The 131142-nt window shown below is 41.6% G+C and overlaps 1 protein-coding gene across 1 annotated transcript; it reads left to right on the forward strand.

Moving 5' to 3' along the window:
- The first annotated feature begins 33024 nt into the window (after positions 1–33024).
- Positions 33025–121648, forward strand: Fam13a (family with sequence similarity 13 member A). The gene is made up of 18 exons (XM_057770136.1): positions 33025–33253; positions 49258–49299; positions 63178–63219; positions 66597–66773; positions 73342–73528; positions 84793–84869; positions 85843–85885; positions 92178–92325; positions 100573–100777; positions 101278–101416; positions 102034–102115; positions 102878–103098; positions 103811–103894; positions 110287–110382; positions 112166–112249; positions 115758–115954; positions 116764–116865; positions 119479–121648. Exons 1-18 carry the CDS (start codon positions 33225–33227, stop codon positions 119603–119605), a joined length of 2082 nt encoding a protein of 693 aa, XP_057626119.1. The 5' UTR covers positions 33025–33224; the 3' UTR covers positions 119606–121648.
- Positions 121649–131142: the final 9494 nt, after the last annotated feature.

Genomic DNA, 131142 nt, shown 5'->3' on the forward strand with positions numbered 1-131142 from the left:
CTAAGGCAGGACCACCATTAGCAGAATTGTGTCAGAATACCAGGGTAGGTGTGGCCTACATACAGTCTGAAAGTTCCTTTAGGAGATGTCAGTACCTCTTGTTGTCTGTGCCTTTTAACCATACCATAATTTTGTATGTATTTTAATTATGAGCCTAACTTGATATTTTTTATTTTTTTTAATTTATAACTATTTGTATTTTGTCTTTTTAAAGACTTTATCCTTTTTTTAAGACATTAACTTTATTTTATATATATATATATATATTTTTTAAGCCTACGTACATTTATCCAACAGTGTCTGAATTTGTTTTTTTGTGAATCTGTAATTTTTTTTATTATTTAAGAGCATTTTTTAAAATGTTAAGCAGTTTTTAAAAACTTAAGTTGTACCATGTATAGGTAATATGGTACCATCTGTGTTTTGTCCAGTCTAAACCTTAACTGTGCTGTTATTATGGTAATTACAGTAGTTTTTGTCTGAGACCAGCACAGTTTAGCATGGCTGAGCTGAGCCGCTCCTGTCTCAGAGCCATTTGGTGCCCCTGAGCCACACACAGTTTTAGGCACACAGCAGTCCACATTGCCATCAAGCAAGCCGTAGCATTTTATTTTAAATGCTCCATTTAAAAGCTCTGTCTCCTGCAGGAGTCAGACAGAGATCACAATGGCGGCACAGCCCAGAAAGTCGGCATTTTAAAACAGCCAGTTTTTTTCTGTTGTTGAGTCAGGAAATTTTCTTTGTAGCAAGCCACCCACAAACAGCAAAAAGCTGTGTTAAACTCTCTCTCTCTCTCTTTTTTTTTAAAGCCCTTTTAGGTTTTTAAGTGGATTTAGTCCATCATGTTGGAGCGCCACTCTGTTGTGAGGAACTGCAGGCCGCGTTCCTGCCACCCGGCTACTGGCCGCCAGCTAGTTTATGCCCCAAAATAATTACACAGAAACTGTATTCTTTTAAACACTGCCTGGCCCATTAGTTTTAGCCTCTTATTGACTAGTTCTTACATATTGATCTAACCCATTTTTAATATTTTGTATAGCACCACGAGCTGACTTACCAGGAAAGATCTTAACCTGTGGCTGTCTGAAGTGGGAGAATCATGGTGACTGCCTGACTCAGCTTCTTTCTCCCAACATTCTGTTCTGTCTACTCCGCCAATCTAAGGGTTGGCCTATCAAATGGGCCAAGGCAGTTTCTTTATTAATTAACCAATAAAAGCAACAGATTAAAAAAAAATCACTCCCACATCAAGGAGTCAGTTATTGGCATAAGAATCCGAATGATCAGAGGAGCTATGGAGAAGCCACCAGTCACCTCCTACCTCTTCTGTTCCTTTCTCCAAAAGGTCTGAAACCCTCTTGTAGTCCTGTCTTACTACTTCTTGTCCCCTATCTCTTCACAGTCCTCCAAACCTCTATGGTCAGTTTGGGTCAGCTAGTGGCTAGCTCTACTTTCTGACTCAAAGCATGATTTATTTCCAGAATGAAATCAAAATGTCACACAAATCAGTATTGCTCTGTTAGTGTGAAGACTTGGGTTTGGATCCCCCTCACTCTTATACAAAGCTGGGCACAGCAGTGTGTTCCTATAACCATAGTATGAGAGGTAGAGAAACAGGCAGATTCTTGCGTTCAATAGAACACCAGCTTAGCCAAATTGTAAGCCCAGGCCAAGGAGACATCTTGTCTCAAAACACAAGGTTGTTTGTTCCTGAATATTGGGAGCCAGGTTTACTCTTTGGTTTTCACATACATGCACAAATGTGTGCATATACCTGCACTCACAGAAAAAAAATATTTTTGTGATAATTTATAGTACTTCCGAATGAAGAAAAGTCCATGCAAGTATTAGCCTTCCTAGAAATTAAAAATGTTCAAACACTAAACTGATAGATAGCATGGATTTAAGGAGTGTGGTGGTTTGAAAGAAAATGACCCCCGTAGGGCACTATTAGGAGGTGTAGCTTTGTTGGAGGTGTGGCCTTGATGGAAAAAATGTGCCATTGTAGAGGTAGACTTTGAGGTCTCATATAATCTCAAGCCATGTCCAGTGTCTCAGTACACTTCCTGTTACCTGTGAGTTAAGATGTAACGCCCTTTCCAGGACCATGTCTGCCTATACACCACTGTGTTGATCATGATGATACCTTTGTAGGCAAGAATTTCTATCCGACCAGCCAACTCCCAAATAACCACACAGAGACTTATTATTAATTATAAATGTTTGTTCAATGGCTTAGGCTTGTTGCTAACTAGCACTTACAATTTATATTAATCACTATTTCTCATCTACAATCTACCATGAGGTGGTACTTTTTTTCCCAACATGGCATGTTCATCTCCTGCTTTCTCTACATCTGGCCAGGGATTCTGCCCTCCACCTTCCCACCATTCTCTCAGTCTGGCTCTCCTGCCTAACCTCTTTCTGCCTTGCTATTGGTCAGTTGGCTCTTTATTAATCCAATGAGAACAAAACATCTTCACAGTGTACAAAAGCATTATTCCACAGCACCATCCCAATTAAATATTTTTCCTTTGTAAGAGTTGCTATGGTCATGATGTCTTTTCATAGCAATAGAAACCTTAACTAAGACAAAGAACTTCTGCCTTAGGTCACATTAAAGCTAAAATTTGAGCTAAATCTTGAAAGATGATGACAATTTAAATAGAAAGGAAAAGACCAGAATACTTTAAATAGGTCTAATTATGGAGGACAATGAAGTGGAATAGAGGATCAGATAAAGATGAAAGAAAGAAAGAAAGAAAGAAAGAAAGAAAGAAAGAAAGAAAGAAAGAAGGGAGGGAGGGAGGGAGGGAGGGAGGGAGGGAGGGAGGGAGGGAGGGAGGGAGGGAAGGAAGGAAGGAAGGAAGGAAGGAAGGAAGGAAGGAAGGAAGGAAGGAAGGAAGGAAGGAAGGAAGGAAAAGGAGGGGGAGAAAGAGGGGTTGTGTCACTAAGGACCTTGACTTCTGCATTTAGTCTTCCACTTACTAACCTGATACTCTTGACAGTCACTCTCTGGTTCCAGGAATTGCTTTACAGCAGATGCTACCACAGTGGACAATGCTCATCAGGCCCCTGTGTTTAAGAATCTGGCTTGCAATGGCAAAAGCAATGAAAAAACTCAGGAGAAAATAGTCCCTCAGAAAGAGGAGATTTCCACTTTCCGAGTATGAAGAAAATACAGCCGGTAAATAAAAGATTGACTCAATGATTATTTTAGTGTGAGGGGAGCTTTCGTCTAGCCAGGAGGCCTAGGCTGAAACATGAGAAGGGAAATGAACCTGTAAGGATCAAGGGACCAGACTGTACGAGAGTGATATACCAAGTAAAGAAAAGATAGGCTTGAGAAGCTAGTCTTCTACCCACAGGTAGCAGGACACAGCAAAGTGTGAGCGGGATGGGGCTGTGAGAGGTGCTATGGAAAACTGATGTGTTGAGGTACATAGTCTTCCATCAGTGTGAAGATTATAGTGGAGGAGACAGAGGTCGGAGGCAATCACAATGTTTCTTCTGATAAATACTGATCTTTGCTGAGATCTAATTATATGCCATTTGAAAAGCATAAACCTAATACTTGAGGAGGCAGAAGACAGGTGGGTGAAGAAATACTCAACGATTGTTATTCAAGATGTATTTGCTAGGCACCTATCAATCATATACCAGGCACTGTGCACTAGGCTGTTGGTACCTATCACATACCAGGCACTGTGAACTAGGCTGCTGGTACCTATCAATACCAGGCACTGTGCACTAGGCTGCTGGTACCTATCATATACCAGACACTGTGCACTAGGCTGCTAGTACCTATCACATACCAGGCACTGTGAACTAGGCTGCTGGTACCTATCATATACCAGGCACTGTGCACTAGGCTGCTGGTACCTATCAATCATATACCAGGCACTGTGAACTAGGCTGCTGGTACCTGTCACATACCAGGCACTGTAAACTAGGCTGCTGGTAAAAACCATGTGATGGTGCTCACTACTAATTCCAGCATTTAGGAAGCAAAGGCAAGCAGATCTCAGTGAGTTCAAGGCCAGCCAGTTAGACAGAGCAAATATAAGTCAGCTGGATCTACACAGTGACAAAATGTCTCAAAAATGAAATAAAGCAAAGATTCATGTACTCCTCAAGAGAAACTTAAAGTACAACTCACAGTTGTATAATAGTGAGGCAGAGGAGGGCACATACCATGCAGAAGGACAAGACTAGAGGACACTTATTGTTTGCTTTTCTTTTAGATTATTTTACTTTATGTGTGGAATTTGCCTGTAGGGCCTGTGGAGACAAGGTCATCAGATCCCTTGGACCTGGAGTCAGGATGGTTGTGAACCACAATGTAGGTGCTGGGAACTGAACCCTGGTCCTCTACAAAAGCAATAAGAGTTCTTATCATCTTAGCCATATCTCCAGCTCCCAGAAAAGACTTTTAACTAAAGCTAGCAAGATAAACAGTTTATTGACTAGATAAGTAGATACTAAATGTGTCCCTGGAGATGATATGTAAGGTCATGCAGTGCACAGGGACAACTTCGAAAGGATTCCTGCTATCTGGAGTTCAAATGTGTAGAGTTCGGCAACTTTCAATCTTTGTACAATAAACCTGAGAGAAATCAACTATCAGTGAGAAAATTTTACATATTTTAGTTGAATCCTAACACTAGGGAATTAAAGGTAGGTGGGTCTCTGTAAGCTCTGAGACAGGTTAGTCTGCATAGAGTTCCAGACAAGCCAGGGATAGTTATATAATGAGACCTTGCCTCACTAAAAAAAAAACAAAACAAAAAATGAAGGCTGAAGAGTTGACTCAGAGATGAAGAATGCTTACTCCTTTTTCAGAGGACCCAAGTCTGCTTCCCAGCACCCAAAGAACATTTCACAATTACCTGTGACTGTAGTTGCAGCATATCCAATGCCCTCCTTTGGCCTCTGTTAATCCCTATACGCATATGGTGCCCGTGCACACACTCAGGCACACACACACATACACATTAAATAAATAAATCTGAAAGCAATGTTTAGTGATGTATTCATTTCATTCAGGGAAAGAATTAGCTGCCCTCTCTAGAACATCGCCTCAAAGGACAGAACGATTCCTAAAATACTGCTAAAGACTCTTTGTTCCACAAAAGACCATGAATAGCCAACACATTTCTAAGAACTACGATCATAACTGGATATAAAGTATTACTTTACCTCAACTTATACTGCAGGGCTGTAGTGATAATGCCAGCATGGTACTGAAATAAAACCAGATAGTTAGGCCAGTGGAATAGGTTACACCCACAAACGAACTGTCAAAGGTATGACCACCTGATTGTTGACACAGGTGACAACAGCATGCAATAGAATAAAGATAGCTGACATAACAAAAGAGGTTAACAAACCTGCCTATCTACTGCAGAGAAATTAAATTAATTTGAAATCATTTGCACAAAAATACATTAACAGGAATAAGAGGACTTAATATAAAACCAGAAACTATTAAAGGAAAATGTGTAGTACATTTTCAAGACATTGAAAATATTTCAATTGAGATAGGCAAGAACTTTCTGAACAGACCCCCAATAGCATAAACACTGGCACTAAGTATCCACAAGGGAGACTCCATGAAATTTAAGTCTTTACACAGCAATAGAGACGATCAACAGAGCAAATGACACACACAGTGGCAGAAAATGTTTACGTTCAATACTTCAGACGGGGGACTTGTGCCCAGAATTTACAAAGAACTGTGGAAATTAAATACAGAGGAACTAGAACTGCCAATCTACAACAGGATGGATGAATTGGACGGGCGTTTTAGAAAAGAAGAACACAAAGAGGCAGCATCTATTTTGAAAAGTGTTTGACAACCTTAGTCATGAGAAAAATGCAAATTAAAACTACTTTGAGATACCACTAGCCCCAGTCAGCTGACTGTCATCATGAAAGCTGACGGGAGGGCCTAGAGAATTGGCTCTGGAAGGAAGAAGACTGGCTGCTCTTCCAGAGGACCCAAGTTTGGGTCCTAACACTACACAGTGGCCTACAACTGTCTGCAGTTCCAGTTCCAGTGGACGCCTTCGTCTTTACTCTGCAAGCACCAACCATGCACATGTCGAGGAATACACATGCAGACAAACACCTACACATATAAAATACAACTTAAAAATTATAAACAAAACTCTGAGTATTTAAAAAAAGAAATTTGATAACAAATCTTAGAGAGGACATGGGAAAAGAGAATCCTTATTCACTGTTCATAGGGATGCAAATTAATACGGCTATTCTTAAAAATGAGTTTGGAAGTTCCTCAAAAAATTAAAATTGAGCTACCCGATGACCTCACTATTCCACTTATGATTGTATATACAGATAACTTCATATCCTGCCAGGGAGATATTTGCACCTGCAATTCATTGCTGCTCTATTTATGATAGCAAGGAAACAGAAACAATCTAAACGGCCATTAACAGATGAATGGATAATGAAAATGCAGTGTGTATATACATACATGTAAATACATGTGTGTGTGTGTATATATATATATATATATATATGAATACTAGTCAACCGTAAAAATTGAAATTTGCAGGAAACGGCCAGACTTAGAAAGTCTACTATTAAGTAAGAAAGATATATAATATTCAGAAAGAAAAAAGCCCACATTCTCCCTTGTCTATGGATCCTAGCCTATAATATATACATTTATATTTGTAAACAGGTGTAAGTGTAGGTATAGTATAACATCTGCAAAAGGAGCCAAGAAATGAGAATATTTGGCAATGAGAAAGAGCAGAATGTATATAAAGTAGACAAGTCATGAAAGGGTTGAAAGCAAATTGACCTTCTAGCTTCAATTCTCTCAAAGGCTTTTGTTTGTTTTTGCTCTTTGTGGATTGGTGCATAAAATGTAATATATAATGAAAGTGTAAAACCTTAAGCAACACTTCATTGCTTTACAATGGCCATTTTAACTGTACAAATATTTCACTGAGATATAGAGAGTTTCGGGCTTGGTTAGGCTACCTTAATCTTGTGTGATTTTACTTGTAGGGTTATTACAATAAAGTGACTTTTTATTTTAAAATGGCCAGGTAGTAAAGATACATTAACATAAGAAATTGTTTTGTGATAGGGATGTAACTAAAATTCACGGGAGAATGAGTAGCATAGTTTTATTTTTAATTTTTATTTATTTTATGTGTGTGGGTGTTTTTGCCTGCCTGTATGTCTGTGTACCACACATATGTCTGTTGCCAGCAGAGGCCAGAAAGGGCTGTTGGATCTCCTGAGACTGGAGATGGTAAAACTCAGGTCCTCTGGAAGGGCAGCGATGTGCTTCCCCGCTGCCCCAGAACAGCCCAGTTCTAAGCCATGCTGATTTAAAGGATAGCACAGCCAGATCCCTCCTCATTGCACCACGCCTGAGCGCACCTCTTTCAGGAGCACTGACGGACAAGAGGAGGGTTTTGGACAGTTGCCATTTCTAAAGCAAAACAGGTTCATCCCCGTCCTTGCTAAGCAAGGCATTCTTACTCTTTTTAAAGGCACGGCATAGGAGTGGGGGCATTAGGGAGGCTATTACCACAGAAACTAGACTGAAGGTGTTAACTGCTGTGTTAAGAAAAAGAGCATTTCAGAATTTAACAAGAGACACTCGCTGGAGGATGGCTGAGATGCTGCCTGTAGTGTCTTTGTGGTAGCATTGGTGAGTGTGTCCCTACATGGAGAGTAACAGAGTCCAGGAGCAGAGAGGAAGGGCAGGTGATCTTGAAAGGTGACTCCTGAGGGAGAGGGAAAAGGGCTCTTTGTCTTCTCACCCTGGAGGGCTTCCAGCATGGAACTTCTCGGTCTATAATCAAAGTTACTGAGGCGATCAGTATTCCAGAGGGACTCAGAAACAGGAAGAGAAGCTGTGGGGCAGTGGGAGCTCTCCTCTCTCTCTCTCTCTCTCTCTCTCTCTCTCTCTCTCTCTCTCTCTCTCTCTCTCTCACACACACACACACACACACACACACATACACACACACTCCTTAGACTCCAGGATTAAAATGAGCTGTGTATCTTAGGAAAGAGTTCTTAGTTTCAGGAGACAACTGGGTTTTCCTTTCAAAGTCAGACGTCTGAACATATTGAACAATTAAAAAAAGTTTTGTTCTTGGCTCTTACATAAAGATATTACACTGTACAGAGCAAATTATTTTTTAAAAAAAATCTTTGGTAACACAGTCAATAACAGGCCTGAAACACCCTCACATGTTTCAGATATGTGAAAATGTATGTACCGTATCTTGTTTTGTTTTGTTATTTTCTTAAAACCCTTTCATTGTACTATTGCCCCAGTGTTTTGTGGGATGAATACTCTCCAGTTTGTCTCCTTGCTTCCTTTGTGCCGTATTCCTTCCCTTCTCTCCCCCCCCTTCCCCCCCACGCATTTCAGCGCTCTCCAAGCCTCCTTCCTCAACCACTTGCTGGCTCTCAAGCACAATGCCCCTCCCGTGATGAATTCTGGGTCACAGAATACTTTCAGATCAGTGTCTTGGATCTCAGCTCAGCTACAGATCTTAGAGCTGGGGCCACCTCCGCCTTAGCTACATATCCACCATGCCCAGGATTCTCCCATCTGTCAGCCCCCACAACGTTCATTTCACCTGCCCCCAAAGCCCGCTTGTGTCTCCTTTGATGTGTCTCCAACATCCTTTCCCATTTCCTCCTCATGACCTTAGGCCTCCATCAGCTTGCAGCTAGCTAGTTACTGTATTTCGCCCTTTCCATTGTCCTGCTCCGCTCCCTTCCTCCACAGAAACTTTCCATGCGTCTGTCTTTTGCTCCTGAGTCTATACGTGGTGTCTTCCAGGTTCCTGTGTGAATCTTTTCAGAACACCGTCATCACTCTGACTTTATCAGTGACTCTGTCTAGCGAATGAATGTTCCCAATCCCTCAGAGAGTGAACCCTTCTCTGCCCCTTAGCCCTGCAATCCTTCCATAACCAGGGAATTCCAGAATGCACTTCCCACTCCTACCTCTGCAGACCCTGAAGCTAAGCAGCTCACTCCTCATTAGATCTATGTCTATTGCCTACACGAGCCCTCTTCTCCTCTGCCCGTCTTTCCAGGCCTCTTTCCCTTAACACACTTCGCTGCTGTGACCGATTACCCAAGATAACCAACTGTAAAGGAAGGAAGGTTCATTTCAAAGGCTTCCTCCCCTGCTTTCAAGGCCTTGTTTTGAGCCTTTGTTTGCACAGCACAGTAGGAAATGTACAGGCATTACAGGAAACCATGAAGCACAGAGCAAGAGTACTAGTCCCTCCTTCCATGGGACACACTGCCACCCAGCTCTTTCTCCTGCCACCCCTACTCAGAGTTCTCCCACCTCGGATGCCCTACAGACATAACCAATCCTGAATGACACATCGGCGCTGGGTAGCATTTGTCCCTGCTCTTCCTCCATACTATAGATGCAGCATACCCCAGGCTTCCCGGGACTGTGTTTGTTGCAGTCACCCTCCCCCAAGATCCAACCATCTATCAGATTTTACCTTGATATTCTCTCTAAACACTGCAATAATGTCTCTGAGCTGTCCTGTTTTGTCTGCTCTGAGCTCTGAGTTTTTGCCAGATAGCTCAGTCAAAACTAAAGAACTTCTGGTGTGAAAAGAGACACTGGGTGAGAAAGCCATGATTCAGAGGTCATTGTGTTGACATATGTTTATGAAGTTAGGCAACTTATCCAAGATGACCTGTTTAGCTGACAGGCCTGGATTGAGTATAGGTCTTCCGATTACTTCACAATTATTTCTTGCCAATCTTCTACCTCCTGGTACTTTATCCTTTTGTGTGTTTATCTGTGAGTCACTGAAGCACTCCTGTGAGTTGCCTCAGCTCCATGGCAGGAGCCATTGGCATGTTCACTATTGCTGCCAGCTTAGTCATGAGTGCTGTGGTAATGTTACACAAGTCCCATTTGGCTTTGCACTCTCCTGCCAGAGAAAATCACTGCTGCCTTCATTCCTCTATCTCATTGGCTTCTCAGAGACTGGACTCTGGCTCTAAAATGTGAGAAGCATTGGTGATTGTTTGCAACTTACAGTCCTTGGGAAGTCCTGACCCGGAGCAATCCTGTTCTGGGCACCTGGTGATACCCGGAAGTGACAGTGGTTATGGTTGCGCCTTTCACTGCCCAATTAATCCTGGACCATCATAATGCATTCATACCAGTAATCTGCTCTTTATTTACCTAGGTGAATAAAAAATATACAACTACCCACACTAGCAGAAAGTTTTCCCCCATGACATTTGCCAAAGAATACCAGCGCTTTATCAGTGAAACCCGTAAGAATCTAACTTATGACAAGATTAATGATGAATTAGTATTCAACATTAACTCTACTCATTTCCCTTCAAATGATCTAATCTAGCAGTTCCTGCTATTAAATATGGTATTCTTTATTTCTGAAGTCCAGCAAGGAAAAAAGTAGTCATAACTATTATGTGTTTGTACTTCAGGAAGGCCATTCCAATTGCTTCCTAAATATGCATTTGTTCCCTGTAAAGTCGACCTCCCTCCTTGATTATCTAGAGCCAAGTTTTAAGATTTTGGGCTGGGTTCCCTCTAGGACTTGCCCTACCTACCTCTACCCAGAGTACTCTGCATCATCTATACTACCCCACTCCTTACCCAGACTTCTAACAACCTCTTTAAGGGTCTAGCCTGTTGAGTGTTCCTGATCTCTTCATCCATGTCATTTTGATAATATATCAGATTTAGCCTGGGCCTCACAACCCAATCACAAGCCTACTGCGGATTTGTCTACCTTCTTTCCAGAGGGGTTCTCAGTTTGGGTCAGTATTTCCCCTAACAATACCACATCACTCTCTCATGTCACATCTAACCTAGATTAACCCTAGTACAAAGAAAAATCCTAAATCTCCTCAAAGTATTCAAGGGGTTTAAAAAAGACACAATTAACTCAGTGAGATCAAGGAGAGTCTTAGGAAAAATAATGCCTTAGTGAGGCCTGAGAAACACAAACATGAGGCTGATGAAAATGACATAGACAACCCAGGCCTTGAAAATGGAATTCAATAAAGAGATAGAAAGATTGAAGAGGGCTCGGGCTGAAATGAAGACGTAATTGAAAGACCCAGTTGCCCATCTAGAAAATCCAAAGAAAGCCTTGGAAGTGTAATGAGTCAAGCAGAGGACAAAGTATCAGATCTGGAAGATGAAAATAAAGCATCTAAACCAAATGAGCAAGGAACAAAAAATGAAAGAAAAAGCAACACACACACACAGGGAATCAACACAGGGAATGTGAGACACTGTGAAAAGACCAAATCTCAAATTATAGGCAAAGATGAGTACGGTGGTTTGAATATGAATGCCTCTCCAGGTTAATATATTTGAACACCTAGTCATCAGGGAATGGCACTACTTGAGAAGAATTAGGAGGTGTGAACTTTTTAGAGTAGGTCTGGCATTCTTAGAGGAAGTGTGGCACTGGGAGTGGACTTTGAGGTTTCAAAAGCCCAAGTCAAGCCCAGTGCCTCTCTCTTCTTGCTATCCATAAATCTAGATGTAGAACTCTCAGCTGCTTCTCCAACATGGTGTCTGCCTGTATACCTTCCATGATGATAATGAACTAAACCTCTGAAACAGTAAACAAGCCCCCAATTAAATGCTTTCTTTCATAATAGTTGTTGTAATAAAGATTTCTCTTTGCAACAACAGAACACTAATTAAAACAATGAGGGAGAAGAATCCTAAGCCAATGGTGTAGATCAGATTTTCAACATAATCATAGAAGAAAACTTCCCTTCACTAAAGAAAAAGCACTGTAGATGGAAGTTTCTGTCCCTTCTGGTCCCACAGCTGTTCAGTCCCCAAAAAACACATAGAGGTTTATATTAATTATAAACTGTTTGGCCTATTAACTCAGGATTATTAATAACTAGCTCTTATACCTTAAAATAACCCTTAATTCTTGTCTATGTTTAGCCACATGGCTTGACAACTTTTCTCAGTGAGGCATTCTCATCTTCCTCTGCATCTAGGTGACAACTGCAACTTGGCCTTTACTCTTCCTAGAATTCTCTTAGTGCAATCACCCGATCACCCCACCTATACTTCCAGCCTGTCTGGAACTTTTTGTTTGTTTGTTTGTTTGTTTTTCGAGACAGGGTTTCTCTGTGGCTTTGGAGCCTGTCCTGGAACTAGCTCTGTAGACCAGGCTGGTCTCGAACTCACAGAGATCCGCCTGCCTCTGCCTCCCGAGTGCTGGGATTAAAGGCGTGCACTGGCTGGAACTTTTATTAAACCAAAATGAGTCACAAATCTTTACAGAATACAAGAGCATTCTTCCACAGCATTTCCACTTTTGTTCTTTTCAAAACAAGAACTCTGAATCTGAACTTCTTTGTTTAGCTTTTTTCTGACCATTATTCATAACAACTTGTAACCAACCTTCTAAACAAAGACAAACATCCATAATCCATTTTTGGGAATGTGGATATAGTTTTATAGGCTACTTCCTGCTGATTAGGGGCACTGATAATCTTTGAAAGACTCTGACAAAGTTTGGTATTGTGGTCAAATCCTGACTGGAGTATTCTGTCAGGCTGGATTACCTCAAGCAGTCACCTCGAAGCTACTCTGGATGTAGAACTCAAGAGGAAACTGCAGCAAAGCACACACATATAAATACAAGAAGCATACAAAACACCAAACAGAAAAGACCAGAAAAAATGACCATGATCTATAATACTTAAAACACTAAATACACATAACAAATAAAATGTGTTGGAAGCTTTAAGAGAGAGAAAAAATACACAAGTCACATATAAAAGAAAACCCATCACAATAACAGTTTATTTCTCAATTAAATATTGAAAGCAAGAAGAGCCAGAAAAAAATGCATTCTAACTTTTAAGAAACTATGATAGCCAACCTAATTGATATATTCAGGAAAATTATTTGCTGTGATTCAAAGGGATTCCACTATATAAATAGCCTAAAAAATCAAATAAACAAAACTGAAGAAAAATATAAGAAACATTATGTTGGACTAAAGAAAGGAATGAATATAACAGAGAAAATATGGAGAGAAATATTAAGTCATAATTACTAAAACACAAAATACCATTGAGAACACAAACAAAAATAACAAAAATTAAAAACATAAACACCACAACTAACACACTCATATTTCAATAACAACTTTAAATATCAATAATCTTGGTTCCCCAATCAACAGACACAGACTGACTGCATGGATCAAAAAGCAAAACCCATGTCTCCTGCCTACAAGAAACACACCAACCAATCGGAAGAGGTGAGTGATCTGCCTGCTAAATGCCCTGCTCCCTAGATTCATTTCCCAAAGACCCATTCCACTGCCAACCTTACCACCTGCCTGATAGTCCTGTTCCTGTCCCCAACTCTGGATGACTTCTGTTGCTCAGTTGCATGCCACACCAATCAAAAGAACAAAATTCCCCCTGAAGAACTTTGGTGCACTAAAGCTCAAGATAGTCACTTGAAGAACCAGCCCCCAATTTGGACAGAGACTTCCTACTGGATCAGAGGTCACATTGGCCACCAGAAATCCAGGCAACTAAGACCAAAAGATCAAACAGAAAACAGAAACCAAAGAACAAGATACCCATCCAATAAAGACAAATTCGAAAATCAGCATCTAGACCTATAACCACCCCAAACCTTGATGCCTGAAGGTCAGTGTAATAATAAAATTAACAACAGCCAGGACAACATGGCACCATAGGACCCCAGCAATCCTGAATATTCCAATGCAGCTGAAGCACAAAAAAAAATGACCTTTAAAACAACTTTATAAAGATATTAGAGGTCCTTAAAGATGAATGGAAGAAAAATACCTTAAGGAAATCAAGAAATAGACAAATAAAATATTGGCAGAAATCAATAAATCCCTTAAAGAATGTCAAGAAATCCAAGAAAAAATAAATAGGTAAAAGAAACTGTTCAAGACCAGAAAATCAAAATAGAAGCAACAAAGAAAACACAATCTGAGGGAATTCTAGAAATGAAAAAAACTGGACAAGTGAATAGGAACTACAGATGCAAGCATCACCAACAGAATAAGAGAGATGAAAGAGAGAATCTCAAGCATTGAAGGTACAATAGAAGAAATAAATACATAGGTTAAAAAACTGTCAAATCTAAAAATTTCCTAGAACAAAACATCCAGGAAATCCAGGACACTATGAAAAGAGCAAACCTAAGAAGTGTAGGACTAGAAGAAGAGAAAATTCCCAGCTCAAAAACCAAAAAAAAAAAAAAAAAAAAAAAAAAAAAAAAATTTCCTAGCCCCCTCCCCCAAAAAAACATGCCTATAAAAGTACAAGAACCTTATAGAACACCAAATAGATTGGATCAGTAAAGAGAGTCCACAAATCACATTACAACCAAAACGCTAAATATACAGAACAACACAGGAATATTAAAAACTGCAAGGGAAAAAGGCCAAGTAACACATAAAAGCAAGGCTATTAGAATTATACCCAACTTTTCAGCAGAGACTGTAAAAGCCAGAAGGGCTTGGACAGATATCTTACAGACTTTAAGAGACCTTGGATGCCAGCCGAAACTACTATATAAAGCAAATTTTTCAATCACCATGGATGGAAAAAACAAGATATTTCATGACAAAGTCAAATTTAAAAATTTTCTATCCACATATCTAGCCCTACAAAAGGTACTAGAAGGAAAACTTCAACCCAAGGAAGTTAACCACACCCCTGAAAACACAGGAAATAATCTCACACCAGCAGCAAAACCCAAAGAAGAGAAACACACACACACACATATACATTACCACCACCAACAATATCAATAAAACAAACTAAATTAGCAATCTTTGGTCATTACAATCTCTCAACATCAATGGACTCAATTTCCCCAATAAAAGACATAAACTAACAAATGGATGCAAAAACGGAATCCACCCTTTTGCTGCATACAAGAAACACACCTCAACCAAAGATAGACATTTCCTCAGAGTAAGGGGTCAGGGAAAGATTTTCCAAACAAATGTACCTAAGAAGCAAGCTGATGTCACTATTCTAATATCTAACCAAAGGCTTCCAACCCAAATTAATCAAAAGAGATGGAGAAGGACATTTTATACTCAGCAAAGCAAAAATCCACCAAGATGCCATTTCAGTTCTTAACATCTAGGGCCCAAATGTAAGGACACCCACATTTGTTTAAAACAATTATTAACCTTAAATCACAAATTAAACCTCACACATTAATGATGAGAGGCTTCATTAACCCACTACCACCCAAACAGAAACTAAATAGAGAAATAGTGGAGCTAACAGACATTCTGAATCAAATTGACCTAACAGATACGTACAGAATAGTTCAACTAAACACAGAATATAATCATGTTATTGTTGGAGGAGGGAGCTGCTTCAGTCCTGGCCACCCAGCTAGCTTAGACCTGAAATAATCAAACAGAAACTGTATTAATTAGATCACTGCTTGGCCCATTCACTTTAGCTTCTTATTGGTTAACTCTTATATTAATTCATTTCTATTAATCTGTGTATTGCCATGTGGCAGTGGCTTACTGGCAAAGTTCTGACATCTGTCTCTGACAAGGCTACACGGCTTCTCTGTGATTCCACCCTTCTTTCTCCCAGCATACAGCCTAGCTTTCTCTGCCTAGTTCTGTTCTTCCCTACCACAGGCTCAAAGGAGTTCTTTATTCATTAACCAATAAAAGCAACACATAGACTGAAGGACTGCCCACACCATTTCCCCTTTTCTGTTTAAACAAAAAGGAAGGCTTTAACTTTTACATAGTAAAATTACATAAAACAAAACAAGTATCAAGCAAGAATTACAGTTACAATTAACCTATACTTCTTAATTATGCATTACATTTTTAAATGAACAACACAATTACAATACTTTAATTAAGAGCAGAAATATACATATAACAAGAATGACCTTAAATTTGTATCAATAAACCAAGATCCACACCAATGCAAAGTATCCATCTCAATAGCAGGCTGTGGTCCACAGAACCGGAGGGGCTAAGTAACAAGGAGTGTTTCAGGAGGAAATGCAAGGATCTTCCTGAACCGGGGAAATAAAATAGATTTCGCTAGTGGACTGAGGGTGAGTCGGGTAGGAATAGGAAATATCAAATGGGGAGCCAGAGAAAACACTGGGAGAAATGACTGGAATTGGGGGGAATTTTGAAGGCAAGAAGGAAACCTAGTGTAATGGAAACTACACAGAATCTACAAGGGTAGCCCTAGCAGTGCCTCCTAGCAATGGGGGACAGGGAGTCTCAACTGGCCAAGTTCCGTAACCAGGCAAAAGCCTCAAGTGGAGGGATAGGGCTACTAATCCAGCCACAAAACCTTCAACCTACGGTTTGTCCTGCCTGAAGAGCATTCTGAGACTGGAGCCTAGCAGAATACTTACCAAAAAAAGACGAGAGAGACTTTATCCAGCAACTGATGGGAGCAAATGCAGAGACTCAATGAGTCCTGCTGAGGAGGGGGAGGAAATCAGAGGGATCAGAGGGGTCAGGGACACCCTAAGAACATAGTCACAGAATCAATTGACCAGGACGCATGGGGGCTCGCAGAGATCAGAGAGCCTGTAGGGGTCTAACCTAGGTCTCCTGCATTTATATTATAGCTGAGTAGCTTGGTATTCTTGTGGGATTCCTAATAGTGAGAGCTGGGGCAGTCTCTGACTCTTTTGCCTACTTGTGAGACCTTTTCTCCTCCTGCTAGGTTGCCTCATTCAGCCTTGATGAGATAATATGTGCCCAGTATTATCATAGCATGTTATGTCGTGTCTGGCTGATATCCCTGGGAAGCCTGTTCTTTTCTGAGGTAAGAAGGAGAGGGTGGATCTTGGGGAGAGGGGAGATCACGGGAGAGACTTGGGGGAGGAGGTGAATAGGAAACTGGAGTTGGGCTGTAATATGTGAGAGAAGACTAAAAATTAAAAAATAAAGATATAAAATAATAATAATAATGAATAAATCAAAGTGGTACAGGTGTGTTGTTGGGGTAGGGTATATGGAAATCTGAGGAAGGGAAATGGAATAGATGTCATAATATGTTATTGTGAAAATGTATTAAATTCTCAGAAAATAAAAAGCATAATTAAGAAAAGAAACACATCCTTGTTTTAAGGGTAGGCAATGCCTTGGAGTAAAATGATAGACAAAAACACTCCAATCCAATGCAACCAGGAAGCAAGCAGACATCACTATTTTTATATCTAACAAAATAGACTTTAGACTAAAACAAACAAGGACACAAATTAGCAGAGTCATAAATGAATTGGGAAATATTATAAGAGATACTGAAGATAGTAACACTATTTTAAGGGAATATTTTAAAAACCTGTACTCCATAAAGCTAGATAATCTAAAAGAAATGGATGATTTTTCTAGATTCAGCCAAACATCTAAAATTAAACCAATATGTCAACAATCTAAACATACCCATAAGAAAACTATAGGCCTCAATTCTCCAATCAAAAGACACAGACTGTCTGCCTAAATAGATAAAGAAACAAAACCCTCAAAAAATTAGGCCAATATCCCTAATGAACATAAACTCAAAAATACTCAATAAAATACATGCAAAGAAAAACAAACAAACAAACAAACAAAGAATACAACATAACCAAGTTGGCTTGCATTTATTCCTGAAATGCAAGATGTTCTCAACCTACTCAGGTCAATAAATGTAATAAACCACATCAATAGACTTAAGGACAAAAATCACACGATTATATCAATACGTGATGGAAAAGTCTGTCACAAAATACAACATGCCTTCCAAGACAAATGTCTTAGAGAATAAAAGGCTAAATGGAACTTGTCACAACTTAATAAGACCTATATATGAGAAAACCATAACCAACATCATTCTAAATATATAAAAGCTTAAAGCAATAACATGAAAGTCAAAAACAAGAGAGGGATGTCCACTCTTTCCAGTCATTTTTCAACACTGTGCAAAGTACTAGCTAGAGCAATAAGACAAGAGGCAGTTAGCAAATGGATACAAACTGAGGGGAAGGGGAATCAGACTATTCCTATCTTCCAATGATATGACACAGTAGATTAGTGATCCAAAAAAAGAACAAAACGAACGGTGTTAAAAAAATTATGATTCCAAATCTTAAAATATATTATAGAACCATAGTAATAAAAACAATGTATGACTGCACAAAACAGATATGTAGAGCAATTAAACAAAAATTGAAGACAAAAATGTGCGTACACATAACTTCAATCATTTAATTTTTGACAGAGATACCAAAAAATAAACACTAGAAAAAAGAAAAGTCTTAAACAAATGGTAAAACTGGATGCCTATATGCATAAGAATGAACTAATACCTGTATCTATTATACCTTGTAGACAAAACTAACTCCAAATTTATAAAGGACATAAATCTGAAATTGCTAAAAACATAACACTCTCCACCTTTCACGTTGAACAATATGGAATTATCAACTATGACAATTTATATTTTACTAAATAACAGTAGTTTTGTTTGATGGTCAGTTGGTATATTTGATGACATGATCGAAAATGCAAATAATTTTGTTCTGTTTTTTATATTGATATTTACTGTATTAGAACTTAAAATCGAATTATTTTAAATATATGTTGGCACTATTTTTAAAAGAAAGTAACTACTTTAAAGAAAAGTTTTGTAAACTGCTTTCCAAAAGGAAGCAAGCACATCTTATATTTGTGCAGAACTCTTTAGTAAGTAATTGGACAGAAGCCATTAAACCCGATGTAGCATCCCTCACCTTGTAACCTTTGGAAAGTCCCACTGCACATTCCTAGGCAAGTCAGAGTGAACTGAGCAGGTAGCATCCTAGCCCAACTGTGACAAACAGCTTTTACCCTGCGGGCTTCCTGAGCACTCAGACCAGAGTTTATGAACAAACAACTGTTCACTAGCATAGTGGGGAAAAACAAAACTTGCAGAAGACCAAAAATCTCAGACATGCATCATGAGATATGTTACAATGTAGTACAAATGGCATGGTCTCATCTTTTCTGAAATGGATGCAAAATTACCTAAATTGACCAATCACCATAACCACTTCCAAGTACGTAGTTCAGTGGTGTTAAATATGTTCACACTACCCCATCTTTTGTAATTACACCTGACTTTGTTTTTAAGCTAACAGACATAGAGTCTAAATACTGGTGGGGATGCCTTCAACCCTCATCATCTTGTCTGTTTTTAAGTGTTTCTTCAACGAACATATACTGTAAACTGTATAAGATGAAAGGAAAAATTTTATTTTACACTGAGTAAAGCAACTGTTCCAAGGAGGAAACGAAGCAATCATGCTAATGATCAGATGGACAGCTTCTGACGAATTCCATTTGGGTTTCAACTATGACTTAATCAAGCCTTAATGAGGTTTACCGCCTGAGTGGGGAACCTGCATGCGCCCCGTGAGAGGAGTTCAGAATGCTGAATTTTATTGTTGATGTTACATGAGCAATGTGGGTTGGGGAGTTGTGCCAAACAGAAGAGATGCCTGAGCAAAACATGGTGAATGGCCAGGGCGCAACGGGCATCCTGCTGAGATGATACAGAATTTGGATTCTGTTGAGAGGTAGTGAAGGAAATCAGAGCCTTTTGGTTAGTGTTAACTTTAAGGTCAATTCTCTACAGTCTGGACGTAGGGTGACATAGACCGAATATCATTAAAGTAAATTTGGAAAATAAATGCTTGGATGCAAGGGTTAAGCAATAAGAAGGTAAATGGGAAGAAATAGGAAGGAGAAATTGAGAAGAAGAGAATGGATGCTCCACAGCAGAGGTCAAAAGAATGCGGTCTCATTCAAGCTTTCCTCCAGAGGAGGCATTCGTTCATTCAGACCCAATTTGACCTCATTCCATACTGTGTGTCTGTTTTAGAGTAAAGAGCTTTGAAGTCTAAGAGTCTAGGAAGAACTGAGGTGTGTTCACTGGATTAATTATGCCTTTAAGTTATCTTCCTGAACTGGACATTTGGAGAGTTAATTTCCAATGTAGTTTCTTATGTTTAAGGCATAAAACCTGATGTCATAATATATAATAAAATACCTACGGCATTCTCTTTATTTTAATAATGAATTAATATTAATGCCTAGATGAATAGCCAATAGTTTCTTTAGCTCTGTTTATTTATAAGACCCGTTTCTTTTCTAATCATCTGAATTTTTTCTGCTTTAAATATTTACTCAGTAAAATCAATAAAAAGGAATTGTTTCCTTGTGAATTATAAATGCTCTGTGCATAAATAGCACTGGAGGGACACACACACAACCATTTAATACAGGGTGCCTGCTTTTCTGATGTCTCAAAGGGGATGCTCAAAAAAACCTGATCATTGAAGATGAACTAGAAATTTGACACTTTAGAGACTGATGCTGATTCCTTCCAAGTGAAGTGTCCTTAGTAACACAAACAACTGTTATGTCCCTTTAAAATACATTTTTGCTGTTTCATTTCTTGGCCTGTTTCTGAACAAAACACCGTGCTTTGTGTTAAAATAAATCATTTATTAAATAGGCAGCACTTTGGTCTTGAGTTGTCCACTTGTGCTCAGCATCTCAAGACTCGGAAACATACACAATATATCTATCTCTGTGGGCACAGAGCCAACCCTCCAGTTTCCATACTGCACTTAGCAGTACAGAAGCCATGCCCAGGCTTCTTCCCTTGGCGGAAATATCATTTAACAGGGTGAAAGGTCCCAGGGAACCTGAAGCAGCGATCTCAGGTGTAGCAGCAGCTGCCCTGCAGGCCATCCCTTCCTCTGTGAGGACAGAATCGCCATCATCTGCACTCGAGGGAGATGTGGAGAACCATGCCCAAGGAGTGCCGTTCCAAGGAAGAACATGCTTGCAGCACTTACTTTTTGGCAAACGCTCACTGACTGGGTTCTGTCTGGCGAAACTGTGGATTCTTCCCAGAAAGCTGGGGAACAATTATGTAAGTTGTCTCAAGGAATTTATTTTTAAACACTCTTAATGCATCCCTTGTGGTTTTTTGTTTGTTTGCTTGCTTTTCCAGGATTTAAGTACCTTCATTTTCTGCTTAAAATATATAAATACAAGGCAGGAGGGGCTATGGCAAAGTAGAGGAATGTCGTGCTGACATAAAAACTTGAAATTCGTATGCAAAATTCAAGAAGTCATTGTTTTTTACTGCTGAGTAGTACTCTAATATGTATATATTCCATACTTTCTTCATCCATTCTTCCATTGAAGGACATCTAGGTTGTTTCCAGGTTCTGGCAATTACAAACAATGCTGCTATGAACATAGTTGAGCATATACTTTTGTTGTATGTTTGGGCATCTCTTGGGTATATTCCCAATAGTGGTATTGCTGGGTCAAGAGGTAGGTTGAACCCGATACTATCCTGAGTGAGGTAAGCCAGACCCAAAAAGAGGAACATGGGATGTACTCACTCATATTTGGTTTCTAGCCATAAATAAAGGACTTTGAGACTATAAATCGTGACTCTAGAGAAGCTAAATAAGAAGGTGAACCCAAAGAAAAACATATAAGCATCCCCCTGAATATTAACCTTCATCAGGCGATGAAAGAAGACAGAGACAGAGACCAACATTGGAGCACTGGACTGAAGTCTCACGATCCAAAGGAGGAGCAGAAGGAGAGTGAGCACGAGCAAGGAACTCAGGACTGCGAGGGGTGCACCCACACACTGAGGCAATGGGGAGGTTCTATCGGGAACTCAACAAGGCCAGCTGGCCGGGGACTGAAAAAGCATGGGACAAAACCGGTCTCGCTGAACATAATGGACAATGAGGACTACTGAGAACTGAAGAACAATGGCAATGGGTTCTTGATCCTATTGCATGTAATGGCTTTGTGGGAGCCCAGGTAGTTTGGATGCTCACCTTAATAGACCTGGATGGAGGTGGGTGGTCCTTGGACCTCCCACAGGGCAGAGAAACCTGCTTGCTCTTTGGGCTGAGGAGGAAGGAAGACTTGATTGGGGGAGGGGGAGGGATTGGGAGGTGGTGGCGGGGAAGAGGCAGAAATCTTTAATAATTAAATTAATTAATTAATAAAAAAATCAACAAGAAAAAAAAAAAAAAAAAAAAAAAAAAAAAAAAAAACTTGAAATTCCAGTCAGAGTCAAGGCCAGCTTTAAACGGCCCACTGATGTTTGAAGGATATACTATAAAATGTCTTCTGAAGGCCTAAATGTGTTGAGTCTCATGCATTGGCTTCAGAAATCTAGGTAAATGGTTTTCAAAAGATCGCTGTACACAGTAGCTCTCAGGGATGTTACCACATGTTGGTAATGGAGTCTGGAGAAAGGGTTCTCTCCACCTCTGGTGCAGAGAGCAGTTTGGTTTGGCAAGCAGAGTCTGCAGCTCACAGTTGGGCAGGGTAATGGCGTATAGAGAATATTAGGCATGGGACAAAGGCAGACCACTGGGTCTCCAGAGCTGGCCTCTGCAGCAGCTTCCTCCTCCTGTGCCCTGGGTGCCCAGGTCTCTAGAGCTGGCCTCTGAAGTAGCTTTCTCCTTCTGTTCTTATTAGTCCTTTGGGACTTTATAATCTAAATAAATAAACCCTTTCATCCACTTTAAAGCCCAGCAGTCCTCTTTGGATGTATTTTAGTATTTTAAGAAATACACTAGTTTGTTTACATAAAATAAGTCACAGGCCACCTGCCACTTCTACAGAGTAATTTTTAAAGGGGGAATAACATTTTTTAATGAAAATAAACACAACTGGGGATGTAGAGATTGGCATCAGTTAGGAATTTTCCAGATAATCCAAGTTTTATTCCTAACACCCATATTAAGAAGCTCACAACGGTCTATAGCTCTAGCTTCATTAGAATCTGACCTTGTCTCCCAAGGGCACCTGTACTTAAATGCACCTACCCACACTTGAGCACTTATTTGTACACACAAATGTGCGCGTGCGCACACACACACACACACACAAAGCATAGTGTTAACTCATAGAAGCAGAAGAGGTCATTTGTGGTCCTGTGGATGGATGTATTTATATTGGGTCAGTCATTACAAGACTACATGATTTTATTTGATATATTATCTATATAGTCATCTAAATATAAATTTCAGATGATAAGTTTGGATCTATTGTTTCCTATTATTTGATAATGTGTATGTCGATAGCTGGATGAGTGGATGGATAGGTATGTGTAGGTAAGTTTAGTAGTTTACTGTTTTGAAAGGCTCCATAATGGTGGAAAGCTGTAAAAGTTTACATTCAAATACTGGGTTCACGACAGTCACTTGCTAGCTGAGTGCTAACATGAATCCTTCATTTCTACAGTTACTGCAATGGGCACAGCATAAGTTCTCAGTCCATTCTAGTTACCTTCCTAATACCACCATTTCCTCTTTCCTTCCATCTTTTATTGACATTTTGTTAATAATGGTGATGATGGTGATGATTCTGCCCTGTGATCAGTTCCCAAACCAACTAATGTCCCAATACAAACTGTTAAAGAACTAGAACCATGAAGGCCTTGTGCAGCAAAACTACAGTTTCGAAATTATCCAGATTATAAGTACCTTAAAAATCTCAGCTTTGGCCTATGTTTTAATCTCATGTCAAATTTGTTCATTTATAAACTCTATGTCAGTATCTTGTAGAGGGCTTTGCTTTATAATGCAGTGTTCAAAGACTAATCTTAACATGTATATGAGGGACAACTCACCCTGAAAGAAAAAAAAAACCTTCTTTACCAAATTTCTAATAAAATAACTTATTTTACTATATCACTACATCGTAAAAAAAAATCATATCGGTCTGATTTTGAAATGACATTTGAAAACAAACTAATGTAGCCAAGAAATGTTCCTGGCTCCATGGTTGTTTTTAATTGATGTTGAAATTAAAGCAATGTAGCCACATCGTTGCTGGAACAATTGTTGATCTTGATAGCACAAGGGCAAACACAGATATTACCAAATACTTGGAATCTGCTGAAAATCCTGGGGAAAAAAAGGAAAGGAAATTTACCAGCCATGCAAAGTGTGGAGAAGCAAGCAGACAGTTTAGAGGAAGCTTGGTGGTGAGGGTGCCTGAGAGGATCCAAAGGTTTCACACAGCATCTTCCTATTCATCTCTGCCCCTGAGCTACAACATGGAGCGCAGTTACTTTATTTCTTTTCGATTACTAATTGTCCTGAGATTTTTTATTTTTTAGCTTATGTTAGGTGATTGTCACAAAGAAAATGCTAAAATGCAGATATAAACCCTGCCTGATAATTTAAATCTAACCAAAGGAGTTATGCTTTAGACTATCCTGAAGACTTGATTACCCACCATCCACTCAGCACATACTGAGTAAATGCTCCAGAAAAGATAGAGTTGTCATTCCCTCCAAAAGGAAGATGGTATATATAGTCAAATGTTTATTTAAAAAAAAAAACACAACACTGGGAAAAGTGCAAATATCATTGCAACAGTTAAATGAGTTTGCAGGCTCAAGACATTTCTTCCAACTATGTGTGAAGTATGAGTAGAAATTTTCTCAGAATGAAACTGAAGGGTGATCTGAAACGAGAAAGGGGAGTGGAAGGGTGGTCCCAGCAAAAGGCACATCACGAACAAGTGTTTAGGTAGAAAACTTCAGAGCAAATTTGAGAAGAGTGAGCCAGGGTTTCTCCGAGGAGGAGGTATAGAAAGCTGAGCGGAAAGAAAACTGGTCAGCTGAGAGTTCTACATGCCATATTAAAAGCATCGGGCTCTGAGTAAGAGGTTGCTGCGAGCTGTTTTCAGCAGTAGAACGAACAAGTCAGTTGTTTCGTCTGATGGGGAATGGAGGCACTGGAGACCCAGTGAACAGAGGGGTAGGAAGATGGCTATATTGGGACCAGTGACACAGGCAGACTACTCAAGCAGAGCTCTCAGTGGCTTTGTTTACATGGAGGAGTTAAGATGAGTGTGGCTTTAACACGGCTCTGAGAATAATAACATTGATAAAAACGAGCAAAAGGAGGAGGAACTGGAGATCTGACAACAGGAGATCTTGGATGTTTTGACTGGGGTGTTAATAAAGTTAGTGTGACCTTATCCTCTGACCCACAGCAGCTGTGTGTTTGACATGTGTGAGTCCACTGCTTCCTCAAGCAACCTCCCAGCTTCAAGACAACTCTCCAGAGCTTATAGAACCTACAGGGACAGCAATGTGGCCCGAATTCAGTCTCTAGGGGCGGAATTCCAAAGCCCAGTTTGTTGAGCATACTGAACAGTCTTGGGTTTAGAGGCAAAGGTTAGAGAGGGAGAGAGAAATGAAATGAGTGGACAGTGACTCCCATGGGATTTTGAGAAATCCCAGGAAGGACTCTCCAGAAGCACAAGGACTTTCAGAAAACTAGAAGAGCGTGTATCCATGGCAAGATGGGACCCAAGATGCAGTGCCAGAGGCTTGGGGGCATAGGAGGTTGCTTTCAAGCTAAGGGACCCTTGTTTATTCTAATTGGAAATGACAGAGTGTAGTAGATGCCAGGCTTCTTCCCGGAGAAAGTGCTAAGACCAAAGACCCAATACGCAGATGAAAGAGATGCCTCTCCTACCTGTCCCCATTGCCATTCTCTTGTTGCTTAAGTTGTCTCTGCTCTTTTACCATTGCTTCCAGGGAAACTATGATGAGTGTCCTTTCCTGGGGCAAGCTATGCTGAGACAGGAGCAGAGTAAGGGAAGCCAAGCACAAAGGCGCTTGCTTGTTCCTGCTCATGATCTTGAGTTTCTCAATTAGGCAGAGGTTAGAGTGTGACAAAGCATGAAGACTGTGTCCCTGGAGAAGAGCCACAGCACAGCATGCATCTCTAGTAGTCTGCGGGTTTCCTTTGCATTATTTAGCAGTCTGGCAGAAGTCTGCTCACAAGATGGACTTGTAAGGGTCAAAGGGTGGAAGAGTCTAGTGAACTCACTTTAAAAACCAGGATGTATGTTTAGAAGCTGCATTGCCCTCTACAGACACTCCGGAACAGTGGAAGCTGGTCAGAGAGCTAGGTGAAAAGGCAGAGGAAATGAGGCAGAGTGGCACACATAGAGGGGCCTTGAGGAGGAGATGCAGCCTTTGAGAATTTAGAAGGGACAGCAGACTAAATGCTGCCCCTGCCACCACCCTGTGGAGCCCTGTGCAGAGGGAGTTAGATTTTAGAAATACAAACAAAGAAAGTAGTTAAGCAATATTTGGTAGAAAAGGAAAGAAAGGCTATGGATAAGCACTGATCATCACAAGCAATGCCTTCAAAATAATCCAAAAAAGAAGCAATCATACATAAATAGTAAAACTTGGAAAGGCATATAATCACTACATGCAGATGTGAGTACGTTTTAAGAAAATAGCTACTAACCACTAAGTGATACCAGTGCTGGACAAATGGTGTGAGGAAGACAGCTCACCAGGAAATATGCATGAAAGCAGACACTGGAGAACATTGCAGTTCTACAGGGCGTGTTTTGAAGTTATTGAATGTAAATTGAAGTTCAATTTTAAGAATTGTCTAATGCTGGATTCTTTATTATCGACCTTTATGTTTGAGTTTTTAAAAATGATGAAGTGTGTGTGTGTGTGTGTGTGTGTGTGTGTGTGTGTGTGTGTGTGTATAAACACGTGCATGTGGAGAGCAAGTGACAGTGATCAGGAGTTGTTTCCATCCATGGGGTCTAGAGGTCAATCTTAGATCATAAGTCTTGTGCCCTGGTGGGGACTGGGCTCCCGATGAGCAGAAAGCAATTCATATGGTTTACCACCTTGGCTGGTGACCTCATTCTCATGGAAAAAAACTATGTGATTTGGTCACCATCCTGCTAATGATATCATAAGGAGGGCAAATGCCAGGTGACTTCATTGCCAACTTGGTTAATGTGACCATATGACATAACCCATAACATTTTCTGATCCTACTGAGCCCTCTGGAGCTCACTCACTCCTTTTTCATTAGACTAGGGACATAACATTAGACATCCAAGGTGATTTATTGTATGGTTTAGTGTTCTGTTTTGTTTTAATTTTTTGTTTGTTTGGTTTGGTTTGGGTTTTGCTTTTTGTTTGCTTGCTTTATTTTTTTTTATTTTGATTTTTTGAGACAGGGTTTATCTGTGTAGTCCTGGCTGTCCTGGAAGGTGCTTTATAAACCAAGTTGGCCTCAGACTCAGAAATCTGCCTACCTCTGCCTCCCAAGAGCAGGGATTAAAAGCATGTGCTGTCACCACCTGGCTTGTTTTTGCTTTAGCACATTGTTTTACATGATATATTTGCTGGTTTCTGGAGGAGCTCTAACAGTTTTCCCAAGCCCATGCCTCCAACATTGGCCTCCTCCAAAGGGGGCTATCACCGAAACTCATGCTGTGCAAGCCTGAATACTGCGAACACAGAGATCCCGACAGAGACACGGAGGATAAACGGCCAGGTGCTAGACAAGCAGCTGTCCCTGGGCAGTTGCTGTAGCTGAGAAGGGATCAGCCTGCTTGGGCAAGAGAATGGAGACTTGGGCTCTACTGGTTCTTAATGCCTGCTCGCTCTGCCTGGAATCTCCAGGTCCATTTTCCTCTGAGATAGACTATTCTCACTCCCGGCCCCCCAGGGCTGTTTGCTTTAAATTTATCTGCTTTTATTTTGGTACCATGGCACCGTGGTACCCTTACCTTTGTTTTTGCCTTTCAGTTACAGTAGCAGAGAGAGGTTAAGGGGGAAAAAAAAAGAAGAGCTTAATGTCATCACCTTCTGAGTCTTGTCAGTTCCTGTTTCCAAAGAGTGATGCAGCAGACATGACTCATGTGGACACTCTATGCAGGCTGATAAGGAGCACAGATACGTCTGGCCCAGCCCATTGTTCTGAGACTCAACAGCAAGTTTCCTATCCTATGGAAGCCCCTAAGTTTAGTTCTACAAGGGCAGAAAATTCCTTTTACCTGTATGGCATATTGGCACACTGTTCTGGGCTGATTAAGCTCTGGAGAAGGGATTTGGCCCTTCTAATTTCATAGTCAAGCCTGTTTGTCTCAATATCCTCCAAACCCCTGGCCTGGGTCAGGCTGTCCCCCTGACTCTGTGACAAGGAAAAGGAGAACAACAAAAGAGCACAAGAGCATTGTGTCCTTGAGGACAGCTCAGGAGTAACTGTGTCCAGCACAAGTTACTGTTATTTGCGCCATGACATAGACATGCCTCTAGGAGAAACAGTTAATGAGACGCTCCTCCGTGGAGACGTGGAGACGACAGAGAACATTTCTCTGCCTGGAAGTGTTCAACCAGCAACTCCATGATTATAGCTTTGACAGGACTTTCCCAGCTGATTTCCAGAGCAGGTTGTAGATACAGGTTTGAGGATATTTGCCGCACATCTGCTGCTCTCTTTATCCACTGCTTACATGCATTCAAAACCAAACGCACAGCTAGAGTAGGTCATTCTCTGCGCTGTAAAACTGCAACATAAGAAAAGCTTAGTCCCCTTAGCTCTTGAGAATTAAGGGAGTTGGGAGTGCCTTTTACTGGGTCCCACCAGAAACACTTATTAGATTTCAAGGTGGGACTAGAAGGAGAGAAAACGACTTTTCTAGCCGTGGGCTGTACAGTAGTCTATCCTAGTTAAAATGGGGCAAATGGATGCCTTCTACAATACAGTGCTATAGTTATAAGATAAATATGTGAGGATTTTTGTCTCTACATGTGGGACTTCTTTTCTGCCTTTTGTTACTTGCAGAGGGTATTCCTTCATGTCAAGATTATTTTGATAATGTACCACAACTCTTGCTAAAATATAAATATTTTCTATATGCGCAGGTAATCCTAATTCACTATATGCCTTAGAGTTTCTATTGCTGATGAAAAGGCAAGTTGGGGAACAAAGGGATTTTTGGTTTACCGTTCCATATTTTTCCCCTCATTGTGGGAAGTCAGGACAAGAACTCAAACAGGGCAGGAACCTGGAGTCGGGAGCTGATGCGGAAGCCATGGAGGAGTGTTGCTGATTGGCTTGCTCATCATGACTTGCTTGGCCTATTTTCTTATAGAACCCAGGACCACCAGCCCACGAATATCTCCACCCACAATGGGATGGGCCCTCTCCCGTCCAACTAGTATTTAAGAAAATGCCTTACAACTAAATCTTATGGAGGCATCTTCTCCACTGAGGAATAACCTCAGCTTGTGTCAAGTTGATATAAACTAGCCATCCCATTTCATTATCCTAGGTAATATATAGCTTGAATTTAACTTTCATTAAGGAGATTTTGCACAACACTATCTTCCAAGCCGAGCAACTGCCATCTTTGTGAGTTCAGTCGTGCCTTCTTGCAAAATTCCAAAGCATTGGAACTTGCTGATTATAAGTACTCCCTCAAGTAGGACAGGACCCTCACCTGAGTACCCAACCACTCCTCCCAGCTAGCATGCAATTGTGCCTTCATTGCTCATGCCTTTGCGGACTGGGGAGGAATCAGACTATTTCGGCTAACAAGGCTAAGGGAAAGAAGCTCTGTCTGCGCAGCTGTTGGAGAGCCACCTCAGGACTGGGTAAAGACCGCAGTGTGGCTGCTCTTGGGATGTCACTGTGAGTAACTCCATACATATTCCCTGTAAGTAAACCTTACACATTCACTGGTCCCCCAGGATAAGCCTTGGTAAAAACCAGAACTTTGGTTTGTCATTGGAGCCCTTTAAGGAGAAGATAGACACTGCCTATTCCCCCCCTCCAAATTCTCACAGAGGGTAAATGTATTTGTTGGTATTACTATGACTCATGGTATTTTTTTCAAGTAAGATACTAGAATTTAAAAATAAAAAATATTCTTTGTGTCTAAAGATTAAAATGGCTAGATGTTTTTTAATCAAAATGGAAAAATTCTAGAAAGTTTATGTAAGTAATGAGGGTCTGAACAAGTTATTGAGAGTGTGTAAAGTTGAGACAGACAGGGTACTGATTTAACATATGTCTAATCATGGTTTATTTAAACATGCCTGATTTCCACTTGTGCTCTATCTAAACATTGCACAATACTGTCAAAGAGCAGACTGGTGTAATTAAGCTCAATGTTCAATACCCATTTTTGCAGTCCAAAATTACTATTTTCCCCTTCGCTCTCCAAGGTCAGCTTAGCCCCAGTGGACTGTGGGGCATCTCTCCAAAGACTGAAGCAAGTCACCTTTTCTCTTGTTCAGGGAGGCCATGGAGACACCACTGAATGCACTCCTACAGTGTCCAGTTGACAAAGAGGAGGGTGAGCACAGAGAAAATATTCCCTGCACGCCCGCCAGTGAGACAGCAGTCAGGGGAGGCCCTTGACTTAGGACCCCTACATGGGCTCACTGGCAAAAGGATGATGAGAAGAGCCAGCAGTTCCTCCCAAGCACAAGTCACCCACGAGGACCACATATTCAACTGGCCTTGATGTCAAAAAGAAAAGGATTCATTTGGGCCACCAACCTGATCTTCAACACCAAGCAGGATAATACAACCTGGATTAAAGTGAGAGGTATGTTTCTTTAAGAGTCCATGGGACTTCAGTCCTCAGAAATTATACTTAGCCATATGAAATATTATTTGGACAACTATTTCTCACCAACGACTCTCTTCTTGATAAAGTAAGAAAAGATCACCTAGATATATAGGACACAAACTTGGCCTTACAGTGCCTACCTGACACGGAGAAAATGGGGCTATTTTCTTAAGTGCCAAGACCAAATATGAAAATAACATTCTTACCGGCCATAAAACACTCTCTTTCTAGAAGAATACTTCTTACAACTGTGATGTGACCTTCTCCACTCTAACCACCCAAGTTCCATGATTGAAAGAGGCATGGTAACTTGGATGAAAATAGCTCCCCATGGGCTCATCTGTTAAATGCTTGATGCCCAGTTGATGGGCCTGTTTGGGAAGGATTGTGAGGTGTGGCCTTGTTGGAAAGGGTGTGTTTCTGGGAGTGGTTTTCAATGTTTAAAAAGCCTACACTAGTACTAGTCTCTCTCTCTCTCTCCCTCCCTCTCTCTCTCTCTCTCCCTCCCTCCCTCCCTCCCTATCTCTCTTTCCCTTCCCTGTAACTCACAAATAAGATGTAAGCTCTCAGCTATGGTTCCATGCCTGCTGTTATGCTCCACACCATAAAGGTCATAGACTAATTTTCTGTTAACTGTAAGCAAGTCCCCAATAAAATGCTCTTTTTTATAAGTTGCTCTGGTCACTGTGTCTCTTCACAGCAACAGAAAAATAACTAAGACATCAAGACAGTTCAAAAACTTGATGGTATTGACAGTGAAGTTGGTTCTGGGCATAGAACTGATCCTTTAAAAGCATATATATATATATGGAGAATAAAGTTACAATTTCAGTTTTGTGAGTATTCTGTAAAAAATAATTGGAAACAGTTATGGGAGTGCCTCTAAGCTGGCACACTTTTCAGAGGTCATTAACTGAGTCTCTGTTGCTTCTGTTACTAAAAGCAATGTTGTAATGTTACAATTCTTTAAACTTCCATAATAAAAAATAAATTACACATAGTGTGTTTATGGTATTTTCTTACCTCGTATGAAACCTATTGTCTTAGGGTTTCTTTCTCTGTGAGGAGACATCATGGCCATGGAAACTCTATAAAGGGCTAGCTTATAGTTTTAGTTACTGGTTTAGTCCATGATCATCATAGCAGGAAGCATGACAGGACATAGGCATACATGGTACTGGAGAAGTAGTTGAGAGTTCTGTACCACAGGAAGTGAACTGATTCTATATCACATGACGTGAACTGTGTCCCACACGGGGCATAGCCTGAGTGTAGGTGACTACAAAGCCTGCCCCCACAATGACACACTTCCTCCAACAAGGCCATAGCTACTCTAACAAGGTCACACCTCCTAGTAATGTCACACCCTAAAGACCAAGCATTTAAACACATTAGTCTATGGGGGCCATTCCTATTCAAACCACCACACCTACCTATGAATTGCAATTATTTTCCTAGAAATAACATCCTAGTGCTCCTGAAGAAATAAGAGGAGCTGCAGAGATGGCTCAGCAGTTAACAGCACTTGCTGTTATCAGGGGGGACCCAGATTTGGCTCCCAGCACTCACATGGCTACTCACAGGCATCTGTAACTCCAGTTTCAGGGGATCTTGTGCCCCACTCTGGCCTCCTCAGACGACAGGCACACACGAGGTGCACATGTGTATTTTCAGGCAAACATACAGACATGTAAAATACAAATTTTGAAAAATTATAAAAAAGTAATAATTAACAAACATTTACAAGACCTTATGGAAAAAGTGGTTTTAACTTAGCTGTAAAAATAAAAGAATAATACAGCAAGAAGCAAGTCTTTCCACAGTACAATTTTTTGGATAGGAAATCATTTTCAAATAGCTCCTTTCAGTTCACTTGAGTGAAATGTACAAACAACAAACTGAAGGGCCATGCAAGTACACATTTCCATCTCTTGAGAACCTGAGCCCAGTTAGGGCACTGTGTCCTCCTCCCCTTAAGTGATGTCACCAGGGACTGCTCAGAGTGTAAACAAGTACCTGGGGAAGAAAATGTGGGTAGGGCAAGGGTCCAGGTAAGCCTTCCTTCCGGAAAACTCTTATGCCTTGCCTTCTTGGCTAGTATTTGGATAAAATTTTTAATTTTAATTTTTTTAAGGTCTATTTCAAATCTTCCCTTGGGCCACGAAAATGCTTCATCTAGAGACGCTGTCTGTCCTTGACAATGTATTTCCTTGCTGCCCTTGCAGTTAAGCCACACAGGACTGGGCTCCGCTGCGGTTATTGGTTGTTCTTCACAGACTGACAAGCTTGTCTGAATCCGTTCAGAGGAAAAGTTTCAGGTTACAGGGGCTTGCCAAGCCCACTGAGGATCGAGCTGAGCCGAGCGGGGTGGGGACAGGAGGAGGAGCAGGAGGAGCCGAGCGGGAGGAGCAGCCAGAGGAGGAGCAGCCTTTCACACTCCGCTGCTCCTCCTCTGATTGGCTCCGGGTTTCAGCTGCTTCGCTGGAACAAAAGGTCAAAGTGGACTGCAGTGTAAATGTGGAGGCAGCCGATAAAAATCCTTGCCTGCAGCTGGAGGTGGAGAGACAGCGTCAGCTGCAGCAGGTTGTGTGCTCCGCGGGTCCTGCTCACCGGGCTTGGCTGGAAGACATTGGGGGATCCCGTGCAGATTCGCACACGAGGATGGCGTGTGAAATCATGCCGCTGCGAAGGTAGTGTTCGCTGCTTATGCTGTTTGCTATTTTCTGGGCAGTGTACCACAGTACTTGGCCAGTGCTCGGCATCATTAGTAACAGGCTGCAAACCTTGTGGTCTGTTCTTCACAGTGCTTTTCCTTAGAGTAGACAGAAACATTTAAAGAACGCACTGCTCTTTCGCTGACACTTCTGTCCAGTTGCGTGTGGTTGCTGAGTTCAGTTATATCCTTCTTTTAATGGAAGTGTATTTAAGCTAATACCTCTGAAACTCGAAGCAAAGCAGGTTTGCATCAGAACTGAGCAGGCTTCTCAGGTCTCTAGACTGTTAGAACACTTCAATGGGCTCACTAGATGTTCTCTAGGTAAGGACTTTCTCTCTTCACGTATATTATAATCATGGGAATAATCGTTGAGGACAATGTCTCTCCTTGAATAATTCTAGGTAGACTCGTAATCCAAATGACACTGGAGGAAAAAGCGCTGTGTAAGAGTGGTTGAGTCCAGGGTTCTGGCCCTGCTGCTGGGGAGTATTGAGGAGTCTCTGGGTCCCGTGGAGTAAACAGCTCTGCCTGTTAGCAAGCACACTGCTGGTGAAGTAGACAGGAGTGCTGTCTGCTGGAGTGTTAGTGGAAGGTCCCACGGTGATGCCTGAGCCCTGACCCCACAGAAAGTCGGAATTCTTCAAGGTCGCAGTTCATGGTTTACAAACTCGCTTTTATTAATCAAATGGTCACATTTTAATTGCGATTACTTTATGTACAGAAACATTCAGCTTCCTATAAATGCCTCATTTACAGTTTCCTATGTAAAATGATAGTTTCAGAAATCAAATAATAAGGAGAATTTATTGAAAAGAAAATCTAGACAATTGAATTTTTCTCTAAAAAACCATGCTACACATATCTTGATTGTGCTTTAACAACATAAATATGATGAAAACTTTTTCTTTTTGTGGTAGGAAGGTTCCTACGAACTGACTGGGGAGAGCTGGTATGGCCGTTTTTCTTTTGCTCTCCTGATATGTCCACTGCATTAGAAACTTGGTGTGGTGCTCAGAGTTCCTCTCCAGAGAAGTAATACTTTAATGTAGAAGGAAATCCTGGATAGAGGATTCTATGATTTTATATTAATTTGGCGGCAAAGTCCACATGCTTGAAGTTTCTAAAAGAATAAAACTAATTCCACGTTTTGAAATTTTAATGATGTCCAGTTTCAGAGTTGGGAACTTTTGTCTTTATGGTAATGTCAGTCCTCAAGAGTTCTACACAGGTTGTGGTTTAGATTTTTTTTTTTTAAATCATTGGTTATTACTAAACCCCGTTGCAGCTGCTTGCTAATAGAATGCCTGCTATGAAGACCAAGAAGAGCGATGTGATTTCCTGAAAATGATTTTACTTTGTTGGTCACTATGTGAACCGGGCGCTATCTAAATTTGCATTGAAGAATGCTGAGTCATGACTTTTGACCTCCAGTCACTGCACAGTAGCTCCCTGTGCAGTCAGGGTCCCCCCACTTCCAAGCTCAGAGGTTTGGTTTGACTGATTCCTGAGCAGTCTTCACTTCTAGTTTATTTCTGCTTTTGATTATAAGCTTCCTGGAGACGATGAGCAGGTATAAGCTTCCTGGAGACGATGAGCAGGTATAAGACGAGGCTTTCTGCACAAAAGTCCCTGGTGAGCCTAAGCGTTTAAGCAGACACCCTTGTGCTCCTGCAGTGTTCCTTCTGCTCTCAGCCCAACATCTTTGCATGTTATACTCCACGCTTCTTACAGAAATGCTAAGCATGGCTGAGGATCCCATCCTCAGTCTGCCCAAAGGAGACAGTTTGTAGAATTGTGCAGTGTTTCATCGTAGCAGAGTGCTAGAAACTGACGAGATAAACAGGTAAAGGATTAGCTTTAAATAACAAGTAAAGAAATTCATGCTGAATATTTGCAATGAAAATACTGGTGGAAATTCTAGTTAATGATTATAGCTTGTAAAAAGCTATTGACAGCTGGTCCATGCAGTAATCTAGCACTATACTGCCCAACATTGCCACATAGCATATTTAATATTGTGGCCTTATGAGAGGTATTCTTTTCAGTTTTGCCTGTTCAAAGAAAACTTACAACATTGTTTAATGTTTCCTCTCTATTCAAACACTACTGCCCTGCCAGTGACTGTGAGGTAGTTAAGACACAAGTTCTGCTGTCCCACAGCAGTAACGATGCAGAAGCATCACCAGACAATCGCAGTGCCATGTGGTGAATTCTGTAATACACAGCGTGATTAGGGTAATAACAGATGCACCCAGACGGATGCGCTTTACCCTGTGTTTTATTCAAGCTCATCTATGTGGCTGTTGTTATCAGAGCACACACATGTTCTGCGATGCCTGCCTAACTTATAATTTGCACAGATGACTTTTTAGCCTTCTTGATCGTGCTGTGCCGAGGTGTGGAAGGTGTTTTGTTACTGCTATTCTACAGCTGGGATGAGAATGCACACAAAAAGAAAGAGTGAGTTAAAACACCTTGGTCCTCTTTCCAGTCTTCTGATGTCTGTGAACTTTCCACACGGGCGTCAGCGAAGGCTTAGCAGTGGCTTCCTGTTGAAGTTCTGTCTCTTTGTGAGCTGTGCATCCCTCACAGTTCCTTCCAAATGACTTAGATTAGAGGAGGAGTCTTCTTAGATACTCCAAAGTGATCAAGCGGCCTCACAGTTTTTATGTTTTAAAGATTTCATTTCTATTTGAATCGTGTCAGGGAGAAAGTCTGCCTTGTGTCTTTAGAGGTCAGAAAGGGGCATCAGCATCCCTGGAGCTGGAGTTACAGGCGATTGTGAGCTGGTAACTGAACCCCTCTCCTCTGCAACTTCTCCCCCAGTTATGTGTAAAACTTCTAAAATATTTACATAATTCTTACAGTTCGCAATAAAAGAGCTCACTTTATAGCCTTTCTGTCTCTGAAAAGAGTCCCTGGAATAAATAATTTAAAAGGAGAGATTAAAGTGAAGAACTGTGTTAAGCATTAAAAAGATAGTAAAATTTTTACCTTTGCTGACTAAGGAGGCTGTGTTTTATCAGATCCCAGGTCAGCTGACCACTCAGCTCTGTGACTCACGATGTATTGATACTGCTTTCCCTGTGGTGTGTGACCCTGCAAGTGAGGATCTCTGCAGAGATTTCTGCAGCTAGACCTACGGTAGCAGACCAGGATGCACAGGCTTTGTCGTGAGAGCACTGCTTTGAGGTGCTAGACTCCCTTTCTAGTAGCCCCTAGCTCAGCTCAGCTCCACAACAGACTACGTCAAAGACAAAGCTATGGGGGCTAGTGATTAATTTAGCTTCCTCTCTTAAGTGTACTGGCGTCTCCATGCTCCAGAAAACACCCAGCTCGTGTCTGTGTTTATTTACTAGGTGAGAATCAGAGGCTGATAGTGTCTATATAAACTTCTTTTTCAGCGCTTCATCCAGAAAATGATGATGGCTAATATATATTTTCATCCAGAAAATGATAGTGGCTAATATATATTCTTGAATATTAATTATGCGATGGTGACTCATGTAATAATTTCAAATTCAGTGGACTTCAAAGAAGACTTAAAGCCACATGATTAGTTAGCATGTACTGATTGTTCAATATCTAAAATTCCGCTGACGCTTCCCATCAGAGGAATTCAGCCGACCTGGAAATGTTGGCCTTAAGAATATCCTTCAGCAAACACCTCACCATTGACAATGGGATGACATCTGTGGTCACTGGTGAAAGCCCAGGCCATATGGACACCGATACTCCTGAGCTGCTCTGTGGTGTTAGAGGGCCCTCTGCTGCTCATGGTCATGATGCCTCGCCTCCCTGCCTGCCAGCACAATATAAGGAGTTAAAAGCTATCTCCCTTCAGGCCTCTGTGGGTTGTGTTTCTGAATTTATTTCTTATTGACAATATGGACTTTATTTGAAAGTGACAAACTTAAAAGGAAATGAGACCTCTGTGGACTCTGTTTTCTCTGTGTAGTGTTTTCCTTGCCTGTAGAGCAGAGATGTTTGCAGTTGCTCATGTAAAGAAGATACTTTGGTCAAGCATAATGGTACACACCTTTAATCCCAGAATTTAGGAGGCAGAGGCAAAAGGATCTCTGTGGGTTAGAGGCCAGCTGGTCTACATAGTGAGCTCCAGGGCAACCAAAGGTAGTAGTGAGAACTTTTGACCTTTTCTCAAAAATACAAAAAAAAAAGGTAGTATGAACTAAAGCAAGGACACTTTGTGTCCCGGAGACTGAGAAGGCGGAGGTGTTTGGTATCTCGTGCTGCTACTTGTGCCCTAAGTTAGATCCCTCAGCACGCACGTTAAAGCAGGGCATGGCTGATGGATAGCTAGATCGTACTTTGGTAATCCATTCCTTAGTTCATGGACCTTTCCTCCTTTTCATCTAATGTTTAAATACTTACTTTTAACTTTATTTATTTATCTATTTTGCTACTTTTGCAATCTTATACACTTGTATAGTTAATTTTAGTCATATGCAGAAATAGCTTTGGGAAATTCTGAAAATAGGGTCTCTGCTTTAGAGGCAGAGGGATGCTTAGGGATTGTCTAAATCTCTTTCATTTCTCATGTGACTAAACCCAAACTCCTGGAAACAAAATAGTTGCCTAGTCAAGTACATAAAAACACATACAAAATCCCTACCCAGATATCTAAATAAATGCCATTTATATACAAAGTCGATAATCATGGTGTGAGGGGAGATTAACGGCACGGTTGCAGGGAGCTGTCATTATCCAAAAGAGAAACACACTAGCCAGAATAAAGGGAAGTGTTCTGCTCCTTTTGTTCCCAAAAACATGGAAGTCTGTGGGACAGACACTCATTTATTCCAGAGATCGAAAGTACGTCTGTGGCCAGAGATGATCCCTAGGTAGGCATGAAGTAAGTGCTCATTAAACACTTAAATTGGAGACCATAGGCAATATTGGTGGAAACATCGGAACTCTGTTCTCCACATAATTTCGAAGGGTTTCCATTACAAATGATAAAAATATTCTATGCCAAAATACTGCAAATAACATATTCAGTTAATTGCTCTATGCATATATAGCAATTTGGAAGGTTTTTTACCTGACAAATAAGGAAGTTGTTTTTAGCTCATTTCCTACAACTGTTGTAACTGTTGATTTAGGGAAAACAAAAGTATTATTTTATATGCTTATCAAAATTTGAAGTTGTCCTCTAGTTCTTTCTGTGCTAAAGGTGATTATGGCCTGCCATTTGGGATTGTTTCTGCTTCATTGTGTTTAATGTGGGGCACTTAGACTCTCATTCCTAGTACAGCAGCACCTGCTTTGTGTTCAGAGAGAAGCTGTGCTGTCAACACGGGCAATCCAGGAGACTCACGGGAGCTGTGTTACATTCGGGCTTCATTTATTCTACTCAATAAACACCCCAAAACAGGATTCCTAATTCCAAGTTGTATGAAGTGTTTTCAGAGTGCACAGCCTGAGGGGGATGCCCTGGAGGAGATTACTGCACTCATTTTATAAGGGAAAGACTCGCAGATGGACTTCACTGGGACCAAGTATATGTCCATACGCTTTAAAAGTTTTAAGTCACTCTCTTGAGCTATGTGTTTTTCTGGTACGGATTTGCCTGTCTGTCTTCAAATTTAATATTCCTTCCAAGTTCCGCATTGTCACCTTGCGATTGCACTCTAAAGCCAGTCTGTTTCGTCAACTACAGATTTATAGCTATTATTGCCAAACCGTCGAATCCTGGATCCCACGGACAAAAACAACCACTTCTCAGCAAATCTTCCCAAAGCCAAGTTGTTTAGTCTCAGCTTGAGAAAGATGTATGGGTGGGAACAGTGGGCCTGGTGAACTATAAGTGTAGTTAACAAACAAGATAGATGGAAGCCTCAGAAGATTGTTTTTATATTAAAGTACCTATGTAGTTAAATAAAAATAGAGAGTGTGAGGGGTTGAGTGTTAAGTGGAATTAAGACTCCTAAGGGCTCGGTTTAGAAAGGATCAGATAGAAGAACAAAACTCAGGAAACTTGACTCCAAGAACTAGCTTGAAGACCCAGGTAGATTTGCTCAAATCCCATCGCATGAACAGAGCTAAAAGCACAGCACAAATGGCAAAGGCGGTCAACAAAGCAAAGATGCAACCGAGTCTTGCTGCTCTGTCAAGGTGAAAATAACCCTGAAACAAAATTAGAAGCCCGACACTGGCCAGAACAGATCACTCTTATGCTCACACACTGCACAGACAACTAACTGACACCTTCACACACTTCATAGGTCACTCGCACATTCACATACTGCACAGACCACTCACACACTGCACAGACAGACAACACACTCACTCACTGCACAGACAACCACTCACACACTCATACACCCCACATACTACACAGACCACTCATACACTCACACACACTCACATACTGCACAGACCACACACTGTGGTGTTTTGTAAATGACTTTTATTTGTTTTCATTTCCTTCACTTAAAAAAAAAGCACAGGTAATTGGGAGCATAGGGAACATGGGAAAGGGCTGAAGGGGAAAGGAGAGGCAGGGAAGGGCGCAGAGAAAAATGTATAGCTCAATAAAATCAATTTTGAAAAAAAAAATCACAGGTGCCCCTCTCCCATGGGTACCACTGTCCCAGGTCACAGCTAGTTACTGTACTCAGTGTTCCCCATCACATCACCACGTTGCTTCCCTGGGCCTCCAAAGCCCATTATCTTGTCATCCTGTGAGTAACTCTTCATCTATCCATCCTCTTTTCCCCTATAACGGCTGTGTGGCCCTTGGGATTCAGCGTGGTTTATCTCACAAATCTCATCAAACCTAGCAGAGTACACAGTGCTGCGGAGACCAAGGGTTAGAGACAGACTGTGCTGGCAGCATCTCGTCTTCACAGCTAATTAGCCCTCCTTGAACATGTTTATCTCGCCTGAAAGATCCGATCGCTCATACTTTCCTCTAAGGATGTCTGGGGAGTGAAGAAGACAATGTGTATAAACTCTTAGCCCAAAAAGCTTGGCCTGCAGGAAACTTTCAGTTGGCAGTAAGTAGTTGTCTATCCCTGCCTGTGAGTTCTGGGAGGGTAGCCATCATACTGCCTGTGCATCGTGGGCACCCGTGCAGGTGAGTGCCGAACCCACACTCCCTGAGCTGCTCACCACCCTATTCCCCTCCCCCAACTACAGAATCACAGAAGAGACTGCTACCTGGACAGTCCTCCCCAGGAGGGAGCCGCAGCGGGAGATGATGGGGAGAGGATGATTGGCAGTGCGGCTGCACCTCTATCATTGTCCCCAAAACTACATGCAGAATTTACCATGTGGGAGATTATATACCTATAAAGGAAAACTCTCTTAGTCGGTCATTGAAATTCTGGAACTCTAGTAAATGTTGGAAGGAGTTAGTTCCTCTTCTTTCCTTCTCCCCTCTGAGGATATCTACCTGTTATTCTGTTTTAGTGACTAGACTTGAGTATATTTGACTTAATGACTAATGCTCCAAAAATATTTCCCCATCAACTAAGCCCAACTGCTGCAAAGAGCTACTCCTGGGTTTTGCATTCTAATTCACCGCCCCACTAAGAGGTGCTTTCTATTGGTATTGCAGAATAACAGTGGCCATCGCTTTCCTGTACAAGACCTTGATGGCACAGGAGATCTTCTAGCTGCCTTGAAATAAGTTTAAAATAAACCAAGATTTTTTTTTTTTAAGTTTCAAACAACCTTTGGATTTCCAGTGAGGTCAAATAGCTTTCTTTTCCTGTTCTCAAGCCAGAGCAAACATTGGTGAGGCCATACTCAAACAGCGCTTTGCCTGAACATATCCTCTTCTGGGTTCTGCACACACCACAGAGTACTGTTTACACTGCAGGTGTACTCAGAGGACTCCTGCCTCTAATCGTGCAGTCAGAGAAAAGACATTATTTTCTTTTCCTTCAGTAAGTATGGTAGAAAACCCAGACTCTAGTGGCAATCCCGTTAACTTTTGAGTAGAAAAGAACAAGGTCATTGAAAATAATTGGCATACGGCTTCTTCCACATGTTCTCGTTGTCTACGCTGATCTCACAAACGGTAGTGGACATCTTAAAAATAGGTAACTAAAGCATTGTGTGAACACTCGGCAAAGTTTTGATGCTGTTTCTATTCAACAGGCGTTCACTGGGCCCATCCACTGAATTAGGTACCTAGCTAGGTGCCCGGACACCTAGACAAAGACTCATCCTAGTAGTGAGACAAACTTGGGCGCCCGACGTGCCCCACTGTGTGCTGCATGCTCTTATACAGCTGTGACCAGGATGTGGGAACCTGGAGCTGAAGGAACAGGTCCCTTAATCTGGTAAAGCTTTCCCAGGTTAAATGGCCCTTGAGATAAGGCTCAAAGCATTTCCCAAGCAGAGAGAAGTGTGGAGTGGGAAGGAGGAGCACTGTGTGCAAAAGCAGAGGGCTACAGAGTCCAGCGAGAGAAGTTTATTGTAGAAGCATAGAGGGCTGAGGCAGGAGGGACTTGATGTGGCAGGTTTCAGCTTTTGAACTGACGACAAATGCAGTGGGAAAGTAGAATAGGGGAAGCGTCGTGCCAAGCAGGGACTGAGTATTGCCACTATGGAAGAGTGTCACCGTGAACCTGGAAGGGCTGGATGCAAGAGACATGGAGGGCCTTGGCATGGAGTTTGGTGCCTGACCAAAGATGGGGGAAAGGGATCAACTTTGAAGAGAACACTTGGCTTGTTAATGCGATCTAAATGCTGTAGCGAGTGTGAGTGCTCCTCTTGTGCTGTGGCTTCTAAACAAGTCTAGGAGAAAACACAGTGTCCAACCAGTTAGCAGGTGGTAGAGGCTTGCACACCTTCTAACCGGATGGAGGGATGCAAAGGAAATGGAAGAGCAACTTTTACTTCCCCACTCCTGGAGAAGACTTCCACTCTCCCTTCCATCACCTGCAGCTAGCGTCAAACCACCCGGTTTCTTAGACATTGCAAGCTGTTTATCACACAGCCAGAGCTGAACAGAGTGTGTGGGTGCACTTGGAATAGAATGAGATGATTCTTCGTTTCTTATAAAAATAATAAATAGTTCTTTGATTTTTCTTTTAAACACAAAGTCTTATGTTGCCCAAGCTGGCCTCAAACTCAAGCTGCTGGTCCTCCCATCTCCACTTTCCCCAGTGATGGGATTGCAGGCATGTGCCAGCACACCTGGCTTTATGGAAATTTGGGGGCTGAACCCAGAGATTTTTTTGTACATGCTAACAAGCTCTCCTACCAACTAAACCACTTTCCAGCCTGAATATAGAAGACAGTACAGGTTATTAAGAACGTTGCAGTCGTTGGGTAAGAAGTTCCTAAGAAGCATGCAGAGCGTCTCCTTTTAGGCTCCTGAGAAACGCTCCTAACAGTTGCCCATGTAGTCAGGGGAGGCTATCCAAGAGACTTGGAGGCATTCTGTCAGTTCCTTTGGCCTTCCAGAACTATGCCATTATGTTCACCACCAGGCACAGCTGGACCAGTTTTTTGTAGTTTTCCTCTCCCTCCATAGAGTCAACAAATGGCTGTTTGGGGGTTTTTGTTTTTTGTTTGCCTTTTTTTTCTTTTGGCAAAGAAGACGACTTTCTTCATGAGCAGACCTCAACTCAGGAGCCTTCCCTGAGGGCATCACACAGTATACACGGGAACACAGTATTTTAGAACTCTGTTTCTATACTCTCGGCCATAGCCTGCCTGTGTTCACAAGTTAGGACCCTTATTTTGCATATATCTATTTTATATTTATACAACAGTTATGCAGCACATCATAATGGAAAATATCCAAGCAACATAAGAACAATCTGATGACATTTGTGCTAGTGTTTGTATGTGAGTATGTAGTTGCAGGAAGCGTAGTTCAACAGAGTGAGAGTCTTGCCTGGAAATGAAATCCAACGTCTGGTGATCCCCGGGAACAGCTGACCTTGTCTCCAGAGCATATCCTTTTGCAAGGTTGGGCATGTTCGGATTCAGAAGAATTTGAAAACAAACAAGCAAACAAAAATAGTGAGCATTTCAATCAGTATATAGGTTTGTGAGGACTGATGTAAAAAATTGTTTTCAAAAGTGTCAAGTGCCACCACCCAGGAGCTTAGAAGGGCAGAAATGTGTTATCTCAGGTTCCATCATCTCTGCAGACCTGGGGTTTGCTGCCCAGCCTCTCTGCAGGAGTGAGGCAGTGGTGTGCAATAGGTCCTGAAACAACACACCATGTCCCCAAGCGCTCGACCATCTCCATTCAAGTTTCCCTTTTTCATCATGACACAGTCACACTGACTCAAGCCTTAAGGGCTACATTTCAACTTGATTGCCTCCTAAAGGCCTAGTTTCTTTTTTTTTTTTTTTGCCATAAAAGCATTTATTAAAAGGGGAGAAAGGGGAGAGGGAGGGAGAGAGGGAGAGAGAGGGAGAGAGAGGGAGAGAGAGAGAGAGAGAGAGAGAGAGAGAGAGAGAGAGAGAGAGAGAGAGGAAAGAGAGGGAAAGAGAGGGAAAGAGAGGGAAAGAGAACCAGAGAGAGCGCGGCCACGCTGAAGAAACAGAAGGAGACGGCCTAGTTTCTAAACATGGTCAGATCCTGAAGTTCAGGGGCATTGAACTTCTCTGTGTATTTGACAGGCAATGATTTATATGCACACCTAGAAGTCGGTTAAAGATTTCCACCCACAATAAAGAAACTTGTATATATGCCTTGGGCTTAGCTAAGTGGCAGAGTGCTTGCTAACATCAGGCACTCAGGCTCTAGATTCAGAGGGTGCACCACCAGAGAGAGAGAAAGAGAGGGAGGGAGAGATGAGGTGAGAAAGAAGGATGAGGGGGTGGAAGAGGAAGGAGGAGGAAGAGGAAGGGGAAGGGGAACAAGGAGGAGGGGAAGGGGAAGAGGAAGAGGAAGAAAAAGAAGAAGAGGAAGAAGAAAGTAGATAGGGTTTCCTTAAACCTTGGAAAGTCATTTGTCTCTCAGTTTTGTTGGACAAGTAACACCTTTCAGGCTGGTTAAGCTCTCCCATGTTTGCATTTCTTCCTTGGTTGGAGAAAGCCAATCCTCTTAAAGGAAGGTAATTTGTGTTTCTATGGGCTGTGTGTAGCATTCTTAGTAACAAACACAGGAGAAAAACTGTAAAACTGCTGCTTGGGATTATAAGAAAGAATTGTAAATAACTCCTCAAATTACAACCACAAACATTTAGCTATGAACTGATTGAAAACTTGTACACTCATTTTCCAGAAAGCATAGAGATTTGTGTACCTTTTGTGTTGTTTTCTCTTATTGAATGGGACCAACACCAAAACCTAAACATCAGAACAGCACAGGGTGCCACTGTCCACCTGTCATGGCCTGTGGTCAGTGCCCGAGCGAGGACCAACTGAGACCACTCAGGTAAAGTATAGCACTTCAGGACAGGCCGCAAGGAACTAGCATCACTTCCTTCCCGTCCTCACAGAGAATGTAGGCGGGCACTTTGTACAGTGCCAAGTGGAGGGGAAACCTGAGTCCTCAGAGATTCGCTTAGCTCTCTGCTTTTGCCTGCTCACTTCCTCTTTTCGCCTTTTGCTTTTTTAAGACCTCACAGATGGTTTTCCTCATTTCTAGAAAGAGTGGAAAACAATTTTTAGCATTGCCTATTTTTCAGTATCCAAGAAACACTTTAAATATCTCCTATTTTAACTTCATTGAAATTACATTTAAAGAATGAAGATAAATATGTAAATTATGTTAATTTTTTAGTAATCAGCCCCAAGGGATTAGAAAGTAGAATTAATTGGATTGTTTGTGAGAACATTGGAGAAGACACTGAATGGAATGACAGTGTGGAGACACATTGAACACCTTTTTCTGGGAATTCTCCCATCAGTATTTGGGGTGTTTGTTTGTTTGTTTCAGTTTCTGGTTTTTTTTTTTCACACATAAAGCACCATGCTTTTTCTGTTCCTAGTTAGCTTGCTGTCCAGTGATCTGCATAGGCATCACGTTCTGTGGTTCCAAAGCTCATGAAGCGATCCCCAGGGTAGGCGTCGTTTATGCCTATGATTCATCGATGCTGAGCGTTTTAGGAGAGTTCAGAAGGGCCTGCTAACACCTGATTCCTCAGTTCCTGACACTTCAGTTGTCTGGGGTCTATGCTAAACATTCTTTCCACAAGCAGTTTTTTTGGAGACTCCAACACCTTACACCTGAGAAAGGACAGTGAGCATCCCCTTGTGTTACATGAACAGCAAAAGAAAAGCAATTGAGTCCCAAACTGTCTGTCTGCCACTAGCACCGCCTCACAGCCCAGCTCTCTCCTTCATCCACAGTGGTGACTGCGCTTGGTCTTTAAACTTGAAAGTGAATCAGAATTTCAAGTTTAGAATTCAGGCAAAGGATTATACTTAATTTAGAATGTAAGTGAAGTCATTCAGTATCATTAGACATGACCAAGACTGTCAAGATACATATTCGTCAAGAATTTAAATAGTTTGGGGCCAGGAACAAAAGTATATTTGTTTTGACCACTGTATAGAAATGATTGTCTTTTCTAATGTTTCCCATTCTGAACTGTCAGTTTTGTGAAAGAGTTCATTTTTCACATTGCTGTTAAAAAGAACAATCTTGGATTTTTTTTTTTTTAACTTAAAGTGACTTCAAAAATCAGGGTAGCTTGAAATGTTTATCTAAATTTTTCTACTATTAATAGAAACTTGGGAGTCAGATATTGGGGTGAAAACCTGATACGTCCAAAGAACAGAGGAATAATCAGCTGACCTGCCTCTCTATGTTTCCCAGATTGAAAAAGTCCTCAAAGTCTTCAAGTCCCTCCCTACTATTTCTTATGCTGGGTCCTCGGTACCTCTATGGTTAATTCCAGTCAGTTAGTCCTTGACTCTGCCCCCTGATTCAAGGTTAACTTTATTAGCAGTCTCGGAGTGTCAGTGCGAACAAATATCCCAGAGCAGTAGCTAACTGTTCCTTAAAGTTAATTGCTTTAATTCATTTAAAATCAGTGCTTTAGCTGTTTGTATTGCACACCTTTGTCACAAATCATACAACTTTTAAGAACAGAAGAAGAAGAAATATGTCCAGTATTTATCCAATTTGATTTATTTACCCTCATTTTCTTTTCATATATTTTGTTCCATAAATGGACTGCATTATGCTGAATACTATTTATCCGTAAAATGTAATATATAAAGTTTGTTTCATTTTATTTAAATCTCTGTGCTTTCCTTTTCTCTTTTATAACACTTAAACCCGATCAAAATGACAGTCTAAACTTATAGTTTCTGACTTTGTGCCTCATTGATGAATTTACTTTGTGCCAACACTACCTGAAGAGATGTTTGCTTATGATCAAAACTTGTGTTTCCATCAAGACTGTCATGGTGGCCCACACCTTTAACCCCAGTGCTAGGCAGACATTCAAACAACTGAGCCACATCCCTGACCCATGACAAACTATAAACATCCATTAGAAGTCAATAAACAACCAAGACAGTGTCAGGTGTAAAAATACATTGTACTCACCACTGGCCAACGTTAGTGATGTGGGAATATTGGGGTGTCTTTGAGGACACCAGGGCCTTTCACAAAGGTCAGGGTCCCAGAAAATAGAATGGCCACCAAAGTGACCCCAAGCCAGTGACTTTCATGTTCTTGTCTAGAGAACTCAAGGAATGAACTTTGAGAACCACAGAGGGTAAGTTTTAGAGAGAAGTTTGGTCTACACTGTCTTACGAGAGAGTGAAGACAGGGCTCCTGTGTAGCAGCAGGGTCCTTGTGGGTGGGACCCCATCAAGCTGCCGGTTTGGGGGATCTTTTTAAAGAACTTACAGCACACAGTGGGCTGAGGCATAGGGAGAGGATGAGCTAGTCGGTCCAGGTGGCCCAGTCTTGAGTTCTGATTCACTGGCATTCTCATGCACAGTTTGCACCAAGGAAAAAAGACAAGCAGCCCAGGAACTAGCATCCGCATCCCCCACCAAAGCATTCTCTGCCCTGATGCTTTGCAGTCTCTGCCCTACCTGTCCAGTTTCTATTACCTGTTCTCATCATTGCTTGGATGGGTTTTGTTCCCACTTTGAGCCAGCTTTTCTGGATAAATGAAAGCAAAGTCCAAGTTCAGGAATAGTCTTTAGGAGGATCCAAAGGCAATAAGTAGTTTATTCCATTTATGTGGGAGACTGCTTCTGTTTCCTACAAAGACGTGTAGCAGTCACCGACAAGAACACTGGTGGAAGGCCAGCCTTGTGCTGAGCTCGATACCATCTAGAAATGTGGCCCAGCTCAGGTCTGGAGATGGCTCGAAACAAAGTTATAAACTTACATAAAAAGGAGCTTTTCTGGGATTGATACTGTAAATCCATTGCCTGCTTCTCATGGGAACTTTAGAGGTGACAGTGTCAGAAGAACTTGTCAGGAGGTTGGACATGCCTGCAAACTCTTAGCACTTAAAAAATATCTGGCCAATTTAATGCCCACACGATACATTATGTTAAGCATGTGAATTCACTGTGCCTTGTTTCGTGTGAGCATTAAGGAGTTCGGATCTGAGAAAGACTTATACCCTCACGTCACAACACGGGGCAATATTCCTCTCCTGTACCTTGAAGTCATTACAAGTGTGTACTGGTAGCTTTGCTGGCAGTTTTGACCACAGTATCTCTTTAATACAGAGTCCTTGATTAGAGAGCGAAGGCAACTGCTTTGTCGAATGCTTTCTAGAAAGAGTTTGAAGTCAAACACGTAAGGTATCTTGTGTGAAGTTAGCTCCCTGTAAAAACACTGCTCCAGATAGCTTCAGTGCAGCCAACCTGACTATTCCCAGACGTGGTCACCTCTAACTCTTATACTTTCCAGCTGAGTGGTACCAGCTTTGCCCTTAGCCCATCCACATTATTCTGCAACGAAGCAATCCATCGCCCCTCACATGGGAAGAAGTGTACAGCTAAATTGTGCCTGTGTATGTATGCATGTGTACATAAAGCACGAAGATGCTATGAACAGCAATATTGTTGACAACACTGGCAATAGAACAGCTGAGCAAGATTAAAAATGGCCAAAAATCAAAGGAGATTGAAAATAGTGTGTCAAATTGTACACACCCTATTCTAGTTAAAATGTAACTTTTTTTTCAACTCTTAGGACAAGTGTGTGTGGGTAAGGGAGAGAGAGAGAGAGAGAGAGAGAGAGAGAGAGAGAGAGAGAGAGAGAGAGAGAGAGAGAGATTACATTCCTGTAGTAAAATCTTGTTGACTTCCAGGTCAATATTGTCTGTTGAATCCAGCATTTGCATTTTCATGAATGATGCTGAAGAAAACAAGCAGGAGAGACTCACTTTATGCTTTTATAACAAAAGGCAGTCTATTAGAAGAAAACATGTTAAGGAAAACTCTTGCATGTATTTTACATTTAAAAAATTAAATACCTTTATATTAAGCTTCCTCTTATTTCCGTTTGTTTAAGGAGCTTGAACTGTGCTGAGAATTTTCTTTACATATGCCCCTGATATCCGTATCAGGTTCTACTTAGCAGAGAAGCCCCGGAAGAAGAAATGGCGTGAGATTTGCCTAAAGAGATGAGCTTTTCACTGCGAGGAACTCACTCTTGCAGTTAGCCCATGACTTCACAGAGATAGTTCATTGCTAATTTTACTTTTGCAATTAGCTTTGTTAAAATAATTGTGTCTGCAATAATTTGTAGAGGATGTGTGTAATATATGAGTATTTGAATAAACTTGTTGGACAATATAGTAAAAAGCTGCTTCTTGAAATGTGATATAAATTACTTCTGCTTTAGGCTTATCTGAGAATACGTCAATGGGCTGGCTTCTTTGAAGAACTAATTTAGGCTGGCTAGATCCCAGGGAGAAGGTTTTGTTAATTTGAATCCATTACAAGATCAGCGGTAATATGCCACAATTTGTGACAAGTACAACAGAATTTTCATAAAATTTACATGTGCTTTTAATAGATATCGTATTAATTCACCGTTTGTTTTTCTTTTAGCTCACAGGAAGAAGAACGACCTTTGTCACCTTTCTATTTGAGGTATTTATTTATTATTTTGTCTTATTTTGGTCTACTATAGGACATAAAGGTGAGTTAAGGTACTGTTGGGTTTATTTGCCCATTTTTCTTTTCTATCTTTTTCTTTTCTTTGAGACAGTCTTATATATTCCAGATTAGCTAGTTTACTACGCAGCTAAAGATAACTTTGAATTTTGATCTTCCTACCTGTACCTCTGGAGTCCCAAGATCATGTGCTACCACACTTTTTTTTGTGGTGCTGGGATGTTGCTTTTACTGTTTCATATCATTGAAAAGACTGGGATGAGATATTTTTATTTTAGACTCAGCATTTAGATTCAAAACTACTTGCTGCTTAGGCAGTATGTAACCAAAGTAAAAACAAAACAAAACAGAACAAAAACCAGGCACACACCATATTGTTAGCATACACAAAGTCCTAGGCTCAGTCCTGGCACACAGAGACCTGTGTGTGTGCATGTATGTGCATGCATATGTTCATGCATCTGTGTGTGTGTGTGAGCGCGTGCGCACATGTGTGTGTGTGCATACAGTCCCCAGCATTCTGAAGAAGCCTTAGATTCTTCTAGCTCATTTTGGGGGGGAGTAGTGAAACAATAAACTAAATACTCAGCAATTTTATGGAACTCAGAGTTGTTTCTAGCATTTGCAGGTCCAGAATAACAACCATTAATAGCATCAGGTTAAGCTAACAGACTTCAGGACAGAAGTTAGGTGAAATCACACTAGTAAGTGATACCTGCCATGTCACTGGATTGCCTTATCTTCTCTGTATGAGCCACCCGACTGGGATTTAGAACCAAGTCTTCCTTATTGCATATCTTTCTTACCCTCCCACTTCAAAGGTCTCTAAAATATCTAGAATAGTGGTTCTCAACCTTCCCAGTGCTATGACCCTGTAACAATAGAATTGTTTTCGTTGCTACTTCATAACTGCAACTTTGCTACTGTTATGAATTATAATGTAAATATCTGATATGTGACACTATGGAAAGGTTGTTTGACTCCCAAAGGGGTTGCGACCCACAAGTTGAGAACCACTGTGCTAGAATATCATACAACCACATAAACTAAATTGCTGAGCTTTTTAGTCTTGCCTTAATTTTAAAGTCTAGTTTTTAAAGGAAATATCAAGATATGTAACACCTAACTTGTTTATTTACCTATGATTTATTTTCTTTCAACCGAATTTGTTGCAATCACCACTGAGTTAGATTCAGACTTCATTTCAATAGTTTGGAAATGTGTCACAGGATGCCAGGCACAGCCGAGTGACTGCTTTCCTGATGCTCTGCCCTCCAGCACACTGTGTAACAGGTTTCGGGTTGAGGCAGCCCACCAGAGGTTGTTGTTTTTAAATCCTGGTTTCATCCTAACTGAATCTGCATATTCTGATCACGGGCAATTTCAGCTGTGCAGTCACTGTGGGCTTGTGAAGGTGTCATCCCAGAAGTCTATAGTGACTCCCAGATCACTATGTAAACGTGGGTGGTAATGGCAAACTGATCAGTGATCGCTGGCTTGTAAGGGCGGTTAAGCTTCAGAGAGCACAGGACTGGATCACTGGATCCTGCCACCTATTCAAAGTCGTTTTCATACTGTCTTAATTTTGTTATCCTGGGGGACAACAGTCTCTGTTTTAAGTAGTATTGAATTTTATTTTTGTTTACTGTATTTAAGATAGATAGCAAAAATGGGTTAAGCCTTCAAAAGTATATACTGGTGTTTTACAGTATGAAACTGTGATTTTTTTTTCTCATTACCTAGACTATAATATTGCCATAATATCTGTCTGAAAAAAAAAAAAACCTCTCGATTGGTAGAATGAAAGTAAGATGAAGGAGCTGGGGAGATGGCTCAGTGGTCAAGTGTGCCTGCTGCTCTTCTGAGTCCTATTCCAGAATCCATGTGGTAGTCCACCGAAGCCTGTACTCCAGTTCCAGGGGATTGGATACCCACTGCGGACCTCTTAGGGCCCCAGGCACTGGACACAAACATACATACATGAAGGGAAAACATCCACACACATAAAGTTAAAAGAAAATCTAAAATAAAATTGTTAGAAAGTAAATTAGGATAAAAGAAAGTTTATAGTGTATTTACTGGGCTCTGAATGCAAGCTTCTTGCTGTATTCAATATTGTCATAAACACTAAAATGTGAGGACATTGGGAATAAAGAATGAATTCATAGAGGGATAGCTCAGCAGGTAAGAACCTTTGCTGCTCTTTCAGAGGACCTGAGTTCAGTTCCTCATCCCCCACATCAAGTGACTCACAACCTCCTGTACCTCCCTCACCAGGGGCTCTGATCTTGGGCACACACACACACACACACACACCACACTCACACACATGCCATTACACATGCATACACATAAATAAACAAAAATAATAAAAGCGATCGTCAAGAATGAGTATTCCTACAAGCCTACATTCACAGCAGACAAAGAAGAGTTGGCAGGCGCTGTTTTCAGACAATGGAAGTTCAAAGTAAGCGGCACAGTTGTTTCACAAAAGCAAAAATAGTAATTATTTAACCTGTAATTAAAATTCCAAAAGGAGTTTGGGGTTTTTTTTTTTTTCTTTTCTGAGTAACATTGTATAGTAGTCTCAAAAATAGCATAAGGATTAGTTTGGTACAAGTTTATCTTAACTTTTATTTTAATTTCTTTCTTGATATGAAACCAAAAAAAAACTACTGAGAAAGCAGGAACCCACCCCCATAATTATTTGCCTGGCTAGTTTGAGGCAGACTTTCTTGCTATTCTGTTGTAAAGTATTTAAGTGGGAGAAAGAAAGCTGATTGCTAATTATTATTAACCGCTACTGGGTACTTTTAACTAGAAATGCGACACGTCTACTGATGAACGTGCACATTTCCGTGTCATGTCTAATAAGTGAATAACGCTTAGCTGCTTTTAATATATTTTCATGTTTCTACGACTCCCATTTTTTATTGTGTTATTACTTTCAAGACCTCTGACTCAATGCCCATAACAGAGTCATTATTACAATACTCACAAATTCCTCAGTGATTTTTAAAGTGATAAAAAATACTCATTTCTTTACATTCAAAGTAATGTTTTGTTTGTAGAAAGTAAAGATGAATTGAAAGTTGTAACCTGCCTCTTTCTCAAAGAGTAATACTGAGTACTGAATGCTATATATTATATTTTGAAAGTGTTCATTTGCTAGATTTTTCTTAAGGGGAGGAAGGACCAACCAACAGATGAGGCATATCTGCTGAGATAGGTACTCAGCAGAAGCAGACCCATCAATGAGGAGTCAGGCAGAGTGGTTGGGGATGAACAGCTGACCAGTAGCAGAATTAATTCGGGAAGATGAGCATAAAGTGGAGCAGAGAACTCGGGAGGCTGCAGTCGGGGAGTAGGCAGCCTTCATACAGAAAGAAATAGACCAGGACAGATGGATGACAGAGCAAAGGAGTCCTCTGGTCTCAGAGGAAGGGGAGTGGATGGTCCATCAAGGCAGATCACACAGGTAGACCTAGCCGCTGGTTCTCAATTGGTGTGAGGCACTAGCGAGCATGTGAGGCACTAAATGAAGAAAGGGCCTGGAAGGAGGTGGCCCCACATGAATGGAGGCCTCAGGGTCTAGGTTTGGCTAGAGGAGAGAGTAAGGCCCAGGAGCAGAAACCAAAAGGGGCCCGTGTTCCTCACCTTGCCACACTGCCATGAGACAGAATTTCTTCCTCTGTGACTCCCAGGTCTCTTCATGGTCACGCTGTGCCCTGTGTTTCTCTCCCGGGCATTTCATTTGTGTCAGACCTTTCTGCAATAAAGCAAGACTGTTAGACATCAGTGCCCGCACCCTAAGTCTAAGTAAATACCTTCTGTGTAACAGTTCAGTGTCCACTGCAGTCCCTCGTTAGCCTGCCTAACTCTACATGGAGCCGGTGTCTTTGTTTGAAGGGAAAGGAACTCTTAACTAGAGAGCAACACCTGCTACCACCATGTGTCAAGTTATTGCGCTGGTCGTGGGTGTCGTTGTTCCCCAGATTGCTCCCTTGGGATTAACCAGCTCTGATGAAACAATTAGGGAAACGAAAGCGAAGCAAAACTTCGTAACACCTCAGCTAAACAAACACATGCCTGTGCACGCCACACAGGGAACATTCCTGGCAGGTGTGTGCACACTGTTCTCTTTCAGATTCTAGGCTGGGATCCAAGCACAGGAGCCCCCGACTCAATCGATCAGATTAACATCAAAAGCAACTTACCCTTGATGTTCTTCCATGCCCCGCTCTGCCTGTTGCTGTCTGCATTCTTCCTCCTGGCATCTGATCAGATCTGGCTGGGATCTGCTGCTAGTTATGTTTCCATTTGTCTGAGTTCTCAGTGTCTACAAACTTGGCTTTGGGTTTCTAGAGCTGGTTTCCACTAGAACTAGGGCTCTTCCCCTCCACTTTCTCCTCGTCTCCCCCTGCTCCCAACCCACCTACCTTCAAGCTCCTGGTGCCCATCCAACCAGATTTTACCTTTGAGCTCCATACAAATACCTGGACGGCCTGTGTGGCCTGTGCTTCATCTAAGTCTGAGCTCTGTCCTTCAGGGGCCTGCCAAGTTGTAGCCAGTGTTACTGAGTTGTCACCAGCCGGACGCTTCTCAGGCTTGTCCCTGATATGCAAGCGCAACCCATCTTCTCGTAAGGACCCAGTTCTTGCAAGTTTGCTTTTCAATGCTCCCTGAGAACTCTGGAGTTGACAGTTTTTAGATTTCAGCCCAAGTTTAAGTCAGGCTCAGGGTTTCGTCCATCTTCTAATTGTCCTGAGACAATATCGGACAGATTTGTTTCCTTGTTAGTTGTTTGGGATGCAAGATCCTCCTCTAGGATTTTGTCCATTTTTAATTGTTGGAAGCCTTAGACCTATCATTTTATGTAAGATTCTGAACTGCTGAGTTAATATTGAAAACCTTAAGCATTGAATACATTCAAGTTAAAAATTTACCTGAGGCTGGATATGTTTTCCAGTGGGAAAATGTGCAAAGTCCTGGATTTACCATAAACAGGGAGACATCTAGAAATTAGATCATACAACTCCTGTCTTTGTATGTAGACAACTTTAAAAGCATCTCTAGATAGATTTTTTTTAAATCTTAATTTATGCTATAATTTGTATGTTTGTGATTTTTTCATTATATTTCTTTAATTTTAAATTTGGGTTATTATTAGTTTAAATTTTTGTCTTTGAAAGATAGTGTTTTCCAAAGCTCTTTATTATCAGCCAGACATGGTGGTGATGGTGTATGCCTTTAATCCCACCACTCAGGAGGCAAAGAAACGTGAATCTCTGTGAGTTCAAGAGCAGCCTGATCTACACAGTGAGTTTTAGGAGAGCCAGAGATGCATAGTGAGACCCTGTCTTCAAACAAACAAATTGATTATCATGGAATTATTTAAAGTGTATACCACAGATATTTTATTTGTGTCTAAATTTGTTTCAGGCTGTTGAGGGAAACCAATAAGATATTTGTTTAGTATGTACTTAATTTTTTAACCAGATGAGAAATTAAGTCTGTTTGAACAGTTTGGAGCATAAATCATTATTTTTTTACCTATACATTTTGACCAGAATAATGTTTCTAAGCTGAAATGGCAATTGTGGAGCTCAGCTGCTGTTGTAATATATGCGGCAGGGCTGCGTCCCCGGCACCCGGCCGCCCGCATGGCTTACTTATGCCCCGAAATAATTACACGGAAACTGTATTTTTTGAACACTGCCTGGCCCATTAGTTCCAGCCTCTTATTGGCTAGCTCTTACATATTGATCTAACCCATTTCTAATATTCAGTGTAGTACCATGAGCTGGCTTATGTGTGTGCGTGCATGTGTGTGTGTGTGTATGTGTGTGTGTGTGTGTGTGTTTGATACGAATAACATAACATTTACAAGTCACATCTATTTTAAGTATTGTTGATGTTTTGTGGAATACATAGACATTAAAATTTGCCGTTTTCAGTTTTTTAAATGTACAGTTGAGTAATGCTTTAAACATTCTGCTGTTGGGCACCCATCACTGCCACCCATCACTAGAAACTGCAGAACTTGTAAGCTGAATTCTGTGCCCTTGAACCGTTAATTCCTCATCACTCCCCCTCAACCCAAGCCCTTGGCAACCAACATTCTGCCTTGGTCTCATATCTTTGATGCTCTAGACATCTCACCTAAGTAGAGCTTGCAAAATTTATCATTTTGTGGCTGTTGTTTCTCTTAACCTAGTACCCCCAAAGCTCAGGTAGCCGGTGTTTTTCAAGGAAGCTCACAAGGGTTGAACCCAGGTTGCCAGGCTTATTGGCAAGTGCCTTTACCACTTGAGCTATCTCACTGACCTAAGTTCCTTCCATCTTTGACTATTGTAAATGATACAGCTTGTGAGCATGGTTGTTCAAACTGACAGCTCAAGTCCCTCCCTACTTTCAGTTCTACTAAATATATATACCTAAAAGTAGAATTGGGGGGCTTATTTTTTAGGGATATACTATTTGGCATACAAGCAGCACCAGTTTACATTACTAATCAGTACAAAATCAAGTTTCAGTTTTTTTCCATCCTGACCAACAGTTCTTAACTTCCCCTTATGATAATATCAATGCCAACAGATTTGAAGCAGGAAGAACTCTTTGAACATTCCTTCTCCCTGTCTAAGAATCTAAACCTTACAAAGGATTGATTGGATAACTATTTCTGAAATGTGTCATAGGAGATTTTCATGTGCAGACCTAGTTGTAGACCAGCCTACCAATATGACCAAAGATAAGAAACTATAATGCTTTTTGGTAGTTTTGAAAAAAAAAATGGTCCTGAGTTCTTGATATATGAGCATCATTGCTCAGATTTTTTGCATAGTAAGAGGTAAATAGAGATTCTGCACTCAGTTTTTTCAATGTTAATGAAAACTATAGGCTTGTATTTGGACTCTACTGAGAAAGATAGGCCATATAAAACTTTAATGCTTTTCTCCTTTGGCTCCCTTGGCTCCCGTAGCAGGATAAAGCAAAGGAAAAATTTCCTTATTAAAAATTATCCATTCTGCCTAAATCTCTTGCCATTCAGTTCTTCCCTTCCATGACTTCATATTAGCTTCTCTCTATAGGAACTTGAATTGGAGTAACATAAAAGCTTGTAGTTAAGCAGGTGACTGACTACCTCCACTGATATAACTACTCCAAAATTCCTTCTTAAATTCTAAGGATCTTAGAAACGCTGTAAACATAGAGCCGATGCTACAGAGAAAGCTAGGGAGTCTAAGACTGCTCATGAATGAGCACCTTGAGGTCTTCATGTTCCATTTTCTGGTCGAGGTAGATAGCCAGAAAAAGAAAGAAAACGTTTGGGAGAGGGCAGAATTGGAGTGCTTTTACAGTCTGCTTCCCTGAACAGAAAAACAAGTGGAGCTCCCCCAATGGAGCAGAGACCTGAGTCATCAGAACATAATTGTGCGCTCATTTTCACCGCTCTGTCACCACAAGCTTCTTAATTTCACTATCTATTCAAAGACTAGAATACTTACATACAAAACAATGGAAAGGAGAGAGGATACCCCTGGGACGTTGGCTACTTAACCGAAGCATTTGGAAGAGGTCTCAAAGCAGCAGGATTATTGGATTTAGTGTGCTTCAAAGTATATACTGCACAAAAGCAAACTAATTCTCTGTGTGTGTGTATGTGTGTGTGTGTGTGTGTGCGCGTGTGTGTGGTTTCTCCAGTTTACTTCTAACAGTGGAGCAAACAAGCAAATCTGCCCAAGAAAGCTTAGCACATTGTCCTAGGGCAGACTCGTGTACTGGCTCTAGTCAGCAGGGACATTTGCCCACAGTTACTTGGACAATGACATGAACTAAGAACGAATCAGCTCACCCAGGTTATTTGGAAATGGTGTCTTGATCCACTGTTGCCCCTTAAGAACTCTTTAACACAAAGAAATGATTTGGGATTTACAAACAAAATTACACATTAAAGGAAAAGATGATCCTCCCTGAAAATTTAATATGAAAACAATGTTTTGCTTGAAAAGCAATACCGTTAATCTTCTCAAAAGATTCTCAAGCATCTGACCAACCTCTCTGAATGTTAATGAGAATCTGTTGGGAACACGTGTTTAGATCTGGAATGAAAGACAAAGAGGTCTGGAAGTGCGTTGACATTAACACTTTAATTGGTTAAATTGGCATGACAAGTGCATTAAAAAAAACTGTGAGAAGCAGTAGAGATCAGATACTTTTTAAAACCAAGTATAAGACACTATACAGCAGATATCCTGGTTCTCTGGCTCTTAACCCTCTTCTGTGATTTTCCTTGAGCTTTGGGTGTGTTAGCTGCGTCATGGATACATCAGCTGGAGCTGGGCATCCCATGGTCACTCTTTCTCGACATTTTCATCAGTATAGTACATAGATCTCTATAATAGTTTTCATTTGTTGCAAAGTTGTTTTGTTTTGTTTTAGGGGTGAAAGCTATACTGGCCTGTGGGTATAAGTGTTTAGAATATAGTTTAGGAAATGGTAGTATTAACTTCTCCTCTAATACCTTTCGAGCCCTGGGGAATTGACTAGGTTGACGGTACCAGGTATTAATTCTCCACTCTTAACCAGGGTCTTAAGACCTATTAGATAGCTGTTGATTACCCTCAAGATAAAAGTGCCACTATTACACAACTGGGAATATCTTGCTGGACTGGCCAAACTGCACCCATGAAATCTCAACATCATGGTTGCCTAAAAAAGACCTGTATAATGACAACATCAGTTGACTTGCCAATGTGGACAGGGGGAATTTCACAAAATCCAGCCCCTAGATGAATAGCTACAAATAACTAATGGCTGATGAGAAAAGAAGAATCAGTTTTCTGTAAGACTGAACTTCATAAGTTATCCAATTCCAGGTGATCAGCCCTAAACAAGAGTACATAGAAGCAATGCTAAATGGAGTCAACAGGACTCCAATTCCGGGATATTCACTACCTTCCCTGGGTACTAAGCACACATGTGGTGTCTATGCATACATGCAAGCCAAACAATCATACACCTAAAATAAAATACATAAATCTTTAAAAAGCTTACAAAGAAGAAGTCGTGAATTTGAGAGGGAGTTGAGTCACAGGAGGAGTAGGCAGGGGAGAGAGATGTTGAAAATGATGTAAACACAGTATTCATGTATGAGTTTCTCAACAAAAAAAAAAGTGGAAGAGATGGTTCAGTGGTTAAGAATAGTCGCTACTCTTGTAGAGGACTTGGGTTCAGTTTCCAGCACCCACATGGGGGCTAGCAGTTGTTTTTCCAGTTCCAGGGGAATCAATACTTCACCTGACCTCTGAGCTCCTGCGTTCATGTAGTACATATGCATACACTCAGGCACACACACGCACGCACATATAAAATAGGTACTTTCTTTTAAATTTAAAAACCGTAAGCTAAAATTAAAAGTCACATTTATAATTAAGAGGAAATCTGAGAATTTCTTCCAGATTGAAAAAGAATAGGAGCAAAGTTAAAACTATGGAAGAAGTAATATCCGAAGAGATGATTGTGGCTGAAAACTCTAGAAGTCTAAGAAATAAACCGTATGATTGGAAAGTGAAGTAGGAGTCATAGTATTTAGCCTGCTCATTGAGAGGTACATCAGAGGGCAAAACAAATGTACCAAGTACTATCCAGCTGAGAAAGATGCAAACTAGAGCCAGGCGGTGGTAGCGCACCCCTTTAATCCCAGCACTTGGGAGGCAGAGGCAGGCAGACTTTTGTGAGTTCAAGGCAACCCGGGTCTACAAGAGCTAGTTCTATGAGAGGCTCCAAAGCAGAAACCCTGTCTCGAAAAAAAACAAAAACAAAAACAAAAAAAAAAAAAGGAAGATGCAAACTCATATGTGCCGAATAGCATGGCATCAAAGCATGTAAATGTAAACTCTTCTGTTAACAAAAATAAACTTGTAAATCCATATGGACATGGAGGCTGCACATGCAGTAATACATCCGTAACAAAATTTACAAAGAGACACAGCAAGAAAACAAAGACATATATCCTAAACCTTCTCCTGCCAATGGCTGCAGTATCCCCAGAATTCATGCTTTGCTTGCTCTTTGCCAAAGATCTCAATCTTTTGAAGCAGTTTCATAATATATTCTAATGGGGGTAACTATTAACAGGTGTTTTTCCAGAATTTTCTGGAAGTAGCAGATTATTTGAGAATAATGTGCATCTTTTGTGAGGACACTAAGATGTCAGACTACACAAAGTGAGATCAGCTTCCCTGAATATCAACTTCCAATCTGTAAAATGGGCCCAGTATCTATATAACCTTTCTGTTACATTTAATACTTTTGGCTAATAATGACCTATTATAAAAACTAAAAAAACTATAAAAACTAAAAAAAACTATAAAAGACTATAAAAACTAAAAAAAAAAAAATCTGTATTTCTTTTTAGGCACAAATACACTAAGTACCTAAAACTGAGAACTCCTTAGAAATCCCAAAAAGACCTGGGTGGTGGTGACGCACACCTTTAATCCCAGCACTCAGAAGGTAGAGGTAGGTGGAGCTCTGTGAGTTAGTGGCCAGCCTGCTCTACTGAGTGAATTCCAGAACAGCCATGGCTACACAGAGAAATCCTGTCTCAAAACAAACAAATATCAAAAAGAGCTGAACAAAAGATGTCTGCAGACTGGGAAGTATTGAGTAGAACATAAGCTAAAACTCTTTTCCTTACATTATGCCCTTTCAAATATGCTTAATATTTAAAAGAATAGAAAGTGTGACATAAGAGAGTATGAATATAAATATTTTTCTTCCTGTTCATTAGTATATAGTCCATGTGGTATGTACAGTATTATGTACACTATATTTAAAACCAAACTGTCTTCAAGATGTTAATAATATCAACCATTTGTAGATGATACAACTAATATTAAGATAATAGCTATAAAAATGCCACATGACCCCTCTGCCTGTGATAATCATGGCCAAAGGCTAAATAAAACAAAGGGAATAAGTATGAAGATGGAATGTGTTTTCAAGAGTGACACTCTGCTGAATGCATGAAGATCGTAAAATTGAGAAAGCCACTATTCAGATCTCTGTGAGTTCAAGACCAACCTGGTCTACAAGAGCTAGTTCCAGGACAGGCTTCAAAACCACAGAGAAACCCTGTCTCGAAAAACCAAACCAAAACAAAACAAAACGAAAGCCACTATTCAGTTACCACTTTGTTGATTTATTTAATCAAATAAGTGTATATGTTACATTCCATAGGGAAATGGCAATTCCGTTAGCGCTTGTGGGTTTTGTTAAGGTGGTGGTACTGTCCTTAGGACTTGGTGTGCCACCTAAGAGAACACAATGAACCAAGAGAGGATGCACAGCTCAGGGTATCTTTATCTAATTTTGCAGATTTGAAGATTTTATGCGTATGTGTGTGTGCATGCGTGCATGATGCATGTATGTGTGTGTGTCTGTGTGTATTTTCTTTTTCTTCAAACCAAGAGTTCTAATAGAAACCTCACCTGTCAACAGGCAGCTGCACATCTCAGCACATGCAAATTCTAGAGACCAATGCTGCTAAGCCTAATTATCTTAAGAAAATGCAGGTTAGATTCTGCTAATAGAAATAAGGACTAAAGGAACAGAAGTGTACCACAGAACACACTTGTAGAGCTTGTAGAGCACACATAGAGCTTGTAGGTTCAGAGTCTAGTTTAATAAATGACTGTTCCAAAAGAACATGCAGATGCATCATCACTAACACCGGGCATGGTAATGAAACTGAATATATTAGCTCCTATTTTATAGAGAGAGTTTAAAAGCTTCATGAAATAAAGAAAATATGTTATACGTTAACTTTATTGCTCAAAGGCATTTTAGTTTATAGCAATGCCTTAAATTTTCTCCTTGAATGAACCATAGCTTTAAAAGCAGCCCTTGTTACTGTATTAAATTTTCTTATTGCTGAATGCTAAGCACAGCCCATGGAATTGTAAAGGTGGCTGGATACTTGGCCACAGCCATTTGATATTTAATAAAATTGCTTGACTGTTAACAGTGCCATAAAACTAACTGTAGTTCTAATCTTTTATAATGACTTAAATTTGGGGGTGGTACACTTGAATCTGAGAAAGTGTTACTAAATTTTAGAGCTAAACAGATATTACTAGCCAGGCCTTTCATTTTCTGTATGAAGACACCAGCCCAACGAAGCCTAGCTAATCAGCGGCCTGCCTAAGACTTCATCTAGTTTCCAGAGCGACGACCAGAACCTTGCCTCTTCTGCTTCTCAATGGAAAATATGCTCTTGTTACATTCCTTAAAATCATGCCCAACCTACATAAACAAGAAATTCTATATCCCGTTTAAAAGTAAAAACATTAATGTCTCTGCTGTTGGGGTTATACATAGGAAGTGATCTCCTGTGCCCATGTGTTGTAGGGTACTTCCCATTTTCTCTTCTATCAGGTTCAGTGTGTTCAGATTGATATTGAGGTCTTTGATCCATTTGGACTTGATTTTTGTGCATGGTGATAGATATGGGTCTATTTTCATTCTTCTACAGGTTGACATCCAGTTGTGCCAGCACCATTTCTTGAAGATGCTTTCTTTCTTCCATTGTATACTTTTAGCTCTTTTATCGAAAATGAGGTGTTCATAGGTTTGTGGGTTAAAATCCGGGTCTTCTATACGATTCCATTGGTCGACTTCTCTGTTTTTATGCCAGTACCACGCTGTTTTCATTACTGTAGCTCTGTAATAGAGTTTGAAGTCAGGGATGGTAATGCCTCCAGAAGTTCCTTTATTGTATAAGATTGTTTTGGCTATCCTGGGTTTTTTGTTTTTCCATATAAAGTTGATTATTGTCCTCTCAAAATCCGTGAAGAATTTTGATTCTGAAGCAATACATTAATGTGTGGAAGTGACCCCAGATGAATTAGCATATGACCCCAGATGAATTAACATATGACCCTAGATGAATTATCATTTACAGTGGTTGAACTGCAGCAACCAGTAGTGATCGCTACTCACTTTCATCTTCTTCCTGTGTATTCTGCAAGGTAGGAAGAGAAAGGGAGAGGCCACTTTCTCAAAACTGGCTTGGTAGACTTAACAATATACTCAATGTTTGACTTCCTTTTTGGGCATAGAAATTTGGATCTTGACCAAGCATAGGGTTGGGATGGAGGGCCAGAAGAAGTAATGACAGATACTTCAGATAGCTGAAACTAGACTCTCCTCTGGCTTGGTGAACATGGAGCTCCCCCAGCAGGAGGGGCTCTGATGGGTGTGTATGGGTGATGTGGAATAATTGCTTTAATTATTCCAAAGGAACCAGGCTTTTCAGAAAATAGAAGTTTATAAAAGTTCAGCTGAACATGCTAGATCATTTGTTACAGTGTGTTCTCACAGAACTTAACAGTCTCCATCTTGAGGAGTGCAGGGAGGAACATGAACCTGTGGAAAAGACAGGTTGGAAATGGTTTTGTAGAAAACAATGCCAGTTCCTTATTCTCTGTCCCCTCTGGACCCTGCTGACCCCCGTGAATTCTGAGCAGTTTTAGAAACACACCTATGCTTGCAGGCCTGTGACGGGTGATAGGCAGTCATCAGCAATCATCCTGCACCATAAAGAAGGCCACAAGGCCCAAATGCAGCATCGGGCTTAGAGCTATGCAGTGGTTTCTAGGGTCCGTGTTGGAAGAAGCCAACAAGCTGCCTCTGCGTGACACAAGGGGGGGAGCTCCTACCCTGGCTGGTGATATTCAAGGATTCCATGGGACCTGACTGGCTCTGCCATCCCAGCGTCCCTTCAGATGTTGGTTCGTTATCTCTGATCCCAGCCGACCTGATTTTCTTTCTCTCTGCTTCTTTTCCCAGTGCTCATGTATCTCAAGTCAGCAATGTTTCAACAACTGGAGAGTAAGTTATTTTTTTCATATTTTGAAGCTCTTTATGCCTTTTCTCATTTATTAATGAAGAAAAACAGCAATTTTAATGTTGTGTAGAATTGGAAGATTGGAGCATGTCTCTGCCAATAGCTTAGGCTTGTTTCTAACTAGCTCTTACAACTTAAATTAACCCATACCTTTTGCTCTTCATTCTTTTATGTGGCTCAGTTACTTTCACTCTGCACTGCCCATGCTGCTTTCTCTGCATTTCCTCATGTCTCCCCTTTCTTCTTACCAGCATCCTCTGTGCCTGAAAATCCTGCCTATCTATTGGCTGTTCAGCTTTTTATTTAACCAATCAGAGTGACACACCTTCACAGTGTACAGAAAGATTCCACAGCAGAAGATTAAGATAGGAAACAAGCAGTGGATTTTAAGCCGTTCATCTCCAGAAAGTAGCTCTGTTTGTAACTACACACAATCCCCCTACCCCATGTGAAACTACCAACTAGGTTTTTTTTTTTTTTTATTTTCACTACGTATACTAGGTGAGCCTTCAGTTTACTATGTAGCCCATGCTGGCCCTTGACTCGCAGTCCTGCCTGTCCCCCAGTGCTAGGATTGTAGATGAGTGGGCCACTATGCCTGGCACTATTAGCTCTTGGTTTAGTTCAGTAGAAATAATGTCAGGTTCAGTTAACGTTTACAAAGCCATCTCTGTTCCCTGGAGGCAGCTTGTGGAGAATGGAAGTAAAGCTCAAGCATTAGCCATGGCTTTTCTCCACACTTCATTCATTTTACTGAGGTGACATTCATCGAGTGCCTGCAATGTGCCATCCCCAGGGTTAATGTGGGATAGAGAGTGAGCCTTGGCCCTGCCTTTGAGGATTTTTGCAGTCCTTTTATTTGTGTTGTTACTGGGATGCAGGATGAAAGCAAAGTTGTGGTGGCACCACGTCCTTTCTCTGCACAGCAGTGGCAATGCCGGGGTAATTGTGCCTGGAACATTCTTTTTCCCTCAGAGGCTAGCGGCATGTAGGCTAAGGATGTCTCTGCTTTTTGCACTGCCCCTGGCTGGGCTATCTGCACTTGTTTGCCTCTCTGACCTCATTGCACGTGGTTCCTTGGTCACTTGACTTTCTATTGCTGAGATAGACCGATCTGATTTCTGTGACAGACGTTCATCTTGGCTGTGCACTGCCCAGCTAGAACTTTGATGTTTTGATTCCTCCCTTCCAGGAATCTCTTCCTGACCCACTAACAGATGGCACACTGCCACACTGTTCCCTCTGTCCTGCCCTGTAGAAGTGCAAGCTGTGTTAACACAGGATCTTTTCTGCCATGTTCATGCTCATCTCCCCTATTGCTCTGCCCTAAGGGCTACCTCAGGGAAGGGCTTCCTTGGGAGAGAGGATGAGAAGGCATGGCATCAACAACATAGACGATGGGAGTCGGGTGAAAGAGAAGCTGCAGACTCGTTTATTCAGCAACTGGGAGAACTTTATATACCCTCCCAGGACCCAGGCGTTCCAATCTGTGGATTTGTGTGGTCGCCACTCACTGGCCAAGCACAGTCAGGACCTCTGACAGCACCTGTTGCTAGTCCCTCAGGCAGCATCCCATTGTAGTTGCCCCTCTTTGATTAGGCACGATCAGGACCTCTGGTACAGTGCCAGGCAGACTCCAGGTTGGCATCCCTCAGCCTGGTAGAACTTAAATTCCTACACTCCCCAATGCCAAGAGACATGTTAGGAATGTTAATACACTACCTAGATAGTCTCCACTTCACTAGATAAATAGTCTGTGTTCCAAAGGCCTTTTGGTCACCCCTACCTCTTTGCTTTGTTTTGTTTTGTTTTTCTGGGACACATGAAACCTACTCATAACATCTTCCTCAGGCAATAATCTAGTGTTAAATGTGGAGAAGGTGGGATATGGAGGAAAGAAAGAAAAAGAAAGAAACACTGACTGGAGAGAATTGGAATCTCAAATGATTTTCCCCATTATTTCAGGAAGCAAACAAGGGCAGAACTAACTTTCTTTGGCTCTGTAAACCTTTAAGATTCCAGAACTGAACGAAGATGGACATGTTCTTGCCCATCTTGTGCCTGATAATCTCTCCTCGTTCAGTTGGTGCCACTGTGAGTTACTCTCTATGTGATGCTAACTTATTTACATTCCCTACACGGGTGAGTCCCTTTGGGCACTGAATACAAAAAGTTGCAGTGACTACCTCAGTTAGGCTTTATGTGCCCCTTGTCTTAAAGTAATTTTAATAAAAATTAATTAAGAATTAATAAAGCTGTCTATTTGGCAAAATTTAAATTGAAGTTCTTAAAGACGATTTGATAAAATTGGGCTAGTGGTTTCGTACGATTGTGAGTTAAAGACTTGCTTGGTCTACATAGCAAGACCCTGTCTCAAAACAAAGCAAGCAGAAGCCATTTTATTTAAAGAAAGGTACCCTTCAGTCTAGCTATTAAAAAACAAACAACAAATAAACAAAAAACCTGTGAATATTTTAGATAGTAAAAAAGCAATCATTGAGGAGTGTAGTGTAGATTAAGAATTTCTATACCAGCTTATTCAGAATTAAACTAAATGCTGACTGATTGCTTAGATACACTGAATGATTCCGCCACAGTTTTTGTGGGAGCAGGCAGAGCAGTGACAATGGGCAAAACTATCCTCTTTGTATCTCACGGTGCACTGTTTTGGCCTTTTGTGCGTAACCTTTTTTTTCCTTAGATTTAATAAAGTAAATCTATCCTTCCTATTTGAATAGCATCTTTTGGGATGTGTTCGTGTGAACTCAGTTTTAATTTTGTCAATCACCATTTGATTATAAATGTAAAGCAATTCGCCGTGCCTTTGAGTTGTAATTGTTCTGGTGAGCTGAGGGTCCCCCACCCCAAACACTACTAATTCCTATATAACTTTATCTTAATGAAATTCTAAATATATACTAGGTATTCTAAAATACTTTTGTCAGTTTACTTTGTAAATCAGACCGACACCTTCTGCAGAACTGGTATGGCATCTGGAGGAACCGTGCTTTGTAAAGATATTCAACTGTTGCTCTATAGTGAAAATTTTCTGCTTCTACCTTTCCTTAAGTGGCTCTTATCTCCTGACATCCTCCCAATCGCTGCTACATCTGCTTTGAACATTTCAGTCACTACAGACTCACAAAATGAGACAAACTACCTGGTGTGATTTAACTCAATATGATTTAACTTAATGCAATAAGCAATTGTTTTACATGAACATACTGTTCTGTCTTTGCTCATGAAGAACTAAATGCCTTCATTGGGAAAAAGAGATATTTCTGAACTATGGAGCCTCTTTTAAAGGAACTCGTTGGTAACCTTGGTTGCTCCATTAACTTGGTGGTTTGTTTTTAACTAGACTCTTAGAAAGAACCATCAGGTCAGCAGTAGAAGAACATCTTTTCGATGTCAACAGCTCTGGAGATCAAAGTTCAGAAGACTCAGAACCTGGACCACCATCACCATCTTCCACACCCACCAGGCATCGAGGGCATCAATTTAAGAAGCAGGATGATGTTTGGCATGGCCGAGACAAGTAAGCTGCCATCAGCTCTCACTTCTTGAGTTTTCTCTTTCTGTTTTTAAGTCAGTCACTATGTCACAGGCCACCTGCTCCTCTCATTTTAGTACCCAGGTTAAAATTGTACAAGTTTTCGCTATGGTCATTCTCAATATAGCCAGCATTTCTGAGACTTAGTATCTCAGTCTCATCTAGATACCTGGTAGTCTTGCTTTATGTATTTCATAACATCCTGTTGAATAACTTGTTTAGAGAAATTCTGTCCAGAGGTTCTTTCTTCCGTATAAGTCAACATGAAGTGGATTTATTAATAAACATGAAGTTAGCTATTAATCAGCAGAGTTCCCCTTGATAAATACTGGAGTACCCCTGTAATAATTCTAACACGTGGTTATGTGTAGTAGGTGGCCACTTGTTCATTCCTGGCTACCCTGACCATAACCACATAGAAACTGTATTGATTAAATTACTGCTCAGCCTATTTCCTCTAGCTTCTTATTGGCTAGCTCTTACATCCTACACTAACCCATCTCCATTAATCTGTGCATCAGCACAAGGTCATGGCCTACCAGCAAAGTTTCAGCAGGCTCCAACGGAGGCATCTGTCTCTGGAAGCAGCTACACGGCCTCTCCTTGATTCCTCCTATTCTCTATCATTTCCAGCCTGGCTATATTCTGTTAAGCCATTGTCCAAAAGCAGCTTTTTTATTCATAACCCAATAAAAGCAACACATATACAAAAGGACTTCCCACACCATTTCCCTTTTCTGTTTAAACAAAAAGGAAGGTTTTAACTTTAACATAGCAAGATTACATATAACAAAACAGTTACCAAGAAAGAATTAGAGTTACAATATTTATATCTACTTTATCTTTTATCATACCTAAGGAAAACTGTAACTATCTATTCTTCAACTCCATCAAAGACTCCAGAAGAATATAATATTACCTAAGTAAACAGGAAATGCATTGTAGGCAACTTCTAAAACTCTAGAGTTGACAGAGACATCTCGCTGCCCAGACAGTCACCCAAAGTTCTTCTGTATCATTAGGGCATCCATCTTCAGCCTACAGGCCCATAGAATTCAGCAGACTTTTCCATGAAACAGGAAATTTCAAAGACTGTTCTTCCTGTATTGGCAGTTTGTCAGTCACTTTCTTCTGTGTCCTGAAGAATGTCTGACAGGCTCTTTCAGGAACTCCAAAGGACTGTCTCACCTTCTGTAGGCAACTTCAGCAATCATTTTCCTGTGGATCCTACAAGTAACCAATTCTATAAGGAGCCTCTTCAATCATCCTCTTGAAGTTTTAGTATTTTTTTAAAAGCTGAACATTTTAATCAACAGAAGAAAAGCTTAATTTCTATGTTATAATATTACTTAGTTTAAAACTTTAAAATTTGCAGCATAAATTTTAAGAATGGTGTTACAAAGAGTTTATTCCTCATTAGTGGCTTTAGTAAAGTAAGAATGCAAATCACCATTCATAGTAATAGCCATAAGGCAGGTTCCCAAGAAAAATTATTATCTATCATTAACTGATTATATTCATGTTTTTCTGGAATGTTCCAAGTTTGTTTCCATTTACTATGTGGCTAATATTTTTACATAATTACTAAACACTGAAGACTGAAGTTAACCCTAGTTTCACATATTCCCCTCTACTACCACCCCCTGAATTCATAAACTATAGCAAAATCTTTATCAATCAACTTTATTTTTGTTGAAAGAAAAGTCATAGAAGATAAACCATGTAAGTAAATTCCCTGCTATATAATATTTCAGTGTTCAACAGCTATGTTAACAAATAAATTCATGCAAACAGCAGAATCAATCATCTAACCCACTGATTTTACAAGGAAAAAAGTTTATTAGTTTAAGAATTGTGTTAAAATTTCAGACCAAATTGGGTTTTTAACTATGAGATCTCAGAATTTGAATTGTTGGATAAAAAGTTTTAGTTCTGAGATTATTTGGAGAATTATTAAATATAGATTTAATCAATATCCTCATGCACTAATTTTGTATTAAAAAGCTATGCATCCATAGAAAATTTAATATTTAAAACAAACTTTATTTTAAAACACAATTTTAAGTGGGAAATGACTGTGCACACCTTTAACCCCAGCACTTGGGAAGTAGAGACTGGAGAATCAGAATCAGGAGTTTTCAAAACCAGTCTTAGCTACAAAGAGATTTCTTAAGGCTAGTGTGGACTGCATGAAACCCTATCTCAAAATAACTAAATAATAAAGCAGTATTTTCTAAATATTTTTGTTAGAACTGGTAGAAAAGAGTAGTTATAATATTTCCTTAGAAAAAAATAAAAACTGCAGTACCCAGAAATGTTCACATTTGAAATCAGTCCCTGACATATTTATAGAAAACATTTAGCAGCATAATTCATTTGCATTCTGTCTGTCTCATTATGTTACAAATATAATTTATTCATTAACATAACTATTATGTTCTACTTTAGCATTTTTAAAGCTATTTTCAAAGTGTCATGACTTTGGACAGCAGATGCATTTGTGGGGTGGGAAGTGGTAAGCATAGCAAGAAGACGTTAGTGGTAGCAGTGGTGGCCGCGGGGAGCAGGCAGAGGTGATACGGTCAACAATGAGTAGGGGCCCAGTAATGTGAGCCACAAGCTAGCCCCTCCCTCTGAGAGAGCTTGGAGAGGTGGGCTTCCCAAGGCTGTGGATGTTTCTTACATGTGTTATCTTAATTTTATTCAATTAGCAACATCTGGAGAAGCAGGAGAAATGGGGAATGGAGGAGTCTGGTCTGTTGCAGTCTATCCATGAAACTCTAACCTTAATTTTTCATCTCTGTCCTCCCCATCACTGCTCATTCCAGTCCCTGTCTTTATCTTGTTGCAGCTGTATAAAGAGTCTTGGGATGTAAATATTTATGTTCTCCTAGGGTACTGAGTATGGTGACCACACAGAAGTTACCACAATACTCTTTCCTGGGCACCTGGTCCCATCCTTTTGCTCCTTGCTTGCATTGTCCATCTTGTTGAGAGATATCTGCCTATCTCTCCTGACATGCTGGGCCACAGACTTGATGGACAGAACTTCCCCAACTTCCAGCACACACTGAGCAACTTCTTAGCTCTCACAGTCCCAGAGCCATGATTTTTATCTGGCTGTAATTTTACCACAGTCTGAAGTCTGTGATGGCCACCCTCTATTCCCTGATGGGCTCTCCTGACGCCTTCACTCACCTGTGCTATCCCTTCCAGCTCTGTTGGTTTCCCATCCCTCACCCTTTTGCTTTACATACTTTCTAGCTGCTGATTTTTTTTAACAACTCTATTCCAGTCTCAGAACTTTCTTTTGCCTACCTTCTTCTTGTAATATGTAAATGGATACTGTGCTTTTGTTTCCCAGTCACCCAAACCAAATAATCACATGAAAAACTGTATTAATTACAACACTGTTTGGCCAACGGCTCAGGCATATTCCTAGCTAGCTCTTACATCTTAAATTTACCCATTTCTATTAATATGTATATTGCCACAAGGCTGTAGCTACTGGTAAGGTTCTGTCATCCTTCTCCTTCAGCAGCTACATGGTGTCTGTCAGACTCCACCTTCTTTCTCCCTCTATCTGTGTTTAGATTTCCCACCTAACTATATTCTGTCCTGCCATAGGTCAAAGCAGTTTATTTGTTAGCCAATGGTAATAAAACATATTCACAGCATACAGAGGAGCATACCACCTCAGTAATGACTTCAGAATGTTTGGTCCTCTCTGATAACCCCAGTAGAGACATTAATATTTTATAAATTGTGAAAACATCAAGGCCAGTCATTTTAGCATGTAGGGAGTTTCTTATTGCTAGGGTTTAATTATAACTGTTTAAATCAGTTTAGCTAAGATCTTCATCAGGTTTTACTTTCTATAAAAGCACAATTAATATAGACCTTATAATATTTTACCCAAAACTGTGAGCCTCCTGGAATAGTTGCAACATGTTTTAAGGAAATCTGTTTGTTTTGTTATGTTACTTTGCATCTCACTACTTATAGCTGAGCAGTTAAATACTGTCCCCAGTCAGTGATGGTCTGGTTGTAGGTGAAGTCTTACTGAGGCCATTTGTAACTTTTTAGATAAGTATCACTGAAGGGAGACAGAGACTATGAATCATTCACTTTGGTGCAAATGATTTCTTGTCAAATTTACAAGAAAAAAAAAACAATCAAACTCAAATAATTGGTTGCTAAAATAAAAGCATAAATGTTTGAGAAATATATCTAGTATATAAAAGTTTCCATCTAATTTGCTTGCTTAAAGAATCTGCTTGTTACCAGGAATATGCACGTTTGTCTCTATTTTATTATTGTTTAAAAGCAAGACATCATCTTTAAATGAAAGTAGCTTAAATCTTCCAAAATACAATGACCTGAAAACTTAATGCCTGTATTTGTTATATAGATATTATATTAAAATCCTGCTGTAAAGCAAAAACAAAATTATGCTCAATTGCAGGAATGATAAATATCATTTAATAATATAATATTATTAAGAAATTAAGTATGCAATAAAAGAGGAAGAAAGAAATCCAGGAAAAAAGGAACCCTGGGCAAAGATTCAGTAATTAAAAGGAAAGGTTCAGAGTTCTATGTCCAGGTAAAATTTGACTCATGTCAAATATGACAGCAATATGATGCGTGTTTGGGAAAAGAGTGGGTTCCTGGGCTCCAAATCCTCACTAGCACTGGGACTGAGACACACAGGTGTTGATGTGAGCACAGATCTCCTTCTGGGGGGCTGATACAGGTAAGCTGCCACCTTGCTGCATGTCAATTTCAGCACCTTTTTCTGCTTATTTGTTTATTGTTCCAAATGGCTATAGCATCAGCTTTCCATTTGATTTGTAAAGTGTTCAGCTCTTCATTAGTGTGCCTGGCTGCTATAACAAATACACCAACTGATTGTCATAAGCAACAGTACTTACTTGTTCACAGATCTAGGGACTGGCAGGTCATGATCAAGGCATAGAAGATCACTGTCCTGGGCCTGACAGGACTGTCTTTGCACTGTCCTCATGTGACCTTCCTTCCACACATGCTTTCCTGATGTCTCTTGTGTGGACAGTACTCACACTGGACGTCCTGCCATAATGACCTCCACTAGACTGAATAACTTAAGAGAGGCCTTTCCTTCACCATGGGTTTTTTAGGCATCAGAACATTGGCACAGGAATTGTGAGGGCACAGGTGAGTCTGTATCAAGCATGATAGAACCTCCACTAAAAACTGTAATGTACACATAGTAGTTTGGGAAATATGTGGGGTGATAAGAAGACAGAATTTTAGGGATGAAACACATTTTGGATTTGCAACCATACTTCTGCAGCCATCTGCAGAAGATATTATGCATGAGTGTAATGCCTGCATGCTAGACGCTGTCAACTTTATATCCTCTCTTCAATTCGCTTGTCTGTAGATGAACTTTCTCGTCAAGAACACCAGCTCACAAATAATGACGCAGAGACTTACTGTTAATTCTGAAATCTCGGTCTATAGCATGGGGTTATCCCACGAGCTCTTATAACTTAAATTAACCCATTTTTTAATGTACATTCTTTTCTGTGGCTCAGTTACCTTTATTCTGTACTGCCCATCCTGCTTCCTCTCCATATGGCTGGCAACCTGGGTTTCTTCTTCCCAGAGTTCGTTCTCTCTTTCTGGAAGTCCCACCTATACATTCGGTCTAGCTATTGGTCATTTAGCTTTTTACCAAAGCAATTACAGTGACACATCTTTGCACAGTGTAAAGAAATATTCCACAACAGTTTATCCTTTAGGTGTATCTGATAATTGTATATGAATTCTCACACAATTTTAACACATACACACACATATATATGTAAATATATACATATATATTCTACATTCTAAAATGACCAAATTAGACAGCACTAAGAATATCTAAAGATGATAAAACTTTGAAAATATGATAGTAGCTTTTAATTTATAATTTTCTTTCTATCTAATGGTATGAATTTTATTGCAGAATAAGTATTTAATGCTCTCTTTCACTGGGGGATGTGGAGAGCTGACAGTAAAATATGGTATCTATTCTTGGCTACCAAAGTAATTTATTTCCAGATGCAGGTTTAGAGTGAGGGAGTTACACTAACTCAGCCATGCTGTGAGACTCTCAGTCATTTCTGCCTTACTAAACTATAGTGTCATATTGGTAGTTTAATTTGATCTATGGTATAGATTAAAATAAAACTTTTCTAAGTCATTAATTTTGTGAAAACTTCTTATAGGAGTGTTTAAAATACTAATGTTTTGGAAGAACAAATGAGTCAAAGCCTATGACTATGACATTCCTGTGTGATGTGATACGGTGACTATGATATTCCTGTGTGATGGTGACTATGATATTCCTGTGTGGTGTGATATGGTGACTATGACATTCCTGTGTGGTGTGATATGGTGACTATGACATTCCTGTGTGGTGTGATATGGTGACTGTGACAGTCCTGTGTGGTGTGATATGGTGACTGTATTATGAAGTTTCCCCTCCACATTTTAAAATATGATTAAACTTTTTTCCATTCAGGGAACTTATCAACAAGGAGAATATCCCCTGCGGCTTCCACAGCTATGACGAGTGCGTTGTGAACAGCCAGGAAGCAGAAAGACTCCCGGAGGACACCTGTGACTGCGTCGGGGAAAGAAGTAAACCCAAGCGTCAGAAATCCAGTTCCAGGCTCACGGAGCTCAGTGAAAATCACGAGGGGCTTCTGGTAAGTAGGTATTTTAATAACTTCTTTACCCGAGACTCTAAAGAAATGTATCTTTCCTTATTTAAAAAACTGGAGTTTCACAAAATTGTAGAAGTTCTGAGAAAGACCGCCAACTAGGAAGTTCTTGCATTTGTGTTCCTCGTTAGTAAATGTAGTGATTAGCAGAGAAATAAAACTTTCTGCCAAAGAGCAAGAGACGATGCTTTGGTGATTTTTAAATTGGCTTTTAATCTAATTTTAAAACATTTTAAAAGTTTTGAAAGTAAAAATTTTCATAAAGCACATTCCCTTATTTTTCCCATCTTATTTATTCTTGTCCATATGAATGTTGAAATGGATTAACACAAAGTAAGGCTGGAGAGGCTACCATGCTGTGATCGGAACACTTTCCTGCTTGGTGTCAAACCTAAACCCTTATAGTACTTTACTACTGGTTAATCAAAAGCAAAAAAGAATTAATGATCAACATCATTACCTCATACCAGAACTTTGAAACATTAATAGTCTTATTTATCTTTTTTTATTTATGCTGCAACGTCTCTGAAAAAAACTGAAAGCCCAAATCTGCCTTGTGATTTCTTTTTACTATTTTTTTCTTTTAGTAAAGCAAATTTTGACAACCCTGTAGATAAATGGTAACAGAACTGGAGTGCCCAGCAGAGATGGGAAAGGAGTGTCTGTCTTGTGTAGATGGATTCACGAGTCTCCTTTATTGCTCAGCTGTTCTGCTGCTTCATGCTAGGGTTTCTATACATTCATTAGAATTACAGAGTGGCTGTTTTCTCATTGTAAATTTCTATATGTGCTTAGAAACAATTCTACATTTTCCCCTAAGTAAAACATGTGTAATACAAACTAGAAACTTATGTCAAATAGTGTTCTCGGACAGTATCACTGCATAATAACTTTATATTAACACCAGCGAGCAATAAGTTTTTTTCCTTTGTTAAAATATGTTTATGTATGAGAAAGACAGAAATAGACACAGAGACAACAGACAGAAACAGACAGACAGACAGACAGACAGGGAATTTAACCCAGGCCTCACATGTATTAGGGACTTGCATCATCACTGAACTACACCTCTATCCCCCAAAGTGTAAATAATTAAATAAAATAACCTCATTAACTCTTGATTTGGCCCTTGATTAGCCTATCTGCCACAGAGATTCGTGGTGATGAAAAGTCTGAAGCTTAGCTTTATCGCTTGGAAAGAATGCACTACTTAGTTTGAATCATTTCTTAAAAGCATGAGTTTAACCCATTAGTTTTTCCACAAGGAATGGTGTGAATTTGCTAGATGGTAGCTGTGAAAGGAAGTGGAAAGAAGCGTTCATTTCTTGGGTGTGTTTACATGTGTGCACATGCACGTGTGTGTGTGCGCGTGCACGCATGTGTGTGTGTGTGTGATCATATAAGGCCTTTTTTCCAGTTATTTTTACTTTTTATTATTATCTCTATAATACATCTCAAATGCAGTTTTCCCTTCCCTCCCTCTCCCCTCATCTCTTCCCTACCTCCTCTCTCCCTCAGAACCACTTCTGTCTCCCTTCAGAAAAGAGCAGGAAAGTCTCCCTTCCATGGACATCAACCAAACCCAGCATAACAAACTACATTAAGACCAGGTACACACCACCACATCAAGGCTGGACAAGGCAACCCGGTAAAAGGAAAAGGTCCCACAAGCAGGCAAAAGAGTCAGAGATAGCCCCTGCTCCCACTGTTAGGAATTCCACAAGTGCACCAATCTACTCAGTCATAGATACAAGAACCTAGGTCAGACCCCCACAGGCTCCCTGGTCTCTAGGAGCCCCATGAGTCCCTGTCAGTTGATTCTGTGGTGTCCCTGACCCTACTGGTTCCTTCAATACTTCCTCCCCATCCCCTGCACGACTTCTGATATCTGCCCAATGTTTGCCTGTGGGACTCTGAGGAACATTCATTTCTTAAGATACATGTCTGACCTTTGTTTGAATTTTTTTTAATGGGAGATTCATTGCTTCAATTAGTTTTTTTGTGCGTGGAAGGATTTGCCCCTTCCCAGTCACCAGCTTTTTACGTTCAAGGACTGTGCATATCATATTTACACAAATGAGCTCAATGGACTTTACTGTAATTAATAATTTAAGTCCTTGCAGGAAACCTGGCAGGTGAGCTCACTCCTCTATAAAGAGATGCTATTCTCAAAGACCTTTGCTGTTCTTCTGTTCCATGCATTTTAAAGTTTTGTTTTTATTGTTTCTAACTATGTGTAGATGTGTGTTTTTGATTGTGGGTATGTGCACTCGAGTGCAGGTGCCTGTGGAAGCAGGGGCATTGGATCACCTGCAGAAGGAGTTTCTGACAGTTGTGAGCTGCCTGGCATAGCTGCTAGGTTTGAACTGAGGTCCCCTGGAAGAGCAGAAAATGCTCTTAACTACTGAGTTATTTCTTTAGTACCAAAATTTATTTGATTTTTTTTTGTTTGTTTGTTTGTTTGTTTTTTTGAAACAGTGTCTCTCTATGAAGCCCTTATTGGTCTGAAGCCCATTTTGTAAACCAGGCTGGCCTTGAGCTCACAAAGATCCACATGCTTCTGCCTCCCAAGTTCTTCCATGAATTCAAAACTCTAAAATTTGTAGGTAAACACATGCAAAGATCAGAGATCACAATACTGAGCAGTGTTTCTCCTCACACTTGTGTGTGTTAACTTCACTTTCTCCAACTTCAAAATCTTTCCCCACCCCAAGTTTTTACAGTTAGGGGAATATTTGTTTTTATATAATGTCTAAAAGAATGAAAAGGAAATAACTGGATTCTTTCTGTATGTCAGAAAATAGACTAGATCTTCAGGATACAGAAATAAGGAAAATGGAAAAATTCTACCTTCTTGAAGCTTAAAACCTCGTGCAGGGACAATCAAAATAAACAAGTAAAGCATCAAGTGTGAAACTGTGATACCCACTGAGAAGAAAGTGGAGGGGATGGCAACGAGAATTTTTAAGAACAGGGCATACCATTATAGTACCAGCTAGATCGAGGATCTCCTATCAGATGATTTAAAACTACGTTCAGACATGTATCTTCAGAAAAGGAGCGTTCCTTTCCACGTCTCTTCAGAGTTACCACCTCACACACTCAAGACACTGCTCCCAGTGAGAAGCTAATGGGTTAAACTCGGGTTTTTAAAAAGGAATTCAGACTAAAAGGTACTCTTTCCAAGCTATAAAGCCAAGCTTCAGACTTTGAGTCACCACAAGTCTCTTTGGCAGCGGTGAGAGAAGAGACCTCCTTGGGAATTTGACATTGTTCATAAAACCCAAAGATAATGAACGAGGCCATCTGAGTGAAACTGCAGGTGCAAAGACACCCCCCCCTCCCCGCAGCAGGTCACTCATCTGGAAAGTCCAAGAGATTGTGGGGAGCCCATTATGGTCAAAAGATCACAGAATGAAAGGCCATGGGGATGGGAGAGCAGATTACCTGGATTCTCAAGCATCATTAGGAGGAGTGACTTTATATGGGTAAGAAGCCAGTCACGTGTTCTTTGATCAGGGATGTAGATTGCTTAAATTTGGTTGCTAAATTAAAAATGGACACATGTGATCAAGGGCAGAAGCCGTAACAGTAGTGAGATGCTCTGACCACAGTCCTGGTCTGTGATAACAGTTTGAACTAAAATTATACCAGAGGCAGCACCCCAGCCCTGCAGGAGCTTGGTGCTGCCAATTTATGAGGCGAAGACAGAATATGGGGAATGATACCCTAGGTTCCCTTCAGGACGTGTTAAGATTGAGTGCCCTGTTAGACATGGAAGAGGATCTGTCTTTGAGGCAATTGAATTTCTGAGCCTAGAGTTCAGGCAAAGTGTCTGGGAAGGAGGCAGGTGTGATGGACATCAGAATTAGAGACATTAAAGACAGTACACAGGAAGAGATAACTAGGGAGGGAATGTGGGTGGAAAAGTGGCCCAGATAAAGATAAAAAACACTGAGCACAGCAACACTTAGAGAATGGAAAAATAAGTGTATGAAAGAGATTTAATAACAAGCAGTCAGAAAATAGAGGAGAAATGAGGCCAGTTTGGAGTCTTAGAAACCAGTTAACTGAGTTTCTTAAGAAGAAGGGGTCAAAGATGAGGCCAAGTCTGACCATTTGAATTCACAAAGTGAAGCTCACTGTTGACCTTAAGAAGAGAAATCCTGGTACAGATTCAAGGGAAATGGGATGAGAGTAAACTGTACGGGTCAAGCACTAGAGAGGCCTAACTGACCCAGGCCAGCCAAGGAGGAGAACCGTGTGCAGAACTCACCAGGCCCTCTTCTTTGGTTTCTCTGGGATGTGGTGACACTGAGATCATTGGGGTCTAGAAAATAGGTCACTCAGAGCTAGAAAGCAGAGACAGTGAGCTCAGTCAGCGTTAGGTTCCTCTGTTTCGGCTCCATGTCGTCTCTAGTGACAGAGCTGAGTAGTGGGCCGTGTTTTAACTATTTCCCTTACTTTAATCTAAAAGAATCCTAAGTCTTTGGCCATTTTATTTTCTTTTTAACCTGAGTCAATTACATGATTTTTTGTTTGATTGTATTCTACTTCTAAGGCTAGCCTTAAGGCAAAAAAAAAAAAAAAAAGAAACAACAACAACAACAACAAAAACTCCTTTGAATATCAGTTTACTAAACGCCCTCCCCACCTTGCACATCCATACTCACACACAATCTCTTACACACATGGTTTTCATAAACTCATCTCTATAGGCCTATATCTCTTTATCACCCAAACGCTTTCTCTAGAACAGTCTAACGGTGTCACTAGAGAGCCACCACTGACGCATGCATCTTCCTTCTAAACTCGGGAGAAAAGCTTGTACATTAATTCTCTCATCATTAATCTATGCATAATCATGGAAAATTAGAAGCAACTTTATTGTTTTAGCTATAAGATAAATAAATTAGTAATCTCTGGACACTGGTTTGGTAAGATACAATCTAAGTATTAGAAATTATGGTTAAGAATTCTAATAAAATAGAAAGTATTGACAATTGTATTTGAAGTGCTTAATAATTTTAATCTTTCCAATAGATAGGAGAGTATTGTTAGCTGTCTTCATTCCAAACACGAAGGCATGAAATATAGGTGACTGGATACTTAGATCGTAAGTAAGGGAATAGTAATTCCAGTATGGGTTCCCTCATTTAAAGTAAGCTGTGGAGTAGCGTGTGTGTGTGTCTGTGTATGTGTGTGCATGCATGTGTCTGTTTGTATGTGTGTGTGTGTATATATGCGTGTGTGTGTGTGTGTGTGTGTGAGAGAGAGAGAGAGAGAGAGAGAGAGAGAGAGAGAGAGAGAGAAGAACTCATTCCCAGGAACAAGACTGAAAGAAAATGTTTACCTGAACGTGGTTGCCTAATATTATGGTATTACTACAAATAATTATCCCTCTTTTCTTTATTTTCTCAACACATCCTACTAGACTATATAATCCTATGACATGCACTATACTGAAAGTATTAGAAGCAGACTTCAGTAGATCTCATCTCATCTTCAGCAGATCACAGCTGCCACCCACTATCTGAAATCTCAGCTGAGACTCACAAGGGAGAAGGGTCTTGCTGTTGGTTATGTCTTCATTTCAGTCTCAGGTGTGTCACTCTACTGCTAGGCAACCGAGAAGGGTAGCACAGCGCAGGGCTCAAGCACTTGACTGAAGATTCAATCCCCAGCACTGCTAAAACAAATAGCCCCGAGGAGGTAGGTATGCTATGAAACTTTGGCTGCTAGTTATGTAAGAACATCATTATCTATTTTGGCTTTTTGTGAATTAAATGCAACTGAAATGCTAAAGTGTAGGTAAAGGGGAACACATTGAAGGTTTCTCTTCAAATTGGCCCCTGTACTCCGGGGCCTAGTCCCTCACTACTTCAGCCATCTGTCTGCAGTTTTGCTGTAGTCCTTTATCTACCCAGCCCTGTAGTCAAATTTAACACTTTCCTGCAGACACCAGTTTTCCATGTTATGAACTAGCCCTTTAAGACCCTTCTGCAGTGGCCTATTGTGGCCTGTGTGTGTCCCTTTGTCTCTTGGACTTTCTGCAACACTGATTTCTCTTTGCCCCTTCTCAGAGTGACTGTTGACTCCTCTGCTGGAGCCTCACCAGCTCCCCTTCCTGAGTCCTGCTTGGATGTGAGTGTTACCCAAACCTTGACACTTCCATGTCAGAGCCTTGCTTCTGATGTCTCCCATTCTAATCTTTCCACCATCTCTACAGATGTTTTCTAGATCAGGTTGGCCTCACTAACACCTAACATCAACGTGTTCAAACCAGCTTTCCTTTTGCTCTGTGGTCTCTTTTGACCTTGCTCTTACGCAGCCTCAATATGTCCTCCTTAGTTGTTCCAAGCCCTTTCCTTTCCCGTATCTTCAGCCCTGCCTCCCACTTTCTAGTTGTCAAATGTTGGTAATTATATTGAAAATATCTTGATTCCTGGACCAGTAATATGGCTTTGAGGCAAAAGTGCTTGCTGCCAAACCTGATTATCTTAGTTCTATTACGGGGACCTACATAATGGAAGTAAAGAACTCACTCTGGCAAGTTGCCCTTTGACCTCCACATATACATCTTGGCAAGCTTAGGCCTCACCCCATACACACTTATGCACATTAAAAATTAAAGGTCATTTGAAAATAAATTATTTTCAGTCCTTTCCCCATTGTCTTTCCATAGCATGGCTGATACATTTTTCTAATTAGTCTGGAGTCCGAACAGTCAACTAGCATGTCTGCATACCTCCACTCTGCCCCCACTAGACCATTCCATCCGCTGCTGCAAAACAAATCACCCACACAATACAGACAGTGCTTTTAAATTCGATCTTCAGTGCAGCGCAATACAGCAAGAGATCCTGTCCAAATTCTATGGTAGTTATCTTCTATGCAGTGCCACATGGGAAAATGTCGGTCACTGTGAAACACTGGCCTAGTCACGCCAGTCTCCAACAAGCACTCCTGTGGGGACTGAGGACATGAATGGTGGCCAAACCAGGCACACATGTTCCGCCTACTGAAGTGTGAATTCTCAGAGCATAAGAGGGGTGACGAGTACATGAATACAGTCAGGTGCAAAACTTACCAACTATGGAAAGCAATAAATCAGGGGGAGGAGAAGAAGCAGTGGAGGGTGGCACTAAAAAATGATGCAGAAGAGAGGGTCAGCAGGATAAGCCTCCATTGAAGATGGCACTGATGCAGGACATCAGAGAGGACAGAATAAGCCCATGGAGTCCCTAGGTCCGCCGTGTCCAGGCAGAAGAGACAGGAGCCTTCTCTTTTTGTTGATGTGAGGAAGCTGCTGTGGTTGGGTCTGGGTTAAGAGGGTAGTGTGATGGCTGGTAATGTCAGATACTGTAGGAGGAGCCCCTGTTGTTTGAGGGTTTACAGCCATGTTCAGCACTTGACTTTGAATATGATGAGAGGCCACCAGAGCAAGACCTTTTTCATCATACCTTAGGAAAGGACCAGTCTTTTAAGAGGAGCTTAACATGCCTGGATACATTGTTTTTGGTGGTGTTGCTATTGTGGTTTGCCATAAAAGGGAATAAGATGCAAGAAGAGGCACAGCTGGCAATTGATGGAGACCGAATTGAAAGCCAAAGATCCTAAACCACACCATGATCCTAACCATACACAAAGATCCTAAACCACACCATCATCCTAACCATACACAAAGATCCTAAACCACACCATCATCCTTACCATACATTATACTGTCTCCCTTTGTTTCTACCCTTTGATGGCGTCAAGGATGTCAACTCAGAATTCTAGAAAAGTAGGCCAAGCCATGATAAATCATTCATTTGTCTTATTTTCTACTTTGTTTATTTTACAGCAATCTTTTAGTGAGCTGATGGGGTTATTGTGAGCCTTAATCAGACTTCCTTTACAAAGGGTTTTTTTTTTGTCAGTAGGTTATAAATACATAGATGAATACAAGCAGTTTAATTTGTTGCCTTTTGTTTATTTCCACCACAAAAGCAACTGTACATCTTTGATATAGAAATTTTTGAGTTCAAAAGAATTTAGGTCAAAAATTCAAAACAGCTATTCTTCTGAGTTGATTTAACTTACAAATAAGCAAGCAAAAGCTCATTCAGTCTTAGTTTAAGAATGACTTTTTCTGTGCTCCGTTCCCTGAATGGTATATAGAAGGCTTTAACCATAGCTAAGCATGGTGCACGTGCCTGTAGTGCCTATAATTCCAGTACCTGGGAGGCTGACGCAGGAAAATCTTGACCTATCTAGGAAAGGGCATGCAGAGGCTGGCGAAAACATTGACCACACTCACAGAAGCAGGAAAGGTCCTTACAAACATGCCTCCTGGAAAGCATTTAGCTCACTTTGTCAACCTGAAATACCTACTATTCTAAATGGTTCCTATTTGTAGTCTGTTCTCCTAATTATGATGAAGGTTAGTGTCAGATACTGTAGGAAAGGTGGGTTCTTAACCCCGCTGCCTTTTATGGATGTTTTCAACTTGGATTCAATTATAAATATAGCCTTCCAGTATAAATGAACTAATGACTGGATACAGCTTGCTTTGGACTAGAAATTATTTTAAGTCCCCTGTGTCCCAGTATTGGGATTAAAAACTAGACTCAAAACCTATTTGCCATCTGACTGAAACACTTAAACACTGGAGGACAAATTAAAAGACTGTCTTCAAAAGCTGTACGTGCGGGCAGAGCTTTTGGAGGACAAGGGCAGAGGCCTCCTTTGAATAAACACGTCACCCTGAAGGTCATGGTAGTGTTGCCAGTCAAAACAAGTCCATGACTCTAACCTTGAGTTCAAGAAAGGAGATTGTGATATGACCTCATTAGTAAAGGATCAGTGGCAGCTTGAAATTCCTTTTTATTACTTTTGTGTCTTTTTTTGTTTTCGTGCTGAAAATATATAGGCTAGGGCCGGCAGGGTGATCAACAGGTGTACATGGCCTGGTAACCTGAGATTGATCCCTGGATCCCAAAAGATGGCAGGAGAAAAGTGGGCCCATAGAGTTGTCGTCTGAATCCACACTCATGCCGGCATACATGCATCCACATGCACATGTGCACACACACAAAGAACTACTGATATTGTGAAGAGGCACCATGAAAAGCGAGCTCACTAGCTCTTCCATCTGCACCCGTTTCTTCCAGTCATGAAGTAACCATGTGCCCAGTAACAGCACGTACTCTGCCTCTCCTGCTGAGATGTGAGACGTGATGTGTGTGACTTCCAGGCCTAGCTGGTGAATCCCCCAGTGCTCCCTCCTGTGAACTGGAATGAGAAAGAAATCTCCCAGAACATGCCCGGAGCATTGCGCTGAAGATGGCAGCTGTTCTGGCCCTCTCCTCTCCTCTCCTCTCCTCTCCTCTCCTCTCCTCTCCTCTCCTCTCCTCTCCTCTCGTCTTCTCTCCCCTCCCCTCCCCTCCCCTCCTCTTCTCTTCTCTCTCTCTCTCTCTCTCTCTCTCTCTCTCTCTCTCTCTCTCTCTCTCCAGCTCTTTGAGTCTTTGGAGTTTAGACTTTGTGTTATACGAGTTATCCTGAACGAGGCCACAGCTCTCACATTGGTCGTTCCTGCTGAGCTATGCTGGGCACCAGCAGTTCAATGGGAAACGTGACCCAGACAGACCACTGATCTCACCCTCATCACTTTCATAGTTTAGCTGCCCAAAACACACTTTGTCACAGTGTTTTTAATACCTTTGTTTCTCTCTGTCATAGACCCTGCATAGGAAAGTTAAACATTAATTGCCAAAACACAGACTGCAGAAGCCAATGCGTTCTCTCTGTATTCAATAGTACACAAAGGAAAGAACTCTTAGGTGTGCATATAAACAGGGCAAGATCTGTTTAAAAGGAAGAACTTATTAGCTGCCTTTTCAGACGGAAGGGAAGCTATAGCTCAAACACAAAGGTGGCACCAAGGAGAAACTGCTCAGATTTCTTGTGATGTGCTTTTCTTAAAAAAAAAAAAAAAAAAAAAATAGTATTGACTTGTAAAGAATTGGGTTGTATTGCACTTTTTCTCCATCCCCCTCCTTCCTTTTTGCCCTCCCACCCCTCTAGCCTCCTTTCCACTTCAGTGTCACGTGAGACGTTCCCCCCCTCCCGCCCCCCGCCACTTTCCTCACACTCCTTGTCCTCCTCTTTCTATCTGGTTTCAAACTCTGTACCTGATCCCTGAACTCCTTACTTGTTAGACTCACAAACATTAAAAGCTAGGGTCCTCGTATGGAAGGGAAGATGCGTCTGTGTCTTTCTGAGACTGGGTCACGTTGTTTAACATCATCTTTTCCGTTCTATCCATTTTGCTGCAAATTTCATGATTTTATTCTACTGTGTCTACCACATTCTCATTATGCATTCTTCTGTTGATGGACATCTATGTGGGCTTCGTGCCCTTTTAGCACTGAATAATGCATCACTAAACCTGGATGCGTAGGTGTCTCTGTGGTAAGATACGGAGTGCTTTGGGTATGTGCCCTGTCCTGGTAGTGCTGGATCATGTGATCGTTCTATTTTTAATCCTTTGAGAAACATCTAGACTGACTTCCATTGTAGTTGCACTCGTTTACACTTCCCCATAGCAGATAAGAAATGTAAAGAGCACTTCTTTTTTATGGGCACAGTCGAAACCAGGACCCTGCTCTACTGCTGAGCTACACACCAAGCCCAAGAGAGGCCTTTGGACCAAATTCATTTATAACCAGACCATTCTACTCATCACTGCCTATTGTTTACACAAGGTCCTATTAGTATGACATTCCACAACGGGAATAAATTAAACTGGGTGTGAGGGTACATAACTGTACCCTGGGAGGCATGAGGACCACCTCGAGAGCATCCTACATTACATGAGACTTTGTCTCAAACAACAATGACATAGACTAAGAAGAAAAAGATATTAAATGAACAGTGATGGTTATATAAGTTCTGATTAGATTCAAGATCGTTCCTCCATTGCATTTGCAAACCATCCTGATTTTCTGGCAATCTGATTCTTACACTTTAGCCGTAAAGGCTTTGTTAGCTAATGTGGATGTTACTGTCAGCCATTTCCACAATGGTGTCAGTTTTCTATGCTAAAGGGATGACAGGACTCCATAAACCTTTGTGCCAATAATCATCATTTTAACCCAGTGTTCGCTATCTAATTTTTTTCTGGATTTTCTATCTTAAAGAAAGGAGGGTATACCGTTGAATTTTCTTTCCTTCCCTCATAGCAAACCATGTTTGTTCTGTTACAGAACGTGGACAGTCTTAGTTCTGTGCCGTCCCATGGAAGACCAGGACCGGAAGCTGTTGAACTGAGATCCAATGAAAGGTAATTTTAGAATTTTCTTCTTACCCTGTTTTCAAGGGCATGAAAAGATTTCTTTCACTAAATACAATGTGTGTTATAAGACCTAGGGGGGAAAAGAGTAGATAGGATTGTGTGTGGCCAGCACTATTTATTGCAGAGTACTTGGCATATAGACTCTATTATTATGGCTAATAATCACATCTGTGTGTAGTTTTCATATAGGTTTTATTTCTCTATGTGCATTATTTTTAGGATATAATATTTTTCCAGGGAATGGTGGTATATACCTTTAATTCCAGCACTCAGAAGGCAAAGGCAGGCAAATCTCTGAGTTCGAGGCCAGCCTGGTCTGTAGAGTGAGTTCCAGCACAGCCAGGGCTACACAGAGAGACACTGTCTTGAAGAAACAAGATATAATATTTTTATTAATTATTTGAAATTTTCATAGAATCTATTTTGATCATATTCAACCTCTCTCGTCCAACTTCTCCAAATCAATCCCTCTCCCTTATCCATCCAACATCATGTTGATGTCTTTAAAAACAGACAGACAAACCCAAGTGTGTTGTCTAAATATTCTTGGGTGTGAGAACTGCCCTGATGTGTGGGTCACACCCTGAAATAAAACTGACCCTTCCTCTCCTAGCAGCTATCAAATGCCAAGAGCACCTCAGCTAGTGTTGGGACTCGGGCCACCCCCCTGCTACCCTCCACTCCCCACAACCCCACCAATGCCAAAACTTTGTCTTGAGCATCTACAGATCTTGAGCATGCAGTCATGAAGCTGCCATGAGTCCCCATGTGTTGTTCTACTCATAGATTAGTGCATCTCTAGGCTGCCTAGTAAATCTTAACTTTCTCTTCTATTTTTGAATTCTATAAGAATTTGGTTTAGAGATACTCTGGCCACTTCTAAAAGAAAATTATAGAATGAGTAGATAAAAGTGGTTATAAAATAAATGGACAATTTATGTATTTTTGTTGTTGTTCACAGCAAAGAAAATGGAGGAGGTGGTGGAGACCCTCAGCATTGTGAGGTGAGTAGCTAAAGAAAGTGTAACTGGCCGGGCATGGCCCTTGTTCTTGAGTGTGTTTGGGGATGTCACTAGCCTGTTGGTAAGAGCCAATGAAGTAATTGACAGGACTGTGGTTAGAATGGGGGATAGAGCATTCATCTACCATGTACAATGCCCTAGATTTGATCTCTACCAGTAAAAAAAAAAATTTAAAAATGGAATCTGAAAATTTAGCATCTTTCTCCTTGGAAAACTGCACATTCACATGAAGCCATTATAAATTAATGGAAACCTCCCCACTAATGCTGTAGATTTCTTGTATTTCTTCTACTCAATTCTTGCAATGTATGCTTCTTCATCAACCTACCTAGAGAGCTGGTCATAGGGCCTCATGCCTGTAATCCCAGCGCCCAAGAGACTAAGGCAGGAAGAATAACAGTTGGGCTACATAGCCAGACTGTCTCCCCAAAAATAACCTAGGTAGAGACTGTCATCTTCTTTTTCAAATTCGAGTTTCAGCTTCTTAGATAATTCCTTCATAGCTAGCTTATTTCCAACTCAAGTATCCAAAGGACAAAAGCAAGAGGCTAGTGTGCTTTCCTTGTCTCTAGGGACTGTGTCAAAAAACACATTTCTTCTTTTCCCTGACATCTTCCTTGACTCACAGAAATCCCTTTGACATTGAACCTAAAGCGTGCCAGTCTCCTGGAGATGTCTTCTTAACTGTTCTGGGATAAAGTGGAGCAGAACAGTCTTGTCAATGAACTTCATGATTATAAATCATAACCCCAAATGGCATGTGACTTACAGTGGCTTCCTTATCTCTTTGGGTCATAGCACAATCACTGGGACAGATCTTAAACTCTCCTGAGTGCCAGGCCCTCTTCTTAGATGTGCCATGCATGTGCACCACCAGTCACCAAGAGTCACACGTTCCTTTCTCCTGAGGTTTGAATTAAAATTTACTTAGTGACATTAAAAAATTGAATCACTTCAAAACACTACAAATGAGCCGGGCAGTGGTGGCGCACGCCTTTAATCCCAGCACTCGGGAGGCAGAGGCAGGCGGATCTCTGTGAGTTCGAGACCGGCCTGGTCTACAAGAGCTAGTTCCAGGACAGGCTCCAAAACCACAGAGAAACCCTGTCTCAAAAAACCAAAAAAAAAAAAAAACACTACAAATGAAAGTAGGGTTTCTTTGGGCAGGCCTTGGAGAGGTTGGCACTTTAATAAACTATCTTCCTTGGTCTGTATGAACGGGGGTAACTTAAGGAAGAGGTAGCAAGTCTTCTATGACACATGGAGCCTAGAGTGCTTGCTCTTTCTTTCTGAAGCTCATTGACAATCACAGGTATCTGGAAGAGAAGGCATCCTTACCACTCTTATGTCCACCTTCTAAAACGTATAACTGAGATACATTGTCTGACTTGTGCTTACTATAGAGGTGCCCTACAGTTTGGAGTCTTCTGTAAGCTAAGCATTTCTCTTTAAAGATTTAGTTGGTTTTTTTTTTTTGTTTTGTTTTGTTTTAAGTATACCTCTATCTTTGGATATATATGCCTATGAGTGAGGATGTCCATGGAGGCCCGAGGCATCGAATCTCCCTAAGAACTGGAATTATAGGCAGTTTTGAACTGCCCGATGGGGATGCTGGGAAGTGAACTTAGGGGTCTCTGTAAGAATAGTAAACACTCTTAATCAGAGCCATCTCTCCAGCCCCCAGCTGAGCAATTTTCTATTGTGAAAACACTACACTTCATATAAAAGTCTGAAATATTCAAACAATAAGCTCATAATGAATCTTTTGCTGTGGAAGAAAAAGAATCAAGGATTATTGACTTATGAAGAGGAGTGCATTATCTGAAAGATATAATTTTATTTCAGAATTCTAGGTCAATGAAATGTTAAATTCTTTCAAGTCATTTTTATGTTCTTTATGCCTTCTAAGCCCACTGATGAAGAGTGATTAGAAGCATACCTTTGATAACAAACAGGACATTCATCATAAAAGCCTATTTCCCTTTTATTCCTCCTCCTTCAAAAAAGTAAGTAAATAAAAGTAGGAAGAGAAAAATAGGAGAAGGGAAGAATTTAAGGATTGTCCTGCAAGACTGAGAGTTGATTGTCTCACCATCTCAAGTCCAAGCTCTCACTGACCCTGAGAAACACTAGACTCAGTGCTCACCACAAGCTCCGGAGCTTGTGGCACTCACAAACCCTGGGGATGTGTTATGTCTATAGTCCTTTATTATCGCTCAAACAGTAAGTGCTGGCGGTTTCCTGTGTCCAGTTAATACCAGGTTTTCCTGGGAAAGCTGCCTTGTCCAGCAGCCTCTAGTGTTGTTCTCGTCCTACTAAGTCCTCAGCCACATACCCAAGTCTTGTCCATGTACCCGAAAGAGAAGGAAGGGCACATAAATTCTCCTATCACCGGAAGCTGAGGAAGAGGGCAGAGCAGAGAAAACAGGCCAGGTTCAGTCCTGACAATGATGAGACGGGGGGACTTAGGTTAATGGCCTGGATCTGCATGCAGAATGTCACCTGAGACCCAGGTGAGACGAGCTGTCTGTATGGGCTCTCTGCCAGCCTTCCCTTTCCCTTTATAACTTCTATGACACCGGCACTCCGACATTCAATGTTTCTCTTCCACGTGGAATTTTCTACCTTACTCACTTGTGAATTCTGTTGCCCAGAATATGCTACCATTCCATAAACATTTGCCAAGTGAACAGGGAAAGGGGTGGGGGAGAAATGGATCTCTTTACCCTGACTGTGGGTGATCTGTTTGTATGTGTTTTCCAATTGCCCCTCACAACAACCTTAAGATGCTCAGTCCAGGCTTAGACAAAGGGAAGCCAAGGCTCAGAGGGCTGGCTCACAGAGAGGTCTTAACAAAGCTAAGCTGCTATTTAACCTCAGGTCTCTGCTTCCAGAACCCATCTTTATCTCCCTGCTGTACTGGATCCTCTATGAGCCACCCATTATTCCATTAAAGCAAAGATTCATTGTTTTGTATGTGAGGCAGCATTTGGAGGTTCAGTGTGCTCCACATCATAACGTGAAGGATTTCTGAATTGAAAATTGTGCAATTAAATTTATTTTTGATTTAATTTAAGATACTGGATGTGTAAATAACAAAAGTTTAAACCAAAAATATTTTGGTGTTTGAGAGTGCCCTTGACATGGTTAACCTGAGTGATCAAAGGGATAAGAGAAACAAATAAGGAAATAGGCAGTATTTGCTGTGTCTATGATAAGACAAGCATTCCTAGAGAGTATTGCTTCCCCAGCAAGGTGCCTCCACCAAGGTACCTACAGGAAGGAAGAGGAGTTTGTCTTCTTGCACATGGCTACAGAGCCCGAGTAGCCACTGAGTAGCAACCCACCATCACTGCCCACTCCTGTGCAATAGCCAATTGGGAACCTTAGGCCAGGAGAGCACAAGAGCTTCATAGACCACTTGTGCCAGAAACTAGGACTCAGGCTGCTAGGACTAGAGGACAGGTAAAATAGCAACCTTGGGGATGGGGCACAGCCCAGCAAGTCAGAGCCAAGCTGTGCATGAGTTCCACTGAGACAGAGCATGCTTGCTCTGCAAGTCTGTCCATCATGTTGCAAGCTGGGACAGGTGTCGGGAAGAGGGGTTTGTCCACTGCTGTTCCAAGAATCAACTTCAGTTAACCTAGGTTTCACTAAGCAGCCATATCTCAAGCCACACTGAATGGTGCCCATCCTGGTGGCCTGTCCTTGCCCTATTTCAAAGTGGCTACTTGTTATCCCTGAATCACATAAAAATGGCAAGGCCTCATTAAACAAAGTGTCACAAGGTTTTTTACACCTTCCTGAAATGCTGTTCCCAATGGCAGCCCATTCCCTCACTTCCTTCACACCTCTGTGTGCGTGTCATTATGGGAAAGAGGCCATCCCTGTCCACACCAGATAAAGACACCTAGTCCACTGTCGCTAACACCCATCTTTCATTGTTTTATCTCTGTAGACCTAATGCTGTTTTAATTTTTAACTTTTATGACTTGTTTGTTTCTACTTTATGTGCCAGGGTGTTTGGGCCCACACATATGTCTGTGTACTGTGTGTGTGAAGCATCTGTAGAAGCCAGAGTCAAACCCCCTTGATCTGGAGTTACAGACAGTGGGAGCCACCACGTAGATGCTGACAATGGAACCTGGGTCCTCGGCAAATGCAGCAGTGCCCTTAACCACTGAGTTGGGCAGCACCATGGTGTACTTTATTATGCTGTGCTTAGCTCTGCATATGGAGGCTGCCAGCCATGCCTCTGATCTGGCCCTCCGAGCTTATGCCATCACACTTCCCAGCCTCAGGGCTGTCCACCTCGGAACCCCTTCTCTCATTGTGGCTGTGCTGTTCCGTGCTTTATTTGACTTCGTACTTATCCACTCCTTCCTCCTCTGTGACCAGCCCTCCTCTACAGCCTTCCAACCCACACCTCTTGCCCGAGTTGCCTGCTGTTACTGATTAATGGCAAACACACTGGTAACTCTGTGTGCTGAATTTTTTTCATGATGTGGAAGTGTGTCCCATCTTTTGATGTAGCATAGTCATACATGCTGTGTCTCCTAGTCCCTCGCTAGCAGTTTGAGAGCCTGGCATTTTACTCATTGGTCTTTACATGGTGTCTTATAACAACAGAAAGAATGGTAGCTTCTGTCCGACTGTCCCTTTTTCTGTTGTAGGCTCTTAATTATCATCTCTTAAATCTCCACAGAGCTTTACAAGATTCCTGAGAAATACTTCTCTACACATCCCTTTTCTCTGTCTTACACATGTTCACCTACAACTTTTGACTGATTGTCTCTAAAACACCTGATCCACTGAGGCTAATCTCAAGGAACAAGTGATTTCTGTAATACGACCATGTCCCAAGAGAAAGACAACATGTTTATAATGTTCTAGACTGTAAGGTTGCCATGGTGTTCTCATGTGATGCACGACCTTATTGGAGTTTGGTTTTGTTCCCAATGTGAAGAAAATGCCAGTCTTCAGGATTCACTCACTAGAAACAGAATAATAAAAAAATTAAAAATCATTGCATATTCCCCTGGTGATCTCAAAGTGGGTCGGACAACTATTAAAAGGAGCCGAAGGTCTTAAACAGCGCTTTAGTTTAACAACATCTCCTACATTAGTGAATGCGCTTACAGTTTCCAGATGTTCTTGGATTTTTATTTTAATAATGGGGTAACTAAAAATAAATGTTCATTTATCCCAAAGAAAATATTTTGTGCAGATCTATGCTATTTGAAAAGTACACTTTTGAGTAAAACTATTCAAGTGCGGTCATTTCTGATTTCATGAAAGTAGGAAGATCCAGAGCCGCTTCATTTATAGCATGCCAGGAGAACAAGGTAAAGGACAATTTGATACAAAAGAATCAATTTAAGTGCTACTTTTAACGCACACACAGAAGCATTTAATATCAGCCTTTCAGGGAAGATTTTCCTTCCCATCAGATGTCCTAGCCAATTGGCAGAGCCAGATGCAGCTTTAGTATTCAAAGTAGGTGAACAATAAATAGAAAAACAACTGACGATTGCATATTTGTAAGGTATAAATTCCAAATCACCGACTTGCCGGCTCTTACTTTTTACTAGGCGGGGAAGATTGTTCTCCCTGTAACCTTGGCTTGTTTTCAGGGTCTATTCCTCACTGCTAGCCCGGATGAAACACCAAACCCATGTCGTTTGAATTTGCGCAACAATGCTTTAATACCCAGAGCGCCTCCATAAATAGTCTGTTCTCCCCACACCCTGGAGAAAACAGCCCCATTTAATTGATCTAAGCCTTAGGGCTCAGAGGAGTGTGGTGTCCCCTGCTTCTGCCCCTGCCCTTGCAGGAATGTTTACCTAAGCGGCAAAAACACTGCTTGCCAGACACACCATGTTGCTGCCGCAGCCCTAGCAACCGTAGCCAGCTTTTTGTTGTTGTTTACCATCTGTTGGGCCATGCTCCTTTAAGAAACATAAACTCCATCTCCTCCTCACGGGCCTCAGTCTGTAATCACTCAAGACTTGTCAGCTGCCTGAAGTCGTCTGGAGAAGCAGCCCAAGGAAATCCTAAGAAGAAAAGTTAAAGGCTGGCAGATGGACAAGAGGCTTTTTGCATGAGAGTAGCCAGATAGTGCCCAGGGGGCATCAAGCCCTGGTTTTTATTTCTGCAATGGAAGTGTTAGCAGCTGGGACTTGGGAGGTTGCATTCAGAAGGCGTGGAATCGCTGCAAATGGTTTTGCATTTTGGTGAACAGTAGTTCTTAGGGGACACTGTGCTGTTCTTGCAGAGCCCCACAATGAAGATTCAGGAGCATCCCAGTATATCTGACACCAAACAACAGAGGAATCAAGATGCCGATGATCAGCAGGAGAGCTTTGTCCCTGAAATGCCCCAGTTGGACCTGACAGCATTATGCGATGAGAAGAACTGGGAAGGTAGGTGATCCTCCGCCATTGGGGTGGTCTTACATTGAAAAAACATGATGTATAAGTATATTCAAGGCGTGTGACTGCATGCCTGTGCAGATGAGAGTAAGAGCTACGCATGCAGAAGAATCTGGGTTTCTATAAAAAAGAAAAAAAGACCGAACATCCTTTACCAGGCAGCATAGGAACATGCTGTGTTCAGTGTTGCTAGGGGTAGTTGCCGTACAAGCAAGGAAAATAGGATTGCTTTGTCCTAGCGGCACCTTGCAGTATGTTTTTAACCCATCAAGAGTGCTGCCCCTGCTTGTAGTATGCTGTGGGAAGCCGGTCACCTACGACCTCGTCCACTGTCCCTCATCTTCAGCTGCCCCTACCAGTCACCCCACATCACTCCTTTCCTGCAGTACACCTTCCAAGTTTTCAAGGAAGATGTTTTTCTCTGCTTTACTTCTTTCAATGAATGCATTTAAAAAATCCAGGTTGACACACTAACGAGAACATTGAACGAAAGCACATCTTTGCTGTGACACGGTTTTAGATTTTTTTTTTTTTTTTTGTCCAGAGATGTCTAGTGAAAACATCAGAAATTTACTTTGAGGAAGAATTTAGTTTATCAAAACTATGTCAGAGGGGGCCCTCCAGCAGTTCTATCAAACCGCCTTCTTTATCCCTCTGCCTACACTCAAAGCCATGTCAGCACCTTATACAGTGTGTTTCTGAAGGCCCCAGCCAGGGAGAAATGGACTCCTGGCTTTAGAATGGCCGCATAACTTAACATAAGGCCTTAACGGAGAGTCACAGCTGTGAGAAGCAGCCCTGCTGGTGCGTGCATTCCCTGTCCCCTATCCAGACCCACTCCTCTTTTATGTAATGGCCAAAGTCCCTCAGAAAAGCCCACACGGTGAAAGGTTGACCTAGTTACTGTCCTGGCGTGCGGGGCTTTGTGAGAAAGACGGTTTTATTTCCATTTTACCTCCTGTAATTTGAGAAACCCGTTCTGGTTATTTTCATATAATTAGGCAACAGATCCGAAATTTTGTCAATCATCCCAGCCGAAGATATTCGGAGAACAAAGGCCATGGTTGGCTTGCTTCATGTTAAACTTAACTGATCTGTTTCTGGATATCAAGTAGTTTGTCATTCATTTTTGCCCACTTTGAAATAATCGTATGTCTTTTTAATCTATAAATTCACAACAACCTGCCTTCCCTACCCCCAAAGAGTCTCAGGATGGTCACTGATGTCTAAATAAGAACAAAAGGAAAATAAAAAAATGTATTTGCATTTACGTGATATAGTCGATCTTATAGCTTTTAAATAAAAAGGAGAAATCGGAGCCAGAATTCAAATGAGCTACAGTCGCATTCTGCTCCTCCCCTGAAATAGACCGCACTTTTTTTTTTATTATTTCTCTTGGTTAATCACAAATTTAAAATTTTCTCTCAATACACATAACCGAAAAAAGAAAAAGAAAAAAAAAACCTGAACATGTTCTCCAGAGTGGTTGAAAGCCACTTTGGAGTTTCTTAGAAACCATCCCATTACTTTAAAGAATTTTTCTGCAGAGAATAAAAGTGAGGAGAGACCAGCATCTTCTTTAGAAGGCTGGGCAGGATGTTTTCTAAAAGGTCACTTGTGAAAATACACTTTACAGGCTGCCTCAGGCCCGAGACCTGTGTGGGAAACTGCTGCAGCCGTTCTGTTCTCCCGTACACATGCGGTTGTTGTTGAACTTCTGTACCTTTAAAATCTACAGGGATTTATTCTCAAGGTCATTTTGACTGTTTGGTTATTGCTCTCAGTAACCTTTTTGCAACTACATATTCTGATTTCCAAACTGCTTTGTGACAGGAACATAGCCAGAAGTACGGTCAAAATAAAGAAGCCAATTTGTGAAGCTAGAGTAATTGACAACAATAAATTTGATGGCTAGAAAATCATCTTATTTAAAGCTTCAGTGGAAACAAAAAGGTGTTTTTCTAGTAGCAAATAACTTCACACTCGTTTAAGTTGTGCACACAAAAGAAAAGCAACAAAATATAAAGATGGAAGCAATAATCACCAATGTGTACAGACCAATATCGACACTCAGCCTCCAACACCCCCACACCCTCTCTGTGGAGGGACACTCTGGGTTTGCGTGCCTGCTCCCTGGCCTGTGTCATTGGTCACAGACTGAGTTGGAGCCAGGAAGAGTCAGCTGATTTCGGGTGGCATACATGGCTGTGGCCGGCCCTGCAGCCTGTGCCTGGGAAATAATGTTCTCTGAGTTCTTAAGCTTAGGATCAAGGGAACAATGAAAGAGATTGAAACAGTAAGTAGATCCCATAGTCTATGGAGTGGAACCATTGCAAAGTAAACAGAGGTCCCAACTCAGTTTGCCTGTTGGCATGTCATCGCCCATGCCTTCACATTTTAAGGCACATTATAGAATCAGTCAAGGAGTTATTCTTTTTGGTGTTAGGGTTTCAACCCTCCAAAGTTAAATGGCTACACAAATTAAAGGCACTCCTCTGATACTGAAAGGTAATTAAAATTGTGTAATTAAAAATGTTATTAAGGCCCATGCATGCTGATTTGTAAACACACAGCTATCCTTTTTTGCCCTGAAATTAGACTTAAAGAGCACTTTGACACGAGAATGGTAGCTCCCACTTGTAAACCCAATGTGGGAAGACAGAGGCAGCAGAATCACAACTTTGGGGCCAGCCTGAGCTATAAAGTGAGATCCTATAGCCCAGGCTGGCCTTGAATTCAAGTTCCTCCTACCTCAGCCTTCTAAGTGCTGGGATTACCGGTATGTACTATCACAAACAGTTACCAGAATATTTTTTAAAGGTCACAAGATGCTTAATTTTTCTCATTTATTACTTAAAATGGACAACAACTTTGGAGAGAAATTCTCCAAAACTCTCCAAGAGTCATGAAGAGGGACTGACAAGATGGTTCAGTGGGTAAGGGCGCTTGTCACCAAGTCTAATGACCCGAGTTCAGTCCTCAGAACTTACACTATGGAAGTAGAAAACCAACTTCCAAAAGTTGTCCTCTCTCCTCCATGTATGCCCCAGTGCCCTCAAAGACAATCCATCCATCCATCCATCCATCCATCCATCCACTCATCCATCCACAGCATACACAAACACAATCCATCCATCCATCCATCCATCCATCCACAGTGTACACAGACACAATCCATCCATCCATCCACTCATCCATCTACAGCATACACAAGCACAAACCATCCATCCATCTACAGCATACACAAACACAATCCATCCATCCATCCACCCACTCATTCATCTATCCATCCATGTTGAAACACATTTTAAAAGAATCATGGAGAAGCAAGTGATCATAAAAGACCTCCAATTGAACCCTCCCATCATACAATTAAGAAAAGTTGAGCATCTCCTAACTTCTAGCTCATGCCCAAGGGATACTAATCAGGCATCCCATCAAATAAGGTAGATGAAAACCAAACTTTGTGTTCAAATCCTGGCTCTGCTACTTGATCAGCTCTGTGAGCCTCTGTCTCCATTTTGCCTTGATTCCATTGTTCTTAAATAGATTTAACAACAACAGCAAATTATAATACATAATAAATAGTATTTATGGTTATAAAATAATCATTGTTTTGCATGGATTAATGAGCTAGTATCTGCTGTCCTCCACATCCTATGGGCACCATTTAAATATTACTGCTTTTCTCTTGCACAAATATCTCTAAATATACTACTTTTGGGGAAAATTCAACAAATACTTTGTATAAAACTTTCAAAACCTTAATAATTTTTTAAAGAAGCAAAATCAATAATAACGAGGCAGGCCCTCCACATATTGCTAAGTGCTGCCCATCACACAAAGCTCAGTTCGGTTCTTTGTAATAAGCTAGATCCTGGATTGGGAAGTGCTGCCCTTGAAGAGGGAGCAGCTGGGCCCTGGCAGGGTCATGCTGACAGCTTTCCCTGAGGCACACGAGGAATAGAAGACAGGTAGGGCGGTACACTAGTAACTGATTAAGAAACTATGTGTAGCCGGGTAGTGGTGGCACACTCCTTTAATCCCAGCACTTGGGAGGCAGAGGCAGGCAGATTTCTGTGCGTTCGAGACCAACCTTCAGAGATTTCTGTGAGTTCTGGTCTACAGAGCAAGATCTAAGACAGCCAAAGCTACACAGAGAAACCCTATCTGGAAAAATCAAACAAAAGAAACTATGGATAAATGGGCAAACCCAAGGGTCAGTCACCCCAAATAGAATTGTTCTTATTGCTTCAAGTTGTCAGCCCTGTCCTGTTCAACAATTTAAGTATACCTGTTGAGGCCCTGCTTCTTAACTTTGCAGATAGAGGCAAAACATATGCATGAGCCTTAAAAAATAAACCTGGGCCTGATACAGCTGACTGCTAAGGTTCCTATCAATCTGGTAATTGCAAGACTTTTTGAACAATTTAGTAAGACTACCATAGTTATAAAGTTGAATTTTGGAACACTAAAAGGAATTTATGAAAGCAACTCGTTACCCCCATTGTGGCCTTAGTCCTTCCATGTCTGAGATGGATGAGCACCACTTTGAACAGCTGAGAAGAAAGTTATGATGTTGTAACAACAGTGATGACTCTAAATAACATAGTTGGAAAAGAAACATGGAAAATATCATCTCCTTTAATTTTGTTCAGATGTCTTATAAATAAGTCATTCCAATAACCAATTTCTTCTATATAGCCAAGGGCTCCAGCCAGATAAGAGTGCAGCTGTCTTGATACCCTGCACCAACATTGGTCCGAGGTGAAGGCCTTCCTGTGATGAGTTCATTTCCCTTTATGCCCCTGTGAATTGTGGTGTCTGAATTAGGACGCCTCAGAACCTATTCCTATCGCTTAGATAGCAGGACCACAGCTTTTCTATTTGTTATTTCTGATGACCTGCTATGGTGTCAATGACCTGAATGAATTAATTTTTAATTAAAAAATGGCATGATTCTGTCTAGAGTTCATTGTGAGGGCGCTGAAGGGAGTTTTATTTGAAAATGAAAATGTGCTCATTTTAGATCCTGCTGTAGGAGAAGAATCCAGTGTAACGCCTTGCATCTTCTCTGTTGTCCCTTTGAATACTTTTCTGGCAATACCCTTGTTTCAATGTTCTGGAGTTACTAACTAAATATAAAATCCTTGTCAAGCAGCCATTAGAAATGGCTGCCGATGTATCTTTGTAACTGGCTCTCTGTAAAGCAACGTAAAGCACATACTCTGCTTCATACTCTTCAGGGCAGTTATCTGGCTTCCTAGTTGAGTGAACACTAACAAATGTAAGCTAGAATATTTCAGACTAACATGGGGAACTGGCTGTGTTGATGCCTTAGTATAGGAGATACATACTACATGTCACTGTGTGACTTTCTTAAATGAGGTGCTTTAAATGTGAGACTCTACAGAAGGGAGAAATGGAGGACACTCACCTAAGTGTTCCAGGTCGCAGAAGTGGGGAACTTTCCACTTCTGTTCCATCTGCAGACCAACGATGCCACATTCCTCTTTGTTAAAGCTGAAATTTACAATGACTTTACATCTCTAATCTCTCATCAATGGGTTCATCTACCCTACCTATGTGCTTTAGTGGGAAAGTGCAAGAAATTCCTCAGCTGTCTTATTTCCTATTCAACACTGGTAATTCTAGGATGTATTTGGATTATCTGTTTGCTTGTTTTTCTTTGTTTGTTTTGTTTGTCATTGAAATGACTGCATCAGGACAGAGACACAAAATAAAGCTATATTAAACAAGAGAACGGACAGACAGCTTCAGGTTAGCTCCCAAGCACCACTCTTAATTCAGTCGGTTTATGATGAACTCATGACCATTGAGAACAAATGTTTGAAAACTCAAAGATGTTTTCATTTTAGAAAATGTATTCTGCTGGATGAAAATTCGAATTGAGGGGGTCAGGATCAAGAGTAAGATCCTTCTTTTCAAGCTGTATTTCCTTTTTCTTGAGGAATAGAAATGTCAAAGTAACTAGCATGCTCTCGCGCCAATATCAACACCATACTTTGTGATATCAAAGCTCCATGTCCCCCCAAAGCATCTCTTCCTTCCCTTGGTTGTTTACCTCTCTGTGGAGCGGCTGTGGTCAGCTGCAGGGCTGCTTTGGCTGACTTAACCCTCTCCCAGTCTAGAGTTAAGAACTAGAAGATGTGGTCTGGTCAGTTTAACAGTCTCATCTTCTGCAACTTACCACTAAAGTTTATGTTCCCCGCAGAGATTCTTTTGCCCTGGCTCTCTCCTTTTCTGGAGGTTTTCATCCTTTTATGCTGGTAGAGATACTCAGTCCTAAACCTGCTAGTTAGCTGATACCATTAGTCCCAAGAATGAGATGTTTGTCTCCTGGCTTAGCCACCCACATGCAATGCCCGATGTTTTGAGCCTCAATAAACAAGCCTTTTTTTTCTTGAACATTTTTATTTTTAAAAGTATTTATCTCTGTTTCCAGATAGCTTGAGTTTCTTTAAACTTTTCAAACCTTGTTCTTTGTGACTTAATATTTTAGGTGGACCTGCTAATCTTTCCTCTTTTTGCTGTGAAGTCTTCCTGAGTTTCAAGCAGTCATCACTGATGTTTGTAGCTCTGACACATTCTAAAACAAAACCCTGACTTAGAAGTTAGAAGGCAAGAGGGCAGGCCCACTCTTCTCACTCACTGGGGGCTTGTACTTAACTTCTTCAGATCCGGTAGCCTTATCTCTCAACAGCCTGGAATCAGTACTTCTCAGACTTGACAACCATGGGGGCACTTGACTCACTGGGGCAGTTTTTAAGTATGTGCACACTTACGTGTGTGCGTATAGATGTACATGTGTGTACGTGTTTGTTAGCCTGCTTGTCAGTCATGTCTGGACCTTCACTTAAATATACTGTATTTGGGGTGAGTTAAGGATTTGTATCTTGATGCCTGTTACCTTCTTCCCTGTAACAAGGGTGCGAGGTTTAAGAATGCGGCTAATCTGGTTCTGACATTCTGGGATCATAATCTTGTCTTTCTAGATACAAAGCTTAAGCACATTTATTCCACATAGCTGCATACATTTTCAAGCTTCATAGTTGAAGGAGCAACTAGGTGTTCTCTGGTTCAAACTCTAGGACTCCCAGAACCTAAGGTCATGGCAAGTACTAACTGGCCTTCTGGGGATCACTAAGTGGCAAGTGCACTTGAAGTTTTTATGCAGAGTATTGCAAGTGGAAAACAGCATGCCATACAAGATCTGCTTTGAAATCTTTTGGATATAGTTTTAAAGCATTTCTTAATATTTATCTATTTTGTACAGGGCAGGGGGTGTGCTGCACCTGGGTCACAGTGAACATGTGGAACTCAGAGAACAACTTGAGAAGTTGATTCTCTCCTTCCACCATGGGAGTTCCAGGATCAAATTCTGAAACGACAAGGGCAAAGCACAGGAAGAAGCAGGCTAATCCTGTGTACCATGCAGAGAAGCATGCTAATCCTGTATACTATGCAGAGAGACACAGGGAGAAGCATGCTAATCCTGTGTTTTGTGCAGGGAGGCACAAAGAGAAGCATGCTAATCCTATGTACTATGCGGAGAGATGCAGGGAGATGCATGCTAATACTGTGTACCATGTAGAGAGACCCAAAGAGAAGTATACTAATCCTACGTACTACGCAGAGAGGAATGAGGAGATGCATGCTAATCTTGTGTACCATGAAGAGAGACACAGGGAAAAACATGTTAATCCTGTATACTAAGCAGAGGTACAGGAAGAAGCAGCTGATCCCATGTCCTGGGAAGAGAGGCCCTAGGAGATGGCTTACTAAATGACCCACACAGAGGCTGTAAAGCCTTGGTAAATAGGAACTCACAAGTCTGACATGGCTCCTTAGTCGTCAGAAGAGTCAGAGGGTATGTACACTCTCCCTGACACTCATCCCTCTTTCGGTGGTGCTCCTGATTGAAAAAGTTTCACTCATCTTTGGGGAAATTGGAATTATACACAATTGGATACACACCTTACAGGCTGTTCCTTGGGGCAGCCCTAGCAAATTCTGTTTTGAAAGGAAGTAAGCATGAAGATAAAGGCAGAGGTGCATGAGATGCAGTGGTGATGTCAGTTAGATACAGTGCCTACTCTGGACCTTGGATCTGAATGAGAAACCACTCGGAGGGCAGTCACCCAAAGCATTCAGGGAAACTGGGTAACAATGCTCTCAAAAACAATGCTCACCTCTTAACACACATGTATTTTCCAGAGCCCATCCCTTCCTGGCAGCAAGAGAATGTGGACTCTGATGAAGCCCGCCTCTCCCCACAGGCTGGGCGCCTGATTCACCAGCTTCTGGATGAGGATAGTGACCCCATGCTGTCCCCCAGGTTCTATGCCTATGGGCAGAGCAGGCAGTACCTGGATGACACAGAAGTGCCTCCTTCTCCCCCCGATTCCCACCCTTTCATGAGGTATGTTCTATGCTGTTGATGGGCAACTTCCCCGGTCACACCACACTGGACCAGTTGGAATGACTAGCCCACTGACGGTCAGCCCTTTTGTAACAGTTTTGTTGGGAACTTGTGAGGAAACACACCCGAAGCTCTCCATCCTAATACAAAAGCTGGGTTGGATTTCCTACTTATTCCTACTTGAGCTGTGGCCCAACTGCAGATCTCATTGTGAATTCCAATTAGCACCTCCTTTCCAAAGCTCTGTCAAATGTAGCGTGCAGGCTTATAGCCCATTTCAGATTGCCCTGATAATGTAAGTGGAAGTGAAAGACACACAGGCCTGTTTAATAGTTGGCGTATTTGGGGCGCCAAGTCAGAAATCCACCCATCCACCTGGTTTTTTACAAAGGGGAGAGGGTGGTTCACTCCTCTGTGCCTTATACTCTCTGACCCCAAAGCCACTCCCCATAACTACTGGTCGTTGACGGGGCTGCTAACCCAGGCCACGCACTTTGCAGGCGGAGAAGCTCTTCCCTTGGGTCCTACGATGATGAGCAGGAGGACCTGACACCTGTGCAGCTCACCCGAAGGATCCAGACCCTTAAAAAGAAGATCCGCAAGTTTGAGGACAGATTTGAAGAGGAAAGGAAGTACAGAGTGAGTTCTCCACGGGGTCTTCTTGCACCAACACATCCTGCATCATGTCAAGTGGTGACTCTCAGCCCATGGGTCACAACCGCCTTGGGGGTAACATATCAGTTAGCCTGCATATCCAGTATTTACATTATGACTCATAACAGTAACAAAATTACAGTGATGAAGTAGCAATGAAATAATTTTATGGTTGGGGTCACCACGATGTGAGGAACTGTATTAAGAGGTAACAGCATTAGGAAGGTTGAGAACCACTGATGCAGAGGATACCAGAAGCTGATAAAAGAAGGGAATTGTATTTGTTGAGCTAAAATGTGATTCAAGATTATCTTCTATAGTTTCCTCCTTGCAGGCTCCTTCCAGTATTGGCTCTGTCTCATTTTCCCAAGCCAGTGGCAAGAGAGCGTTTTCCATGGCAGTGGCAGTATATATAAGCCCACAAACTCCTTCACTTCCTGTTCCATTGGCCTCATAAGCTGGAACATACAAATAATAGAAAAGAATATATGGATATCACAGGAATCCATGATCATAAAGATCTGGTAATTTGCCCTTAAGGAAATCTGTGGAAATATCAGAAATAAGCAGTAAAATGTTTACTCTAGACTTTCCTTCCCCAGCCCTCCCACAGTGATAAAGCAGCCAACCCAGAGGTTCTGAAGTGGACAAATGACTTGGCCAAATTCCGGAAACAGCTGAAAGGTAAGTGAAGTTGTGAACCTTCTGGCAAAGCCTGGTGTGCAATAAACCAGGAGACAAACCCCTTGGGCCCTGCTGAGTGCCAGCACTGGGGTGTCCCAGGCCTGAACCCTTCCCCGTTCTCCCAGATCTTTATGGGACACTATCCCAAGACTTTTTATAGTCTCCCATAACCAGATTGGATAAGATATGAATTCCCCAACATGTCTTCATTGACACACACTTCTCTTAGAAGGATGGTTTCGCGTCAGTACTTCGGAAGCACTTGTATAATCTGAAGGGGTACTTGCTGGAGTGCTAGAAAGCGGCTCGTCATCAGAGACGAATCTGAAAAGGGTGGGGGCCCGTTCCCTCCGACAGCTTGCTGTAGTTAGCAGCTAGTCCCAGAAACAACTACATGGACTAAATAAAATGGGGTGTGTAGGTTGTATGGAAAACAGTGGTCAGTGGTTTTAAATCAGCACATCTATTTGCACTAAGGGACTGATTTCAAGCTGTCCAGTTCCAAAATCAGAGCCCAAGCCTAGGTAGCCAAAACTCAGGTGCTAAAAGCTAACACTTTCCAGGAATTAGAGTTTGGGAAACACTTCTGAAGATTCAGGAAGAGAGAGCCAACTAGTTTGGTTTATTTTCTCTTACACTATAATCCAATACTCTCTAGAAAAAGAAATCATAGCTAAGCTGTTATTGACTTGACAGTTGAAGCAATCTGGGTGAAGCAAACGTCACTCTCATGTATCTCTGTTTCCAAATCTAACTGCCTAGAGTCAAAACTAAAGATCTCGGAAGAGGATCTCACCCCCAGGACACGGCAACGAAGCAACACGCTGCCCAAGAGCTTTGGTTCCCAGCTAGAGAAAGAAGATGAGAAGAAGCAAGAACTGGTGGATAAAGCCATTAGGCCCAGCGTTGAAGCCACCCTGGAATGTATTCAGAGGAAGCTCCAGGAGAAGCGAGCAGAGTCCAGCCGTCCTGAGGACATTAAGGTATGATGCTCTTAGAGAGCCTGGGGGAATGGCCCATCCTCAACCAGTGCAGCCAATACAGTGAGAACACAGGTCATGCAGATTGGTGCTGGAACCTTTGCCACACTTACCTCCCAGTCAGCTCGCTTTCCAGCCAGGAGATCCTCTCCTCTGCTGTCTCCTGACATTATAGTTTCAAGTTCAGTGAAAGGAGGGAAGAGGACAAGGGACAGGGCACTCACACAAATCCCTACGAGCACAAAGATACGTTTGAAAACTTCCCACACATGTACAGAAGCATGTGGAAGCTGTTGTGTTTCACCTGTGAGTGCTTTGGTTTCTGAGTACCGATTGAGAGCAGATCACTCTGTTGACTCTATGGCAGAATGGATTTATTGAGGTTAATAGGTGGCTTGACTCTGAGTAGAGGGATTATACGCAAACCTTTAGGAGTGTATAGTCTGGAACTGAGGTTACTGCTGAATGTTTCAGCTCAGTCCATGTCTTCAGTGGGTCTCTCCTACCACGCAGGTGTTGATGACATCCAGGTAGCTGTTGACAATGGTGTTGTGTGCTGTGTGTTCCAGTGGTAGGTCAAGAGGCTCTCATTCCCATGTGAGCTTTGGACAGAGCATTTTAACCCTTCCATTAGATGAGCTGGACAAAATAAAGAAACTGGAAAGTGCTCAAATGTTTTCCTCACGTTTCATTTCTTCCCTCTGTGTTTACACAGGATATGACCAAGGACCAGATTGCTAATGAGAAAGTTGCTCTGCAGAAAGCCCTTCTGTACTATGAGAGCATCCACGGGAGGCCGGTATGTGATGGACCAAACCTCCTCACGAGAGTCGGTTGTCTGGTTTCGGAAAGTCTCTATAATCTAGTACCATCCAGAAAATAGTGCCCCTAGTAGATGCCTTTTCTCTTTTTCTTTTTCTAAGTGTTCCAAAGGCTTGGTCAATAGAGTTCTTTTTGTTAAGTATTAGATCTTAAACTTAATTGAATTCCAACAAATTAGTCTACAACTAAACTTAAGTTGCTAATATTCTATTGAAAAGGAAGGGAGGTAAAGGATGGAGGGGAGAGTACAGAGTGCATAAAATTCTGAAGTAAGGGGAAGTCAGCCCCTCTAAGCTGAAGGAGACTCTAGACTTCCACAGCCATATTATAAAGGGGTTAAACCTGAACAACGTGTCATAAAACAGGTTTCTCTGCACTGCAGGGCACAGCCGGCATGTAAAAAGGATTTCTGTCAGTGTGTAGAACCCAAAGTGGGAAGTTCAAACTGTAGCTTCACCTTTTTATCAGATCAGAAAGCATCTGAGGTTGTTGGGTGTTTAGCAAGCATGTGTTAGGTGTTTCTTGCTAACTCAAGGGAAGCTTTTAGTAAGGCAGGCTTCTGCTCTCCTCCCTGGGGAACTTAGACAGGCTTGTTGTCTATTACTCTTCATAGTCTTCTTTTCAGAGAGTTGACAAGAAAAAAATGCAACAACAGCAATCCCTTCAGGCAGGTCTGAGGAAGCATGAAATTTAGATTCATGGATTTTTATGAAGCCCACAAATACAGGATTCTTCCTCCACTCTGTTGTAACTTCTAATTTAATGAATTAATGAAATTAATCATTTCTTTTAAATGATGTTCTCTTTTCAACACAGAAGCTTCCAGAATAATATATTAAACTCTATTTTAAACAAGGCATACTATTAAACCATATTCTTCAGAGGCTGGGCAAACCCTCTACCACAGAACTATCCCTCCAATCACAGGCTTTGGGGGAGGAGTGAGGACTCTGGGCTTACCTAATAGTTAACTAAGCCTCAGTGACTGGCACAAAACTTGTCTCACAATGTAAGCCCCGGGAATATCCACAGAAGGTCTCCAGGCACGCTCCATGGCATTTTAGTTCTCAGAATATCAGGGTTTTGTTGTTCAGGGTTTTGTTGTTTTGTTTTGTTAGTGCTGGCACTCGTGCTGATTCATTTTGCTGGACTGTTCCTGAAGTGGAAAAATACTAGAATTCTGGGATAATGTTCATGTTTCAGCCAAGTTTGGTTTCAGATTTTTTTAAGGCACTTAACCAAATAGTGAGCGCTCCAGAGTTCATAGATTGTGAAATTGTGTCCTTCTGTCGTGGAGTATTCAGGACCAGAGAAGCAGAACTGAACTGCTGTGAGCAGGAATAGAGCCTCTTTGCCATGGAAGCTCAGGACCGCAAGTGTGGCGCTTGTGGCCACCAGGGGGCTTCTGTGACACTGTTTTTCCCTTGGCGTAGTTCTTTCCCTTGCAAGGATGATTCTAGCTGGAATATTGACAGAGTCCTTCAAGGGCTTCCTGGCCCATGCCCCCCACCTGAGAGAGCACACAGCTGCATTCTAAGTGGATCAAACCTCATTGTTGGTGCATGGGTTTGTGTGGCAGAGGGATTTTTGCGGTTGCTGATGTTGTTTATGCTGTAGACACGGCTTTCAGTTGGGAAGATTTTTATTCAGTTTGTACTGCATTCCACAGTGCAGCTCCTGAGCCTCAGAATTGTAGGAACTTAGCTTGACAGAAACCTGGGGCTGCTTAAGTAAGCTTTTGAACTCTTGGTTGATAGATACCTATTACAGGTTGTCATGGTAGGAAAAAGAGATTATAGACACACAGAGACATTTATACATATACTAACCTGTAAGCTCGAAACAGATAACGTGAAATCGCAGCTTTGGGGTTGCATAGTAAATACAACGGTTCTCATTGCCACTACAACCACATGTTCTCCTCTCTCCTGCTTGCTTGACATTAGATGATCACAGTGGGGGAAGAGTGTACTCTGTTTACCTGCCTGTTGTTAAGAATACAAAGTATTAGTTCTTTATCTTGCCTTATTGCCTTTCAGATAGATCAAGATTCAATCATCTCCCAAGGTAGAGAACAATTATAGAACAAATATTAATGTCATTTATCTCTGATCTCAGGTCTGTCTGCCTCTCTCTGGGTCACAATGCTCTAACTTCCTCAGAAAGAAAGCAAACTTCCCTGATAGATGGCCCATCTGAAAATCAAAGTAGACTTTTCTTTCTTAGATATGTGCTATAGTTAACCCTAAACCACAAACACCATTACACAAAATGTGCACATATTCCCAATGCTAAGCTGTCATTTCGAGTCCCCTTATCTCATAAAGTAGACGTTCGGAACTCGTGACTTTTTCTGAGTCTGCAGATTCCAATTTAACAGGCCATTGGCCATCAGGATCATAGTCAAACAGTCATGTGCTATGCAGCTCTCGGCAAAGCTGTTTGCTTTAGCTGAGCACGCTGCAGATGGGCATGTGTGACATTCAAAAACAAGTGAGCTTCTCATTTCCTGTGAGCTATTATTAAAGTGTGTCCTTTTCAACAAGAGTGTTGAAGTCTCCAAAAATGATGTCACAGAAAAATATAAGAAATAATTGAAGTCCCTTCCCCCTATATCACCATTCATAACAAATGTGCTGGGGAGAGAATGGGTTGTTTGACCAGTGCTTCTGGCTTCTTATTAATTTGTTCCCTCACTGGTATATTTTAACTCTGTGTTTCAGAACCGTGTTGACTAATACAACATTAAGAATAGTCAAGTTAACATTTAAATTATGAGTCCATATATAAACACTAACCTCTGATTAGCTGTTGTTTTGGATTTTCTAGTCTTTGTACAAATGTCCTACTATTCTTAACTTATAAAAGATTTGCTTTTTCTAAATTTATGGGTCCAAAGTTCAGCACTTAGAAGAGCCCGTGATCCCCCTGCTAGATCCTGCTTCATTCGGGGCTGATGTCTCTGTGAGTAAAGAGAAACCTGGGCTGGAGTCAGTATACCCAGTTGTTGTCTATGCCTTGGGGATACATTCCCCTCTGCAGTGGTCAGTTTTAGCCTCTAAAGAACAAGGCTTGCCTAGCTCTAAGATTCCATGGCTCTAATTTTGTCTTTTTCATCATAGTAAATATGTCACTTTTTTGCCATTCATGTTTATATCCAGGTAACACCAGCCAAATGTTGTAGAAAAGTTTTGTTTGAGGATAAGAGAAAACCCTCACAACATAAAGGCAGGCACACTGGGCTGTCCAAACTTTATGATTTCTACCCTGGGCTTGCCTCTACTTAAGTGTGGACAGTTATTGGATAAGTTATTACTACTACTACTATTACTAAGAGCAGGAAACCAACAATGTTCTGCAGTACCCTGCTAGCTGGTGATATTTATCCAAAGTGATTTACTATTGATCATGTTGAGAAAGACATATACAGAAGCCATACAAGACAACATATTTCCATAATCCAGAACTGTCTTTGAAGATGAATCTTCTAAAGACTAAAAAAAATGGTAAAGCCACTTGTCTTATATGATTTCCTACCTGAGAAACTCTTACTTTCTCAAGCTTTTAATAATAATAGAATGTAGAAACCCAGCAACCAAATCTAAAAATAGATTTTGCCTCATAGTACATTGAGGTTGAGGAACCAAAGGGAATACATGTATACCTACGTGTTGGGCATACCTAGATAGGTTCATTCACTAACATTGCAAGTATTTATAGAATGTTTCCATTAGATGAAATACTAAAATACCTACTCAGGATATGAAAGCATAAGCTCCCACATTCAACAAGCTAGATTGTGAGCCAGGAGATAAATGTGTGAACAATTATGATAGAATGTAAAAGTGAGTGGGGCTTATGGTGCACACCTTTAATCCTAGCACTGGGGAAGCAGAGGCAGGCGGATCTCTGTGAGTTTGAGTCCAGTCTGGTCTACAAAGTGAGTTCCAGCATAGCCAAGGCTGTTACACAGAGAAACCCTTTCTTTACAAAATAAAAACAAAACAAAAATGTGATTCATAAGTAATTTCCAGGGCCGGGCGATGATGGTGCAAGCCTTTAATCCCAGCACTCGGGAGGCAGAGGCAGGCGGATCTCTGTGAGTTCGAGACCAGCCTGGTCTACAGAGCTAGTTCCAGGACAGGCTCCAAAGCCATAGAGAAACCCTGTCTCAAAAAACCAAAAAAAAAAAAAAAAAAAAAAAAAAAAAAAAAAAAAGTAATTTCCAATGGCTGACTTACAAAATACTGGCACAAGGTAAGGTTATCTAACATTCCTGTGAGAGACTCTTTCATGCCCCGCATTGGGCACCATTATGTGAAATGGAGACTTTCATTTCCCAGCCATTATAATCACCCAAATAATCTAATTACAACACTGTTTGGTCAATGGTTCAGGCTATTCCTAGCTAGCTCTTACATCTTAAATTAACCCATTTCTATTATTTTATATTTTACCAGGAGGCTCATGGTTTGTTACCTCACATCTTGTTTTTTGGGCAACTTCAAGGCATCTACCTGACTCCGCCTTCTTTCTCCCTGCATTTAGTTTAGTTTTCCTGCCTACCTATATTCTGCCCTGCCATAGGCTAACGCGGCTTCTTTATTAACCAATGGCAATAAAACATATTCACAGCATACAGAGGGAAATTCCACATCAAAAATATAAAAGGGTTTGAAATTACAAGGCATTACAAGAACAGGGTGTGCTGTCTTAGTTAAAGTTTCTATTGCTGTGATAAATACCAGGACCAAAAGCAACTTAGGGAGGAAAGGTTTTATTTCATTTTACAGCATATAGTCTTCTATGAAGGGAAGTTAGGGAAGGAACTCAAACAGGGCAGGAACCTGGAGCAGGAGTGGATGCAAAGGCCACGAAAGATGTTGTTTACTGGCTTGCTCAGCCTGTTTTTAATGGTATGGGAGAGGGACCACTAGCCCAGGGGTGGTGTTGCCCACAATGAATTGACTCTCGCACCTCAATCATCAGTCAATAAAATGCACCACAGGCCAATCTGGTCAGGGCATGTCCTCAATCGAGGGTCTCCCTTCAAAAAATGGCTGTGGTTTGTGTTAAGCTGACAGAAAGGCAGCCAGCACCAGTGGTGGCATGGAGGACAGAATCACTCTTCAGGACGGGGCACAAGGAAAGAGGGCTGCACTGAGTTGGTTTATGATCTGCAACTTCCAAATAAAGAAGAGAGAAAGCCCCTTCCTTGTAAAGGGAATCACACATAATTAGGTATGAAATAATCTAGTCTATTTCTGGAGTTTGAAGTACAGTGGAGAGGAGAGAAGCCATAAATGATGAAGGGTTTCAAATCCTACACAAGGAAACTGGATTGGATTCTTTCTTGCTGCATAGAGATTTTGAGCCGCGTGCCAGATGAAGGAAATGAGGATGAATCATCCGATGGATTCCAGCAACAGAAGTTCCTTGAATACTCTCTGTTTGCTAGAACCATACTTTTAAGAGGGAACCGTTTCATATGAAAGAATTGCAGCTGAATGAGTTGATTAAAGTACCATATGACAAGCATTATAATAGAAACATTTGCACAGAGAGAGAGAGAGAGAGAGAGAGAGAGAGAGAGAGAGAGAAGAAAAAGAGAGACAGATAATGAACCATTCCAAGATTTTGAACCTTGAGTTTCTTGGATTCTTTTTTACATTTTCCTATTTATTGGGAGGAGGCAAAACACAGCATACACAGGTCAAAAGACAACTCGTGGGAGTCAATTCTCCTTCTACCATTGGGTTCTGGATGTCAAGCTCAGGTCATCAGGCTTGGCAAATATACAACTTTACCTGCTGGGTCATCTCACATCATCACCACTTAAGAAGTTTTGGGTTTCGTTTTTTGGCGGGTGCAGGTATTTAAATTTTATTTACTTACTTTTACATGTGTGGGTAATTTGCCTGCATATATGTTTGTGCACCATGTGAACACATACCTGAAGCCCGTGGAGGCCCAAAGAAGGCATTGGGTCCCATGGAACTAGATACAGATGATTGCAGACTGCTGTATGTACCTAGGTCCTCTGGAAACGCAGTTAATGCTTTTAACCACTGAGCCATCTCGACAGCCACCCACCTTGAGTTTTAAGTAGCAGTTTTAGACTTACCATAGTAGGCTAAGAACATAGCACATTATTCAGACATAGAATTATACTAATGGGTGGTTTCCAATGATTGGCAGGATAAACCTGTAGTATTTTTATTTATTGGCTAAATATTATTGACTAATAACAGTCTAACTAAGTTTTGTAAAATGTATCATCTTAGGGCCACAAAAGTCCAGAGCATGCTGGGACAAGGGACAACATAACCTGGGAGCTGGCTTCTCACTTGTCCTGGTCTTACTTTTCAGGTAACAAAGACTGAGCGTCAGATTATGAAACCTCTGTATGATAGGTACCGACTGGTCAAACAGATCCTGTCCCGGGCCAGTGCTGTCCCCATCATGGTGAGTGCATTCTTTCTCTTTCCTTTGGCAGCCACTGGCTACTCTAAGAACACCTGGTTTTGTTAGGTTTCAACTACTGCTGTGATGAGCACATGACTAGAAAAACAACTTGGGGAAGAAAGGGTTTAGTACAGCTTAAAGTAATAGTCCACCATAAAAGAAAGTCAGGGAAGGAACCCAGAAGCAGGGACCCAGAGGCAGGAATTGATACAGAGGCTACAGTGGAACACCGCTTATTGGCTTGTTTTCCCTGACTTACTCGGCCTGCCTTCTCATAGAATCCAGAACCAACTGCCCAGGGGTAATGCTTCCCACAGTGGGCTGGACTCTCCCATATCAGTCAAGAAAATGCCTCACGGATATGCTTCAGACCAATCTAATGGGGGCGTTTTCTCAACTGAGGCTCCCTCCTCTCAGACAACCGTAGATTGTGCCAAATTGACAAAAACTCACCAACACAGGGCTCTGACCATGCTATCTTTGTGAGTGTAACCCCCCCCCCTTTCTATTGGAGGAGCCCCACCTATGCATGTAGGACCCTACCTGTCATTCTCACTAATGGTCAGGCTGTGGTAATTGAACCAGCCATGTATATCATGTCTTACCGCCTGAGGAATGACTTGATCATATATACATTCCTCTGGCACTCATGGGACCAGCACCTAAACCCATTCCTTAGAGACACAGCACAAGAGGTAAGACTGAACCTTCTCCAGGCTCTTCATTCCCAAGAGTGCCTTCTGATTTCTGTTACAGTCTAGCCCCCTTCACTGAGGGATGACTCCCTAAGAACTTGGTCCGAGGAGGACCCTCTAGAGAGCTCCAGTGAGAAGGTCCTTGTTTTGCAGCTGATGGGGGTGGAAAGGGAGTAGAAGGAGAGAGTGGGAGCCCTGGTGCTTGACAAGCTGCCTACTATGGCCGGCGTCTTGAGATATAACTGCTGTTAGCACCTGGATTTGATCCAGTCAAGGGAGAATGACAGCTCCTCTCTGGCTGTGGGAAGTCTTTTACCTGAGAATCCCCTCCCCAGGCTAGATATTGCGGGGCTGGTAATGCCTGTTCATCTCGGACAGCAGCATTGCCTGATTCAGTCGGTGCCCTTGTCTGATGTCACAGCCTTGGCTTGATATCACAACTAAAAGGCTTGTTCTCTTTAGCTGCTACTATTATCTAGTGCTTCATTAAATCTTGTTATTCGTTTCTTTGTTTCTAAGCCTAGAGTCTTCTCTCACATTTATTTTAGTAGTGCACTTATTTTTATGGAAGAGGGAGAATCCAGCGACTGTAGGCAGGTGTAATTAAAAAGTGTTACTCTTCTGCAAACTTCCTGCAGAATAAACTGATTAATAAGATGACTAATGTAAGGAGCCGTTGCCTCTCACCAATTAAGAACACTTAGGGTTCCTAAATACGGTGAATGTACAACAGAGAAGTTCAGTGAATGCCACAGGCTTGTGTGACCTTGAGCTCCTGTCCTTTGCCAATTACAGTTAGGTGTAGTCGCTGGAGCTAGGGAGGAGGGGGTGTGGGTAAGTGCTTTCCTTGGGGGATTCCTGAGAGTTTGGTTTGTAAAGCAGATTTACATCCTATTACATCCTACTCTGTCCTCTCTTTAGTATGTGTGGGCACTGCAGAACTTTGTATTAGGTTTTGGGAGGGGTGTTATTGGTGGGTGGGAAATGGTTATAAGATGTAGTAAATACTGGTATGTTGAATGGTCTGAGAGCTATAAGGCAAGGAAAAGCAGTTCATAATATATCCTGTTTGTTAATGCTTGTCACAGGGGTCCCCCTCCAGCAAACGGAGAAGCCCTTTGCTGCAGCCGATTATCGAGGGTGAAACTGCTTCCTTCTTCAAGGAGATAAAGGTGAAGAGCTTGGTGCTAACACTACCCTGCTAACCTCACCTGGAGTGACAGTCCCTGGGCAGTGGTTCTAGTAGGCATTCCCTACAAAGCAGTAGCTTCCCGAGACAGCTGTGGAGATTCATGGCCTACTTATATTATTATAACCTTGCCAATTCCCGAAGTTTCCTTCCGTTCTCTTCTTTGTTAACTTGTTCTGTTTTGCTTTTACTTTGATCACAGAGAATGTTTTGTTTCTCACCTTGTTTGTTGTTGTTGTTGTTTTAAAAATAATGTTTACAATTTAAAAGTTAGTTAGGGCCAAAGAAGACAGAAGTGAGATTTTAGAGCCTGTCATATTTTTGTGACATTCTAAGGCGAGAGTGGTGATTTATTACCGGTGGTTAGGAATGATTATCTCAGAATAATCTATTGAGGATGATCAATAGGAAGCTTCATTTCCTTGCCTGAAATAAGGTAACCCTCAAGACAATACCCAATTTTAAGGTATGAGACAGACAGAGCCTGTTAATGGCATTGCTAAATAGAACCAAAATTATGAGTGCAGCCCTGGAACATCAGGGCTGGTGTGCTGTATTAGATCTCCAAAATTACAGTTATTTTCTTACAATATGCTTTGATATCAGTGAAAGGCAACACGCTTTCTCCATCTGGTAGTTTCACAGATGATCTGAATCTTGGTAATTGGGCAAATTTGGACAGTTTGTATACGAAAATTAGCGTGCTTCTCTCAGCAGCTTATAATGGGCTTATTACCAGGTAAAAACATGCTCTTGAATACGTGCAAGATGTGACACCTAATAATCACCTCATTAAGTAACTGCTAGGTGTCCTGATGATACTCCTCGTGGACAATGACAATCTACCCCTGCTTATTCCTTTGCAAAACTTTTTAAAGGAGAATATTTTGGCTGTGGCTTATTGCCCACTGGCTCCATCGTGCTCAAAATTATACGTAATTTTGCAGTGATTACATTGCTTTTGTAAATACAGCTGTCTTTGGTTCATTTCTTCTAATCAGACATAGCCACTAGTGTGTTTTTGATAACACATAGGAGATCTAATACAACTTACAATTTACTGTGTTTGGAGGTGAAAAGACCAAGTCTAAGTGGTTTCTTTAAAACTTGTCCCTAGTTATGCTTGCTTTGGGGAAGAAACTAGCCTGTATGAAATAGAGCCAGCTCCAGTTCTGAAAGTTCTGAAGGCCCTCAACCCACAAAAAGCCCAGAGAATCTTCCTGTCCACTCCAGGAACCCTCTAAAACAAGATGGAGTAGGATTCTGTTCTCAAGACAGGCACTTTCAGAGCAGTGGGAGGAGGGGGCTGCGTGTTGCATGAACTGAGTAACAAAAGCAGCGAACACCTTTTTCGCTTTTTAACCAGCTTTAATGACAAAATAAATACAATTATATATCATGCAATTTTACAATGTGTTATTTTGATAAGTGTAAAATAATCCACAGTGAACACTAATGTTTTGTAGCTGATATAGCCCCTTACATTCTACATACACACTTTGCCCCACTCTGGAAGGCCAGGGAAGACACACATGGCTGCTTCTCTTATAGTTCTTCACACATTTATAGTCACATGCCACTTCCTCCCACCCTGCTCCTGGCCTTAGAAACTTTTCTCTAAGCTCTTACTGCTCTCCGTGGAATGTGGCCCGTCAGCAGTCCCAGGTTCTGGGGCACACGCACAAGTCAGTTCATTTGTGTCTCCCCAGATCTAGTTTTAGCCAGAACAGCAGAGCAAAAGCCAGGCCTTACTTTACCTGCTGGCAGAGACCCTGTCCAGTCTCAAAACCCTGTCTCTATGTGTAACTGTCACTCCGTCAACAACTCATTTTAGACATTCGCTGGTCAAATTCTTAGCACTGGGTCAGGGTAACTGCTGTGGGATCTTTCCTAGGACTCGTGGTCTCCAGCCACAAGCTGCTACCACCCCCTCTCTAGATCTGACAACCAAAAATGTCTCTAGATATTGCAAATACCTAAAAGATAAAATCACACCATTGAGACTTACTGTCCGTGACTCATCTCTATGTGATTCCCATTGTGCTGAGGGATCCTGTGATCCCATGATGCTTGTCTGTGGATTTCTTATTGACTATGCATCCAGATTTTCCTTTTCCTAACCTACTTAGAGAACCTTGAACTTTCCAGCTTCTTTTTATACTGTTATCAAGCTATATGTAGTAACCTAAATAGAGATTCTGCATTCCAGAAAGCTGGATGTCATGTCCACTCTGTCACTGATGTGCATGGGGATTGCTCCCTTTCTATCACTATCTACGTAACTAATGGCTGTTGACTGGTGCTTTCGGGCAAAGAGCCTGCTCTGGACTGTTCCCTTCAGGTTGATGCCGCCATCTTGGCTGAAATTTTAATAGTCACCTTTGCTTTTGGTGGATCTCTGGGCACTTTGTTCTTTATGAAAATCCAGATAACACATCAGTCCTATCAAAAAAGGATAACTGGTTTAAAGGAGCCAGTACTAGGGTCACTGGCTCATTCCCAAATATGCATTATTTGGGGGCTATACTAAATATCTACCATTATGAGCTTGTTTCAATGTCTATTTTTTGGTATATAATTTTCCCCATGGTTTTCCAAGACCACCAAGAGTAGTTTTGTTAGGTTCATCTGAAAAAATTATCAGGGTGTTTCAAGTTCTCTCCAGACTTGGAATATAATTAGGAGGACTCTTCAGATTTTATTTACTATGTCTGTGCACAGTGTGTGTGTGTGTGTGTGTGTGTGTGTGTGTGTGTGTGTGGTGTCTCTGGAGACTGTTAGTAGAACTTTTGAGAAATGAAGTCTTACGTTCTTATTTCTTGCTTTCCCTGGTGTCCTTTTACAGCTATAAGATGTTTGCTAACAGCTTTCCTTGAAATCTGAACTGCTAGACCAGACACTTGTTCTGCATAGGTTTTGGTCAAGCTCTGAAGCAGTATATTCAGACCCAAGCTCTGCCTGGGCTTTTGGGTCTGTTCTCCTTCATCTTCCTCATCCAGAGGAGGTAGAAGTGGAGAGGGAGGCCGGTGGGTGTTGCCTGCCAGCTGTGTCTCCCCAGGTTCTGGGTATGTGCTGCCTCAGTTGTGTTTTGTAAAACCGGCATAGGTGGGAACTGTTAACTTCCACTTACAAAAAGAAATGTTACAATTGTTTACTTAAAAATCAAGTTTTGTCTGACATTTTAAAACAATTTATATTGTAAAGAATGCTGAAGCGTTGTTTCATTGGGCCAAGCAGAGATTAAAGACATAAAGCCCTGCTGAGGTAGAAAGTGCCTCCTGGCTTTATCCAGCTTGGCCTTCCATACTTAGTCTTGGTGCCACCATTTTAATAAAATAGAGAAGAAACCATGTGAATATTGTTAATTAGGTGATTTTTGAATGACACGTGTAATGGAAGCATACTCCAAAACTTGCTCAGAGTTTTTTTTTTGTTTGTTTGTTTTTTTTTGTTTTGTTTTGTTTTGTTTTGTTTTTGCCATTTATCTCTAGGAACAAGAGGATGCGTCAGAGGATGACAGCTCCGCCAAGCCAGACTTCACTGTCACACTGAAAACAGACTGCAGTGCACACTGTTTTCTGGAGCAGCTTGAAGATGATGCTGATGGATTTATCTCACCAATGGATGACAAAATGCCATCAAAATGCAGCCAGGACTCAGGCCTTTCAAACCTCCACTCTGCATCAATGTATGTTGTTTGGATAGTGGCATTAAAGTGACTCAGTGAAAAATAACAATATAAAAGTTAGTTTGGCCAAAAAAATCTCAAATGACTTACCTACAGTATGTTTAAATAGAGAAGATAATGATTTAAAAAAACAAAACAAAACAGAGAGATGGGCCTGGGGCTAAAGCAGAAGAATATGTGGGTTTGAGGCACCTAGGCTACAGAGTAAATTGAGCTGCAGAGTACAACCTTATCTAGAGAGAGGGAGGAGAGGGTGAGAGAGAAGGAGGGCAGAAGGGAGAGAGAGAGAGAGAGAGAGAGAGAGAGAGAGAGAGAGAGAGAGAGAGAGAGGAGAGAGAGAGAGAACAGAAGGCAGGGTGGGAGAGATGGGGAGGGAACAGGAGAGGGAGAGAGGGAAAGAAAAAGCTCAATGTTGACAATTTATCGGGTTTCTCATATATTTTATTGCAGATTATTTGAGGAAGTTTTGAGATCTTGCTTAAACAAGCAGAAGGTCTCTGAATGACACTGTGGCTCTGTCCACCACAATTCATTTAGCCCTGAGTACAGACGTCACTTTGTTCTTTAAAAAAAAAAAAATTATATGACTAAATGCTGTAGGGTTTCATAAGATCTAATAACTCGGGAGTAGCAAGATCCCCTAGGACCCCTGGAGCCTCACCTCCTTTCAGAACGTGGGCATTCAAGAGAAAGCAGCCACCATGACTTTTAAGTTGTTCCCTTTTCTTCTCAGCTCCCACCCAATCACATACCCATTACACGTATAACAATTCATATTTAAGTTTTTTGTAATTTATTTTTCTTCTTAGACCTGAGCTCTTGGAATACCTTCTGGAAATGAGAGAAGAAAAGAAAATGATTCGAAAGAAACTTCATGATTTTGAGGACAATTTTTTCAGACAGAATGGGAGGTATGTGTGTCTCTCTGTTCTTCCTTTTCCCTTCACCTATATTCCACATTCCAGGCCCTCCCTCTGTCTCCGTCCCATCTGTGAAGTCTTTCCAAAGCGGGAACTTCGCTACATTCTCCCTGTAACCAGGTCCTCAGGTTTATTATGCCAAGCGACCCTCAGAGATTTTTCAGTGACACTGTGAGATTTATATGTGTATTTGAGATGAAATGCTTCTCATACAGAGCACAGGACCTGTACAGGATCTACTGATACACAACTAGTCTGTCACATTTGCTTCTCAGCAAAAACAAGTAGCTTGGAACTGAATTTCAGATTGTCAGCATTGAGTTTTTTCTCAGGAAACAAGAGGCAGAAGATTGATAAGGGGGGAGTTAACCACAGTTTAAAACCCAAAGATGGACTGGGGGTATGGCTCAGTATGTACAAAATCCTGGGTTCACTCGGGGGCACTACAGAACTGGGAGAACTAAGACGATAGCTACCAGGGCTGAGAGAAGGCGGTGTGTGAGAAGTGGTGTGTGAGAAGCGGTTAGGGATGGATCTGCCTGTTCTAGCCAGTGAGTTGTAAGGTGTAATTGAATTGTCTGTTTATTAAACATGCTGGGGAAGTGTTTGTCACAGAGTCTTCTCACATTCCATCGGGAACTCAGGAAAAAGACCACCAGTCCCTCACGTGGAATCAGGTTTCGCCTTCCTAAAGTGGTTTTACATTCCTCCAGACTGGGTAAACTTTATGGAGTTTTTTCAGAGTACTTTCATGTCCTAGAGTGTGAAGAAATAAAAGAATTCTAGCAATTAACTTTGACATCGGGACTGTGTGGTTTAAACATTATGTATATTCATTTTTTAGGATCTCTAATTTGGATCTACTGTATAGTGATTTGTCTCAAGACTTTTACATTTTCATACCTAAATGCTCGTGTCTTTCCCCATACATATTGCAGACTATTTAGAATATGGATATGCAGACAAGAGAAGGAATTCCTAGAATAATAATAATAGCCAACATAAGTCAATTTACTATTCATTGTTAAAGTGTTTATTTGATCTATCAGTCTGTATGCCTTTTGTTTTTATATTATACTTCTCACATGTTGTGCACAGAATTCTATACATGAACTATATATTGTGGAGCCCACAGAAGGTTTAAAAAGCTATAAATTGCATTGGTGCCACATTGAAGGGGGAAAAAAAGACTGTCTTAGAGGAGCTTAAACCAAGAGTGAGCCCAACTGTGAATCCTCCACTTTCCCCCTTGTGTCTTCCTTCTGTCCCTAATAAAGCTCTTTCCTCTACATTTACTGGACATCACAGAAAATATGGCTTAGGAAGGGGATGAGGAATCACTGCTCTTAATTTTTTGCCAGAGTTTACAAGGAAATAATTTACTTTATGAACCATAATGGCCCAGAATAGCATTTTAATTCACAAACAAATGTTATCAATCTATATCTGCAGATTGAGGCCAACATTTATGGTAGATACTTGTTTTCCTTAAGTTTTGCTTTCAACCTATTGGTTGCTTTCAATAAATGATTCACACACACACACATACACACAACTCACCTACTGTTCTGAATTTGGATGGAAGAATACAGACACATGCAAAAACACTCGTGCATATAAAATAAAATAAATAAACCTTAAAAAGAGAAATTTGGTGGTTGATTAGATAAAGATATAAAATGAGAAAATATTAACAACTGTGCGGTTTAGTATTATATCAACTTGATACAAGCTAGAGTCATTTGAAAAGAGAGAACCTCAGTTGAGAAATGCCCTCCCTTCACTGGGCCTGTAGTTCATTTCCTTGATTAATTAATTATTGGTGTGGGAGGGACTGACCCAATATAGGCATGCTGCCCCTGGGCTGGTGGTCTTGGGTGTTATAAGAAATCAGCAAAAAGAAGCAAGTCAAAAGGAGCAAGCCACGAAGCAGCAATCCCCCATAGTGGCCTCTTCTTTAGTTCCTGTCTCTGGATTCCTGTTTTTAGTTCTTACCTGACTTCCCTTTATGATGGGCTGAAATAAAATCTTTTCTCTTCAAGTTGCTTTGGGTCATGATGTTTTATCACAGCAATAGAAACCCCAAGAAAGTCAAGAATGAATAAAATATTTGTTTGCCTGGTTTGGTAGTGCATGCCTTTAATCCCAGCACATGGAAGGCAGAGGCAGGTGGAACTCTGTGAGTTTGAGGCCAGCCTGGTCTACAGAGAAAGTTCCAGGACAGCTAGGGATGTTACACAGAGAAACCCTGTCTTGAAAAACAAAAATAAAAAAGCAAACAAAATAATCTGTTTATTTTGGAGAAACTCTTACTGTGAAATCATACTTACCAATCAGTAAAAAAATCCTCCTGCTTCCTTAATTGTTTATGATCTATTAGATCCTAGATTAACTTTATAGACACTGAAGAAGCATGGTATCTCCAGAGAAAAACCACTTTTCATTTGTCTAAATCAGCCCATCTAGATACCAAGACCCAGTTACCAACACTGATTCTGCAGGTTGATAAAACATGTAGTCTCCAGATAGTAATTCCTGATGCATGCTGTCCTCTAGAACAGAAAGAAAGCGAGCCTCAGCTCCTCTTCCCTTTGCTTCCTCTAGAAATGTCCAGAAGGAAGACCGCACTCCGATGGCTGAGGAATATAGCGAATACAAGCACATAAAGGCCAAGTTACGGCTGCTGGAGGTGCTTATCAGCAAAAGAGACGCTGATTCCAAGTGCATGTGAGGACTGCTGGTGTGGAAAGATCCCAGGAAAGATCAGCTCCGGAAGGCAGCCTTGGAGATGGACCTAGGAAGCAGGCAGTCTCCTGCCTCTGAGCCAACAGACTGGTTCCTGCTTCCATTGCCTGCCTTAGAAACTGCCTGCGTGGAAGGCAACAGTGTGACCTGACTTAGAAATTTTATAATGGGAGAGTCAGGATTCCTACCCATATCAAAGCATACTGCAGTAGGAACTTCACTGCCATGAGCAGTGAGCAGACACGCCGTCAGAGACATCCATCTACAGATAAACTTGCTGTTCTTCCCCAACATCTGAGAAACACGAGGCCATTCTAAAACTGTGACAAACACAAGCTCAGGACTTCGCTCGCAGAGCCTGCTTGCCGTGGAGGTCTGTGCTCTCCCTGGCCCCCACCACATGGTGACCATGCATTGGCATACCATTTGCTGCCTTGGCTGTTTCCCAAGCTGCACTTGTTCACTCCCATCGATGCATTTCCCATTAGCTCTCAGGTAGATGGAGGTTGTACTTGCCTGGGTTGGCAGGGCAGTCCTTTCGTTGATGTGCTCTCTCAGCTGACAGACTTTAAGTCCCTGCCTCATACTTGCGTATGCTGAGGACAGAGTGACTACAGACGTAGCTATGTGGATGCTATCTTAAAATCAGGTGACAGCTGAGGAGCCTAAACGTTCTTCAAGACACTGACTGCACTTTCCAGTCTCAGACATTGATGCCGAACACAAAAGAGGCCAGTGTTCCTGTGATAACCTGTTTGGGGCTCGATTTCGTTGTTGCACTAGCCAAACAAAGGGGTCTTGCTTAGTTTTAGACTAGGTATAAAATATCATGGGAGAGAGGAGTCTGTATCAGGCTCCTGAACTCACCAGAGTTTAATTTTTCTACGAAAGTCAACCTGCACTAAAATCCCCACACAGATGGGTAAGAAGATGTAGCCCTCAGAGCTCAGTTCATTTTCAAGGCAGAATCTAGATCACAGTTTTCAAGACGATACAGAGACAAAATGGTGTGTGGCCAATCGTGATGCTCTTTTTCCCCCAAGGTCTGTGTCACAAAGCTGTCTATATTAGACATTTTAGAGGGACCAGGGAACTTAAGCCACCCAATCATTCATCTCTCCCGCGTGCTTGCTGTTACTCGATGATGTGGTGATGCTTTTCATCTCCGGTCTCTCTGAGGGATGCCGGCTTGGTTCGGCAGCACCTGCAAGAGATGTGTGATGGCCTTGCCTCTGGAAGACTGCAGCATAGGCTGGGCAGGCAGCAGGGAGACCGCGTTCGGTTTTGAGAGTCGCCTCCTACAGGGTACCGTGTTACGGAGGAGAATGGGAAATTGTATCCCCAGTTGCAAAGATACAACTGGCTTGGGTTCTTCAGTCAGCACTGCTTTCTTTGCTACAACAGCTCTGTCATCGGGAGGCTCTTTCGGTAATGGGGGTGGGGATGGAGAACTCCTTCAGTTTTGCTTTTATAAATAATCACGTAGAAGCATGAGCCATGGAAATACTGTTTTTATCCACACACTTAAAGACGGTACATAATCCTACACATTTCAATATACATGAAAATGTAGTTTGATGTTCTTTGCTCTGCCTTTTCCATTTGCTGATTTTTCAAGAAGCTATGTTATGAATAAAATTATGTAATGTAGGATTGTTTTCTATCTTTGAAGCCTGAACGTCAATCACTCACATGACCAAAATTGGTATTTTTAAAAAGAAATCCATATCTAGTCTGTAATTTTTCAGTACTTATTCTCCTAAGTAAACTGTGGAATAACTCAAATCAGGACCAGTTAACGTTCAAAGCACACGGGCTCAGGAGCATTGTTTTGAAAAAATACACTAGAGATTTTTCTTAAGCTGAATATAAATGAGAAGCTACTCAGTGTTTTGGAATCCATTGTTTGCACCAAAGGCAAATGAACTAAAAAACTTATCAGGACCCCCACTCCGTTTTATGTGATCAATAAAATACCAAGTTATTGGAAATAAATCATATATATACTATCATGGTCTCCCTCATAATTTCTAGTCTGTTTTTCTCATAAAATGGAGCCCAAATGCAGGCAGAAGCTGTGTTTATGCCAGGTCTTCTCTGCAGGCACATTACTCAGCGGTTTCTGGCTCTGCTGGAAGTGCGGGGGGGGGGGGGGGGGGGGATTGGTTTCCATGGCAACTGTCTCTGTGGCTCTGTGGCTCCAAGCACTAGAGGCAGCATCTTAATTGGCTTCACACAAACAGAATGCTGTAGGCTAGGGATTCTCTTTTCTCTCCTGAGAACTGGCATGTATATTAGCACATGGCAACAAAAATATCAAAGGTTATGTAAGAATAAGCTTGACTGTGTGATCGTGAGGACTAACGGTGTCAAAGGCATGTAATGTGGGTAAATACATGCTTTTACTGTGTACAGTCTGGAGTAAACATTGAAACCAGCTCTTATAATGAAGTATGCTGTCATTCCAGCCTTTCACCTTTCCGTATTTAGTCTTCACTTTTTAAGACACAGTGCTATAGTGTTTCAGATAAAGGCCGGCTTTGAAGCTCTAAAAATTTTTGTCGAGGTTTTTGCATGAGCTTAGAGCTCTCCACGAAAGACCAAGTCAGATTTCCAATTTAAAAGCTAGGATTTTTTTTATTACCAGACTTGACTGTGAATATTAGGCTTCTCACCCTTGGTTCAAGTCAAAGGATTATTATTGGCTACAGAGCCGCTATCGACAGGTCGCGGCTGTCTGCAGCAGAGAGCAATTTTCACCTTGTCTCTTTCTGATGCAACACTTAGAGAGAAGCCGCTTGTAGGCTGGGTCTGCTCTCCTCACCTAGCCTGTCTAGACCAGGACCAGTCCAGCCAGTTTGTGCCAATTTCCAAAAGGTTCTGGGGCCATCGGTCTCAGAGCCCTGAGGGCTGACCAAGCTGAACCCGATTGAGTTTGGAATTCTTTGTGGGGTAAAGACTCAAAATGAAAGAATACAAAATGACCACAATACCCTTTAGTCTCTCTGGGGCCTTCCTGGTTTTCAGTCGAGAAAACAGGGTGCAGTAGCCACCACAAATTTCGAAAGAGATTTAAACTTCAGTAGGATGGTGTTTTTCTGCTGCTGACGGTATGTGTACCACAGACTGCTCTGTGGAAAGCTAATTGCAGTCTAAGGTTTGTTTTGCTTCCATGGATGTTTTTTCCCAACGCCCCACTGCATCCTCAATTCCCCTCCCCCAGTGCGGCAAAGTGGACAAGTGGGAACTTCTCTGTCCACTTGGTAAAGCAGCAGGGAGGAGCAAAACTGGACCCTGAAGGTTGGAGGCATATTCTCCCTAAAGTGCATGTATGTCTAGCAGAATCTAAAACATGTTTTAATTTCCCTCATAACATAACTTTGTCCGACTGAACCTAAAATGTACTAAAAAGACCATTTTCTCAAAAGCAAGTCAACATGTTTTCAAACTGCTATATTTACACTGTGTACACCGTGGCATGTTCCAAACAAGAGTAATAAGGACATATCCAGCACTGCACGTCACGGGCCAGGGCCCCACAACCATAGTGCATGTATGGATACAGACCAAGGCCAGAATTGCAGGTGCATGTGCGTGTATATGCGAAGGGGAAGAGTCTATGCACATTTACAATTTCGTATTATTTTGAAGGTTCATGCCTCTGAAAGACCTCCTTCGTCCCAGACTGGTGCCAGCCATGGTTAAGTGCATGGCCCAAGGAATCAGTTTGTGGACAAATCTCATTCTCCATTTGAAAGCATAAAAATAACCAGAAATGGGTAAAATGTTACCACTTTTTCAGCCTAGAGCAACATTTATATGAAATATAAGCAGAAAATATTTAATTATCAATGTCCTTGAAGAAAATAAAAACTGAAAGCAAACCATTATGTACAGCTTTTACAACTGTGTTTTGTAATAAAAATCAACCTTTTAACGGCAGAGGCTCTGAAGTGTTGGCAGGGTCATGTGACTGAGCTGCAGATGGGGTGTGACCTTTCCATTCCTGGCTCACTTGAGCCCATGGAAAGCCTCATGAGGATTAGGGTTTGCTCTGTCTCCAGAGACGGAGGGCACTGCAAGGTGAAACAAACTGGGCACACACACGTGTGGTAGTCAGAGGGACACTAGAAAAGCAGGTTGTACTTCCTACCAGCTGCCTCTAAGTTATTCGTAACAGAGCAGAAGGGATGCAGAAGCAAAGACCTCAAGGAGTGGTCTCTTTGGTCAAGTACATTTCCAAAGTCTACGAGGCCACCATAGGTACGAGTTTTAGGCATTTACTATTCCCAAAGTAAACAAGGACAGGAAATGTTTGGAGAAAAGACACTGCAGCTGTGTGAAGTGAGTAGCTCGCCTCCAGGGTCACCTGTCCAGCACCTGCTCCCTGAAGGGTAGCCTCAAGTGTTGCCACAGGACTCCATGCCCCTATGGCTGAGGGGTAGAAGGCATACCTGTGACCTTCAAACTTCTCATATTGTATGTACCTCAAGTGACTGAAATTATCTAGTACCATGCCCTGCAGCTGAGATGTGAATGACTTCAGGGCACAGAGATGAGATTTCGTTCATCCTTCCCAAACTGAAGCCCACCTGGAATACTTTAATTTTTCTGACAATGAGTCCAAAGTAATCAATTTGGAAGAAGTGGCAGGTGGAATTTAGTGACCCTGCTTCCTTCAGTATTTGGATGTTGCTTTGTGTGTGTATGCATGTATTATATGTGGTACAAACAAGTAAGTGTAACGATGAAGGATGTTGTGTTCACACGAACAGAGGCCAGAGGAGGAGAGGACATTAGAAGCTTCCTAGCATTCTCTGCCTTATTGTCTTCACACAGGATCAATGGTTCTCAGCCTATAAGTTGCGACCCCTTTGGGGCGCGGAGTAAAGAACCTGACCCTTTCACAGGGATCACCAAGGCTATCAGAAAACATAGATATTTATACAACAATTCATAACAGTAACAAGATAGCAGTTATAAAGTAGCAACAAAAAAATAATTTTATGTTTGGGAGGTCACCACAACAGGAGGAGCTATATAAAAGGGTCGCCACATTAAAAAGGTTGAGAACCACTTCTCTAGATGAAATGCAAACTCAATTGGTTGGGGATCTTTTGGGATCTGCCTGTCTCCACTTCTCAGTGGTGGGGTTCTAGCAATGCATGGCCATTCCCAGCTGTTTATGTGGGAGATGGAGGTCCAAACTCAGACCCTCAGACTTACAGAGCAGGAACTGTGCCTGTAGAGGTGATGCCGCTTCTTTTGATGGAGTAGACACATAAGTGAGCTCAAATTTTCACAGGTCTACAACGTGATCAAGTACTGGATGCATTCCTGTGTCCCCTGTCCTCTGCCCCAGCTATGTAGTGCTTTTGCTATGCGTCCTATAGGCAGGTGTAGAGCTGGCAGCCTGAACAGAATGCTATGATGAGACCTGCATGTGGTGGGAGGGCACACTGGGGAAGGGATGAAAGACCTCAGAGCCTTCACCACTGCCTCTCTGGAATGAATTCAGCATCTTGTAAGACAAAATTTACCAGTGTAATCTCTAAGCTAAGTCAGCTTGCTGAGGCTGAGCTTAGTAGAATCGTATACCCACTAAGCCAAGTCACAATTCCCCAGTGCATTTCAGAGTGCTGGCATGTGGAAGAGGGCGGGGGAGGGATTTGGCAGGACTTGGAGGTGCTGACAGCTTGGTTCTCACTTTCTTCTCCAGCAACAAGGTTTATCACGAGGGCAACATGGCACGAAACATGGTGAGAAGCAAATCCCTTGGACCACTCTGACTCCCCGCGGAGCCCATGTGTGTTTAAATCATACGTTGCTGTGAATTCTGAAATGCGGGCTCTTTACCATGCTTGGATTTAATTTCTCAAAAGTCATTCAAAGATGTGCACCGATCCTTAGACCATCTTTCTGGGCTTGCAGCTCTGAGTACGGCCTGGCAAGACATTTCGAGACCCTGACATTTCTCTTTAATGGCACTGACGATCACTACATATTATTGGGCATGGTGAGGGCAGGGAGAGCGGCAGCAGGCAAGAGAATGCTTCTCACACCTGAACAAACATGTGGCTGGGTGACAGGGATGCCAGCTCGGGGAGGGCTTTGGCGTGAGGGCTGCAGCACAGAAAGGGCCTCCGAATTCAGGGTCTCAGGAGAAGCTGTGTATATTAGCACGTTTCTGCTTGCTGCTGTACTGCTTCTTCAACCTTAAGGAACGTGCAGACTGCATGCTGTGGATCTACGAAAATGAGCAGGTCCACAGCTAATCCAGCCTCCTACGTTACAAGCCAGGGCCCACTGGTCCAACACCCAAAGTCAGCACCATGCAGGCTCTTAAAGGGCCCACAGTATGATGTAGGCCAAGCATTTATCCTCCCAGAGACTCTTTCTTCATATGAAAAAGTGTAAATGATTGCAGTACTACTTGCTTTATAGGTTGTTGTAGACTCGATGCTGTATCAGCATAGAAATAAAGAGTATTCTTGCTGCACAGAAACACAGTCTGAAGTCTTCCAGAACAGGCATTGTACTTCTGAAGACCATACTCCATCCCATGCCCATCACCCTCTCATTGCATGTTTGTGTATGTCAGAAACACAATATGACTCCAACACTTTTAGTACAGGTCAGCACTAATGCGATAAGTGAGAATTATGTGCAAGAATGTATGTACAAGGATGTGTTTGCCGGGCGGTGGTGGCACTTGGGAGGCAGAGGCAGGCGGATCTCTGTGAGTTCGAGACCAGCCTGGTCTACAAGAGCTAGTTCCAGGACAGGCTCCGAAAAAAACCACAGAGAAACCCTGTCTCGAAAAACCAAAAAAAAAAAAAGAATGTGTTCATGTGTGTCTGCATGTGCATGCCCATGTGTATGAGTGTGTGAGCATTGTACATGCATGTGCATGCATGTTGTACACATATGTATGTGTGTGCATAAGTGCGCTGTATGTGCATGTGTGCTGTCTGTGTGTGGTTGTACGTGTGTGTGTACATGTGTATTTGTGTAGGTCAGAGCTCAACGTCAGGATGTGAAAATGAGCAAGATTTTATGGAATCAGTTAACCTATTCTGTTGGAGAACAAACCCAAATCGTGACTATCACTAGTCTCAAACACCCTGACTGCTTTCTCAGAAGGATTAGTGCTTGCTAAATTCCCTCACGGGGCAGGAAAAAACCTTCTAAATATACTTCTTTCTAAAACATTTTGGGAGGTCCGGATCTGTTCAGAAACATCAGAAGAATGAACTGAGATGGCCACTGAGATCAATGTGGCAACAAACGCCCGAGTCTTGTGGAGTGAAGGCAAAGAATAACCTTTGAATTGATCTCTGGGTGACTTAGATGCCCTGAAGTTTATCTAGGTGTATATTTTTATACTAAAAACTAAATGTACCCTAGGGAAGGGGAGTTGCTGTAATTTTGACAAGCAGCTAAATTCCACGGCCTGTGGCCGTGACTGAGTAGGGGAAAGCACTTGGGGTTTCCCACTCTTTAACCATGTGAAGAAGAACCAGCTGAAGACCATGCCTGGTTAGGGCCGGCACCAAGGCAGATTTCAAACTCGAATTTTTCCACAGTTTGTCCCTTCCCACGACCACCATTACCTCAGAAATTTAGAAGCCCCAGGTGTCTACTCTGACAGTGCTTGAACTTGAGAGTCCTTCGATTTTGAATGTTCAGGGACAAAGGTCAAGAGACCTATTTTCAACAAGAAGCTCTGGCTGTGTCCAGCCAGCCCTGCAGGACACAGAGCCAGAACCTACTTGGCCCTTACTGTTGGCTTTCATCCTGGAGAACACAGGCCTCTGAGGACCCAAGAGGGAATGGGTTTATTTACAATACGCTTTTGCTATCTTTTCCTCCTAATCTGAAAGAAAAGGGGGCCACGAATGACCAGCCTGGTTATTAGTGTCTGGCTCCATCTGAGGGGTATATTTTAATTCTTGGTTCAGGAAGTTCAACACTAGTGGGAACTGAATCCATAATTATCATAAATTGTGCCTAACTCGCATGGGATTAGACTGAGGAAAATCAGCTTTCAGAAGATCTCAAGAGCATGTGATCGTGCACTCTGCCAAGCACCCAGTCACCCTGGTAGAAAAAAAGAAAAGAAAAGAAGTTGACATTTTAGATAACTTTACTGGCGCTATAGTAACTAAAGAGTTCACATTCCCTTATTCTGGAAGGAGACAAAGTGCAGGTAAGAAAGCCGGCATGGGCCAGTCTGTGGGGGAGACCAGGCCTCTGCCCACATCACAGGTAGTGGTACTTCTGCCAGCACAGGCTGTGCTGCAGGGCTTGAGGGAAGGCTGGATATGTGCTACTGGCATCCACATTTAGCAAGCAGGAACAAGGGGTCCTGATACTGGCATCCACACTTAACTAAGAGGTACAAGGGGTCCACCCGCATTCCACTGGCAGCCCCAAACTTAAAAGTCAGAGGCCAACATCTGTACGTTCTTCCCAGGACTCCTCTCTTGCAGGGTTTAGTAATTTCTTTTTTTCCAAAAGCCTGGACTAGAAAGGCACAATGGTTGTGTTCTGTGCCACTTCCTACTGAAAACACCTGACTCCGTTTTGAAGGCAGGAGCCATTATGTGGCATTTTTAAAAATAAGTTTCTATTTACTGTGAGAATTGAGAAGCTCCCTGCTCCTAGAACCTGACCTTCCCCTACCCGTGACCTTGATTTGTTTTAGAGAAGGCCCTGACCCTCCCTGACCTTCTCTGGCCCCTCCCTAATCACATGGTGACCATGTTATGTTTTTAAAAGAATTTTTGTATTTTCTTATTGCCCCATTATCTCTCTTCTGTAAAATTAATCCTTAAAGGGGGCCCAGTAGCCAGGTGCAGCCCTTAATCCCAGCACTCAGAAGGCAGAAGCAGGCGGATCTTTGTGAGTTCGAGGCCAGCCTGATCTACAGCATGAGTTCGAGAACAACCAAAGCTACACAAAGAAACTCTTATCTCAAAAAGTGTGTGTGGGGGGGGGCAGGGCGCAAGAGATGGATTTGAGGCTTCTCTCTTTAGCCTGACTTAGGAGGCAGTCCTGGCCAACTCTTTTTGGTGCACCCCAATAAAACAATCAGGCTTGCTTCCAATCTGGCTCAAATTGTGGTAGTGGTCTTATGCTCACCGTTGGGATTAACAGGATCTGCTCCTTTATCCCTTTCTCTGTCCCAAGCAACAAAATGAAGAAAATAAAAACCCACTGGTCAATAGTAATTCAATATTAACTATGTAAACTCCTTAATAAAGAGACACAGACACAGATGGGATCAGAAAACGGGATTCATCTTTACAATGTCTCCAAGAAACGCACCTCATAGCCAATGATATGATAGATACCACCTGAAGGTAAAGGCTGAAAGGACAGACTATTCTAACGTCTGAATAGACTTCAGATAAAAACTAATCATAAGCAACAAAGAAAGATACTTTATAGTCATTAAAATGAAAATACCCAGACAGGATAGTATAATTATTAACATATATGCTGATTATGTCAACTTGACACAAGTTAGAGTCATCAGAGAGGACATGGAGCTTATGTCTCCATAAGTTCTGGCTGGAAGATATTTTCTTAATTAGCGATTGATGCAGGAGGGCTGAGTCTATTGTGGGAAGTGCCATCCCTGAGCTGGTCGTCCTGGGTGTTATAAAAAAGCAGGTTGAGCAAGCCATGTGGAGCAAGCCAGTGAGCAGCATCCCTCCTTCTGCATGGTCTCTGTATCAGCTCCAGCCTCCAGGTTCCTGCCCTCCATGAGTTTTTACCCCCACTGCTTTTGATGATGAACTATCCTATGAAACTGTGTGCCCAAGTTGCTTTTGGTCATGGTGCAGCCCGAGTTCTTCCTGTCTGTCTCTCTCCCAAAGAGGTAGCTGCTGCTGTAGCTCCTCTCCTCTCTCCTCTCTCTCTCTCTCTCTCTCTCTCTCTCTCTCTCTCTCTCTCTCTCTCTCTCCCTCTCTATGCTCTTTTACCTTCTTCCCTTCTCCCCTTTCCCTTCCCTTCCATAACCCACTAAATATCCAACCTCACTCTGCATGGTATGCCTATCTCTCTCACCCGCCATGCAGATCCCTGTCAGGGACCCAGCTGCCTTCACGGCCTGCCATGGTCTCAAGACTCGCTGCCCACTGCCTGCCACCACTTGAAGACCTGCACCATGGTCTCGGGACCCACTGCCCGCTGCAGGCACTCAGGGACCTGCAGTGTTTCTACCTCTGCGTCCCTTGGGGGAACCGCAGCATTTTACTTAAACCATTACTTTGGTGCCTGAGACTCGGGAAGCTCTCCCGCTCCTCTCCCGGGGTCAGGATCTGAAACTGGGTATTTTTTTCCACAACAACCACATGTTCCATCTGCCGCAACGCTGATCTCTATACACACCAGCAGTTTTGGTGGTGAGTTTTCCCCTTCTAGCACCTAACCACAGCCTTCCCGGCTACGGTTGAGCCCTTCGCTGCTTTCCATAGCTAAAAAACGTGACTGGATAACCCGGGGTTGGTCCTCCCACGCTAGCACTGCACTGTGTGGTGCATTCGATTCAGGGGCCCTGAGATTTTCCTTTCTCCCTTCTTTTTTTTTCTTTTTTTCTTTCTTTTTTTTTTTTTTTCTTTTTCTTTTTTTGGACCACTTGGACTGGTAGTTAAACCTTTCTGGCTTCCGAGTGACCAAGACCAGAGCCGGTCAGGCTTTAACACCTCACCTATAGAGAGAGGACGCTCTTCTGTGGGCCCTGTGGTGTGTTTTTCATGGGTTTTCACATTTTCAGCTATGGTATAAATCCTCAAACTACACTCTGCCAGTGTCCAGCTGGCTCTACTTTTCCTCAAACTGTCCTTGCCACCACTACCACTGCCGACAAAATTGGTCAGATCCACAAGGCGACTGTTTTCAATTCCAGCCTTTGCTCCCCACCACAGCTTGTGGCATGGCAGCTCGGTAACAGGGCGGACCACACCTCTAGGTCTCTCTTCCATACAACACATGACTGCTGCCATTTTGACTAAGGTTGGGTGACCTTATCACCATCTTAACTAAGAGCCAGGACAGGTGACCAAGTCCCATCATCTTTACTGAGGTATTCCCTGCCTGGTTCCCCGGTGTTGACTCTGTTACATGTGTGTTTTGCACAGTGGCATGCCTTTGGTAAGGCCCACCAAGTGCATCCTCTTCACCAATTCTATTCACGGTGTGTGTGAGTGAGTGTGTGTGTGTACATACATGTGACTTAGATGCACCTATGTTTACTGTTAAATGTTATAATTGTCTGTTCATTGTATCTCATTCCAGACTACAAAGCAATAAGTCTCATGTTTTAAAGTGGCATGTATTTTTTAAGTTTCTTACAAAAATACAGTATATTTAATTCAACCCTGATTTAAGCTGTTCGTTACTATTGTCACTATTGACACATAGATCAATGGATGAGAATTGGAGGTACAGACATAAGAAGCCAAAACTAACACTGGAAAAAATGGCCTTTTTGAATTGTTCTGGTCTGGAAAAAAT

The sequence above is a fragment of the Chionomys nivalis genome, chromosome 1 (assembly GCF_950005125.1).
Source record: "Chionomys nivalis chromosome 1, mChiNiv1.1, whole genome shotgun sequence".
Classification (NCBI taxonomy): Eukaryota; Metazoa; Chordata; class Mammalia; order Rodentia; family Cricetidae; genus Chionomys; species Chionomys nivalis.

What these genes read in the sequence shown, in the direction of transcription:
- Fam13a (XM_057770136.1), top strand. Translation starts at nt 33,225, where the DNA reads ATGGCGTGTGAAATCATGCCGCTGCGAAG. An exon ending in GAGACCCTCAGCATTGTGAG is followed by an intron (nt 85,886 to 92,177) that starts GTGAGTAGCTAA and finishes CTGTTCTTGCAG; the next exon opens with AGCCCCACAATGAAGATTCA. An exon ending in ATTCCGGAAACAGCTGAAAG is followed by an intron (nt 102,116 to 102,877) that starts GTAAGTGAAGTT and finishes CTAACTGCCTAG; the next exon opens with AGTCAAAACTAAAGATCTCG.